Source organism: Dreissena polymorpha, chromosome 13, assembly GCF_020536995.1.
Source record: "Dreissena polymorpha isolate Duluth1 chromosome 13, UMN_Dpol_1.0, whole genome shotgun sequence".
NCBI classification, from domain to species: domain Eukaryota; kingdom Metazoa; phylum Mollusca; class Bivalvia; order Myida; family Dreissenidae; genus Dreissena; species Dreissena polymorpha.
Window position 1 is genome coordinate 50,120,610 of NC_068367.1, and position 144,179 is coordinate 50,264,788.

Genomic DNA, 144,179 nt, shown 5'->3' on the forward strand with positions numbered 1-144,179 from the left:
TTCAGTCAAAATGTACGCCAGAGTTATCTAACTTTGCCTGCCCAGTTCCCTCATGATAGTAAGTAAGTGTACCAAGTTTGAATGCAATAGCATTGATACTTTCTGAGAAAAGTGGACATAAACGTAAAACTTAACCGGACGCCGACGCAGACGCCAAGGTGATGACAATAGCCCATATTTTTTTTTCAAAAAATAGATGAGCTAAAAACTGTACGGTCAGCATTGTGGTTGGCACTGGCGATTCTTAACTTTGCGGCCCAGACTTAATCCTCACTCTCAATGCTTGAGATTTTGATTGAAAGTCACCATATCTGAAAAGTGTGGGGTACCCCTACAGCGCAATAACAACACAAATTGAAAGCCTTTCAGTAAAATATTGAATAGCTCCAAATTCTTACTATAATTCAAAATTCATTCCAACTTGTGTGATTCTAGAAAGTAATTTGGTTAGAGTGCTGGGACACTCTGTGTCCTTGCAATGCAGGCTCGAGCGCAGAAGGACCTTCAAACAATATGGAAACACTTCTTAACCACAGGGTGCCCATACACACAGACTGTACCCCAATTAGGTTTGAGTGGTAAAATAAAGGAGTCATCTTCTCATTAAATGACGATTATCAGTAAGTGCTTCTTTTAATTCTTACTTCTGTCTACTCTCAGTGTTTTATTTTTGTGTTTCTGTCCTATTTATTTTCTGTATTTATTCGAAATGAAGAAAAAAACAATCCAAAAGTTCTACACTACACTGCGCAAGTTGAAAGTACAGGGTTTTGTTTAGTCAAGGCAGGCTAAGACAATGATGGGATAAATTGCTTTACAGATGGTTTGTGCTGATGCTGTCTTGGTACTAAATGTGTCCTAATCTTCTATTCAAAGGTTAAACATGGCAACCAGGTTTTAAACACTAATTTATGTACTTTTGTTCAAATAATTTTACAATCAATAAGCTACCAAAACATAATTGCTTTTCATCCATCATAACTAGTGTTAAGAGTGAAAACAGTTGTTTTATTTGTACTAATAGTGTCATTGACTTGGATCCAAGTGGCTGAAAATGAAATCCTTAGCCAGCGATGCATGTAAAATACCCCGACCTGTATGTTAAATGACAGTACAACATTTCCAAACAATGTTCCGGCAGAACAAGATGTCCCAAGACAGTATGCTTGACTAATAGGCCATGTTGATAGTACATGTAGTATGTACATTTTCTGTCAGTAACCTGATATCTTGACCATATAGACATCTTCAGTTGAAAAACTAGTTGTAATAGAGCAATCAGTTTAGGAAAACCTGGGTACGAAAATAAAAGAAATAAGGCGTTTCTGGAACAGATACGTTCACTATTTCTAGTGCGATCATTGAATTATGCCATAGCTGAAGTTATGAGATTCGCCAGTGAAAAACAATTTTGTCCTCAAACATTGGCACCATTTGAAAATAATCATTTATTGCCTTCATACTTTCATTTAAGAAGTTGCGACTATTAACCCTTTCCCACTCAGAAGCAAAGTGAAAATGGCTATGTGCAAACAGCATAAAACCAGAACAGCCTTCGAGTAGCTCGCAGTCTGTTCAAGTTTTATGCTGTTTGCTGCTCAACAGTATCTAAGGGTTGGAAATGAAGCTTTTAAACTTGAATCTAGTTAGAAAGATCTTTGATAAGTAAATTGATTTTTTTAAAGGACTTTCACATGCATCAAAATACATAGTTATAGTGGTAAAGGGTTAACACTGTCTATGGTTTTGATTTCATTGCATCATTTCTTACAAACTGAAACAATAATTCCCAAATTGAGGCTCAAATACAAGAACAACACTCAGGTTATGTCAGATCCTAGTTTATTATGAATCAAGAATGTAAACACATAACTTCCACAAATGAAGACGGAGGTTGCAAATCACATTGAGCAAACTAAACATGAACTGGATTTTCTATACGCAAACTTGCATTTTCAATGCGGACAAAACATGTAGTAACTTTTCAATAAGAACTTGACATAATTGCTTGGAACAATTTTTGAAGCAAATTCAAAGTAAAATCATCATTTTCATACCACAGATCTGATGTTTTTAAAATTATACAGGACAATAAGCATGATTAGTTTTAAGCAAAGACTTATTTAAATAGTGTATACATCTTTAATCAGAATTGCTTTTAGATATAAAAAAAGTAAAATGCATGAAACACATATTTTGTAAACAGTCATTCAAAAAGCATTACAATTTTATCATTGATGACTTGTCAGATAACAATTAAAGATTCCCAGCAGTGAATCAATAAACAAAGCCGTAATTTCATAAACAATCACTAATTGTATGCATCCCCATTTTCCCTCATGTCTTTTTGAACACAAGAAACATTCTATGTAAATAAAATAACACTCTTTCTTCTATTGTTCACTTTGTTTAATTGACCCTTTACCACTTAGATACGTATTTTGACGCATTTGTAGTCCCTTAGAACATTAAATTTAATTAAAGACTTTTCTTACTAGATTCAAGTTTTTAAGGCTTCATTTCCAACCCTTACATACGGATGAGCAGCAAACAGCATAAAACCTGAACAGACTGCGAGTTACTCGCAGTCTGTTCTGGTTTTATGCTGTTTGCACATAGCCATTTTTACTTTGCTTCTGAGTGGGAAAGGGTAAAAAAGCTTTAGCAAACACCACAAATTAAAAATTTAAAATATAAAAACATGCACCACAATTTACTGTTCTTGTTCAACGTTACAAAAAGTATATTAATATAACCCATTATATGGCTAACAATTAACCAGTTTTTTTTCAAAATTGACACTTTCTATGTTTAACTAAATACATTAAACATCTACAATTAAACACTATCTCACTGTTATTCACACACACACTTTAAAGAGAAAATAACTATATACAAATTTATATAAATTTCAATTTTCAAGAATACAAACATATATCATGTACATTTAAACATCTATACAAGTTATAGAACATACAATTTTCAAAAAATGTAAATAATTGGAATTATACAAAATACTATAAAAGTACATGTATACTAAACTATGAAAATGACATGATTGGATATGGTCACACTTGAGTACAGACACCAGAATTGCAACATCAGTCATTTCATAAACTGTCCATAATACGCCTAATATGTGTAATTGTGTCACTAGAGCTTTTTTGGCAGAACATTGTCTACACTTTCTTATTTTATTTTCGTCCCTAATAATCTATTTTAATATGAGAAACACTTAAAAGTAAGACATTGTTTATCATAATATAATGTTACCTTATAATATACAAATGCTATGAAGATGTTTTTAAACTTGAGCCAAATACATGTAAATGTACACAATTAGAAAATTATTCGATAACTTCTTATAATGGAGAGTGTTAAATTTGTCAATTAATGAATACGTAATTATTGCTAGGAGAACTCGTATATACCAGAGTTCTTAAAACGATTGTATTTACATGCACTCATCATATAAATGACCCAAATTTGCTGCCAAAATACAAATTTAATCTCGATATATACATTTATATTAATCAGTTTGTGCCATGACTTTAACACTTAAAAAAATACCTACATATGTAAGTACAATTGGTTTAAAACATGCAAATAATTACAATGTTTCAAGTCTGATTTACATTCCCTGTTGAGAAATAGCAAACCAAATGAGTTATACATGGGTATAAGTGGGTGCAAGAGAACACTTAAAACATTTGAGAAGCTTCTTATTTCGATATAAAAAGGAAACTTGCAAAAATAATCCAGTATTATGCAGCACTACACTGTCCTGGAATGATTAGAAAGATACAATATTCTAAATAACAAATTGAAGATAAATGTACAAAGATAAATTAATATTGAAACTAACAAAACATAAGTTGTATGATGTAAATAATTCCCCACTTATGACTTGCTTCCATTTCATCATGAATTATATTGGCATTTACTGGTATTTATATAAATACAGCAACATTTAAAGGCAGATTCTAGTAGCATCAGAAGTAATTTATATATTTATTTCATTTACAATTACTTAATGGCATTGAAGTTCAAAATGATTCCTTTACATGTAAAACCAATTTCTTTTGAGTTTAAACAAACACCAACACATGATTTTTTTTGTCTTGTCTTCTAGAATCTTTTCTAGAACTACCAATCAACTCTTGCTATTCCTTTCTTCGTACATTTGTCAGTCATTTCTCACTGCTGGATTTTGACAGATTAATTTGTTTATGGAATGCGTCTAGATGATATTGATGTTACAACAGCTTGGATACTGCTGCCATGATGATGGTTGCTAGGAAGGTAAGGGGTGCTAGCAAGGTGGCACTAGAAGTTTCTGGAAGGGTAGAACAAATTGATTTCTATCAAAAATACACAGACCATGTTGTCATTTAAAATTATACTTTAGTAAAAAAATAGGGTGTCAATTGTCCCAAATTTGAAATCCGAAAAATTATGCCGGAAGTCTAAGGCCATAGGTACCCAACAGGGATAAAGGGCAAAGACCCTATGCCCTAGCTTATTGTTCTTTTTTTATAGTCTTTTAAGGTGCAATTTCTGGTAATTACAATGCAAAGTACTATAAACAATACCATCCTTAATCTCATGTGTATTCTTTTTATATAAATGTATCCGAAAATGACTGTCGAAAACAATCTAGGTACGTGTTTTGCACATGAAATAAAATATGCATATTCAGGCCTGCTATTTTTCCGGCCTGGGCCAGATTTCCGGTTTTTAAATCCGCTCAGGATTGATTTAGAGATTTAGGCAAATCAGTTGAGAAAATTGGAGGGTGGATGGGGCGCCGAACTATGAATTAACTATTAGTGTTCTCGGAGGAACCTCAGAGAATCTGTACCTGTAACTCTTAATAATAGCACACCATCTTTTTAACCTTTTCTCATTGGACACAATTTTTCTTTTGTCCAATGGAACGCACACTAACAATGGCTGATCAATGGTGGATAAACGCTTATGACGTTATGTTAGTTTTTCAAACATTCAAGAGACTCATATTTGAAGAAATTTTGAAAACAAAATGGCAAGTTAAAACAAATTTTCTTAAGTAAAATTCATTTTAATTATTAAATACTTACCTGTTATCTCTAGCTTACCCCTTTCCAAGGGAGTTATTTCATCCGGAAAATATTCAAGCGCTGGGAATCGTCCACCTCTATAAGAATCCAAATCAGGTTAAACATAGTACAATGCAACCTAACAGGAAATCAAGAACCACAACTCATCTTTCCTTTACGCAAACATAAAAAGGCGATGAGCGGGGTGGGAGGTGGGACTTACCGATAACAGGTAAGTATTTAATAATTAAAATGAATTTTACTTAAGAACATTTGTTTTAATATCATAAATACGTTACCTGTTATCTCTAGCTGATTTTGCAGCTGCGGCGGGAAGGTTCGCATATTTTTTCCCATCACAGCAAAACCCATATACAGGGTTTACAGCCAGAGATAGTAGAATCAAGTCCTCTTATAATCTTTGTTAGTACAGTATAGTACTTAATTCTCGGATGGCACCAGTGTACTTACGCCATAGAAGAAACTACAGTTTGAGCCACTACAAGAGGACCCAACTTATACAAATTGTCTTGTTGGCACTCAAGAGAACGAAGATAAAAAGAGGAGAAGGTGGTCGGATTCCTCCAGAAAGCAGCTTGAAGCACTTCAGATAGTGGGGTCTGATTAATATACGCCCACGAAGCCGAAAGAGCTCTTAATTCATGCGGTCTTATCTTAAACAGGGATAAATCCCTCGATGAAAGAGAAGAATAAGCTTTCCTTATAGTCGAGGCTATCCAACGAGAAATAGAAGCCGCAGACACATCGCCCCCCCCCCCCTTTTAATGGAATGAAAAGTCTCTTGCGAGAACCTCGAATAGACTTTACCTTTTTAAGGTAGAACTTCAAAGCCCTGACCGGGCAAAGGAGTCTATCATCATCTTCATGTCCACAAGTTCTAGATAGACTTGGAACTTTGAAGGGTTTGGAAGCCATAGAGGGGAGTTGATTTTTAGCAAGGAATCCTGACTGACACAACAATGTAACAGAACCATCAGAGGAGTCAAAACGAATATGACTATCCTCGATAGAAAGAGCATGAATTTCACTTCTCCGTTTGGCTGAAGCCATAGTAAGAAGGAAAACGGTCTTCCATGTTAGGAATTGTAATGAAGCCTGATCAAGAGGTTCATAGGGAGCCTTAATAAGGGAACCAAGCACACAAGCTAAATCCCATTTAGGAGCAAGTGTACGAGATACAGGACGACTAAGTTCCATAGCTCGAACAAGTTCTGAAATAGCTGGATCAGCACAGACTTGTGAAGACTTAGTGAAAGCCAATGTATGCGAAATCATAGATCTGTATCCTTTGATGGAACTAAGAGAAAGTTTCTTATCATCAAAAAGATAAATGAGAAAATCCGCTATTCGTCTAGCAGAGGGATTGAGGGGATTAATTTTCCCTCGAAAACACCAATTGGAGAAGAGTTTCCAACGAGCATCATAGACTGCTCTGGTGGATTTTCTCCTTGCCGAAGCAACGAGGGTTGAAGCCCTGACAGAAAAACATTTCTTCTGCAAAGATTGCCTGATAACGGCCAGACGTGTAAGTGGAACATTTTTGGGTCCGCATGTAGTCTGCCGCTTTGAGACAGAAGATCTGACCTGTGAGGAAGATTCCTGGGATAATCGTACAGGAGACTGAGAAGATCGTTGAACCAAGATCTTCTGGGCCACCAAGGGGCAATCAGGAGTATCCTGCAAGAGCTCACCCTGATTTTCCCCAATATTTGGGGAATTAGAATGGGTGGGGGATAGGCGTAAGCGTCCAGTTGGTCCCATGCGAACGAAAGCGCGTCGATTGCCCACGCTGCTGGATCGTAAACTGGACTCACATACAGAGGAAGTCTGTGATTGTGTCTGGTTGCAAATAGATCGACCAGGGGATAACCGAACTTGAAAAAGATCTGGTTGGTCACTTCTTGATGAAGTGTCCACTCCGATGGAAGTAACTGGTGTTTGCGAGACAAACCATCCGCCAGGGCGTTGAGGCGACCTGGTATATATTTTGCCAGCAGATGAATGTTGAGTGTTTTGCAAAGAACAAGTAATTTTCTGGTTTCCAGATACAGGGATTGAGAATGTGTTCCCCCCTGTGCCTGGATGTAAGCCACCACAGATGTGTTGTCTCTTGACACCATCACACAAGAGTCTCGAAGATGTGATTGGAAATGAGATACAGCTAGAAATACTGCTCGCATTTCTAGATTGTTGATATGAAGGTGAGATTCCTGATGAGACCACAACCCTGAAATTATCAGACTGAGAGGTTCCAGGTGAGCACCCCACCCTTCCTTGCTCGCATCCGTTATTAGATATAATGACGGTTGCGGGGGAAGAAGGGGTACTCCTGCCAACAGAGTCTCCTCGTCTAGCCACCACTGAAGATGAGACCTTAAGGAGGGAAGGATTGGAATCTGTGTTAATAGATTGCCTGGAGACCATTTCCAACAAGCTGAGAGATAGTGCTGAAGAGGACGTAGGAAGAGACGTCCCAACTGCACAAAGTCTGCTACTGAGCTCAGGATACTGTTGAGAGAGAGGAATTCTTGAGCTGTTATATGAGATTGGGACAAAACCCAGTTGACCTTCATCAGAAGGTCTGATATACGTTGAATAGACACTCTGACCCGATTGATGTGGGTCAAGAAATTCATTCCCACAAACGTAAAGTCCTGTGAAGGAATGAGGTCTGATTTGTCTGCATTGAGAAGGAGCCCTAACGAGAGGAGCTCCTTCCAAGAGAATTCTAGGTTGTACAGAAGCAATTGACGATCGAGCTGGTGTAAGAGCCAGTCGTCGAAATACTGAAGAAGAATAATCCCGTGAACTCTGAGGTGTGATCCGACTGCCGACATTAGTTTGGTAAAAACTCGTGGGGCTGTCGCCAACCCGAAAGGCATAGACCTGAACTGGTAGACTTGGCCTTGAAAGGCGAATCGCAAGTACTTTCGGTAGTTGGGATGTATAGGAACATGGAAGTAAGCATCTTCCAGATCCAAAGACACCCCCCAGTGCAGGGGTTTGATGGATTCCCGTATGAAAGAAGGAGTCTCCATTTTGAAAGTTGGTTTGAGGAGATACATGTTGAACACTTTTAAATCTATTACTGGTCTCCAGGAACCATTTTTCTTTTGAACAAGAAAAAGACGACTGTAAAATCCTGGAGAATAAGGATCTTGAACCCTTTCTACCGCCTGTTTTTCCAAGAGCCCGAGAATGGACTCTGGAATATGTGGATGCCGAGATACCAGCTCTATAGGGACGCGAGAAAGTGGAGGCCTTTTTTCGAATTGAAAAGTCAGGCCTTTTGTCACAAGAGAATGAACCCATGCGTCTGAAGTAATTTGAAGCCATCGATTTGAGAAGTGGAAAAGTCTGGCCCCGACTGGTATTTCCGGCATCGGAGGTTGTGGCGGTAGAAAGGGAAGGGACCTAGGGCTGATAAGCAGGAGGTGCGCCCCTGCCGGTAGAAGGTTTGAAATTCCTCTGTCCCGGCTTGGGTTTGCCCTTTTTCCCAGAATCTTTATTAGAAGACTTGTGTGACAAAGAAGGTCTGTTATAGGAAGACTGCCTATTAGGACCTGACCGTGGATTAAAAGAAGGCTTTTTAGAGAAAAGGTTATTTCTCTTAGCCGTCTTGAATGCTGGAACTGCTGGTGGCCTAGAAGCAGGATGCTTAAAGACCCCTTGGCGTTGTCCAGAGTTGTTTCTAGCTAAAGAAGCATGAAGTTGGTCATCCTTGTCAGCTGTGATTGCTTCTTGTATCCTTCCACCAAAAAGAAACCCTGATGTGAGAGGAGCTGTTCTGAGCGAGTTCATACCAGGTTCCAACAGAAAATCTTTAGGTAAAGAAGTAAGGATAAGATCTCTACGAATCCTTAGCATCTCGGACATTGAAGAAGCAGAAGTGTGAGATAAGGCCAGTGTGGTCCGTGAGAGATGAATTAACAAATCACGGAGTTCCTCCGGAACAGATTCCGACCAATCACACACCATTTGTAAAATTGTCGCTAGCATGAAGTCAATTTGGTTAGTCAAACCTAATGATCTACGTTCCCTCATTTCCCAAGTTTCCAACATTGAAAACGGAACAGAAACTGAATTGGAACCACTTGGCATTACAAGAGATAGCTTGCTTATGTCCGGATCTGGAACCGGAAGTTTTGAAAAATCCAACCCAGATGTTGCATGTGGTACAGGAGGTTTGTAACTTTTACTACCTTCCTGGTGTTTTGGATCAGCTAGTTCCTTAGGAATTTTCCATGTTTCTCCTCGTTTTGGAATAGTCTTATTAGCTGATTCCAATGATTGAAGAACAGATAGAACAGTAGAACCAATGGGAAGTCGTGGGTCAGGACGAGCCGTCGACTTAATAACCCTGTTGGGATCAAATGTACGAAAAAGTTGTTCTGTCACAGAAATCGTCGCATTTGAAGACAGTTCAGCAGGTCTTGGACAGTAATCTTCACCAAGAGTACGAAACATCAGTTCATAGATCTGACCAATCGGAGCTAAATATTGATCCGTCTCAACATTAGATTCTGCATCTGAATCAGCCTCACTCTCTACAACACCAGCGGTTTGTATAGAATCAGCAGGAACAGAAGTGAGAATATCTTGTACCGGATTGTAATTGTCTGGTAACAGCGAATGATCATCCCCGACGTCAGTAAACTGATAATGTAAACCGGAAAAAGGTAAATTATCAGCATTGACCGGTACAAAATGTCCCGCCGAATTCTGTATCCATAGTGTATCAGGATTCGACAGGGTAGCTGTAGGGGGTAAACGACTAGATACTGTAGATGATACCCGTGGTGTTGACACTGACGCCGTTGTAGTGAGATGAGCTCCTGAAGATGCAATACGTGTGGCAGTCAACGTTGGAACCGACACATTTGGCATGGAAACATGCGATTCCATAACGGAACACGATGGTGAACGACTATACGTATGGTAAGTCCGATGCTGTCTACGTGAACGTTGCCAACGTCCTCGTTTCCTGCAATGTCGAGATCTGGATCGGCTGCGCTGTCGAGATGTGGATCGGCTGCGATGAGATCGAGATTTTTTGGAATACCGTCTCCGTGAGTGACGACGTGATCGCTTATGAGCGCCGCGACGATGATAACTGCTCGACGAAGAAGAGCGTGTCCGATGTCCACTCCTTGATGAAGACGATGTATTCGACGACGAATCGGATGTAGAAGAATACGCCGATGATGAAGACCGAGTTCTTCTTGACCGGCGATTGGTGTTATCGGTGGCAGGCCCAACTGATGACTGTTGACCGGTGACCGGACCGGACCGGTGACCGGTGATCAATGACTGGACCGGACCGGTGACATGACCGGTGACATGACCGGTGACCGGCCGGTCATATTATGACCGGTTACGTCACCGGACAAAGACCGTAGAATGGCGGCTGCCATGTGGTCTGACATTGATCCAGTCGTTCCATGATCAATGTCGCCGGTATGCATGGTGTGAGTCATAAGATCTGATGACGATCGACTGACAACAACACCATCTAGCCCGGTACCCAGTGACTGACAAAACAGCTGGTCATCCTTGACCAGTGGAGTCACCGGGTAATCAACGTCGGATGGAGGTTCGTTGCGTTTGCGGCTGATCGACGTCCTCCGGCGACCTGCTTTTGTCCATACGTCGTAAGCCCACAAATCGCAAACCGCACATTTGTTATTAAATGTGCAACCGGTACATGCCAAGCAAGTATCGTGGGAATCCCACCTTGCTTTGATATGACCACAAGAACCTCTATCCTGTAAGTTCATTCTGAAATAAAAGAAACAGAAAGAACCTACAAAAGACAAATTAATGATTATAAATTCAAATAAAAAGTTAAACCACAAAATGTAAACACAAAGAACGCTGTCCAATTGACCTCAATTACTTATTGGGGAATAGGCACGAATTCCTCGTGGTTCACGTGCTCATGACGTCATGTACATGAGCGACGATGCAAACAAAGAAACCCAGCAAAAGCAGAAATATGACAATTACTGCAACAAAAAGTATAGAAATATAAACCGAATGATACAAATAAAAGATAAATAAACTTTATCCTTTTAAACTCCGCCAAAAACACAGTGAAAAGAACACATAAGTCCTGAGCCTAAAATAGGCGTGCACATGGTTTTATCCGGAAAGGAAAGATGAGTTGTGGTTCTTGATTTCCTGTTAGGTTGCATTGTACTATGTTTAACCTGATTTGGATTCTTATAGAGGTGGACGATTCCCAGCGCTTGAATATTTTCCGGATGAAATAACTCCCTTGGAAAGGGGTAAGCTAGAGATAACAGGTAACGTATTTATGATATTAAAATGAGCAGATGTTTTTAAATGGTTATGTGTATGTGTCAAAGAGCATTCAATTTCATTATAAAATACATGTACGTATGAATCATTCAGAGACTAAAGGCTTTCTGAGAGCCTGACTAATGGGTTTTAGAATGCTCAAAATCATTTTCGTCCGGATGGGGGGGGGGGGGGGAGCGGGGGGCATTGACCCTGGACCCCAATGGAGGCCTAGGCGGCCGCAAAACCCCCCCGCTGATGAGTTTCAGGCATGGCCTTTAGCGCTTAATATCAGGCCTGATCTTGTTTGACTGCAGAAAATGTAAAACAGTTACCTAGAAAATACGCAATCAACATATAATTTGGTTAACGTATTGTTTTGAAATGCTTAACTTTGATAATAAATAATGAAAATTTTCAAAATGGTGGACATAGCAACATTTTGTAGATTTGTAAGATTTTTGGAAAGTAAAAAAATCAAATTTTTTTCTATGTCCCCTCACCCCCTTAAAAAATTCATAGAATTTACACTAATCTCACATCCAGATTTCCAGAATAATCCAGACAATAGACATACCTGGAAACACAGTGACACTTGTACATACATGTAGCATGTATCTATGCTCATCAGGTAATACAGAAATACATTTATTCTTTTGGTCTTTAAATTATTCTTTTCAAGATTTTATGCTGCAGGGCTACACTTATTATACCAGTAACTGTTTGTCACACCGGATCTCTCAACCATAATTTTATTCTTCCATCCAAGAGTAGCTTTACTCAAAGAAACAATCTCACAACTTTGAGACAAATTGAAAAGTGCTCAGCCAAGGTAAGAGATCTACTCACCCTGCTTGTTGATGATAACGGCGTGTTTGAAATCCTTCGGGCCACCATCGTAAATCACGTAAAACACAGTTGCAAAGTGAGGGTCGGCTGCCTGGTGTACGATCAATGATGTGGACAGCGAAGTGGAATTAATCTGAAATAGTACCATTTGGGCCACATTTTAGGAAAACTCGGCATAATGCATTTGCTTGAATCATTCCAGATGAGCCTGTGTAATCTGCACAAGCTTATCAGGAACAAGAAACCGTCGGAGACGGGTTATGATCCCCAAAGGTTTTATTTGTCACAATATTGCACTATATATTCAGATAAAAGGAAACTTCTTGAGGGCACAGTAGTTGGTGGGACAAGAATATTTTTATATAAAATTTCAAAGGGCCATAACTCTGAAAAATCATCCGACCAGAACCCGCTGATAATATGCACATCTCCTCTTGGTAGTGAAGCTTCCTATAAAGTTTCATTGAATTCCGGTCATTAGTTGCTGAAAAATAGCCCGCTGTAGAGTTAATGGAAAATTTCAAAGGGCCATAACTCTGTGAAAAATCATCCGACCAGAACCCGCTGATAATATGCACATCTCCTCTTGGTAGTGAAGCTTTCCATAAAGTTTCATTGAATTCCAGTCATTAGTTGCTGACAAATAGCCCGGACAAGAATTGCACTATATGTACAGTTAATAGAAATTTCAAAGGGCCATAACTCTGTGAAAAATCATCCGACCAGAACCTGCTGATAATATGCACATCTCCTCTTGGTAGTGAAGCTTTCCATAAAGTTTCATTGAAATCCGGTCATTAGTTGCTGAGAAATAGCCCGGACAAAAATTGTACACGGACGGACACTGAAGACGAAGCGGCGACTATATGCTCCCAGGGGTTCCACTGGCCCCCAAAAAGTTGTCGCCACTTTTTCGCGGCGCGAAACTGTCAGTTATTCCGACCTTATTAATTATGACAATCGTCTAAGAAACCTTACAACATCAATGTCATTGACTATATTATTACTTTTAAAAGTATGTAAATACATAAATAATAAGTAACTTCATAAGTCTTAATAAGCTTTATTTATACATAAAAACATTGGTTTGCACTTGATGAATAATCACATATAACCAAACTTATCTAATAATGTTAACATCAATGGAACAGTATGCTGCATACATTTTTTATAAAAATTTATTCAAACATACAATCACACAAATGTACATCATCTGGAAGGGAAAAAAATTCAAACATCAGTAAATAAAGCCTCTCAATTTAATTGTTAAACAGTTACATTTCAGAAAATAAAACATCTAAATTTAATTGTTTAACAGTTACATTTGGTCATTTGGCTAATATGATGCACATTAACTGAAAGGGAAACAAGAGCACCGCCTTGCGGGTGCAGACCGCTCATCTATTTTCTTTTTAAAGGTGAAGGGACTCTCATTTTCAATCACAAAGGAGGGAGGGGTGGAGTGAAGAGCGGTGCATTGTGTGGGGGTGTGGACATTTATTACATTTTCTTCCAAAAATGCGAAAAAAAGGAAAAAAAAAATCGGGGGGGGGGGGGGGGGGGGGGGGGGGGGGGGGGGGGGGGGGGGGGGGTGAGGTGGGGGGGGATTCTTGGGTGCGATGGTTGGACGGTATTTCAAACATAAAATAATCAAAATAAATAGTTATGTTTTTTAACCGTTTTAAAAAAAAATTGGGGAGGGGGTGGGGGTGGGGGTGGGGTATAGTGTGAGGGTGTGGTGGTCATTTGTGAGATGATCTTTAAAAAAAAAAAAAAAAAAAAAAAAAAAAAAAAATAGGTGGGTGGGGGGGGGGGGGGTTGTGGGGGGGGGGGGGGCACGGGCGATGGTTTGGGTAAGAGTAGTTTTGTCAAAGTATCAATCAAATCTAATCATAAATAAAGAAGTTATGGCAATTTTAGAGAAATTTAATAATTTGACCTTGAGAGTCAAGGTCATTCAAAGGTCAAGGTAAAATTCAACTTGCCAGGTACAGTAACCTCATGATAGCATGAAAGTATTTGAAGTTTGAAAGCAATAGCCTTGATACTTAAGAAGTAAATTGGATCGAAACACAAAATTTAACCATATATTCAAAGTTACTAAGTCAAAAAAGGGCCATAATTCCGTAAAAATGACATCCAGAGTTATGCAACTTGTCCTTTTACTGTACCCTTATGATAGTTTGCAAGTGTTCCAAGTATGATAGCAATATCTATGATACTTTAGGGGTAAAGTGGACCAAAACACAAAACTTAACCAAACTTTCAATTTTCTAAGTATAAAGGGCCCATAATTCCGCCCAAATGCCAGTCAGAGTTACATAACTTTGCCTGCACAGTCCCCTTACGGTAGTTAGTAAGTGTTGCAAGTATGAAAGCAATAGCTTTGATACTTAAGGAATAAAATGGACCTTAACACAAAACTTAACCAAAATTTTCAATTTTCTAAGTATAAAAAGGGCACATAATTCTGTCAAAATGCACGCCAGAGTTATCTAACTTTGCGTGCCCAGTCCCCTCATGATAGTAAGTAAGTGTACCAAGTTTGAATGCAATAGCATTGATACTTTCTGAAAAAAGTGGACCTAAACGCAAAACTTAACCAAAATTTTCAATTTTCTAAGTATAAAAAGGGCACATAATTCAGTCAAAATGCACGCCAGAGTTATCTTACTTTGCCTGCCCAGTCCCCTCATGATAGTAAGTAAGTGTACCAAGTTTGAATGCAATAGCATTGATACTTTCTGAGAAAAGTGGACCTAAACGTAAAACTTAACCGGACGCCGACGCCGACGCAGACGCCGACGCCGACGCCAAGGTGATGACAATAGCTCATAATTTTTTTTCAAAAAATAGATGAGCTAAAAAATGATACACATCTGAACGACAAACATCTCAATTTAAATTAACACCGCCTTATATATCGTTTTTATCATTGATCTTTGTGCCAGTTTGTCCTAAGTGTTACATGATTGAGTGTTCTTTATCATAAAAGAACCGTTAATCCGATAATAACCCCCATAAAACTTGACAATAGCAGTAAAAACACCGACTGTAACACTTTCACGCTTACGTGATTTCAGTGCACTCTACACTGTAGGTCGCTTACATCGTCGTCAATCAATATTTACAACTGACAAACGCTGGCCGCTTATGCTCGGTCGCGTGCTTTTCGACTCGCAGTACATTTTCGGATAGGATTTTACCGATTTTTTTTAATTCGCCACTTTAAAAAAATTGGAGCCACTTAAAAAAAATTAGCGCCTTTTGGCGCCAATGGCGATCGACAGCGGAACCCCTGGCTCCCCCAATTTTTTTTCGGGGAACATAAAAACACTTTCCTCTGTAATGGAATCTTTTGGTAAGTCTCTCATAAACAAAAATCTAGTGCAGGTCGAAAGTGTTGTCCCTAATTTGTGTGCAGTCTGCACATGCTAATCTGGGAAGACACTTTACACACAAATGTAATGGATTAAGCTCAATTTTCCCAGTGGGAAGCTCATTTAGAATGCTTGAAGGAAGTGGGAGAGGGACAAATAAAGGTAACAGCAGACAGGAGTTGGCTGAAGATGAATAATTAATTGAGAATTAATTTTAATCTTGTTTGAGCAGAACTATTCAAGTTCAATTTTCAACACTTCTACTTCAATTTTTATTGCAAGCAACATTTTTTAATATCAGATTAAGTATTGTTAACATGTTGACTGGAATCATGTCACTGATGCTGATGCTCCCACAAAACTTTTTTGGATAAAGACAAAGTAACTATATATTCCTTTAGAAGAAACAAGAGATGTGTTTGTCAGAAACACAATGCCCCCCTATTGTGCATCTTTGATTTTTGTTTACCTTTGACCTTGACCTTTCAACGCTCAAAATGTGCAGCTCTATGAGATACACATGCATGCCAAATATCAAGTTGCTATGTTTAAGATTTCAAAAGTTATCGCAAAACTTTAACCAAGGTTAAAGTTTAAGGTTAAAGTTTTGGGACAGAATGACAGACAGGCCAAAAACAATATACCCCCGATCATTCAATCCGGGGGCATAAAAAGAAGACAAAGGTCCATAATTCAGCCAGACTGGTCACAGAACTATTCCTTTCTGCATAAGCATCTACAAATCAGAGTTATTTGACTGTTAACATATGATAGAGATCCACAATTAGTTAAAAAGGAGCTGAAAACACAAACTTCAGGTGACTGAATATTATACGGTGGAAACACACACAAAAGGCAATAAGTATTGCAAAACTGCAGCTCAATTCCTTTCCTTAGGATCTTATACAGATAAAGGTCATTCAACTGTGAAAGTTTAACCCATCTATGCCTAGTTTAAAGTAAAAAGGCCTTGGCAAATAGTGTAGACCATGATGTGGCGTCTATCAGGGTCTGCGATGTTTGCTTAAAGGAATTTCTGTAAGAAATATTCTAAATATAGAAATAAGTATACCGTATACGTGCCTTTATAAGACGCCCTCGCTTATAAGACGCACCCTAAATTCGGACTTTATAATCGGTGGATTTAAAACTGACCCGCGTGTAAGACGCGGTCAAATTTTGCCGTTTTCATCGGCCGAAAAACGGTAGAATGTTGAAGAAAATCAATAAGAAACACATTGAGAATTTTTCAAACTCGCGCTGCATACAATTAGTAATTCACGCAAGTCCGAAAAATAAAACAATCAAACAACAAAGTAAATATTTGTTTATTTCATGATATATAAGTCAGTTTTAATTTATTTTCAAGTATTATTCATACAGTAAAAATAATTATCAAATTAACACAATTTCTAACAATTGCGTATTTAATCAATTTGCCATAACAATTTCAAACATATTACGTTCGTAATTGATCGTATCAGTCATCTTAAAATCCCTCGAAATCCTCATCATCGCTTTCACCGAACAGTTCGTAGAATTCCTCACTAGTGAGATTGTCATCATAAACCCAGTCGCCGATATCATCATCATCATCGTCGCAATCACTCGCCTTTGCACAGGCAGATACATCCTCAGATTGATTGCGATTTTCCACAAGATCATCAAACAACTCGTCGTCCTGTGTACCATCCATTGAGTTTGAGATCATAAGAGTTACGTTTGCGTCTCATTTTGACGTTTCCAGTAGTTGTAATTTGTAAATATAATTGTATTATGTACTATGTCCAATTTATATGACATTTAACGACGTCGCCCGCAGACAATCGGGTGATACAAACTTTTCAAGTATAACCATGGACAATATAACGCCTTACAACCCCCAAATAACAAAATTCAAATAAAAAATAATAGACAACAAAATCAATAACGATACATTTTATTTCAAGTAAATTGGTAACTGAACATAGCGTTCCGATACACGGTACAGGCAAATACAGACTTTAGAGAAAATGCAAATGGCTGCCGCGATTATTCAAAACAATTGACAAGTGTCCAACTTGGCCAGCGTAATTCCAGTAAACTCGATATTTTGAAAAATTTTGCTTATTTTCACAAGTATCTTGCTTATAAGATGCGACCCCCACTTTAACTTATTAATTTGAGTCTTAAAAATGCGTCTTATAAGCGCACGTATACAGTACTTGACATCCCTAATTTTGGAAATAAATTTATCCAGTTTAATAAGATGGGAGAGTCCACTAGGCATAAATGGGTTAAGAGTGATCCACACAGTAGTTCAAAACACAAGCTATGGGACGTATGTATGGACAAGTAAAATGCTTAAAGTGACTTGCATGTTCACAGATAGTAAAAATGAACAAGCGATGTGTTTGTGAAACACTATATATATGTCCCCATATATATGACCTTTGACCTTGAAGGATGACCTTGACCTTTCACCACTCAAAATGTGCAGCTCCATGAGATACACATGCATGTCAAATATCAAGTTGCTAGCTTCAATATTGCAAGTGACATTAAATGAGCGATTTTGACCCATATATTTGACCTTGAAGGATGACCTTGACCTTTCACCACTAAAAATGTGCAGCTCCATGAGATACACATGCATGCCAAAATATCAAGTTGCTATCTTCAATATTGCAAAAGTTTTGGCAAATGTTAAAGTTAGGGCAAACAAACAAACCAACAAACAAACCAACAGACAGGGCAAAAACAATATGTCCCCCACTATAGTGGTGATGTGACATGTTCAAACAATAAAAGAACAGTATCAATCAGAAAGAGTAATACCACTAATGACTTAAACCCATACTGAAAATAGATTTGAAATTGATAAAATAATTAAGCATTACAAACATTAAAAGACTAAAATGATTTGTGTTGTTTTTGCAAAATTTTGTTCAACACCAGCATCAATTACAGGTATATGACTTGCAGATAATGCAAATGTTGGAACAAAAATAACCATTTGTTTCTTCCTTTCTGGAATTTTTCACAGGGCGATTGGGAATTTTGCATTTTTTTCTCATTTGGGATAGTACCTTAAATGGGAACTTTATATAGAAGGAAAGGAAAACAAGAATATCAGTGAAACTGATGGATGCTCCCCGATAATGCGCTTTGTCAATGTATGTGTTAATAACCTTTCAAAAATATATCATTAGCCTCGGTGAACTTGACCTTCACCCCAGTGACCTCAAATCTCATCAAAAGGTAGAGGTCCATGCAAGGTACGTACATGCCAAATATGAAAGAGATCGGTAAAGTATTGAAGGTGCTATGAGAAACTGTAACAAAAGTGTGATGGAAGGAAGTAAGGAACTACAAACTGGCAACTATATGCTCCACCGAAAATATTTCGGGGAGCATAAAAATCACTGGGAGGGTATACTCACAGGTGTGCATGTGAGCTCCAGGATGCCATATTTCCTCTCTGGGTCTTGGTGCCTGTCGTCAACGTGCATCACAAAGTTCTCTTCTGCAATCTCCCACGTGACCTTGTCGCAGGCCAGCTCACTCTCGCTAAGCAGGATACACTTGACCTCAACGTGGTTGTCCCCAACAGACCGTGTCAGGTTGTCGCACAGGAAGTCAGGCGTGTCTGATTGACAGAGATGACAGCTTCATACCAATTGTGTTATGTATCAGTGTTTCTAATTCAGGCAATAATTTTTTTAATTGACCATAATTTACTCAAAGTTTTATATAAAAGATCTTGGTGAAAATGTGCAGTCCGAAATCAAATCACAACAAATCTGGCTTTTTCAAAGAAAAGCCTTACATCAATAATTCACCAATACTATGTTTTGTGTTATGAATCAGTGATCCAAATTCACATTTTTTTTAATTTGATCATAGTTAACTCTTTAATATAGAAGTTCTTGCTGAAATTTGGCAATCCGAATCATAACACAAGAATTCTGTCTTTTTGCCAAAAAAGCTCTAATCCATAAATGACAAGTAATATATTGTTGTTAACATGCTGATAGCCAATAGTTCACTTACCGATAATGGCCCTAACTTTAATGGAAGCCACCTTTGTAACATAATGATTTCCTGCAATGTTTGCATCACATGAGAACAACTGATCCATGTCCTTTGCAGCTACATCTTGTGTCACACTAAGTGTCTTAGAATATGACGGGCGACCACTGACAACTGACTTATCTCCAGTATCAGACATAGCAATACTGGCGCCATCAAACCTGATGTCAACTTTAGGTGCAGGGTTGCTGCCTTTTGCTTGGCACTCCACCTGCGAAAATAAAGGTAAATTATTTCTGGGTTTTATTTCGTGAAATTCTGATATGAAATGCTGTAGGCAGTTGTGAAAAAGCACTGCCAACACCAGAGTAGGAACTGGTTCATAAGTATATAGCCAAGAAGCGGTATAAACCAGCTGTTCAATAAGCACCATTTTGGGAGAACTAAGCTTTATGCATGTGCATATCCTGTTGACTCAGATAAACCTGAGCAGTCTGCACATGCTAATCAGGGACGACACTTTCAGTCTAAACTAAATATTTGATAACAAGAGACTTTCATTAAAGATAATATGCCATAAAAGCAGAAAGTGTTGTCCCTGATTAGCCTGTCTGGACTGCACAGGCTAATATGGGAAGACACTTTACGCATATTCATTGAGCCCAGTTTTCCCAGAACAAGACTCAATTGTCAAACAAGGATTAAGTTTACCTGAAGTTAAGTAGATTGTCAAACAAGGATTAAGTTTACCTGAAGTTAAGTTGATTGTCAAACAAGGATTAAGTTTACCTGAAGTTAAGTTTATTGTCAAACAAGGATTAAGTTTACCTGAAGTTAAGTTTATTGTCAAACAAGGATTAAGTTTATCTGAAGTTAAGTTAATTGTCAAACAAGGATTAAGTTTACCATAAGTTAAGTTTATTGTCAAACAAGGATTAAGTTTACTTGAATTTAAGTTTATTGTTCAACAAGAATTAAGTTTATCTGAAGTTAAATTTATTGTCAAACAAGGATTAAGTTTACCATAAGTTAAGTTTATAGTCAAACAAGGATTAAGTTTACTTGAATTTAAGTTTATTGTCAAACAAGGATTAAGTTTACATTAAGTTAAGTGTATTGTCAAACATGGATTAAGTTTAAACTTTGAAGGCATGGTAACATCCTATGTTTTCCCCAAAAATTTATGAACAGGTTCTTTTATTTCAAACTGGGAAATATTTTAAAATAAAAAAAATGTGCAAATGTTTTTTTTGGTAAAAAGAAACTTGAATGTAGACTCTAATTATAACTGGAGATATTTATGTTTTTATGTCATGCTATGTGAAAAGGGGGTTTAATGCATGTGCGTAAAGTATTGTCCCAGATTAGCCTGAGCAGTCCCCACATGCATTAAACCCCCTTTTCACAGAGCGCAGCTCATGTAAAAGCATTTACCATACACAAACTCTCATTACAACATAATGCCTCCCACAAGCATTACCCATTCATAAATACATTTAATAGTATTTTAAAGACTTTTTGGCCTGTTGGATGTATTCATAAACTACACAAAATATAATGAAAAAACACTGCCAAGGTAGTATGGTAAACAAGAGCATCGCCTAGCGGGTGCAGACCTCTTATCTATTTTCTTTTTAAAGGTGAAGGGATCTATCTCCATACTTCAATCAACAAAAACCGTTGGAGACTGGTGATGCTCCCCAAAGTTTTTTTTTGTCACAATATTGCACTATATATTCAGATAAAAGGAAATGTCTTGAGGACACAGTAGTTGGAGGGACAATACTTTTTTTAAAGATTATTTATAAGAGCCATAACTCTGTGAAAAATCATCCGACCAGAACCTGCTGATAATATGCACATCTCTTGGTAGTGAAGCTTCCCATAAAGTTTCATTGAATTCCGGTCATTAGTCGCTGAGAAATAGCCCGGACAATAATTGCACTATATGTACAGTTAATGGAAAATTTCAAAGGGCCATAACTCTGTGAAAAATCATCCGACCAGAACCGGCTGATAATATGCACATCTCCTCTTAGTGTGAAGCTTCCCATAAAGTTTCATTGAATTCCGGTCATTAATTTCTGAGAAATAGCCCGGACAAAAATTGTGCACGGAAGACAGACGAAGCGGCGACTATATGCTCTCCCCAAATTTTTTGGGGGGAGCATAAAAAGGGGGGTGGGGTGGTGGTGGAGAGGGGTGTATAGTGAGCGGTCGTGGTCATTTATTACATTGTATTTAAAAAGTATGAAAAAAGAAAAAAAAAAGATTCTTGGGTGGGATGGTTGGAAGGTCTTTCAAAAAAATAAATAAAAAATATATGTTTTTTTTGTGTTTTCTTTTTAAGGAGGGGGGGGGGGTCAGGGGGATTGAGAGGGGGTATAGTGTGGGATTCTGGGGTGGGGCATGGGGGATGGTTTGGGTAGAGTCCATTGTGGTATGTCAGGTAAGTGTTGTTTTGTCAATGTATAAATCAAATATGTTCATAAATAAATATGTTATGGCAATTTTAGCAAAATTGAATAATTTGACCTGGAGAGTCAAGGTCATTCAAAGGTCAAGGTAAAATTCAACTTGCCAGGTACAGTAACCTCATGATAGCATGAAAGTATTTGAAGTTTAAAAGCAATAGCCTTGATACTTTAGAAGTAAAGTTGATCGAAACACAAAATTTAACCATATATTCAAAGTTACTAAGTCAAAAAAGGGCCATAATTCCGTAAAAATGACAACCAGAGTTATGCAACTTGTCCTTTTACTGTACCCTTATGATAGTTTGCGAGTGTTCCAAGTATGAAAGCAATATCTATGACACTTTAGGGGTAAAGTGGACCAAAACACAAGACTTAACCAAATTTTCAATTTTCTAAGTATAAAGGGCCCATAATTCCGTCTAAATGCCAGTCAGAGTTACATAACTTTGCCTGCACAGTCCCCTTAAGATAGTTAATAAGTGTTGCAAGAATGAAAGCAATAGCTTTGATACTGTAGGAATAAAGTGGACCTAAACACACAAATTAACAAAATTTTCAATTTTCTAAGTATAAAAAGGCACATAATTCTGTCAAAATGCCAGTCAGAGTTACATAACTTTGCCTGCACAGTCCCCTTATGATAGTTAGTAAGTGTTGCAAGTATGAAAGCAATAGCTTTAATACTTAAGGAATAAAATGGACCTAAACACAAAACTTAACCAAAATTTTCAATTTTCTAAGTATAAAAAGGGCACATAATTTTGTCAGAACGCACGCCAGAGTTATCTAACTTTGCATGCCCAGTCCCCTCATAATAGTAAGTAAATGTACAAAGTTTGAATGCAATAGCATTGATACTTTCTGAGAAAAGTGGACCTAAACGCAAATCTTAACCGGACGCCGACGCCAATAGCTCATAATTTTTTTTCAAAAAATAGATGAGCTAAAAATTGGGGGGGGGGGGGGGGGGGGGGGGGGGGTTCTCTGGGGTGGGGCATGGGGGATGGTTTGAGTAGAGTGCATTGTGGTATATGTCAGGTAAGTGTTGCTTTGTCAAAGTATGAATCAAATATGATCATAAATAAACAAGTTATGGCAATTTAAGGAAAAAATTCAATTATCTACGTATAAAAGGGGCCATAATTCTGTCAAAATGCTTGATACAGTTGTCGGCTCTTATTTATAGATTGGGTTCATGTTGGTAAAGAAGTATGCAAAATATGAAAGCAATATGTCAAAGGACATAAAAAATATTTGAGGTGGTACGCAAACTTAAACATAGATTCATACATGCCATAATTTTTCAGACCAATTCCGGGACATTGAGTTAAATTGTCTGGGACTTTTGCCGATTTTCCGGGACATGTATAAAATGTAGCGATATTTATAGACATATGCATTTTTGGTACGTTTTTTTTTGTTTCGCATCGTTAATTGCAAAAGTTCGAAAGCCTATCCGAAATACACTTGATCTATTAACGTCAAATTAAACATTACTACTTCCGTTACTAGATACAAGCCACGTGTTTTCAGTGTAAGCGTTCTAAACATAGATGGTGAGGTCACTGCGTTATTGTTGTTAAGACCGGTGTGTAACACGTAGTTGTTGATACGCCTTTATTCATTTATAAAATTTATATAATAAAAAATACAACAATACAGTACCGTTAGATCGTCAACTCAAATCAATTCACAATACATACAACCAAGCAAAATAAAACAAATACAACAAAACAGTACCGGTAGATCGTCAACTTAAAATCCGGACAGTCACACATTTTTTACTCAGCGATGTTGGACTTCAGATGTGTTAACAACTATCCTTTGCTCACGCAGCGGGAAATAATGTCGTAGTAAATTAAAGTCAATTAACAACCACATTAAACAATGCCGCCTTTTCGGTTTGACCGCGAACGTGAGACAATCGATATAATAACAGGGCCCCTGTTAATTGATCGATTTTGACACAAAGCATAGTCTGCCTATTCGGGTAGGCATTGTCATGGAGACGCTGCAGATATAAACAGATTCTAGGTGCAGTTAAGCCCAAGATAAGGTACATGTATATATGGATTTTGTAAATTCCGGGACATTTGACAGATTTCCGGGACAGCGGGACAAGTTCTTTATTTCCAGGACTGTCCCGGACAATCCGGGACGTATGGCATGTATGCATAGATTTATCAATAATATGCATACTGTAATGTTTTTGGACACTTAAATTTTTTTATTTTTTTTTGTGTCCGAAAACTTAGATACGAAAAATATTCACAATAAACAGGTATCCGAAAACTTATAGTCGAAAATTGAAGTGTCTGAAAATTGCATCAATTGCATCAACGACTACTGGTAATAGGACGCGCTTGTAAAATACCATGCCGCTTAGTATGCATTACAGTTATATATGTTTGCACTGCATTTTAAATAATTTTAAATGATTAATTTATTTGAATGAAAATTTCTACAAGGTTGTACTTTGACCAACGAGTTAAAAGACGAGCATGTTATGTACCGATACTCGCTAGAATGAACCTGTAATTAACGCAATAAAAAAAGCAAACTATGGATTCTTTGTTTGTTTATATCCGATAGTTGTTGTCTAATTGTTTGTAAAACTTGCAATAGGGTACATCACACTTTGAAGCGTTTAGTGTTTGTCACAGTTATCTTACTGAGAAGGGGTTGTACAATTGCGGTAGATAGTTGAACTGTTAATTTGCACTACCCCTGGTAATTGTCATAACACTTAGGCTATCGGGCAAAACCATTGTTTAATACTGGTTTACAAGGTCATTTACCCAGAAACACAAAATTAATGTAATGGTCCATTACCCTCAGACATAAAAATGCCATGTTTTATGATGATCATCCGGTTGTAAAACCCCATGATCGAAGTGTCATTAGATATCAAATACAAGACCGAAATTCGGTAAAATAGCGCTGTAAAATATACTGTCCGAAAACTTAGAGACATTAATTATGGACGAAAACTCGAGTGTCCGAACATTAAGAGTCACGAAAAATAATTATTTTTGCTAAAAAAAAAGGGGTGTCCGAAAACTTAGTGTCCGAAAACATAGAGTAATTACGGTATTCTAAGTATAAAAGGGGCAATAATTCTGTCAAAATTCTTAATACAGTTGTCTGCTCTTCTTTATATTGGGGTCATGTTTGTAAAAAGTATGCTAAATATAAATGCAATATTTCAAAGGACATAGGAAATATTTGGGGTAGTACACAAACTTTAACATTTCCACCCTAACGCCGTGGGTGAGTATGATAGCTCAACTATATATAATCCATATATAATAGTTGAGCTAAAAATAGATTAGCTCTAAAAACCAGCGAACTTCAAATCCTTATGACAATTAACCATAGACTCATTTGTTCACAAGCTTTGTCTAAAATTTCACCTAGTGACCTAGTTTTTGATCGCACATGATCATGTTTGGAATTCGGCAGAGATTTATTTAAGACAAATATTTTGACATTTAAGACAAATATTTTGATCTAAGTTTCATGAAGATTTGACAATAAATGTTGCAGCTAAAGTGTTCACAACATAAATGTTGACAATGAAGGGCAAACTTCAAACTAAAGACCACAAAAGCTCACCATCAGCAGGCTTATGTGTGCTAAAAACAACAGAAATAGAGATCAAACTATGATTAGGAAGATCATTAATATGAGCTGCGCTCTGTGAGAAGGGTGTTTAATGAATGTGCGTTAAGTGTCATCCCATATAAGACTGTGCAGTCTGCACAGGCTGATCAGGGACGACACTTTCCATGTTAATATTCTTTGTTTCAAGAAAGTCTCTTCTTAGTAAAAATCAAGTTGAGGCAAAAGTGTGGTCCCTGATTAGCCTGTGGGAAGAAACTTTATGCACATGCATTAAACTCCTTTTTCATAGAGCACGGCCAATATTATTTTAACTGTCTGAAAAACACACAATGATACTGTGTAGGTATGTCATATGAAGAAGTCTCACCCTGAAGCTGCCTGGTTTGATAGGAATTGCCTCTGTAGAGTCAGTCACTGGAGCGTTGGAGGTATACAATTTATTATTATTCATGGAGTCATACAAGGTAAGCATCACCGAGTCCACAGGATCTGCAAACAGACGTGGCACCATGATCTCAGCAAATGTGATAGACCTTTAAATGAAACATTCCATAATAGTGAAAAAGTGTTGTTCCTGATTAGCATGTGCAACTTGCAGCCTGGGAAAATCTTTTTCTTCGGATTTCTTGATTTTTGAAAGCATTGTCTGTCCTCAATCATGATGAAATTTAAATTGAATAGGGGCAGACAGTTTTTATTTCAACAAACACAGATCTTGTTCGGAATGAGGATTACCAACTTTGCAAGTAAAGTGTAGTTTTGATATTGCAACCCAATGAAACTGTCAACAATCCTGACATTAGTTTATGAGTTGAAATGAAGTGTTATCAAATATATATCTCATATTAATAACAATAATAATGTAACATTTTAAACACGAGAATGGAGCTTATGTATCTTAATTATGACAATGATGTTAATTGACCAAATTGTGTCAATATAAATTATTGTTATGATTGCTATTATTATGGACAAAGGTTGACTCCAACTTGTTTCAATCAACAACAACTTTGGACCCATTGAGACCCCTGGTTCCTGTTATTATGGACAAAGGTTGACTCCAACTTGTTTCAATCAACAACAACTTTGGACCCATTGAGACCCCTGGTTCCTGTTATTATGGACAAAGGTTGACTCCAACTTGTTTCAATCAACAACAACTTTGGGCCCAGTGAGACCCCTGGTTCCTGTTATTATGGACAAAGGTTGACTCCAACTTGTTTCAATCAACAACAACTTTGGACCCAGTGAGACCCCTGGTTCCTGTTATTATGGACAAAGGTTGACTCCAACTTGTTTCAATCAACAACAACTTTGGGCCCAGTGAGACCCCTGGTTCCTGTTATTATGGACAAAGGTTGACTCCAACTTGTTTCAATCAACAACAACTTTGGGCCCAGTGAGACCCCTGGTTCCTGTTATTATGGACAAAGGTTGACTCCAACTTGTTTCAATCAACAACAACTTTGGACCCAGTGAGACCCCTGGTTCCTGTTATTATGGACAAAGGTTGACTCCAACTTGTTTCAATCAACAACAACTTTGGACCCAGTGAGACCCCTGGTTCCTGTTATTATGGACAAAGGTTGACTCCAACTTGTTTCAATCAACAACAACTTTGGACCCAGTGAGACCCCTGGTTCCTGTTATTATGGACAAAGGTTGACTCCAACTTGTTTCAATCAACAACAACTTTGGGCCCAGTGAGACCCCTGGTTCCTGTTATTATGGACAAAGGTTGACTCCAACTTGTTTCAATCAACAACAACTTTGGGCTCAGTGAGACCCCTGGTTCCTGTTATTATGGACAAAGGTTGACTCCAACTTGTTTCAATCAACAACAACTTTGGGCCCAGTGAGACCCCGGGTTCCTGTAGTAAAACAAGAGATGTGTTTGTCAGAAACACAATGCCCCCTATTGCGCCGCTTTGAAGCCATACATTTGACCTTTGACCTTGAACGATGATCTTGACCTTAAGCCACTCAAAATGTGCAGCTCCATGAGATACACATGCATGACAAATATCAAGTTGCTATCTTCAATATTCAAAAAGTTATGACCAAACATTAACGAAAGTTAAAGTTTTAGGAACGAAAAACACAATGATATTTGACCTTTGACCTTGAAGGATGACCTTGACTTTTCACAACTCAAAATGTGCAGCTCCATGAGATACACACACATACAATGACTGACTGACTGACACAACGACAGACAGGCCAAAAACAGTATACTCCCGATCTTTCGAATAAAATAAAAATCCAGAATATAATATCAGACAGTGATTGCTTTCCTTCTTATTAAAGTACTTGTAAAAGGCACTTTCCCAAACGAGCAAAAATGGTAAAATTCTCAATGGCTGTCCGAAAAATTCCCAAAAGGAAGAAAAGTTGTGTCAATTTGGTTCCAAAAGCATCTATAATGCAAGTGAACAAACGAAATGAGCACTGAAGCATTTCAGGTCACATACATGAATATTTAGATGAGTTAGTGTAATTAAGTACCAAGCTATTAAAAAGATCTGAAGATTTCACCACATTATATTTCCAATTTCAGGGTTTTCGCTCTAAATTTTCCTAATTTGTGTGGTACTGGTAATTTTTCTCAATTGGGTGAAAATCGATGTCAGACCATCTTCATATCATAATTATTACCATATCAGGAAATGTAAAAAATTTATTTGCAAAACTTATGTAATATAGTAACACATATCTGTTTATAACTTAAACCTTAAGATTTGAAAAGATCAAGTCTTACAACACTTTTAGAATAAAAGTGATTCAAGTTATGGACAACAGTGACTATGACTGTCCTTTTGTCAAGGACTGCAAAATCCTACAAGTGATATGTATTTTTGTATCAGAATTGATGAAACACTCTAAGATTCTTCTCTTTTTAAAGATTTAACACCAGGACATTATAAACTTTGACGGTCCTTTTGTACACAACTTCACAATTATACATGCGATAAGTATTTTAATTATCAGATCCTTTAACCTTTTGCATGCTGGGAAATTTGTCATCTGCTAAAATGTTGTCAGCTGAATTTCTAAAATTAGCATTTTCTTCGATTGTTTTCAAAGAATACTATAAGAATAGCAAACAGTTTGGATCCTAAACGTGGCGTCTCATCTGGATCTAAACTGTTTGCAAAGGCCTCCAAAATTCGGTTCCAGCACTGAAAGAGTTAGAACTACACTTTGAGATTCAACTCACGGACAACAGTGACTTTGAGGGTCTTCTTGTCAGCCACAGTCTTGTTCTCAGCTATCAGGGTACAAGTGTACTCTCCATCGTCGCTGTACTTCACACCTACAAGATGGCAACAGCCAGTAAAACACACAAATCTTCAAAAATGGGATAAATATTTTACATGTGAAACATAGTGTGTTTAATAAACTAAGCACACACATATTTTGAATCATGTGTTTTATTTAAGCCATTGTTATAACATGTATTTATGGTTATAATTGAGAAAATTGCATAGTTATTTAGTTTTAATAATGTACTTGTAGGTATTTTAATATATAATACTTTGTTTACAAAATTACATGGAAACAAATTGTTACACATCTTATCTTGAAATATATGTAGTTTTTTTATCATGTTACTGATCAGTTGATTTAATTTTTTTATATATATATGTTATAATGAAAAAAATTCGTATAAAATTATGTTTGATTCCTATTATAAAGTCGTAAACGTTAAGCTATAGAGGTTAGGTAAGCATGGAGGTATATTAATATAAGAAATATCAAGGATTAGTAGAAAGCATGCACAGACCATAGCAAAAATATAGATGACTGTTAACTGCTTTTTAAATATGCTGGCAAATCAGCGTGTATAGGATTGTTAAAATTAGTCTTTCACATGTAAAAAACAACTTCGTTCTATCTGTTTCCAGATGCTTAAACAACTTTAAAATTAGAACAAGAAGCTTTTACTAATATATTTTGCTGAATTATTTGAACAAATTAATAATTCAATTAATGAAGAACTCTTTATTGTATGAGACACATTGATTTGCATAAGTCACCAGCAACAGTTGTCAGTAGACTAGGATGCTGAGTCAACACAAGATACAAACTAAGATGCCATGCCATGCATTTAAATATGGTCTAGCCCTCATTTTATTATAGCAGTCAGGGGTTTTTTTTACTAAGAAAGTGACGCCGATATTCGGCGTCTTCCCCTACCAGAATTTTTCCCCTAAAAATACCATTTCCCCTCCAAAAATATAATTTTTCACCAAAATATAATATTTTACCCTCAAAGAAATGTTTTTTTTCTTTTGGGAAGTCGACACTTATCCAATTTGTACTATGTACGACGATCTCGCTCTCTCTCTCTCCCGGCGAACACTCAAATCTGGGAATCCCAGTGATTCTATATATAGCTCTTATATTACGTCATGAAAACCGGGCAACTAATCGTATTAATCATGTGACTATTTTACTGGATTCCTGTCTTGCGCGAGAAGGGTGTTTCGTCAATTAATTACCGGAAACCAGTCGAATTTTCATCCGGGTTATGTGAAAGCCAAGATATAAACGTTAAAACAGAAAAAAGTCTCACAATTGGCGTTCATACACGAACAAAATAAAACGTTCGGACTCGGAAAATATTAATTGAGTTGACGCATTTTTTAAGAATGAATCATCAAAAACCGTTAAATCCCAGCAGGATTCGGAGGTACATGTAATCAACATCGATTAATACTGTCTGATTATTGTTAAAGTGAAAGTAGACAATCGGCAGCTGCCGCACCTTTCCCTTCCAATGCTGTAGCTGATCTAGATCGTCAACCCATTCATCATGAAATTGAAATCATAATATTGACATCGTTCCCCGGCCCCAGTTGAAAACATTTCCCATTATAAGATCTACGCCTGCAACTTTATTTAGGACTGTGACTTTAATATCATACTTATTTATGTGCTTAAGAACAAAAAGGCCAGAGACATGCCTCTTTTTCTTAAAAAACCCCCCTGAAGTCTGTAGGTGAGTTATAGACATTGAAATGAACAGTTTTTATTTTTTCCCCAAATATGTCTCTTTCGCGCTCGATTTTCCCCATTTACCCAGCGTCCAGCGTCTTCCCCTCTTTCTAAAAAAAACCCCTGGCAGTACAAAAATTAATAATTATTAATATTAATGTCCTTTTTTGATTTATTAATTCACAAGTTATTGCTGTTTTAGGAATTTTTTAAGGTAAGGAAATCAGTTATTTAAGGATTTTTTTCTTGTGCGTGTGTGTGTGTGTTTCACTAAAAAGTTAACGCTGCGCTGTTGTAGTTAAGTTTTGTAGATCAGATATTCAACCGTAAACTTGGTCATTTTTCATCAACATCAATTGGTTTGAGCCCCAATCATAGACTATTACTGCAGCATACTTAAAATTATGAAAAAGAAAATTATGAGATCAGGAGATAATGGTAATGATGAACATGATATCATGATGTCTGTTGGTAAGACCGGAAAACACATGAAATTTGTGATAACAAATGAATGATGAACTTCAAGTGGTGATGATATGATAATGATGGGGATGAAAACAATTATCAATGTGATGGTCATAAATTGATAATGAACATAATGGTACAACTTATACATGTATGACTAATTCATGTATACAACAGTTGGTCAACAATATCAACATCATGCAGTTCGCCAACAATATCAACATCATGCAGTGCACACCAACACTATACACAACAGCTGGGAGATTGTGGGTTGCATCGTCATAGCAATTGTCCCTCATGCGAACACCTACATAATAATCAACCTTAACATAGCACCAGGGCCCTTGCTTCACTTTGGGGGATTGGGGCCGGGGCCCTTAGAGGGGGGAATTTCACGTTGTTTTGGGCGAAAAGGGGAGTTTTAGAAAATCTTTTCACCAACCATTCAACACCTAAATTTGTTTATTTTATTTATTTTTTTTGAGGGGGGAAATTTTAGCTGAAATAGGGGAAAAAAGTATACTTTATTCATGGGGGAAGCCGTCCATATTCGGCAGTAAAAAGTGCAAAACGAGGGCCCTGAGCACGGAACACACTCATGTCTGGTGATAGTAATTGTAATGAATACAAGATAATTGCTTTCCAGTTATTAACACCAAGTGCACCCCAAAAATTCAAACAAAATGCTGAACTAATTAACTAATTAACTAATTAACACAAACTTGTTTTCATTTTGATATATTGTAAATATTTACAAGCCTATTTTCATATAATAACAATTACATCTAGCACGATAGAATATGTTCCATGCTTTATTAGTAACAACAATTTGACACGTAGGACATGTAGTTGCATACAAACAATAAAACTTGTTTTACTTTTCCTGCTCAGAAGCAATGTGAAAATGGCGATATGCAACCAGCATAAGACCAGACCAGTAATCACAGGCTGGGCGATATGCAACCAGCAGAAGACCAGACCAGTAATCACAGGCTGGGCGATATGCAACCAGCATAAGACCAGACCAGTAATCACAGGCTGGGCGATATGCAACCAGCATAAGACCAGACCAGTAATTACAGGCTGGGCGATATGCAACCAGCATAAGACCAGACCAGTAATCACAGGCTGGGCGATATGCAACCAGCATAAGACCAGACCAGTAATCACAGGCTGGGCGATATGCAACCAGCATAAGACCAGACCAGTAATCACAGGCTGGGTGATATGCAACCAGCATAAGACCAGACCAGTAATCACAGGCTGGGCGATATGCAACCAGCATAAGACCAGACCAGTAATCACAGGCTGGGCGATATGCAACCAGCATAAGACCAGACCAGTAATCACAGGCTGGGCGATATGCAACCAGCATAAGACCAGACCAGTAATCACAGGCTGGGCGATATGCAACCAGCATAAGACCAGACCAGTAATCACAGGCTGGGCGATATGCAACCAGCATAAGACCAGACCAGTAATCACAGGCTGGGCGATATGCAACCAGCATAAGACCAGACCAGTAATCACAGGCTGGGCGATATGCAACCAGCATAAGACCAGACCAGTAATCACAGGCTGGGTGATATGCAACCAGCATAAGACCAGACCAGTAATCACAGGCTGGGCGATATGCAACCAGCATAAGACCAGACCAGTAATTACAGGCTGGGCGATATGCAACCAGCATAAGACCAGACCAGTAATCACAGGCTGGGCGATATGCAACCAGCATAAGACCAGACCAGTAATCACAGGCTGGGTGATATGCAACCAGCATAAGACCAGACCAGTAATCACAGGCTGGGCGATATGCAACCAGCATAAGACCAGACCAGTAATCACAGGCTGGACGATATGCAACCAGCATAAGACCAGACCAGTAATCACAGGCTGGGTGATATGCAACCAGCATAAGACCAGACCAGTAATCACAGGCTGGGCGATATGCAACCAGCATAAGACCAGACCAGTAATCACAGGCTGGGCGATATGCAACCAGCATAAGACCAGACCAGTAATCACAGGCTGGGTGATATGCAACCAGCATAAGACCAGACCAGTAATCACAGGCTGGGCGATATGCAACCAGCATAAGACCAGACCAGTAATCACAGGCTGGGCGATATGCAACCAGCATAAGACCAGACCAGTAATCACAGGCTGGGCGATATGCAACCAGCATAAAACCAGACCAGTAATCACAGGCTGTTCAAGTTTTATGCTGTTTGCTTCTTGACAGTATGATAGATTTGGAAATGAAGTCTTTAAAATTTAATTTTATTAAGAATGGTATTTTATTTAATTTGCTTTCCAAATGGACTTTAAACAAGTCAAAATGAGTATCAGATGGGAACGGGTTTAAACGATACGTGTATGGCTCATAGTTAACACTTTCTCACTCAGAAGCACAGTGAAAATACGCACACAGCATAAAACTTGAACAGCCTGCGAGTAAATCGCAGTCTGTTCATGTTTTATGCTGTTTGCTGCTCATTAGTATCTAAGGGATGTGAATTGAGCCTATAAAACTTGAATATAGTTAGAAAGGTCTTTAATTAAATGTAACTTTCCAAGGGACTAGAAATGCGTGAAAATACGTATCTAAGTGGGAAAGAGTTAAGCTTAAACTATTCACTTAAGTGTGACCTTAACGCACTCCAGCAACTACATTTCCTAGTGATTGTCATACAATATCGTGAAAGAGGCATTCATGACATGACCAAATTGAGTAAAAATGTACAACACCATTAATACAGATAGACGAGTGGAATTCGAGTGGTGCACCACATTTCTGTTCAAGAATCCATGATAAGGATAATAAATATTGGCAGCTGGATATATTAGATTCTTTTCACTTCTGGATGTAATAGAAATTTGTTTTCACTATAGTCAAGTGCTTCTGGTCAGGTCACAATAGCTCATTCACTGTGCAAATCGTTATTGTCTAACTGGGGGGAAAACTTTATAAAGAGACGGCTCAGTACACCTTTAATGGTGAGTCTGAACAAGTAGCCAGGCCCAGTGTTGGCCTTGTATTCGAGGGAGTAGTTTGCAAAGCTGCCATTAAAATACTGTGCACTTTCCCTTGCAGAGTAAAAACCATCCGTCAACTTTACGGTCTGACCGGTATTGGTAACCTTGGACCAGGAGATCCTGTGCAGGCAAAGTAATATGGAACGCATGAAAACACAAATAGACCATGCTATATGTACTACAAGGCAAAGCCTTACACAAAAAGCTACTTGGATTATAACTAATGTCCCAAGCTGCAAGGACCAATAGCCATAAACTTTGTCAAAATCTCAATGGCCTATCAATACTATTAGGATCACTGGACAGGAAACATGGACAAAATATAAGGCAAATGAGAAAAGCTGTAAATGCAAAAGGTCAAGGGCACTGAGGGGAGCTGTCAAGACAAAATGTCAACGCCACTGAGGGGAGCTGTCAAGACAAAATGTCAACGCCACTGAGGGGAGCTGTCAAGACAAAAGGTCAAGGGCACTGAAAAGACAAAAGATTACAGCAACTGAGAAAAGCTGTGAAGAACAAAGATCAAAGCCACTGAGAAAAGCTGTAAAGACAACATATCCAGGAAATTTTGGAAAGCTAAATGGACAGCAGGTGCATGAATTGAGATAAAAATATTAAATCTACAACAATATATTGATGGAAATTCATAAAAGAATCTTTCAGCTCCTCTGGATATGCTGTAAAATTAAAACAGAAAATAGTAAACACAACAACAACAACACATGACTAATAAATAGAAAATAAGTACATGCAGCAGCAAGAAAACTTATTATGCTAATTAGAATAAAGTTTCCTGATTTGAATACATTACCAGATGTTAACTAGAAATGGCGCGGCAGAGGCCGACGCGTATCCCCACGCCGCATGTTTGACCCAAGGGCGCCCCAGGGTTGATCATGGGGCCATGCATAGTTGAGATTGACTGTATTGTCATAAGAGAAGTTCAGTATCAATTAGAAGTGAATGGGTGTAAAAATAAAGAAGTTATAGTAAAAGGCAATTTTGGGAGGGTGTGGCCTATGTGGGCGGGGTGCCCCAGGGTTGGTAATAGGGCCATGCATAGTTGAGATTGACCGTATTGTCATAAGAGAGGTTCAGTATCAATTTGAAGTGAATCAGTGTATTAATGAAGAAATTATAGTAAAAGGCAATTTTGGGCGGGTGTGGTCTATGTGGGCGTGGCGCCCCAGGGTTGGCAACGGGGCCATGCATAGTTGAGTTTGACCGTTTTGTCATAAGAGAGGTTCAGTATCAATTTGAAGTGAATCAGTGTAGAAATGAAGAAGTTAATGTAAAATAACCTAAAATTTTTTTATAGTAAATGGAATTTTTTGGTGGGTGTGGCCTATGTGGGCGGGCGCCCCAGGGTTGGGATTGGGGCCATGCATAGTTGAGATTGACCCTAATGTCATAACAAAAGTTCAGTATCAATTTGAAGTGAATCCGTGTAGAAATGAAAAAATTATAGTAAATGGAAATTTTTGGTGGGTGTGGCCTATGTGGGCGGGGCGCCCCAGGGTTGGGAATGGGGCCATGCATGGTTGAGATTAACCGTATTGTCATAAGAGAGGTCCAGTATCAATTTGAAGTAAATCGGTGTAGAAATAAAGAAGTAAATGTAAAATAACCTAAAAAAATGAGTGATAATTTCTGACGCGGCCCCACCCCAACCGCTATAACTTTTGACCCAGGGGTCAGATCAAAATTCCAAATAGTGCAGGGTCGCACATATGCTCATAGCTACCATGTGTGTAAGTTTCAAGGTTCTAGTGCTTTTAGTGTAGGAGGAGATAGTGGCCAGGACGGACGGACAGACAGACGGACGGACGGACGGACGGACGGCGGAGATAACCACAATATCCCCACCTTTTTTTCAAAAAGCGTGGGGATAATTACAGACAAAATTTGCCTAGTTAAAGTCATGCTTATGACTCATATGTGCACCCGTCTACAGCCATGTGAGTGCAAAAAATAGAATAAACTTTGCAAAATTTATTTCTATCATGTAATCATATTCACTTCATGTCTCCTTTCTAAAGGCATTGAATAAATAGTTGTTCAAACTAGCCACTAAACAACAACAATGCCCCAATACTATTATACAATACTTATATAGTACACAGCAGTTTTATGGCCAAGATCATGAAATATCAAAACCGCTTCTCTTTATTGATGTTTATCGGCCAATCTATTATACTTTGGTCTGATGCAAGACTCTAGAACACTATTTAATTTCATCATAATAGGATGAAAACAACCATACAATGAGGATGAAAACAACCATACAATGGATCATTATTCATTTAATAAACCCAGGCCAAGATAAGGGAATACATGCAACTGAATAAAAAATATATTGCGAGGACGAAATACAAAACACAAACTAATCATCCATACATAACGCAAATAACTAAACAAGGATAGACACAACAAATAATTTGTCCTAAACTGAATCATGAATCATTAATCATTAACAACTGGTAGTTTGGTCTTTTTTTTTCTTCAAATAAAATGGTCTTCACAAAAGTATGCATTTTTTAATTCAAAACACTTAGGTATTTTTTTTTAACCAAGTACTCTCACCTCAAACACTTTTTCATAATCTCCATCACAATTACTCGTCACTTATCAAGTTGATTGAAAGCAGATCACTCCGGAAGTGAATACAATACAAATGTTCGGATCTTATATTTCATGTATCGGTCATATAGCTCCAAGTTTCGGACAATTGCAAGCAACACAATAAATATGAAGCAAATGTCAGAACATACACGCGTGCACATAATTATAGCAGCAACTAAAAGAACTTATATTAATATATCAGCAACTAAAAGAACTTATATTAAGTGAAAATGGAAACACAGCACCATAAAAAAGCGACTATTTTCGGGGAAGAACAAGTGAAACCTGTTATGCTTAGTTCAAATTGATATCCAGATGGGACTAGCTTATGTGTCAGCCTGTACTTGGTCTCATTCAAGACGTGGAAAGAGCGCTCTGTGATAGCCTGTTCTTCAGTATCAGAGGATGACACAAACTTCCAGACCACTCTAAGAAGATGGAAAGAAACCACAGTGATATTTCACTTTCTGAATCAACCAAAGCACTGCTCATTGTTACCTCCCTTGATTGACTGACACAAGTTACCTCCCTGGTCACTGACAACTGCCACACCTCTGTGAAATCCTTCCAGCATTTAAAAAGAAACATTTTACTTTTATTCCGAAATTCTTCAATAAAAAAAACTTCTTAAGAATTAGTTCAATTCATGATGTGAAACTTAACTATTTTAAGAGTTTTAATTTGAAAACATCTTTGGAAAGAAAACAAGCTGAAAAAACAACCGATGCAATTGCTATTATTTTAATAAACATTGCAAGCAAGATGCAGGTATGAGATTTCAGTAATATTGCAACCAGTGCAATATGGGTGCAAGCTTTTAACAAACAAGATTTACTGGAGGAAAAACAGATCACCATTTCCAAAAGATTCAAGTGCATTTAGGAATGTAACTTCACAAATTGTTTGATGTTTGTTGATTTTGATATACATTTGATAATACTATGCAACTATGCAGTGTTTTTTTCCACCATTTTGGGACTGAGGACAGGATCCATGGTATTTTGAAAAAAAAAGGAAAAGTTTTTACTTAAATTGGTATATTTAGTTGTTTGGGTTTTGAAAAATATACACTTAGCGTGGTTAAGGAACGCGGCCAAATTTGACAAAAAACAACAACACACTCCTGTGTTATAAACCTAAAATGAAAAACTATGAAATAAAATAAAAAATACTTTTTTCTTTCTTGATCATCTAAAAGATAAAATATATATTATAACATTTTGTCTGGTCCTAAGATAATAATTTATCACCTGTAAAAAGCTGAAAGCCAAGTAAAAGCCAAGCAGAAATCATTTGGATTGTCATCTTTCTTTAGTATATCCCTTTAGTTTTGCTCAAGAAATATATTGTAAACTTCAACTGCGGCTTTAAACAAAATTATATTATATACATTTAAGCATGAAGAGTGTTTTTGTCTTGGGTTGACTAAATTGGTAATGAATCAAATGTTCTGATATATGAGGGGAATGGATAATATGAGCTTAAATAACTTCTCTTCATCTACAGAGGATGGATATGAATTATCTAGAGGGAAAGCAGATATTTAGAGGCATAATAAAATGATAAATACAGTCAAAATCTAGAAAGGCACTAAGAAACAAGACAACTGTTTGCATGACTTAACATTCTTTACTTAACTTAACATTCTGTTTGCGCTACAAATTGATAACTTCAACTTATGATTAACTGAAAATGGTTCACCTTGACCCTTTGACCTGCCTCGTACTAAAATGGGCTTTAAGACATTTCCTAACAGAATAACTCCAGATATGACCATGAAACATTACTAGACTTCATGAGGACAAGGTACCCTGTTCACAATTTGTAGTTACTACAAATACTGGTAATCCAATGCGACTTTAAAACATTGTTGACCATATTGATAAATTTCAATTCTGTTATGTAAGGAACTAAAAGTGTTCTGTTTTAACCTTGAACCAATGTTGAGTATCAGTTGCTGTAAAAATTATGTGCTTACCTCAAAGCATAGCCGACAATCGGCCACTGGAAGTGCTAATTGTTAACCTTAAGGCATTGATAATGGGTAATTACAAATGTTATTTCATCAACCATTAAACATGTTTTCAATAAGGGTCAATGTTTCCTTTTTAACCTTTCACAGAGCTTTAGAGTGTTTCTTAAGTCATAAAACAATATTCACTCAGGGTTGCAGAAAGTCTTGCCTTTTCACTATTGTAAACCCTTGATAATAGGTTGAATTATGAAATGTATGAATAGAAGATAACAATTAGGAGTAATATTTTTTGTTTCAAACAAGTAATCCACAGATTTGTTTTTACATAAACACTTTGCAGGATGGACATACAAACACAAGGAAATGTGCAGAATCCTACAGTGACACATGATCACCCAACCCACCTAATAAAACCACCAGAACTTTGTCAGGATTTAGTGCAGTTAGTCACACTCAGGATCATTCCGAAAGCCAGTATGAAACATTCCGAAAGCCAGTATGAAACACCATGATGGTTCTATGAAACTGATCAAAAACTAGAAATGTGTCAAAAGAAACAAGGATGCCCCCTGCTAAATTCCAATGGACACAAAGACTTATAGTGCTCTTTGCAGCACATAAAGTGAAAGTAAAGTTAATAAAGCCAGCATGTACCAGTCTCTTGTAACTGTTGCACACATAAAGCCTATTTCACATATTGGACATTGACCTTCATGGCAGCAACATTGTTGGTGCAAACAACATGCCTTGAAACGAAGAAAATTTTGCCAATGCACTATAAAGAAATAGACCGATCATCACTAAGTTTCCACTGAGACATTGATTTTGAAGCCAGCTACATGTTTTTTTGATATGATGATCATTTGAGCCAATTTATTTCAAATTCCAATTGTGGAAAGCAAAGTTGTTGGCCTGTACCAGTCCTGTACTTTATACGTAAAGGGAGAATGCAAGTATTTGTTGTGACCTTGACTCAAGCAAAATTCGTTCTGCATGCAACACACCTTCTTGATATAGCTATCATTTGTGAGACTTAATTTCAAAGTCTTATTAAGCACAATAACACTATGGAACAAAAAGTTCCACGCACAGACAAGGGTTACACTAAATGCCTTTCTGCCATTATTATGGCAGAGGCATTAAAATGAACAATGCTTGAGCTTATTTTCATATCGGATGCAGTCATAATCACTAAAGAAGAGATGTGTTTGTCAGAAACACAATGCCCCCTATTGCACCGATTTGAAGCCAAAAATTTGACCTTTGACCTTGAACGATGACCTTGACCTTTAGCCACTCAAAATGTGCAGCTCCACGAGATAACATGCATGCCAAATATCAAGTTGCTATCTTCAATATTCAAAAAGTTATGACCAAACTTTAACAGAGGTTAAAGTTTTAGGAACGAAAAATACAATGATATTTGACCTTTGACCTTGAATGATGACCTTGACCTTGACTTTTCACCACTCAAAATGTGCAGCTCCATGAGATACACATGCATGCCAAATATGAAGTTGCTATCTTCAATATTGCAGGTTATAAAAGTTTAACCAAGGTTAAAGTTTTGTGGAACACACATACAATGACTGACTGACACAATGACAGACAGACAGGCCGAAAAACAATATAACCCCGATCTTTCGATCCAGGGGCATAAAAACCCTAAACGAGCACAGATGAAATGTAAAAGCACAAAGGATAATAACTATCTTTAGCAAAGTCTGCATGCACATGTAGTTCAACATACTAAATATCTGAATACTGAATCGGTAACCAATGTCGTAGTTAGCATATGACACGTCGTAGTGCCTAATGGAGGATCCCACTTCAAAATACTGCTTCATACTCGAGTGTGGGTAAAACCCTTCAGTAAGCTGGACTGTCTGGCCAGTATTGGATTTGAAACTCCAGTTCACCCTATTAATATAAAAAAGCAGAGCATTGTGCAATATTGTGTGCCAGACAGACTCCTTTGTTTGCCTCAGTTGCTTAACCCTTTGCAGGCTGGGAAATTTGTCGTCTGCTAAAATGTTGTCTGCTGAATTTCTAAAATTAGCATTTTCTTTGATTTTTTTCAAAGAATACTATCAGAATAGCAAACACTTTGGATCCTGATGAGACGCCATGTTTTGTGGCGTCTCATCTGGATCCAAACTGTTTGCAAAGGCCTTCAAAATTCAGTTCCAGCACTGAAAGAGTTATATAATTTGTAGATGTTCCAATACCCAAGATCAACACAAACAATTATCGCACTTGCAGATTCCTATGACAGAATATGAACACATGAACAAGAGCTGAGGAGAATTATGAATAATGATGTGAGAAATGATTATTTTAAACCATTTTTTTCCTATCAAGATGATACAATTTTTCATTTCAATTTTTTCCTCAAATTTATTTTAGAACCGTACAATCAACTAACCCTATGACCTTATTTAAGAGAAACAAACAGATATAACCATCTCATAAAAATTAATTGTCCTCTTTGATGGAGACAAAACTTTTTGTCTTTTAATTAAATGGTGCAACTACGAACAGTTTGCTGTTAGAAGTCAGTCTAATGACAGGCATCAACATTACACAATAAACACACAAAATGGTAGGCACACTACCTGATAAAGTGAAACCAACCCAAAATAGTAAGAGCAAACTTCCATTGTCTGTTCCTAGTAGGTCCATATTCAAGAGTGAATTTTGGCATCCCAGGGAAATATTCAAGATGGGATTGCAAGGAAAGTGAATTATCAGAGATGGTTTCCAAATTGTTGCCAGTAGAAGAATTTCTGCTCCAGATGACCCTGAAATCTCACTTAGTTGTCAATATGGACTAATAAACAAATTTTGCTTTTAATTCGCTTTATATCTCGACTTTACTCCCCGCATATTTTCTTAGTGGAGCCCTAATTAGGTCATCCCGCTAAGAAATTTTGCACTGAGTAAAGTCGAGATATAGAGTGAATATTACTATGAAATAAATGCCAGTAACTTTCTTCCTAATATGGCTGGAAAGTGAGCGGAATAAAAAATGATAATAAAAGTAATAAAGGGTATAACCAACAAAAAAAACTTGCATCGGTATGGACGTCGCCATCTTGTCTGTCACGTGATTACCCCCTCTGTGTTGGCATTCGCCAGTTCCAAGTCAATCCATAGTGACTGCTGCACATTTTACTGATCAAGCAATAAAATGTTAAAACACTGGTAATACATTTATGATAAAAAGCGTATGAAAGAAATATTATGCTTATAACGGGGCTCCAGTGCATGAAACTGAAACTCTAAACCTTTTCAGACCTTGTCTAAGCCCCAGTTTCAGCAGGAGTTCAGACCTGTCATTGGCTTACTCAGTATTTTCAGGACCCATTGTTACCTGTTTTTCTAGTAAAGTTATGTAATAATGCTGTTTAAAATGTGTTTAAAAACAAGCAAACTGTAAATTAATGTCATTATGAATAAGTGCAATAACAGCTACAAAACAACACATATAAGTATTATAATATAACATTTCCTTTCAGTATACAATTATATTTATCTAGCTGGATAATAACAAAAAACAACATAGTACAGTGAAACTCCTTTAAACACTAACCACCTTAGAGGCCCTAAAGTGTAACTCAACAATTATTTATTTTCCCCCCTAAAATTTACCAATTTAAACTGTGCAAGTCCCTCTGCTATGACATGACAAGCCATATTCATAACAGAGGACTGAGAGTGAAACATTTGTATTTGCCATTAAAGGGGCCTTTTCACAGATTTTGGCATTTTTTAACTTATTCATTAAATGCTTTATATCGATAAATGTAAACATTGGATCGTAAAAGCTCCAGTAAAAAATCAAGAATAAAATTAAAAAAAGAACATTGCCCAGACCAGGTTTCGAACCAGTGACCCCTGGAGTCCTGCCAGAGTCCTGAAGTAAAAACGCACTAGCCTACTGAGCTATTCCGCCAAGTACATATACATAAAGTATTTTATACCTTATATAAGCAATCTTCGTAGTTTCACAAAATTTAACGACAAAAACAGAACTCTCCAAATTATTCAATCGTTTTGCGTTGCAACGCTTTATAATTTTTAGGTTTTAAAATCGTCAAAAGATGCATATAATGGCTATATTAGACCATGGTAAATGTTCAGTATTACTGTTTCCTCACAAATATCATAACTAAAACGAAAATTTGCGAATCTGAAACAACTTTTTTCAATTTTGTCAATTTACCAAAGCGTGAAAAGATCCCTTTAAGTAGGACTTCAAATTTGTGAGCCTAAAAAAACAAAAAACTATTGTCATCTTATTATTAGTCTAATTGTCTACCCTACAAGTTCAAAGAAGTTCCACTGCAGGTATAGACAATAACCAGCAAGGGCAACATAAGAACAAAAAGCAGTGAGATATGGAGACAAAAGAAAAAAACCATAGCTGCTGTCATCAAAGAGGTGCTGTCACCCGGCACGGAGGATTACTGAAAAAAAAACATGAATGAAGGGGAAGGAGGGGGGAGGCTCATGGGGCATCATGCCATATGGGTCCAATGTATATGATTTTGAAACTGGGAATCCCTCTTGTTCAGGGCTTAGTGTAAACAGCCTTTGTCTTTCTGTATCGATGCTACTACTGCAGGGCTCAAGATTAACGGTTGTCCGATTGCCCCTGGCAAGTAAAGGTTGGGTCTGGGCAAGTTATTTTATAATCTAGTTGTCTGCCCGGGCAAGTGCAAAAAAGAACAAAGAAAAACATGTGTTTCTGTGGTTAAATAGTACAAATAATCACAAACAATTTGCCTAATGCATGAATTTGTTTGCGGAAGTCCGAACTAACTTAGCATGGTGCGCTTGCATTTCCAAACTTATTTTTAGAAACACTGTAAATGGCTTTGGATTCCAAACATCGGCTTTCAAATGCTATTGTGTTTATCTTTTTCATTACTATTCAGTTACAAATAACATTGTTGGTTTTTTCAGTCACGAAGAAAACGACTAAAATTATAACTATATAAAAACAACAACAAATAGCTTCGGTGCATGTATATACATATTTCATATTTTGCGACAAACATTTTCAACAATCTTTTACTTTATGTCAATTGACATTTTTGTTACGGTTCACATGTTTAATGTTGTTTACAGTACTGTTAGCAGACGAGAAATGTCTAGTTTATTTAGCTTCGGCTTTACAAGTAACTTTAAGTCTGCAAAATCCAATGAAAAATGTACAGAAAAATCATCCGAAAGTGCCAAAAGGTGCGAATTGAAACGAAAACGCAACTTTTTACCACAATGGAAAAGTGAGTTTGAATGGTTGAGATATGATGAATCGTTAGGAGCAATGTTTAATAATCAAATATTGGCACAAATCTACATTTAGACTTTAATTACTGTAATAATTTTGTTAAAAGTGCAAAAATAAAAAAAGGTTTTGTGGTGTATCATTTTGATCTTTATTAAAAAATATGAGGTTTAGAGTTAATGGTTTACAGTTAATGTGATATTTCATGTTTGGGCAAGTGGCTTTACTTTCAGGGCAATTAGATTTTCTAAGTACTTGCCCGGCAGGGCAAGTTGGTTTTTAGGTTAATGTTGAGCCCTGTACTGTGAAATAAATAAATACATTGGATATTGATAAAGTACACATTTTGCCCATCTGTGAAAACAGGGCTAAAGTGTTTTAACATTCACACAGACATTGTACAATAATACTGTTAAAAACACTTCATTCTCTATTATACTGACATCCTCTATGATACAATATATAAACTTATATACATTGTTGCTAAACAACATTGTAGCCTTTGTGTAATACTTAATGTATTACAGACCACAAATCAATGTTCATTTCCTTAGTTTCCTATTTGAATATCACATTGAATGGCATTGAATTATATCTCTGCACTGGAATGATGGGTATGCGAGTGTGAAAAATGTAGGAGACATGACAACTTATTGTATGAACACAAGTTTTTAAGTTTCTAAGTCACGGTATCGGATTATTTAACCGCTCGAATTGATGTATTAATATTTGTTATTCAACAAACACATTGCCTCAAACTCGATGTGTGTATTTCAAGCTTTTTAAATGATATTGCTGTGATTGTGTGTCCAACTTCCCATATGTGATGGTAACCAATATGAATCAGGCTATTGAATGTGTCTACTTAAAAAAACAACCTTATGACTATATTATTTACACTTATGTCACAATGTCTTTTAATTTTGCAAGTAAAAGGAAATGTGCTTTTCATTGTCATCATAATATTACAAGTGTTTTTCATGATTTTGACAACAATAAAATATAACAACTCAAAATTTTCTGTGCAAAGCAACAAACATAAAAGCAGCATTCACACACAGAGATATTGATAGATCCAAAGAAAATCTGACAAAGATTGACAATACATAAGCTCGCATTCATTTCATGTTGACATCCATTACATGTTGACAATTGTTTTTGTGCATTCAGAGTTGTGGTTGTATAATTTGTGTTTTTCTGTGCATACATTTAAGTTGGATACATATATAAGGGTAAGAAAGGGTCAAAATGTATAAATGGGTAAGGAAGAGTCAATATGTATAAATATGGGACACAGCAAATCAATTTGTGCAAAGCATTTCCAAATACATGAAACTGATTTGATAGAAAACTAGTTTATCTTTGAAAAATAATTATAAAATGTCATTTGTCATTGAATTCCTTTTTTTTTATCAATTTGTTTCCAGTTTCATGAGAGATGAAAATACTCTAACATCAAAGTGTTTTTATCTAAATGAAAAAGGAGTGTATTGAAAGACATTCTAATTTGTATACTGAAAGAACCCTCTAAAACTGCTTCTTCTCTTCTTATTACCTATTTTTCAATCAATTCTAATTTTGTGAAGCACAAAACTCCTAACAATTTATTAGCAATTTCGCCAACAATTTTGGACAGCCTTTTGCAGCTGATAGTGTTAAGTGTAGGTACACATACACATATGATCCACGATTAACGATTAACGTGATTGACTGCATAGACTAATTAGATGACCTATACAAATTTGCAAGAAAGATTTTGATTGCAATTGTCAATAACAACTTGATAATGGTAATATACATTCTCTTTCTTTACTGTTTTATTAATAGTAAAACCATTTGGTAAATAGCTTCGTCATTAGAACACATAATATCCACACTTTTTTTTCTATAAATAATTTGTTCTTTGCTTTGAAATAGCATCAACTACCAAACAATTAATGTAAAATTTCCGACCAGTAAATTATTCCAAACGGAAAAATACCCAACAATAAAAGGGTGGTTTGAAAAATAAATTTCTGTTTAAGCCCCAATAACTAAATAAGCACCGCCAAGCAGACCCATAATCACAATCCCGAACATTAACCAATTTATGCCTTGTGGACTCTCCCATCCTTCTAAATTGGATCAATTTATTTCCAAAATTAGGGATGTCTAGTATATTTATTTCTATATTTAGAATATTTCTTACAGAAATTCCTTTAAGCAAACAGCGCAGACTCTGATGAGACGCCGCATCATGCGGCGTCTCATCAGGGTCTACGCTGTTTGCCAAGGCCTTTTTTTCTAGACCCTAGGCATAAATGGGTAAATAACTAAACAAAAGCCATCAAACATACCCCAAAACATAATCCCAAAATTAAATGTACAGATCTGTTCTTGCTATATAAAAACACATCATCGTTTGAGTGTTACACAAACCAAATTGTGGACGAAGGAACTGGTACAATGCATCTCTACTTATATAGTGACAGATCTAAATTGTTACAAATTCTTTATTCATACATTATTGTACTTCAAGACAGCCTTTGAAGTCTTTCCTACCCATAAAGCCACTACAAATTGATTTGTAGGATTTACCCCTGCACATGTCAATTTTGCCCTGCATCAGATTGTTTCAAATTAAGTGGGTTTTTTACCATTCATTTTTGTTAAGTCTTTTTTTATAACTTTGAAGCTTAAAAGTCTGTCAAACAACTAGCTCTCAATTAGAGATACAATGCAAACCAGTTCCTTTGGAAATTAGAAAGAATACCAATGCTTTCCCCTAGACCAGCCTTTACTCAGATTAATAAACACTATTGTATTTGCATTAAAATGCATGAGAAAGAAAATTTTTTTTTGTTATTGTTGAAAGTGTAGATCATCTATAAATGTCGTCTGATCACAATTTTATACATATACTTGTGAAAGCTAAAGGCCTTACACAAATCAATGAAGGCATTCTGCACTTGATGTAATGCTTAATTAATGCATGTGTTGTCAACAGCCAGTTCAATAACATAGTTAATGCTTAAATAATTTAAAGACATAAGAAACCGTTAACAATCTGAGGGAAGAAATGGTGAAAGAAAAGCATTTGTTTCATTACAACTAGTTCACTAAAAAAACTCTTTAGGCTATAGTGTTTAGCAGAATACATTTTAGCAAATATACAAGATACTATTGCCATGGTTACACAGCTGTGTATCCATAGCAAAGAGTGTTGCTATGGAATTTGTCCATACCCTTAATAAGAAGGATAAACTGATAGAACCCAGTCATTTTATTGGTCTCATATTTGAACTCGAATCGACCAGCCTTGAAATTTGAATCAGCGTACGAGGCAGTAGCGCCAGTAGCTGCGTAAAATGATTGTGTGATGGGATGAACAACGCCATTGCTGTCTTTGAAATCCCAGTTCACCCTAAGGATAAAAAAAAGAACAAGAATAACATGATAATACATAGGTATACAAGTACTCAAAGACTTGTGATGCGGATTAAAATATAGCTATGGGGAGACATAATAATGTATCAAGCTTTTTTAAAAGTTATACATTTTTTGTCTGAAGTTTGTGTATAAAGGTCAGAGCTCTCAGAATATCAGAATGTTGGAAAATGCAGTAAAACATAGATTCAAATTATACATAAACAATCATGATTAAGTTATAATTGACAGATGAAAAAGACCTTTATGGGAAAATCCCTGTCAATTTATTTGAAGATTATTTTAGGCTAGTAATGACATTGTTCCTACAAGTTATACAGTGGTGGTGACTGTAATAGCCAGATATATAACAGTGAGCTGCACTCAGTAAAAAAGCACATAAAATATTTAAGTACCTGAAATAGCAATACATCTGTACATAAAAATTATATACGTTATAAAAGAAAAAGTTAAACTCAAGTCCTACATAATTAAACTAAGTAACAGTTTAAGTTTGTTATATATTAATGTCAAATCTTTTTTGTTCATGATTCCTGTACTTTTTTCTTAAGAATGTTTTTTAATAAAAACAATTTACTCAAGCATCATTTATAATTGCCTTATTGCGTATTTTTCAAATGTACACAAGAAGTGTTGGAATTCACTCAAAGGTAGAGTTTGTCATTATTATTTATAATAAGCCCTGAAAAAGAGCAAACATATGTACAAGTCACCAAAAACGCTAATGGCATACTTGAGCTTATAATATAGAAAGCTCGTATCAATAAATAAAGGAAGCAAATTCCAACACAAGCACAAACAAGGGACAAAATTGTCACAAAACCAGGTTTTCATTGTGAAAAAAAATCTGATAAAGGGAGAAAACTCAAACTGAACTTTTGAAATGACCAAAAAAAATTAACCCCCTTTGTAAGTTTTTTTTTTTTTTTTAAATCTATTTTTAGTCGTGGCGACCTTGACATTGGAGATATTGACGTGATTCTTTCGTGGGACACACCGTCCCATGATGGTGAACAAATGTGCCAAATGATTTTAAAATCTCACAATGAATGACATAGTTATGGCCAGGACAAGGTCATTTATGGCCATTTTTGACCTTTGAACTCAAAGTGTGACCTTGACCTTGGAGATATCGACGTAATTATTTCGCGCGACACACCGTCCAATGATGGTGAACAAATGTGCCAAATGATTTTAAAATCTGACGATGAACGACATAGTTATGGCTCGGACAAGCTCATTTATGGCCATTTTTGACCTTTGAACTCAAAGTGTGACCTTGACCTTGGAGATATCGACGTAATTATTTCGCGCAACACACCGTCCAATGATGGTGAACAAATGTGCCAAATGATTTTAAAATCTGACAATGAACGACATAGTTATGGCCCGGACAAGCTTCTTCCGCCAGCCCGCCAGCCAGCCAGCCAGCCAGCCCGCCCGCATTCGCCAATCTAATAACCAGTTTTTTCCTTCGGAAAACCTGGTTAAAAACATATAAAAGAAATTATGGCATTATTTAAAACAAGAGCACCGCCATGCGGGTGCAGACCGCTCATCTATTTTTCTTTTTAAAGGTGAAGGGACCTATCTCAATTTCAATCACAAAGGAGGGAGGTGTGGAGTGGAGGGGGTGTATATTGTGGGGTTGGACAGTATTTCAAAAATAAAATAATACAAAAAATATTTTTTAACCATGTTTCAAAAAAATAATTTTTTGTGTTTTTTAACCATGTTTCAAAAAAAAATCTGTTTTTTTTTTTGGGTGGGGGGGGGGGGTATAGTGTTAGGGTGTGGTGGTCATTAATTAGATGATCTTTAAGAAAGAAAAAAAACTTTTTTTGGGGGGGGGGATGGTTTGGGTGGAGTCTATTGTGGTTTGCCAGGGAAGAGTTGTTTTGTCAAAGTATCAATCAAATCTAATCATAAATAAAGAAGTTATGGCAATTATAGCAAATTTTAATAATGTGACCTTGAGAGTCAAGGTCATTCAAAGGTCAAGGTAAAATTCAACTTGCCAATTACAGTACCCTCATGATAGCATGAAAGTATTTGAAGTTTGAAAGCAATAGCCTTAATACTTTAGAAGTAAAGTGGATCTAAACACAAAATGTAACCATATATTCAAAGTTACTAAGTCAAACAAGAGGGCCTGAAAGGCCCAAAGTCGCTCACCTGAGATTCAAAGGAACTGACCTGTTCTGTGCAGCCCAAGATGTCATTAGAACAATATGTTCTTACCAACTTTCATGACAAGTGAACACCCTGGCAGCCACGTTTTTCAACAGACCAGAACCATTTTCATACACATCCAAGATATCATTTAAACAAATATACTGACAAAGTTTGGTGAAGATTCATAAGTCCATATAAGGAAAAATGCCCCGCCCACTGGTGGCCATGTTTTTCAAGCAACTGGAACCACTTTCTAACTTGTCCAAAATATAATTGGGACAAATGTTCTGACAAAGTTTCATGATGATCGTACAATGAATATGGCTTCTAGAGTGTAAACAAGGTTTAACTATAGCTATATAAGGAAAAATGCCACGCCCCCTTGGCGGCCATTTTTTTCCACCAACCGGAACCATTTTCGAACTCATCCAAGATATCATTGGGACAAATCATCTGACCAAGTTTCATGATGATCGGACAATAATTGTGGCCTTTAGAGTGTTAACAAGGTTTTACTATAGCCATATAAGGAAAAATGCCCCGCCCCCTGGCAGACATGTTTTTCAACCAACCAGCATCATTTTTGAACTCGTCCAAGACATTATTGGGGTGAATCTTCTGAGCAAGTTTCATGAAGATCGGAAAATAAATGTGGCCTCTAGAGTGTTAACAAGATTTTTCTATAGCAATATAAGGAAAAATGCCCCGCCCCTTGGTGGCCATGTTTTTCAAGCAAACGTAACCATTTTCAAACTCATCCAAGATATCATTGAGACCAATCTTCTGACCAAATTTCATGAAAATTTGACAATAAATGTGGCCTCTAGAGTGTTCACAAGGTTTTACTATAGCCATATATAGCCATATAAGGAAAAATGCCCCGCCCCTTAGCAGCCATGTTTTTCAAGCAAACGTAACCATTTTTCGAACTCATCCAAGATATCATTGAGACCAATCTTCCGACCAAATTTCATGAAGATTGGACAATAAATGTGGCCTCTAGAGTGTTTACAAGGTTTTACTATAGCCATATTAGGAAAACTGCCCCGCCCCCTGGCGGCCATGTTATTTCACCGATCTGGACTCGAACTCGTCCCAGATATTAATGAAACCAATGTTTTGACCAAGTTTCATGATGATTGGGCAAAAATTGTGACTTCTATAGAGTGTTCACAAGGTTTCTCTATAGCCATATAAGAAATACTGCCTCGCCCCCTGACGGCCATGTTTTTCAACGGATCGGAACCATTTTTGAACTCAACCAACATATCATTTAGACAAACATTTTGACAAATTTACATGAAGATTGGGCATCAAATGTGACTTCTACAGTGTTCACAAGGTTTTTCTTTTTTTTGACCTAGTGACCTAGTTTTTGACCCAGCATGACCCAGTTTCGAACTCAGTCGAGGTATCAATGGGACAAATGTTCTGACCAAATTTCATGAAGATCAGACAATAAATGTGGCCTCTAGAGTGTTCACAAGGCAAAATGTTGACGACGAACAACGGACAAAAAGCGATCACAAAAGCTCACCATGTGCACAACGTGCACAGGTGAGCTAAAAAGGGCCATAATTCTGTCAAAATGCCAGTCAGAGTTACATAACTTTGCCTGCACAGTCCCCTTATGATTGTTAGTAAGTGTTGCAAGTATGAAAGCAATAGCTTTGATACTTAAGGAATAAAATGGACCTAAACACAAAACTTAACCAAAATGTTCAATTTCAAATTTTCTAAGTATAAAAAGGGCACATAATTCTGTCAAAATGCACGCCAGAGTTATCTATCTTTGCCTGCCCAGTCCCCTCATGATAGTAAGTAAGTGTACCAAGTTTGAATGCAATAGCATTGATACTTTATGAGAAAAGTGGACCTAAACGCAAAACTTAACCGGACGCCGACGCCAAGGTGATGACAATAGCTCTTTTTTTTTTTCAAAAAATAGATGAGTTAATGATTATATCTTTTTAGTCTTTTAAATATTTACCTTTCCCCATATTTTTTTATCATTTTAAATTCTGGCTTACATTTTTTTTCCCCCACACTATGTTATGGTGTTAAAATATAAGGATGTGACACAACTCTTGCAAAACAAATTGATGAAAGAGGGGCTAGTTAGTTCCCTTAGATTAAAGCAAATTTGAGCCAAAAATTCGGACTTCATAAATATAATGTCTCTAACAATGACAATTTTTTTCAATCTAATAAATGTTTTCCACCTTTTGTGAGTATAATGAACACTCTTAATACCCACTGGCTACTGAAGTTACTGAAAATATTTAAAATACGGTTATTTTCAAATGTATGCTATTAAAAAAAACAACTTTTTAACAGGTATTTTTGCTAAACAGGAATATTTTAAGACCTTCTACATACTACTCAATAATTTGGTGGCAAATCAGCCTTTCATAACGTTTAATGCAATAAAACAGATTGTATGCTAGCACAATGACATACTGGTTTTTGATGTAGTAGCTGAGATCAGATGAGCTCCCGATGCATTCAAGGGTGATGTCAACACGAGGTCCAGAAGAAGGGGGCTCAGGTGTCGGCTTGGTGGTAATGTTGCGACTCACTGAGACACTCGCCCCATGTACTAGGGAAACTGAAACATATGAGGGAACACACGATGAAAATATTTTGTCTTTCCCTTTACTCATAATTTTAATCCATGATCCCATATCACAAGGTAAGAGCAAATTTCCACTAGCCCCTAATAACATTTATTTTACAGGAGCGTTAAAAATTAACAGAAACTTGAAAGAACTGCACTGGTAAATTTGGGGTTAAAACATTTACAATATTTTTCCCAAATAACTTCCTACTTCTCAATGGAAGGTTTCCAAATTTTTTTTTAGTTCATATGTGAGCTCTTTAATTTGAACCTTAGTTAATATCATAACTTTTATTGAAAACATGTTAATGCTCAATTAAAAGTATTTGAGAGCAGAAAAACACAACACTAATTTACCCTTTTTTGTCAAAATGTGATTTTTTTAGGGGTCAGGCCCTTCCTGATTCCCAATAGTGAAAAAAACAACACCGTCACAGATTGGCTAAATACATATTTTTTGGCATACATTTTGTTTAAGCAAAGGACTGGCATACATTTTGTTTAAGCAAAGGACAATTTCTACCTGAACTATACTTGAATGGAAATTTTGTTTTTAATTTGAGTGAGCCCATTTCAAAACAAGTTGTAATTAAATCTTAACTTTAGGAAGTTCAGACACTGACTATTTATTCAGGTTTAGTGATGGCCATATCACCTTACAACCAAGGCAAATGGGTTATCAAATTGCAGCACATTAAAAAGAGCTATCAGATTCTTGACATTGTAGACGATACAGCTTTCTTACAGCAAATCTACAAGAGAACATCCTGTCCCATATTGTATGACTATTTAGAAGGGGCTAGCTGTGTTGATTTGTAAGAAATACCTGGCATCATTTTCGGACTATATTCAAGATGGATTGAACAATATAAACTTGTGTTTTTGTTTCGTAAAATAAGAGATATAATGGCTCATTCAAAGTTGAGATCTCTTGACTATTTATATCAGAAGTTTGAATTAAGCGTCTTTTTTGAGCTTACAGTTTATCTTTGGGCAAAACTGAAAGGTATACAATACTAAGCATACATCAAATCATTGCAACAATGGATTTAGTACATCCAATAGTGTAAGCAAATCTCAGTTGACACTGCTGCTTATATGTCAGCCATGTCTGCACTCTATTATACAAGTATTAAAACTATTGCCCAATCTGTATACCTGGCAAATACCTGCTAAACTTATCTGTAAATTGTAGCCAATTTTATGCTTCTGTAACAATGGAACTATATGAAAAGCAAGCATTTATGACAATTGAAACCCAGAGCTGGTCTATTGGCATATTAGTAGAGAGATTTAGCCTAGGCTTATGATGCAATCCATTGGGTCAGTTAGCAACTGAAGTATGTACGATATCTGCCACTGATTGATCAACATAATTAAGTTGAAAAGAAAGCTGATAGTTACATTCACATACATAAACAGGAATAAGAATGTGTTTAGAAAAGGATGCTGTGCATCTGACTGTAGGAGATAACAATAAAACAACAAGTTTTGAGATTTATTGAGAGTATTATGTTCTGCACAGATATCGGGAGGTTGCACACCACTATACCTTCAGTATTGTATAAATCCCCAACAATACATGACACAGGATATATAAACATAAACAGAAACAAAAGCTGTCACCATAAGATGACATTATGCCCCCTATAAAAGCTTGATAGAAGTTATGAGCTTTTTTCGAAACCTAAACGCAGATTTCGAAACCTAAACGCAGACCCTTAGTTCAAGGTCAAGGTGACAGGGGTTAAAATTTGTGTGCGTATGGAAAGGCCTCGTCCATTTACACATCCGTGTCAAATATGAAATTGCTATATGAAGCGACATAGATTTGTTATGTGCATTTGTCAAAACCTAAACGAAAAGTGTGAGGTACAAACGGACGGACAGACAGTCTGATCACTATATGCCCTCCTTCGGGGGCATAAAAAATGGCCATATATCATTTGGTATATTAGAACACTCAAAACATAATTCTTCAATATAGATACATTTGTAAAATTTTCTCATTGATTACAATAAAATCAGTTCATTCAAATCAAATGTATAGTTAATATTTCACACAAAGAATAAATTAAAAGTTGGCCGCCCCCACAGCTAGCCCAACCATAAAATCTAACCTGTAGTAAAGGTGGGATTTGGAGACCAAATTTATACCCCAATTTAATGCTCACAACATTTTATGACTACTATTATGTATGTTTTATTACACTCAAATGAACAAGACACTACTTGGAGCACTTATACAAACTACATCAAATCATACAATTTGCAAGGTTACAGACCAGGGTCAATGTAAACATTTTGTGCTCACAGACGTTATATAAGAATACAAATAAACCATTCTAACTGTTGTTTTTTCGTCTTTAAGGGGCAATGTTGCAGGTCTGTTCATATGGTGAATTTTATAACCAAAGGAGAATAATTGTTTTGAGAAACAATAAACAGGACTGTATTAAATGACTTTATCTAGCTAGGCCATTTTCTCATAATTGATTGGCGATTGTTGTTTTAAAAATAAAGCTGCATCTCCGGTAAAACCTCTGATTAGCCTTTGAACAATTTATGAGATGGGAATGCAAATACTGACATATGGAAAGTGAAAGATTTATTGATCATAAACAGGCTGATTATAAATGGGTGACTTCACACTAGGTCAATTTACAAACAAAATTCAATAAAGTTTGTATAGGAGCTTTTAATTCCAGACATCCTCCAGAGCTAGTGACCAGAAATAACAACAAAAACTGACCAAACAAGATTGCTGGTGAATTTCATCTTTCCTTTGTTTTTGCTGACAAAGAAATGACAATGAATTGGTGTTTATTTTTCAACAGGAGCCGACTTACTTATTATTGATGTCAACATTTTTACTTGCGCATAACCAGCGATTTTTTTCTTCTTTCTAAAGTACCAATTAAATGTACTTTCCCAAGTGAGGTGAAACTACAAAATTCCTGATTTCTGTCTGAAAAAATTTGAAAAGGAAAGAAATTTCGTAAAGTTTCTAAAATCGCATTATCTGCAAATGAACGAATATAATTAGCTCTGAACCTGAACGTGTCAAGCCAAAATGCATGTAAACGAGTATTTTGAATTGGTTTTGTGCAATTTATACCAAACAATTTAAAAGACTTGTAGTTCCCAAATTGCAAGGTTCACAACGCAGATTCTCCCAATTTAAGAGTTGTTCATGCTAATTTGTTCCCAATGAGTTAAGGTACATGTACTTTTCCCTACTGGGCATTTTTTTTTTTACTGGGCATAACATCCAAGATTTGATATTTGAAAAGGTATATATTTGGTCCTTACATCATTGTAATTCTTACTGTAAAATACCTTGGTGGGACACTGAAAGCCAACAAAACGCCAATTAAAAAACTCCATTAGCTGATTATACAACAGAGCTCATACATTTTTCAGTTTAAATAACACAGGACACCTTAGAGCCAGAAGTGTCCATTGGCAACAACAGCAAACAGCTTGATTTCCAGGAGGATTTAGTTAGCCCTCAATTTGCAACACATTACAGTTAATATCTATACAAATACAGAATCCCAAGGCCAAACACAAGGAACTATTTTTTTCATATTATGTGTTTGTTATACAAACATATGTGTTTGTTATAAAAAACATTTTAAGCACACAATTTCAGACACAAACTCTTCTTCTAGATATTCATTTTCAAACTGAACTTTTATTTATTAATATCAGCTAGGATATTTGTATACCATAAGGTCAATGATAACTATCTTTCAATGAGGATTTTCAGGCCAAATTTTTTTGGACAACATTGACAAATGCACTGAGTACAAGGCTAATATAATAAGGTTATATTTGTCTGAGGTTATATTTGTCTACGTATAATTCCCTCACACAGGGCCCTCAATCTATCAAATCTGCGGCCGCTGAGTCCCCCACCTGAAAAGTATACTTTTTTCCCCTTTTGGGAAAATTCCCCCTGATTTAAAAAAGATGTGTCTCATGTTTATTATATCTCAATACTATTTCAATTTAATCTTGCCAAACATACTTAATTATGAAAAAAGAAATGAATATAGTGTAAACATGTACAAATGTAATAATGAGAGAGTAAGTAAAAAAAATCCCCCAAAGGGAAACGCCGCGAAAATTCCCCCTTGTGACGGTAGCGACCCGCTTCGCCTAAATTGGATTGAGGGCCCTGTCACATGTAAAATATTTGAGTCATAATATATTATAGTCATAATAACTTGCGAACATGAGCTAATGAACTGTCTGTAACATTTTATTATGACCACCCAATATGGCACTAACAGACAGCAGAGCTCCAGATAAGGGTCGTATTTTCGTAATTACGAATTATTTTCAAGTCCGTTTCGTATTTATTTTAAAATCTTGTCGTACCATTAAGAATTACAAAATCAAGTTACGAATATTATTTTTACATCGGTTCGTATCGATTTTTATTGAGTTCTTTCGCGTATTAAAGATCTTTGCGGTGCTTATATAGAATAGTTATCAGGTTTGTTTAACAAAGCGCATTTTTTCAAATAAAAGCGGCGTTTACAGTCTATCTGTCAAAAAACAATGGCGGCGCCCAGAGAACGTCCTAAAAAACTGCAAAGCGTCCCAAAACAGGCTTTTAACATATTGTACGCAAAGTGAGCGGAAGTTAAATGTTTAGAAAGACATTATAGAAAAGATCTTATACGATGTTTTATGTTCAGTTGCCGACACAGTCGGAAAAGCTAAACAAAAACGCGACACGACGGGTCCAAACTTAAACACAAAAAAACATTGAACGAGTGGAAGGGACAAGTCCCGTGGCTAATCGTTAAAAAGATTGAAGGGGAGACCCGTTTTAATTGTGAAATATGTAAAAATTCATCTCAGGCATGCAATCAAAGCACAGTTTGGGCATATGAAGGTATTTGAAAAATAAAATTGTATAATACTGAAAAGACGCTGTTGAACTCGTATAAATAAAGTTGCTAGTATGTTTATTTTGATTTTTTTTGCATGAAAATAACCATTATGGATGATTTTTAAATCATTTAGAAAAAATAAGAATTATTTTCCAAAACTTAGTAGTTACGTTAAGAATAAAATTCAGAGTTAAGAATTCTTTTTGAAAATCTAGTAGTAATTTAAGAATTTCACAAAACCTTATCTGGAGCTCTGGACAGATTCCATATTGTTAAATGATAACATCAAATCATCAATTAACTGAAAATCAATAGTGCACAACATGCATTCCTTATTTATCATCCAATTTCCCCCACATTTGATCTTCAATTAATAAAGCATTCATCAAACAATATTAATCTTCTTAGCATGATTGGCGTGAAATCAGCCTCTGAATCCCCTTTCCCCACCACTGTTATATTGCCTGGAATTTATATTTTGTCAATAGGGATTAAATGTGTGTGCAAGCACAACAGCTTTTTTGCTGAGACAAACTCTGTGAAAACAGGGCTTAATGCATGGGTATTAAGTGTCATCCAACATTATCATGTGCAGTATGCACAGGCTGATCAGGTACCACACTTTCCTCCTTTACAGGATTTTTTTAGAAGAGACTTCCTTTCAACAAATCATTGCACAAAAGGGGAACGGTTTGTCTCTCTGAATACCCAGCACAGACTGCCCATTGTCTCTGAATACCCAGCACAGACTGCCCATTGTCTCTGAATAGCCTGCGCAGACTGCCCATTGTCACTGAATACCCAGCACAGACTGCCCATTGTCACTGAATACCCAGCACAGACTGCCCATTGTCACTGAATACCCAGCACAGACTGCCCATTGTCACTGAATACCCTGCGCAGACTGCCCATTGTCTCTGAATAGCCTGCGCAGACTGCCCATTGTCTCTGATTACCCTGCACAGACTGCCCATTGTCTCTGAATACCCTGCGCAGATTGCCAATAGTCTCTGAATATCCTGTGCAGACTGCCCATTGTCACTGATTACCCTGTGCAGATTGCCCATTGTCACTGAATAGCCTGCGCAGACTGCCCATTGTCTCTGAATATACCCTGCGCAGACTGCCCATTGTCTCTGATTACCCTGCGCAGATTGCCAATTGTCTCTGAATACCCTGCGCAGATTGCCAATTGTCTCTGAATATACCCTGCGCAGACTGCCCATTGTCTCTGAATACCCAGCACAGACTGCCCATTGTCTCTGATTACCCAGCACAGACTGCCCATTGTCTCTGAATACCCAGCACAGACTGCCCATTGTCTCTGATTATCCAGCACAGACTGCCCATTGTCTCTGATTACCCTGCGCAGACTGCCTATTGTCTCTGAATATACCCTGCGCAGACTGCCTATTGTCTCTGAATACCCTGCGCAGATTGCCAATTGTCTCTGAATACCCTGTGCAGACTGCCCATTGTCACTGAATACCCAGCACAGACTGCCCACTGTCTCTGAATACCCTGTGCAGACTGCCCATTGTCACTGAATACCCAGCACAGACTGCCCATTGTCTCTGATTACCCAGCACAGACTGCCCATTGTCTCTGATTACCCTGCGCAGACTGCCTATTGTCTCTGAATATACCCTGCGCAGACTGCCCATTGTCTCTGAATACCCTGCGCAGATTGCCAATTGTCTCTGAATACCCTGTGCAGACTGCCCATTGTCACTGAATACCCAGCACAGACTGCCCACTGTCTCTGAATACCCTGTGCAGACTGCCCATTGTCACTGAATACCCAGCACAGACTGCCCATTGTCTCTGAATATACCCTGGGCAGACTGCCCATTGTCTCTGAATACCCTGCACAGATTGCCAAGTGTCTCTGAATACCCTGTGCAGACTGCCCATTGTCACTGAATACTCAGCACAGACTGCCCATTGTCTCTGAATACCCTGCACAGACTGCCCATTGTCTCTGAATACCCTGTGCAGACTGCCCATTGTCACTGAATACCCAGCACAGACTGCCCATTGTCTCTGAATACCCAGCACAGACTGCCCATTGTCTCTGAATACCCTGCACAGACTGCCCATTGTCTCTGAATACCCTGTGCAGACTGCCCATTGTCACTGAATACCCAGCACAGACTGCCCATTGTCTCTGAATACCCAGCACAGACTGCCCATTGTCTCTGAATACCCTGCGCAAATTGCCAATTATCTCTGAATACCCTGTGCAGACTGCCCATTGTCACTGAATACCCAGCACAGACTGCCCATTGTCACTGAATACCCTGCACAGACTGCCCATTGTCTCTGAATATCCTGCGCAGACTGCCCATTGTCACTGAATACCCTGGGCAGACTGCCCATTGTCACTGAATACCCTGCACAGACTGCCCATTGTCACTCACTGAGAATTGCTAGATGTGTACATGTATTCATGCTTCATAATCTTATTTTCAATACTATGTCAAGTCAACCAGCAATATTTTCAATGGATATTTACTCAGGGTTTTTTTTTAGAGAAAGGGGAAGACGCTGGACGCTGGGTGAAAGGGGAAAAAAGAGTGCGAAAGAGACATATTAGGGGAAAAAATAAAAACTGTTCATTTCAATGTCTATAACTCATCAAAAGAGGCTTGTCTCCGTCCTTTTTGTTCTTAAACACATTTAACGAGTATTAAAGTCAAAGTCCTTAATTAAGTTGCAGGTGTAGATCTAATTATGGGAAATGTTTTTAACTATATTTCTGTACTGGGGCCGGGGGACGATGTCAATTTTGTGATTTCAATTTCATGATGAATGGGTTGACGATCTTGATCTGCTACAGTATTGGAAGGGAAAGGAGCAGCAGCTGCCGATTGTCTACTTTCACTTTCACAATGTTCGATGTTGATTACCTCAGAATCCTGATGGGTTATAACGGTTTTCGATGATTCTTTCTTAAAAAATGCCTCGATGCGTTCAGTATCTTCCAATTCCGAATGTTTTATTTTGTTTGTGTAAGAACGCCAATTGTGAGACATTTTTTTCTGTTTTCACGTTTATATCTTGGCTTGCATATAGCACGGATGAAAATTCGACTGGTTTCTGGTAATTTATTGACGAAACACCCTTCTCGCGCAAGACCGGTATCCAGTTAAATAGTCACATGATTATTACGATTAGTTGCCCAGTTTACATAACGTTATTTAAGAGCGATATTTAGAATAACTGGGATTCCCAGATTTTTTGTGTTCATCTGGAGAGAGAGAGAAAGATCGTTGTACATGGTGCAAATTGGATAATTGTCGAATGCCCAAAGGAAAAATAAACATTTCTTCGAGAGAAAATATTATATTTTGGTGAAAAATGATATTTTTGGTGGGGAAATTGTATTTTGAGGGGAAAAATTCTGGTAGGGGAAGACGCCGAATATCGGCGTCACTTTCTTAGTAAAAAAAAACCCCTGTTACTCAATGACAATGTATACTATATTTTAAATGGATATTTACTCAATGACAATGTATACTATTTATAGTAATACCAATGTTTACCCAAGCTCATGCAATGACCTGGTATGATTGCCTGGATTTAAACTATCACCAGCTCAATTTGGGCGCAAAATAGTTCAACTACATATCCACACCCTCAGGCAAGAACCTTCAGCTTTTATCAAGTTAATCAAGTTGATAATGTATTTTGGATTACAGTTTTCATTTAGTTTTAGTGGGTATCAGTATATACAATTTCAGTTCTAGAGTACTGAACAAGAATGATTATACATTTTTTAGCATGTAACATATAATGGTATGTATAATCGGTCAGATAAGATTGTGTTACATGGCAATTTTTTTTATAACAATTTGTTATATTTGTGGATAAACATTTAGATAAAACAACAAAAACAATTCATTGAACATTAAAAAAACAATCATATCAAACAATTTCAAAAGACATGAATATAATGCTTAATAATATTTTTTTCAGCACATCTTTCAAATGCAAATACATCATATAAGAAATGTGACATATTTGGACATGGATGCCCCCGCAGTCAGTTTTTGTCTTCATCCACATCTGAGTAGAACTGAACCAATATATGATGGCGCTAGTATGTTCGTGAATTTACAGTGCCAACTAGCAGCAATACTTTTAGAGCTAAAATAAAAGTCAAGCTTACATGGATTACATGTCAATTGACGCTTGCAAAAATAATAATATATTATTTAAGTTTATCTTTTACATTATTTGATAATCCATGAATGGATATCACATGTTTAACTGATTTATGCTTACAATTGAAATCATAAAAATTGGAGAAAAAAAACAACAAGTAAAATTGATGTTGTCACATGCCTTTCCCAGTTATCTGCAGAACAGAGCAGTGTAAATGGTGCAGCTAAACAAATAATGCAAGTAATAGTATCATGACTAACAAAATAAAAATCGATATTAATCATAAAATAATAATGCCCCTTTTCAGGATTGCCCCCATTTAAATCTTTTAATAGATCTAGACAAATTTAAACTAGAAATGGTGCGGCAGAGAAGAGAAGTTCAGTATCAATTAGAAGTGAATCGGTGTAGAAATGAAGGAATTATAGTAAAGGCAATTTTGGGTGGGTGTGGCCTATGTGGGTGGGGCGCCTCAGGGTTGGTAATGGGGCCATGCATAGTTGAGATTGACCGTATTGTCATGCATAGTTGTGATTGACCGTATTGTCATAAGAGAATTTCAGTATCAATTTGAAGTATATCGGTGTAGAAAAGAAGAAATTATAGTAAAAGGCAATTTTGGGTGGGTGTGGTCTATGTTGGCGGGGCGCCCCAGGGTTGGTAATGGGGCCAAGCATAGTTGAGATTGACCATATTGTCATAAGAGAGGTTCAGTATCAATTTGAAGTAAATCGGTGCAGAATTGAAGAAGTGAATGTAAAATAACACAAGAGCATCGCCTTCCAGGTGCAGACAGCTCATCTATTTTTTTTTTAAAAGGTGAAGGGACCTATCTCAATATTTAATCACAAAGGAAGGACGGTTGGAGTGGAGGGGGGTGTATAGTATTTTCTTCCAAAAAATGCACACAAAAAAAAATGCATTTTTTTTTTTTTGGGGGGGGGGGGGGGGGATTCTTGGGTGGGATGGTTGGACAGTATTTCAAAAAAAATATACAAAAAAATATTTGGGTGTCTTTTAACCATCTTTAAAAAAAGATGGGGGGGATAGTGTGAGGGTGTGATGGTCATTTATTAGACGATCTGTAAGGAAAAAAAACTTTTTTTTGCGGGGGGGGGGGGGGGGGGGGGGGGGGGTGAATTCGGGGGGGGGGGGGGGATGGTTTGGGTGGAGTCTATTGTGGTATGTCAGGTCAGAGTTGTTTTGTCAAAGTATCATTCAAATCTAATCATAAATAAAGAAGTTATGGCAATTTTAGTAATTTGACCTTGAGAGTCAAGGTCATTCAAAGGTCAAGGTAAAATTCAACTTGCCAGGTACAGTACCCTCATTATAGCATGAAAGTATGAAAGCAATAGCCTTGATACTTTAGAAGTAAAACGGATCTAAACACAAAATTTAACCATATATTCAAAGTTACTAGGTCAAAAAAGAGCCATAATTCCAACAAAATGACAACCAGAGTTATGCAACTTGTCCTTTACTGTTCCCTTATGATAGTTTGTTCCAAGTTAGTTTGTCTGATAGTGTTCCAAGAATGAAAGCAATATCTATGATACTTTAGGGGTAAAGTGGACCAAACACAAAACTTAACCAAATTTTTAATTTTCTAAGTATAAAGGGCCCATAATTCCGTCAAAATGCCAGTCAGAGTTACTTAACTTTGCCTGCACAGTCCCTTCATGATAGTTGGTAAGTGTTGCAAGTATGAAAGCAATAGCTTTGATACTTTAGGAATAAGGTGGACCTAAACACAAAACTTAACCAAATTTTCAATTTTCTAAGTATAAAAAGGGCACATAATTCTGTCAAAATGCCAGTCAGAGTTACATAACTTTGCCCGTCCAGTCCCCTTATGATAGTAAGTAAGTGTTGCAAGTATGAAAGCAATAGCTTGATACTTAAGGAATAAAATGGACCTTAACACAAAACTTAACCATAACCAAAATTTTCAATTTTCTAAGTATAAAAAAGGCACATAATTCTGTCAAAATCCACGCCCGAGTTATCTAACTTTGCCTGCCCAGTCCCCTAATGATAGTAAGTAAGTGTACCAAGTTTGAATGCAATAGCTTTGATACTTTATGAGAAAAGTGGACCTAAACGCAAAACCTAACCGGCGCCGACACAGACGCTGACGACAACGTGATGACAATAGCTCATAATTTTTTTTCAATAAATAGATGAGCTAATAAAAAATGAGTGAAAATCTCTGACCCAGCCCCGCCCCAACCCCCATAACTTTTGACCCAGGGGTCAGATCAAAATTCCAAATAGTGCAGGGTCGCACATATGCTCATAGCTACCATGCGTGTAAGTTTCAAGGTTCTAGTGCTTATAGTGTAAGAGGAGATAGTGGCCAGGAGAGACAGACGGACGTCAGAGATAACCACAATATCCCCACGCTTTTCAAAAAGTGTGGGGATAAAAAAGAAATTATCACACAATTTACATTTGTTATATGTATTTTCATATTTAAATAAGCCATATATCCTGCTGATATTCTGTTTGTTATTTTAAAAATAAAATTTAACATAAATACTTGGGACCCATTGATTTCTTTTAAAACATATTCATCCTTAGGTCCATCTACTAAATCCTAAAAATTGATGTCATATTGATATATTTATCAATTTTAAGCAGTATTGCTGTCCAAAATGATTATTTGAAATGTTAGCCATAAAGATTATTGTTTTCTCCTGCATAGTCTGAACAATGTGTTACAGCACCTATTAACCAGATATTATGCACAAATAAACATGTTTGAGTTTGTTTTCCATTAAGAATAACATTTATGACAAATTGCTAGCGGGTTCTACCATCATTCAAAATGTCACACATAACCACCTCTAGAAGTAGCTACATTAAGGTACCATGTGAGCCGAAACCGTATCTTATAATTGTTGGCTATAAAAGTTGCTGATTATAAATGTTTTGACAATCTATGGGTGAATCAAAGTCTACTTTTCTGCATTAACCAGGTTTGATAACATGCCTATTTTTTATTGAATTAATGCACTCATCTATACAATATGTCTACTTGCCCGTTTTACCCACGCATTTGGCTGATAACATAAAAAAAGTGTGCAATATGATTTATTATTTACGTAGGACGAGTTATTTCTAAAAAATTACTCCAATAGTTTGAAGTTATTATCATAAGGTGAAAATTTTATTGGGAAATATTCACTCAACCTTTTACCAGCGTTTATTCTTAGTGTTTCAAATAAGTTTTAATTAAGAAAGCCAATTTTCAAATTAATAAGTTTAGTTATTTAAAAGTGCACAGTAGACAATGCACTATGTTTTATCATAATGTACATAACACAGTGGTGCTATGCAGTCATTTAAAAGTAGACACGCACTATGTTTTATCATAATGTACATAGCAAAGTCTTACTGTACAAATACAATTATGCAAACTAAAGAATTTTAATGACCACATTTTGCAATTCAGAAGTCACTCATTTCAATAATGAGCCAAGTGATGCTACCCTGATACATGATAGTTGACACAAACCCATGGTAGATCGCACTATTTTAACCCAATATTGCCCATGAAATACAACTTTCTTGCACACACTAATTTTTAGAATGTACATTAAATATTTTATGATTGAAGTTAAGGATAAAATTACAGTATTTGAGAAGGCAGTTTAATTTGGTTACAATCTATAGAATTTAATGTTACCGACGACGTTACTGTTGAATGTTTCATAAACAGGTGTCAAAATGCAAGATGTGCAAGGAGATTAAATATAGCCAACAACCAAACTCTAAAAAAAGAAAGTCTTGTTCTGATCCCCCACTATAGTAATGTAACACCAAATATAAACATAAATGATTAAAACTGCAATCATTGATATGGTAACTCAAAAGGATTACGGGTCCATACCAAATATGACCTGAAAAAATAACAGAATGCAGGCAGTGTATGAAAAGTAGTAGACTTGTGGTTCACTGTATGATAGTTATAAGGTGTTAACATTCACATGATATGACTAATAATTATGTTAAATGTAACATGATTTAAATACTTTGATTTCATTACAACGTAAACAGATATCAAATATACCCCACCCTTCCAATAAGCCACATGTTTACTCAAAGCAGAATATTCACTGTTGAGTGAATCTATTGGAATGGTATATTTACTTGATTTGACAATCTCAAATGCTTAAATAAATGTTGTTGATTGACTGAAAAAATAATGTGTCTGTACAAATATGTAGCCATGGCAGATTTCAGTGGACAATACTGGTTTGCATATACGCATACTCAATGGCTGACAGGTACTCTGCAGTACTAGTCATCCACAATGTCCTACTCACTTTACTGGTCAGGCTGCGGGTCACAAAACAACTCAGAGTGCTTTTCCATATGCCTTCTTTTGACAATAAATTAACAGCAATAGTTTTTGTATAAGCAATAACTGTTCAGCCATCAATTATCAAAAAGGTCACAAATGCACCTGCATCACTTCCACAGAAACATAAAGCTAGTAATCATCATACTGGGAACATGAATGTGACTTTAACATGCTTATGTAGACATTACAAAGACTTCTTAACAATTATCCAGCTATGCATACACTGAGGGCGAAGTGCCCAGCCGCCCCAAGGTCACACCCTGCGCATGCTTGCTCATGTATTGCATGTTTTTATCTGATCCCATCATAATGCAACAAATTGTATTTGAAGTTTCAATACATTAACTCAGTTTTTCACAAATATAAAACTAGTTTTATCAATTAAAGGTTCAATTTTGTCAATGAAAATACATAACACATGCTTTATTGAAATATGCCACATGATTGAAATGTCCACATAGGCTTTAGTGCCTTTTTGACAAAAGAGCACCTTGACCTTTTAAAATCCTAAGCAGGAGTACTGTATTTAGGCTTAACCACACTTGCTCTAAATGCTGTCAACATTTTGACAGTTCAATGGTTACTGAATGGTCACAGATTGTGTGGAGAAGATTTGGTGAAGTTGCCATGAAGGCTGCACAAATGGTCCTTGTGACAACATGACATTTATCAATAATGTCTTGAAAGAAAGTGAACAATGGCTTAAAATTTAAAAATTAAACGAGACTTACCTTGGTTAAGTCGATGTTTGAATGTAATTCTATGAGTCATAGACTCACTGGAGGGATTAAATGAGAGATTGTGCGGCGCATGCGCAGATCAGGCTTTAAAGAAATTTTGTCATTATAATCCATAAGCAAGTCGTGGTTCTATAAATCTAACGACTAAGTGTACAACTTGCTGTTCTAAAAAACCTTTACCAAATATGTGTGGGGAGGGGGGGGGCGGCATTTAATCCCTCCAGTGAGTCTATGACTCATAGAATTACATTCAAACATCGACTTAACCAAGGTAAGTCTCGTTTAATTTTTAAATTCTATTTCGTCATATCACTGTCAGTCTTAAATGAGATTTCAAAGCTGATAATGACAAAATTAACCATGTAATACAGTACTTACATGTACTCTAATGATGTTACTGTAAAACTGCATTTTCAAACATTGAATCGTTTTCAATGTTTAACGAATAGTACTTCTTAAATGTAGAATCTGCTGTCCAACCAGCACGCTTCATTATAACACTAATTGGCACATTGTTGTCTCGAGCTTTTGATGTTGATGCACTCCTGACACTGTGAGCACCATAAACTGTTACATCAATCCCCGACTTAATCATGACTGTCCGTATCCAACGTGATACTGTGTCTTTAGAAACAGGCCCATGCGGCCTAATATAGCTGATTAACAGTTTCTTATTTGCGGATGGTCGGACTTTCTTAGTTCGACTGAGATACTCTTTCATAACAGTATATACACAAAGCCTCCTATCTGGAGGGTAACATTTTAACAATAGAACTGAATAATCAAAGCCCGGCCGGCTTTGTTTTAACAATGAATCGAATTGTACAACAAACTGTGATTTTTCTTTAATTAACTTATTAACACTCAACAAATGAACTGTCTGGGATCGAGCGGCATTTGTTAATGCAATCAACATGACTAATTTCAGAGTCAATTCCTTCAATGACAAGTGTTTCACTGGCGAAAGGGATTTCAGATATGTCAGTACGTTTTGAACATCCCAAGTCTTGGTGTACTTAGATTTGCAGGGCCGCAAATTAAATACTCCTTTCATGAATCTAATAACCACTGGGTGAGAACCTGCTGGAACGTTTTCAAGTCTTAAAAACGATGACAAAGCTCCTCTGGCTGTATTAAGGGCACTATATCCTACTCCGCGTTCAAATTCTTCAGTCAAAAACTCCACTACGTCCTTTACAGAAACCGAAACTGAATCAATTTTGCACTTGTCACAATACTGAAACCATCTTGATATATACGTCTGATATTGTTTTTGGGTTCCGGATCGCCATGAAGACATGAGTATTTTGGTTGCCCTTCTAGAAAAACCTTGACATCTGAACGATTCCCGGACACTAGACATGCAATCAGAACTAAGTCTTTTGCCAGCGGATGGGTTTGATCGGAGTGTGGTAGATATAGAACTTTTTTGGTTGCCGGAAGAATGAAGGGCTCCTTTATAATCATTCCCATTAGTTTTGAAAACCAAGTTTGTGTTGGCCACAGGGGTGCTATTATCAAACACCTGGCTCTGTCTAAGGAAATTTTCTGAACGCATCGTCCCAGCATGCTGAAAGGAGGAAACACATAAGAGCATGAAAATACACTCCAATCAGTTGTAAATGCATCTACCAAATAAGAATTTGGTTCAGGCTTCCAAGAGCAGAAAACTGGCAACTTAGCATTTAGCCTTGTTGCAAACAAATCAATTTCCGGTTTTTTCAATAGTTTGAGAGATTTTTCCAAACACATCAGGATACAAGGACCATTCAATTCGATCATTGAATCTCCTAGAGGGCTCGTCGGCCAAATTTTCTTTCCCAGCAATGTGAGAGCATGATAACCAGACATTGTTTTCTATGCACCAAAACCAAATTTGCTTTGTAAGCATATCACATTTATCAGAGCGAATGCCACCCATATTTGTTAGGTAGCACACTGCTGTCGAGGAATCTGTTAAAACCTTAACATGTTTCCCTATGAGTTCCTCTTTCAATGATTTAACAGCGAATAATATTGCTTTAAGTTCTAGGACATTAATATGCTCAGAACTTTCGTCTTTAGTCCACCTACCGCCTACTGTTCTACTATCAATGACAAAACCCCAACCTGACAGAGAAGCATCAGTCTGTATAACTATGTCTGGATTGCCGTGACTTATAACCCTATATTGTTCATGGACATGCTGTATCCACCAATTGAGTTCCCTTTTCATCTTCCAATTACCCTTCTCGAAAAAGTGCACTAAATGCGCATTTAATGCGCATTAAATGCACATTAAATGCGCATGTTATTGGCACCGTATTTTTTGCTTAACAAGTGCATTTTAATCTGTTAAAAAAAAACACTTTTTACTAGTGTGTTTATACATTTAAGTGTATTTTTTTCCACGAAATAATACACTTAAGTGCGTTTATTATGATAATAAGTGCGCTTAAGTTTATTTTTAAGTGCATTTATACACTTGAGTGTATTTAAAGACATACAAATAATACACTTCATGGTCAAAGTAAATTTTTTAAAGCGCATTAATACACTTGAGTGCATTTCCAGTCATTCAAATAATACACATTACAGAATTAAAAGCAAATTATTTAAGCGCATTAATACACTTGAGTGCATTTCCAGTCATACAAATAATACACTTCATTGAGTATTCAAAGTGAATTTTTGTAAGCGCATTAATACACTTGAGTGCATTTCCACTGATACAAATAATACACCTTACAAAATTGAAAGTGAATTTTTTTAAGCGCATTAATACACTTGAGTGCATTCCCAGTCATACAAATAATACACCTTACAATATTAAAAGTGAATTTTTAAGCGCATTAATACACTTGAGTGCATTTTCAGTCATACAAATGATACACTTTTTGAAGTGTTGGAAGTGAATTATTTAGGCGCATTATACGCTCAAGTGTACTTTTCATCACTTCAAATTAATATGCTTAAAAATTAACCAAATTTAAAAAAATCCCAGCATTTTGAAGTCAGCATTCATTCTTTAAATGAAAGGTTAGTGTAAACACATACATAAAAAACAAAAAGTACAATTCAATAGATAAATACACACTTTTATTAGAATGTTAAACCTTAAAAAACAAAAACAAATGTTACATATATACATAAAAGAGAGGATTCAAACGGGCTATTGCCTATCTGGAATTAACAATTAAAAATATCAAGCTCATACCAGTGATTTTTCTCCCCTCTGATTATCGGTAACTGATTAACAGCCAAATACAGGTGGTTTCCACTTCAAAAATATTAAAGATTTCCCCTCCTTAAGCTGAAATGTTTTCCCTATCATTTACTAGATTTTTATATATTACATTAATTCCAAATCCCTTTTTAATATGGACAAAAGCAGCACATTTAATTCAATCATATTCTGGATTCTTATATATGATAAATGAACAGTATTCATGAAATTTATATAAATCTATACCTTATTTTTAAGATCTTCCTTTTTTTGTTCATTATTGCGCTAAAACATGCCTTTCTGAAAGCCAGTACGTACAGGTTGTTTTGAATTTCCAAAGAAAATCACTGCATACATGCTGACAATATTTAGCAGCTTAGCCCCTGTCACTATATTTGTTGTTATACACTGTTCCTTACAAAGAATGCATTCATAAACAACCCTTTATAGAGCACTTCACCAGCTGATCAGGTCTGAATACTACTGTCATGGTCTGCGAGGCGCTTCTCGTGCATGATCTCATTTGAGATCAGGTCCTGAAAGATATTTTATAATGTAAGTGTTAAATATTGCTGTTATGGTAAGCTTGTTCATACACTTGCTATAAATATCATAGCCTTTGCTATAAATATCATAAATTTAAATCAAAACAAGTTTGTTGGCTTGTTGTTTTTGTTTGTTTATTTTTGCAATTTTAATCTCGTGATCACATGTGACTTAACGCTTTTCATAAATAATTTAAAGAAATTACGTTTGGTAGAAAATACTGTTAATAAATGTACTAATATATGTGGTCTCCTTTGGCTGTGTGGACTGGTCGGAAGTGTGACTTCTTTGAATTGCAATAACCTTTATTATATAGTTTTACCTCTCAACAAATCCATCTTTTCTTGGTCAAGGACAAGCTACAGGGCACGGTTTCCCACTCCTGTTCCCCTCAAGTTGGCCTGGTATACATGTCCATACATCAGGTAGTCCCCTTTTTGCTCCCTTTTTTGGCAGGCGATGATGCACATTCTGTCCAATGGATCTTCCGATCAATGTAAATTTCACCTTGGGGTTTAACCTTCAAATATAAAATATTAAAGTTCTGATTAAATATGGGGGAAAGAAATCTGTTCATTAATGACAAGAAATAGGTATAAATAAATTTTAAGATGACAATAACCATAAAATACAGCCATAATAATTCAAATGGTGTTTTTTTCCTTAAAATTGCATTACATTTACTCATCCAGTTACATTTCCCAGTGACAATACATAAATATGATAATTATCATAATTAATTTAATTAAAAAGAGATGCAGAAATGAAAATACAAACCTGTTACAGCTGTTCTTTAGCATTCCAAACAAACAAAAACGGCAGTTGTTGATCACTTTAACCACCCACTTTGAATCTTCTTTGCAACAAACTTATTGTTGATTTACACATTGTAGTAAACACACATTGTTTTCATCACACAATAGTTCATGTGCTGAAAGAATTTCAAGACATTTGACACTAGAATTAATGTTGCTGAATTATACCTAAAAATTTAGCTCAATTTAAGTTGCTGAAACCAAATTGTTTACAAAAATAACTTCCTGTGCTCCAAATAACTTGCTGTGCTCCAACCAATCAAAAGTGGTTTGTTTTCAAATAGATGGTCCCAGAACCAATCAAAATTCTATAAACACCCCTTTGTTTTGGCTAGATGGAGCACTGATAGGGATTAGTGTTTATGATGCTAATTGATCTCTTATCTGATCCTGATCTTATCTGATATTTATTGAATAATACACAGCACACTTAGCATATTATATTTAATTGTGAATATTTCAATATAACATACTGAATGGTGTTAGGAAATAAATATAATATTATAAATATTATTTAAATTGTCTTTTAAAATGTATGTTAATAGTCAATGTGGTAGACATTAATTGAATTGGGGTTAAATATCAGTGTAAGAAAGTTCAAATACTTGTTTTTTATGTTGTGAAGATATAATTGATTCTGGCAAGACCACATGATTTTTTTGACACTTTCAATATTTTTAATTATTTACCCACAGCCTGATTTAGTTGTACTTTTCCCTTTAAAAGCTGCTCTACTGATTCACATATTTTATGAGCAGACAAATTGTAATAATAAGACCATAAACATTATGTGAATATAAAAAAGAATTCAGTACAATCCTCCTATTAATCACTATATCTCTGTCCTTTAACTTCAGTTATTTGCTATAGTGTTGCTCTTTTTTATGAAGATGCACTAAAACTACACTTGTACAGAAAGAATATTTTTTTTGCAAATCAGAAGATACACTAATATGCACAAAAAATGCACTTCATTGAAAAAATGCACTTATTGCATAAAAAGATGCACTTTGTCTACAGAAGATACACTTAAAATACAGTAAAATACACTTAAAGATAATGAAAATACAGAAAAAATGCACTTTAGTGCACTTAATTATGAAAAAAATGCAGAAAAAATACACTTTTCGGTAAAAATGCAGAAAAAATACACTTTTTAAAGCGTATTTTGTTAAAAAGTGTATTTTATTTTGAGAAGGGTAATACCCATCTTTGCGTCAAAATTACCACAGACAAGCTTCAGCGCAACAGTTTTGCCCTTTTCTAGCTCTCTATAGTGTAGCTTGCCAAATTGCACTGCTGAAAATGCCGACACTAACAAGCCAATTACATGTGCTAGCTCCCTAATTTTTGCCTGCTTTGCATAATACAACTGCGTACATTCCAAAACTATTTGATCAATTTTATTTTGGGGCAAAAACACTTTCATTTGCTCAGAGTCTATGATATTGCCCAAGAACACCAGCCTCTTGGTGGGAATTCTAACAGATTTTTTGAGATTTACGATAAACCCAACTCTGGACATGAGGTCTTCTGTATGAAAAATGTTTTCACAGCACAGCTGGTATGTATCCCCACAAAGAATACTATCATCAATAAATCCACTATTGACATATCCTTGACTGCGAAGTTTAGCATATACTGGCTTGAGTAGCTTTGTAAATAATCTTGGCATGCATGCTAGCCCGTTGGGACAGGCTGTGAATTGAAAAAGTTGACCTTTCCAAACAAATCTTAAGTATTTCTGCTGTTCTGGGGCAATACCAATAGAGTAGTATGCATGGCGCAAGTCAATAGATCCCATGTATGTGTCTTTTGTGATTAAATTCAAGGCTTTCTCGAAAGTATCCATTTTAAAATGGTGATAAGGAATAAACTCATTTAATTTTTTCAAATTTAAAATCATTCTGTGCTCACCATTCTTCTTTGGTCTGATAAAAATTGGTGAAACAAATTGTCCTGGCTCAAACACAGCCTTTACTATTACCCCAAGATCCATAAGTTTCTGAATTTCAGTGTCAATGATCTCTGAATCACGAGTGTTAAATGGTATTTGATTGCAATATTCATTTTTTGTGTTATAAAATTGCTCATGAAAAACAACATGAAAATTTTCAACCATATCAAGAATAATGGGATCACTAGTGAGCTTACGCCATTCATCAACAAAATATTTAAGCCTTCCGGCTTCAAATTTCGATTCACTGACCTGATTTGTTACTGACGTGGAGGGCGACTCTGCCCCCGTCTCAGCACGTTTTTTGGCGGGTTGGAGAACGATGGATTAGGTCCATGTGATGCGTAGGAACCACGTCCCCTCATATAACCCCTTGGGCTTGCCCGTGACCGCATTCGGAAACCGGGTCTTCTGAAACTACCTCCGTAACCGCCTCTCTGAACACGATTACAGATTCTGTTAGAATCTTCAATCTCTTTTGCTTGTTTGCCTACATCGTCACCGAACAGCTCGGAAGTGAATGGCAAAGAGTGATTGCAAAGATGAGCATAGTCACTACGCAGTTCTGGCCTGAGGAGATCTCTCCTTGTGAGATTTATCTGTCTGTTGGTGTGCCCCAAAAGGGCTAAGGCATTGTTGCATTGGTCAACAAGGGGGTTCATCATTGCAGACCCCTGTTCTAGACACGCCATTTCATTCACTGTTTTAGCTAATATAGTAGCTGCCTTAATCACCGATATCTCGATGTTTTGAAGTTTTTTGTCTGTCAACCTAGCGTTGTGTGAGATGGCATCCCAAATAAGCCTATTTATCTTAACCACTGAAAGGCCTTCACAATTTCCTGGCCTTGCAAGTTTCTCATCTTTTATCAATTCATCGTACCGATCGTCATCGATTCCGTTATGGAAAAGATCATTGATATTGTCAGCTAATGTCTGATCGATGTCCTTATCAACTGTTTCCGTCGACCGAAACTTTTTTGCCATGGACTCAAATCTGCTGTGGCTTGCTTCGTCAGCAGGTCGCTTTCGCGAATTTTGAGTTTCTGAGCCATGCCCGACAGGCTGGATTTCTTCTATATCATCCGACTCGAAGCACTCACCCTCTTCATAATAACCGTAGCCATCATCATACATCTCAACGTTATGCGATTCGACTTTTTCAAGTCGTGCTCCCAAATCAGTCATTTTTTCGCTTTGCTTGATTATAGAGTCTTGCATACTTTTTAGAATCGCTAACATTTCAACGTTCGGCGAGTCCTGTATTGCCGAGTCCTGACATTTGGAAGTATCAAGTGTCTCCGACACTGGTTTCGATGGCACTTTTTTCTTTTCAGAAAGTTTAGCTTTGTCTTTAACTGAAAGTTGCTTCACGGCCTCTTTGCCGTCCGCCATCTTGTTTTTGTATTTCGCACGTGGCGAGTAAACCACTGTCGAAAACTGCGGTTTCTGACCGAATCCGATAGATTGGTCGATGTAAATTCTCTCTAAAGGAGAAAAAACTCCCGACAGGAGTATTTTATTATTAAAAGTTATTAAAATAACACGTTAATCCTCGAAATCTAAGAAATTTCTTCTTAGCAAATTTACGCCTGTTAATACTGCAAACGACGTCAGCACACTGATCTGCGCATGCGCCGCACAATCTCTCATTTAAGACTGACAGTGATATGACGAAATAGAATCTCTTAATAAAGTTGTGGAGTCAGTTACAATAAGGCGGTGTTTGGTCATCCAACAATTTGTCCAATCATCACAAAACTGCAAGCCAAGTGACAGGAGGCCATGACCTACAAAAGTCTCATTTACACAGGTACACACTTTCTAAATATGTAGCATTCATATGACTCTGAGAGAATCCATCTAGATTGCACTGCTTCATTTTGAAGTTATTAATAACCTTTATCCTCAGCAGTATCTAAAGGAGTAAAGTATTTGTCATTAATAGATGGAGTCTGTCTTTTCATATTTTTTATCAGTGATGGCTGATAAAAAAGAAATTCATTTTCCTGTCTGTTTTTGACTTGTTAGGATGTTAACAATGAACTTACTATTACAGTCAAATTTTATTTTACAATTATTTTAAAGCTTCTATTAATACTTAATTCGCAGAATATATAGTTTCTATGGTATTTAAGAAACAAGCATCTATATGGCTGATCAAGGACACGTAAGTCAGAGGTGACTGTAAACAATAATTGTATTCTTTATAAAATTTGATGTTTTTGGAGATAAGTTTGAAAATGATAATGAATATAAATCCCACAATCATCAGTATAATCTGAAATGGTAACACCAAGCAAACCCTTCCTTTGGTTGTGAACATGGTTACCATTCACCAGAACCTACCTGTAATATCCTAAACACCGTCAGTGGCCTTCACCTTTATTCAAGGTCAGACCCTGTGTTATAGCCATACTATTAATGGTTTTTTAAACCTGTTGAAGAAAATATCTGAAGAATAAGCCAATAATAACAAGGCTATTGTCAAGCAATACGGTGCCCTACCGGCTCCACCATTGTCAGAAATTCCACCATTTTCAGAATAATTTTTTTGGTTGCCATAGCAACCACAATTTTTGACGCAGGAACAAAATGAAATGACGTGCATAATGTCCATATTTCCATCTATCCATGTTTCAAGTTTCATGAAAAATATGAAGAACTTTTAAAGTTATCGCAGGATCCAGTAAAGTGTGACAGACAGACAGACGCACAGAGCGCAAATCATAAGTCCCCTCCGGTGAAACCGGTAGGGGACAATAAAACATGCCAATTGGGTCTTTGGCATTATGCATCCAGCTTAGCTCTATTAACATGCACAATTACACAGTATAGTTTGCAGCCACCTTGTCTGCCATAACTTCAGGCAAGGTTTTGTGTCTAAATAGCTGATGATAAGGCAGCACAAATGTACATAACATAAAACTCATATTCAAGAGGAATGATAAATTCTTGCCATAAATTTCAGGTTAACTGTTGAGCTATTCTTTATCCTTCATTCTGTAATTTATTTTTGCTTATTTTTAAAATCAGAACATTCATAGTGGTTTAAGACAATGTTATCATCTAGGGAAATATTCCCAAATACAGTAAAAGCAATATTTTTAACAACCCAAACACCACCCAGGCTCTCTAAACTGAATGTAGAAAATATTCTATCAATAACTAGCCCCTTTGTAAAATTCAAGGATAATGGTTACCAAGTAGGACAAGAACAGGAATATAATTTATATTACATCCTTGACCCCATGTTGAGTGAATTGATCCAACCACAGGTTTGGGACTCTTGTTACATAGCATTATGCTCAAAGAAAGCTAGAAGGTGCTATGAATGTAAACATTTATAAGGTTTTCAATACGTTTTGGCTCTTAACCTTTAAAAAGCCATTTCATACTCCTCAACTCTGAAATCGGATTCCCACTCCAAAACTGGCGTGAAGTCAAGTGAAATTGATAGGATAGTGAAACTATATTTGGGATGGCAATGTTAGCACAATAAAATATTGTGATCTAAAAACTGGAGAATATTGGTCTTTCCATAAATGGCATCCGGTGTTGCCTTGTGATAACATACCCTTATTTGGGACAGAGATGTTGTGAAGTGTGATGCATTAACTCCTTCAACTTTTCCTATCATTATCAGCCACGTTTTGAGCCTGATGATACCCACCCAGACATTCATGATTTCATATGCAACCCCACAGATAATTGTGAGACAAATAATTTCACTAATTGGAGACAATACTTTTCTAAGTGGGTGTGCTCAAACATAAATACAACCATTATCAGTCCCCTTTATCCAACATTGAGCAATGTCATAACTTATCTCTTTCAGTGCTGGAAACAAATTTTGAAGGCCTTTGCAAACAGTTTGGATCCAGATGAGATGCCACAGAATGTGGTGTCTCATCAGGATCCAAACTGTTTGCTATTCTGACAACATTTAAGCAGACGACAAATTTCCCAGCATGCAAAGGGTTATCATTGAAGCTTTGGTTGTTACAAAGCCCATCTTCTCTACACTTCATCTACAAATCAAAGTGGAAACCCAAGGTGATGCAAAACAGAAGAAAGCTAAATTAACCCATTTATGCCTAGTGGACTCTCCCATCCCTCTAAATTGGACCAATTTATTTCCAAAATTAGGGATGTATAGTTTATTCATTTCTACATTAAGAATATTTCTTACAGAAATTTCTTTAAGCTAACAGCGCAGACCCTGATGAGACGCCACATCATGCGGCATCTCATCTGGGTCTACGCTGTTTGCCAAGGCCTTTTTTCTAGACGCTAGGCATAAATGGGTTAATATGTGTAATCTGTAGCAAAAGTAAAAAAAGGACAATGCTGGTAACAAATTCAAACACACTTTTACATCCCATACATGGACACTAAATATGCGAAGATTCAGTCTTAAAATGAAACACAATCCCTGGACAGTCGGAAATACTTTAGCACATACTAAAGGAACAATTGCAATTCATTTCATGAAATTAATAGTCACTGCAACGAGAAGCAAAGTGACAAAGAAATAAACTTCATAGTTTGTATGTGACCCACATTTATTTGTAAAATAAATTAAAGGACACAATAAACACAAGCAAGTGCATATTTCTTCAAAATCTTTTGCTAAACCCATTCATGAACATACCATTCCCACAAATATATATTTTTTTATCCAGAAACCCAATAACTTTTGAATGACCTTCTATGCATATTTTATTATCACTTGGAAACTATTTTAAATATTTGTCAAAAAATTTTCTATTAATATTTGTATTTTACAAATATGTTACATATATTTCTCTTTTGAAAAAAGACAGTTAAATGCAAGTACCTTGATCTATAAAGATATCACAGCATACACGTGTTCACTAATGAGGTAAATATTCTCATCAAAACCAGCAGCAAAGAATACAAAATATGCATCAATCTCATTACTTACATATGCAATTTTTGACAGAAGTTTGGTTTATCTGCTGCAAAAATTGATTATCAACCTACAGTGGGTTTTTTGGGGGGTTTTCGGTTGAAAAGTTTTAAAGTTTATGCCCTTCAAAACAGGCTATGGTTACCATCATATGTAAACAGCCCAATGTATTTTCAAACAAACTTAATATCATTAAGTGACCTTTGTAAACATTGTGCAACCCTTCACACAACTTTGATACCTACAGTAGTATTTTCAAAGGCATCCCTGAACACTTAATACAAAATCATGTGTATGACCTTGGTTTCTTTTTGAGGACACAGCCATTGAGAACCTCCACCCAATTGGACTTTACACAATAATGACTATGCATGCAATAGACTTACTTCACAGTGCAGACCTAACTTGGAGCTTATACAACAATGCTTCCATAAAACAAGAGCACGGCATAGCAGGTGCCAACGCTTGGCTGCTGGTGCATTTTTGAATAAATGAAAGCTTGTCAGAAGAATTTAAAATGTTTATTTTTAGAAGTCACAGTGACCTTGACCTTTCACCTAGTGACCCAAAAATGGATGTGGCGTGTAGAACTCATCGAGGTGCAGCTACATATGAAGTTTCAAAGTTGTAGGTGGAAGCACTTTGATTTTTGAGCCAATGAAAAGGTTTTAGCACGACGCCCGTTGGAGGACAACAAGCTAGTTAAGACAATACCTCTGGTTATCTCCGAAAAAAGCAGAGCTAAAAATATAATTTTTTTCAATTCAAATTTACATAATATTGCTTAATAGAGAAACAAGATCCAGTGAGCTTTCTAAGCACTTTTAGTAACAGCTGCCGGCTATTACTTGAAATATCTTGTGTCATTAATTGATAATCTGTGCAAGCTGTCACAACTCCATGGGGTAATGATATTCCTCATGCCATCAATTATCATTCCAGGCAGAACCTCATTCATTACACTGCTAAACAATACAACTGACTTAAAAATGCACAGTCTAATCTATTATGAAGCAGCATGAAACTGCAGCAATTGTTGATTATGATTAAAAAATGTTAAGTGATTATTACAGACCATTTTTTTGAGTTTCCAATACATAAACGCTATAGCAATTAAATGGTTCTTTCCAGACAATTTCAAAACTTCGAAACCAGGGCCCTCAATCCATTTTAGGGGAAGCGGGTCGCTACCCAATTAGCAGGGGGAATTTTCGCGGCGTTTCCCTTTTGGGGGGGATTTTTTACTTACTCTCTTATTATAACATTTGTACATGTTTGCACTATATTCACAATGCTTTTTTCATAATTTAGTATGTTTGACAAGATTAAATTAAAATAGAATTGAGATATAATAATCATGAGACACATCTATCTATAAAAAATTTAAAATAAAAATAAAAATATATTTTAGGGGGATTTTTTCCCCCAAAAAGGGGAAAAAAGTATACTTTTTAGGGGGGAAATGCCGCCGAATTTCGTCCGTGGATTTGACAGATTGAGGGCTCTGGAAACAAATATGCCAAACCTTGCATTCTTATTATGTTTCCAGGCTTTGATTTACAAGTTGGACCGCGCAAATGATAACTTGCAAGATGGAACGTAATGCATTTATAGACAGGTCATATTTGGTCACAATTGCAGTGCTGGATCGAAGGCTGATGTAAAACTCAGTATTGTAACATGGTTGAAGCAAATTGGAAAAAAAAACTTATTTTCAATTGAATAATGGAATGGAACAACAATATTTATATCGTTGGGTGGAGTCTATTGTGGTATGTAAGAGTAGTTTTGTCAATTTTAGTATCAATCAAATCTTATTATAAATAAAGAAGTTATGGCAATTTTAGCAAAATTTAATAATTTTACCTTGAGAGTCAAGGTCATTCAAAGGTCAAGGTAAAATTTAATTTGCCAGGTACAGTTACCTCATGATAGCATTAAAGTATTTGAAGTTTGAAAGCAATAGCCTTGATACTTTAGAAGTAAAGTGGATCGATACAAAATTTAACCATATATTCAAAGTTACTAAGTCAAAAAAGGGCCATAATGGCGTAAAAATGACAACCAGAGTTATGCAACTTGTCCTTTTACTGTACCCTTATGATAGTTTGCGAGTGTTCCAAGTATGAAAGCAATATCTATGATAATTTAGGGGTAAAGTGGACCAAAACACAAAACTTAACCAAATTTTCAATTTTCTAAGTATAAAGGGCCCATAATTCCGTCCAATTGCCAGTCAGAGTTACATAACTTTGCCTGCACAGTCCTCTTATGATAGTTAATAAGTGTTGCAAGTATGAAAGCAATAGCTTTGATACTGTAGGAATAAAGTGGACCTAAACACAAAACTTAACCAAATTTTCAATTTTCTAAGTATAAAAAGGGCACATAATTCTGTCAAAATGCCAGTCAGAGTTACATAACTTTGCCTGCACAGTCCCCTTATGATAGTTAGTAAGTGTTGCATGTATGAAAGCAATAGCTTTGATACTTAAGGAATAAAATGGACCTAAACACAAAACTTAACCAAAATTTTCAATTTTCTAAGTATAAAAAGGGCACATAATTCTGTCAAAATGCACTCCAGAGTTATCTAACTTTGCCTGCCCAGTCCCCTCATGATAGTAAGTAAGTGTACCAAGTTTGAATGCAATAGCATTGATACTTTATGAGAAAAGTGGACCTAAACGCAAAACTTAACCGGACGCCGACGCCAACGCCGACGCCAAGGTGATGACAATAGCTCATAATTTTTAAAAAAAAATAGATGAGCTAAAAATATTACTTCCCTTGTGCCCTTGTGAAAATAATCTGTAATTGCCAAATGATATAAAATAGAAAATATCTCCATTGAAAGCTTGTTACTTTCCTTGGATTTAGTTTTTTGACCTTTGACCTTGAAGGATGACCTTGACCTTTCACCACTCAAAATGTGCAGCTCCATGAGATACACATGCATGCCAAATATCAAGTTGCTATCTTCAATATTGCAATAGTTCAGGCCAATGTTTTAAAGTTTTCGGACGGACGCACAGACTGACAGACGGACGGACAGTGCGATCACTATATGCCCTCTTTTGGGGGCATAAAAATATTTATGTGAATCTAACACTGAATTTTATATACAGTGGAGAATGCGCACTTTATACTACAAGGATATGAATAATCATTCCCATTCACAGTCTCTGCTGCAGACAGTTCATGTCACTGATGTCAGATTAGACACAGCTCAAATGCAAGCTCTCAGACTCATTTTCCTAACATCAGTTTTAATGTCAGAGACACTAATCTAGGCAACTTCAAAAGGAAAGCATGATTAATACTAAATTAAACCCTCGGAACATAAAAAGAATGCAATGTTTGGCATTTTTGTATCCAGTCACTTTCTAAAGGAAATCTGAGGTTTAAGGAAGAAAAACCATCTAGTATGTTTTAATATGTCTTTGTTAAATATTAAGAGGATGAGTTCCAACTTACACTTGTCTGGTAATGAACCAAATAAGTAAACGAAGCAAATAGGAATAAACATATTATTGAGACTTTCATCCAGAATCTTAGATAAAAAACATAATTGAACAAAAAGCAACAACACAAATATCACACAGGAAAGCCGAATCAAAATTTCATAAACAGAATGAGATGAATGAGAATTTATTTAGAAGGAAAGATTATATTAAATAAAAAATAACCATATGTTCAACTTAATAATAATCAGGGGTGTGATTTAAAAACCACCTCAGGGGAGGAGAATGCCCTACCCACCTTACAAGGTTCAACTAAACTCTTCATTTATACATAGATCCAGAAAGGTTAAGAACTATTTGTAAACTTAGTTTGACATGGAAAGAGAGGAAAAGCTGAAAGGAGGAAAAAGGTTCCGGCGACTGTATAAATAATAATCCCAAATAAGTTGTGATTTATCCGCAATCAAGTCACATTAAGGTTTTTAAATGCAAAATGTTATGAGTTGCAAGAAACTTAAACCAATATGTTGTTACTCACTAACTTGAGGGTACTGAAACAGTCACCTATATTTAGCAAACCAACTGCCTCATACTCTTATTTAAGAACATTTACCTCTAACCTATCAGCGGAATAATTTAGGGTTACAGACAAAACTGCCATTATGTAGGCACACATCAGTATCTGGGTTCCTCTTATCACTGGCTTTGTATGGCCAAGTAATCCATGAGGACTTACAGACAATATTGTAATAGCATCATAACACAGACAAGCCCTGTTCCTGCTGGTACTTTTCCCATTTTCAACAGTTCTTATCAAGTGATTTTTATTCCAAACATTATTCCCATGGGATCAGTCTTGCTAATAAATTACCCTCAAAATTTTGCTCCACAACCAGAGAATTTCCTAGAAACAACGGAGGCATCCATTAACAGGACTGAACCATATATGTCATTACCATAATTGAAAGCATATGGAATTACAAGCATATTTGGGACCCAATGAACTGTATATAGCCATACAGACATAAGGTTTTGACATTCATTCATCATTTGCACAACATAGAGGATGATAGAACAGATCTTGTTTTATATATTCTTTAGAATGATGAATAATCAGATTCAATGCGTAAAATACTTGTCTTATTAGGCTTTGCCGAACTATAAATTTAAAGCAATATGCACTGTATAAATAAAGTATTGTTTTATAAATCAATGAATAAATTTAAATATTATTGTTAAAGTATTTACAGATGCAAAAGCTTTAATTGATGACATGGTGTATCCTTAAATCCAGAATACTTCTGCCATTCATCCCCACCCCATTGGACAGACATCACATCCCCACCCCATTGGACAGACATCACGTTAAAACTCGCATCATTTCATCTGCATTTCATTTTGTAGGAAAATCTCACCAAAAAGAGCAAAAAATTATAAAATAAATCAAAATTTGAATTCGACTTGAAACGCTCACGGTTTTCATAATGAAAAGCTTGCACATTAGACATTTCAGGTCTATTTAATATACACCACCTACACACAAATTATAAAATGAATGTGATTTTAAATGTAAATTTAAAATGGTGGGCAAAATGGGAAAAGTATAACACTTTTTTTCTTAATTACTTAATTCATCTTTCCATATTTTTGTCATTTTTCGATGACAAAGTGTCTCGTTCTTTGAATCAAACCAAAGGTGCCATTCATCAGTGTGAAATCCCACCAGACCGAGAAAAAACAAGGTAAATTAAGGAGACTGAGTACACATCATACACATATACATGCAAGACAATGTTAATCAATCTGGCATGCCATAAGGTTCATGGAGAGGCTTTACCATTTGTTGTTTTAGTCTAGTACTCATTTACTTGCCAGGCAACATTTTAATGTTGATCTCAAGGGTTAAGACCAAGGGTTGACAAGTAAAAAGCAGAATGTTTACATAAAACTTGAATAACATTGTACCACATGCAAATAGTATCTTAATTTTGTTGTCTATTTTTGTTATGTTTACAAAACGACCTTCACTGAAATCCAGTAAGTTAAGTCCCAATTGGAAAAAGTACCGGCACCAGCGCAAATGGGAAATATTAGCACAAAAAAGTGAAATTGGGAAGATTCCTGTTGTGTCACAAATACTTTAAAAATGATTCTTAAAAGTGTTGTAAAGTTGTCAATATCATATTAACATAGATTCATGCAATAGAGCTGCATAGGAGTGCAATTAGGAAATGTGTTGCTTTTCCAAATTTGGAAAATGCTGGTTTTCAGGTTCTTTATAAAAAAATCGCTAAAATCATGCACATGTATATGTTCTAAATTCTACATAATTAAACTAAAATAAATTCCATTAGTCATTAAATGCATAAATCCCAAGCCAATTGAAAGGAATCTGCTCTGTTTCCCATGTAAAAATGTACATGCATAAAAAACAACTTAAAATATTTACTTAACAGTTCACAAAACTGCAAAAACATCTCCTGCATACAGATTAATTCTGGTTGCATAAGCTCAAATATCTGCAAACTATTCAACTGTGTGTGGACACTAACAGTTTAAAGTTTGTAAAGGCAGTTTATTTAACATCACCATACTCAGTGTGCTTGCTAGGTATGAAATTTCTCTGGATCATCAATTTAAAGCTCAAGTCAGAGTTTTATGGGGGTGTTTTATATGGCTGTATGGTTGCACATTAAATCCATATCTCCAATTTTGATTGTATCTGGATGTTTTTAAGCTGAAATAAAAACCATACAAACCTACCAAGTGTGTCTTTACATTATGTTAGGCTGCTACAGAAAAGATTCATTTAATATTCAGTGCAATCTCTTTTACAAGCAGCAAATTTTATTTTTTACTTTAAACAAGATGCGTTTGTGAAACACAATGTCCCCCTATATGATGTTTGACCTTGAAGGATGACCATGACCTTGAACTTTCACCACTCAAAATGTGCAGCTCCATGAGATACACATGCATTTCAAATATAAAATTGCTAGCTTCAATATTGCAGAAGTGACATTACATGAGCAATTTTGACCCATATATTTGACCTTGAAGGATGACCTTGACCTTTCACCACTCAAAATGTGCAGCTCCATGAGATACACATGCATGCCAAATATCAAGTTGCTATATTCAATGTTGCAAAAGTATTCATAAAATAAGCGATTTTGGCCACATATATTTGACTTCTGACCTTGACCTTTCACCACTCAAAATGTGTCCCTCCATGAGATACACATGCATGCCAAATATCAAGTTGCTATCTTCAATATTGCAAAAGTACTCATAAAATAAGCGATTTTGGCCACATATATTTAACCTCTGACCTTGAAGGATTACCTTGACCTTTCATCACTCAAAATGTGCAGCTCCATGAGATACACATACATGCCAAATATCAAGTTGCTATCTTGAATATTGAAATACTGCATTAGTGTACATTAAATAAGCGATTTTGACCACATATATTTGACCTTTGACCTTGAAGGATGACCTTGACCTTTCACCACTCAAAATGTGCAGCTCCATGAGATACATATGCATGCCAAATATCAAGTTGCTATCTTCAATATTGCAAAAGTTATTGCAAATGTTAAAGTTGGCGCAAACCAACCAACAGACCACCTAAAGACAGGGCAAAAACAATATGTCTCCCACTACTATAGTGGGGGACATAAAAATGGTGAAAGCAGATAATATTCATAGCATTAAAATAACTGAAGAAAAGACTCCTTTCACAATATTGGCTCAGAGTAATTTACAGACTCAATAGTGCATTAAGTTCGTGCAATATAAACAGCTAGATTTCTAGCATGAGGCTTTTCATTTAAAACTTGCCAAAGTGGCGAAGACAGGACTCGATTGATTAATCTTGCTATTCAAGAGGCAAATATGAGAAACTAAACTATGCAAATGGTTATGACAAAACAAATGAAATGTGTCTTGTCAACTGTCATCCCTAATTAATAATGTTTACAACATAAGAAATAGAGCACCATTAACCCAAGAATAAACCACAATGTGACACTCAGGCATTTTGATGTAATCCCATGCTCGAGACCTGCTTTTTAACCAAGAATCTAGGTATTGCAACGGTGTTCCTACTGCCTACTTCTTTGCATCCATAACAAACTATGATACATATATTACTTTATTTCAAAATAATTTCAAGTATTAACATTTATTGTATTAAACATTTGTTTCATTCTTTGGTGTAAATTGTAAATAAATGTTGAAAATAAAATCATTTTAGTCATTCAATTTTTTTTCAATGTTATATATATATAATGTTATATGTTTTTTTTCAATAAAATGTCCCAATTGGAACCTTGTGCAAAAAACCCCGTCAAAATCGTAAACATTGACCCTAAAAATCGAGTGCAATTACGTATCCGAAAGTCGTATTTATCCGAATTATGATACACTTAAATATTTGTGAAAAATCGCATTTTATATGAGTTTATATTTTACAAAAGTAATAAAGAGCTTTTATCATTTATCTGTTGTTAGTTAAAAAAGCTAAAATTCATAGAATGCACAAAAAAGCTCACATGTTAGTGCCTTGTTGACCATTAAAATAGCCACAAAATGGCACAAAATGAAGGAAATCAAGTGTTAAATTTTATTTAATTTTAAATTGAAGGCCAGACGTCTCACCTACATTCAGAAAAAACGCATTGCTGATAGTTTATCAATGTATTACATTTATTATAAAAAAAATCACATTTATAATTGTAAGGAATCAATGAAGTACCTTAAACAACAGAACACATGTTGGATATTGATAACAAAATTAAACAGACTAAGATTAAAAAGCGCAAAGCAATTCTCGGTATTACGAAAGTTTCATTGACAATTTATCAGTGGCAAAATTATGTGACAACTCATAATTTTACTACAAGTCAATAAAATAGCCACAAGGAAAAAACATTATTATGCGTAAATTTTATGGGGTGACAAACTGTTTATACCCCAATTACAACGATCAGAGTTGCCGAACGTGTATTCGTTTGAGGGCATAAACTATCGAAATATTTACTCTGAAGTTTTAGCTGCGCATGCGCAGGAACATTTTATGAATGTCAACAAAAATACAACGTAATGTTTACTGCTGATATTTCTTTTAAGCTCTTTTATTTTCAGATTTTTATTCTTTGAAATAAATAAATTGTTGCTCTATAATTATTTAACGGACATTCGGATTGGCAACATAGGATTTTCAATTGTCCCTGTTGTAAACGTTGGTCATGTCCGACACTTTCGAGAATGTCTGCTCATGGAATCGGAGATGCCTTTGTTACTTATTGAACGAAGTCGTTATATCAAAAACACAAAACATTCAAATATCTCTTTGTGAATGTTCGCAGTTTGGGTTGAAAAACACGTAAAATTACTGACATTTTCGACAACGTTACCAATTGCAATATGCGTTTATACGTGATTACCTCCCCTGAAAATAGAGCGCTAACAACTTAAAATTTCACGGAAAATTCGGCTTTAAAAACTTTAGGGTCGGCGGGGTTCTGCTAGGTAGGGTCGGGTTGCCCGAAACAGAGAATCTTTTTCTTTGACCTAAACGCAAAATGGCGAAGGACAGACAGACCGACAGACAGACGGACGGACAGTGTGACTGCTATATGCCACCCTACCGGGTGCATAAAAAAGTTCAGTTTTGATATAGGACAATAACAATCCAACATGCACAACTTCATAACATAAGGGAAAAAACTCAATTTTTCTATGATTCAAGGGCCATAACTCAGGAGTGTCCTAGTCAATTTGGCTGATTTTTTAACTTGACCTAGATCTTATGACCTTACACATTTTCATGAAGTGTGGCAGAGATCCAATGAAATTTGCTAGAGTTATTGAGCGGAAACGAGAAAACACGCAATTTTTCGATGATTCAAGGGCAGTAACTCAGGAGTGTCTGGGTCGATTTGGCCGATTATCGAACATGACCTAGATGTTATGGCCTTACACATTTTCATGAAGTGCAGCAAAGATCCTATGACATTTGCTAGAGTTATTGAGCGGAAACCAGATAAAACCCAATTTTACGATGATTCAAGGGCTGTAACTCAGCAGTGTCTGGGTCAATTCAGCCTATTATCGAACTTGATCTAGATGGTATTGCCTTACACATTTTCATGAAGTTTGGTGCAGATCTGATGACAATTGCTCGAGTTATTGAGCGGAAACAAGAAACAAACCAATTTTACGATGATTCAAGGGCCGAAACTCACTGAGTGTCTGGGTCAATTTGGCCGATTATCGAACTTGACCTAGATTATATTGCCTTACACATTTTCATGAAGTTTGGTGAAGATCTGATGACAAATGCTTGACTTATTGAGCGGAAACTAATCCGGACGGACTAACGGACTGACTAACTAACTAACTAACGGACAGTGCGATTTTAATATGCCCCCAGAACCTATGTTCTAGGGGCATAAAAAATACCTTACAAACATATTTATCAAAGTTTAATAATAAAGATTTGTAACAATATTCAAACTAGAGCTTTGTCACAGACGTGACGAATACCCCCACATGCCGCATTGACACATAATATTTTGCATGTCGTCTTCACAAAAAACAGCGGACTCCATGCTCAATTTTTAATACGCACTAAGTGAACCCTTTACCTAGTTTTTGACCCAGAAAGGCCCATGTTCTAACTTGGCCTTCAGATCATCTCCATAAAATTTCTGACCAAGTTTGGTGAAGATCAGATGTGAACTACTTGAATTAGAGAGCGGACACCATGCTGAATGTTAAACAAGAGCACCGCCTTGCGGGTGCAGACCGCTCATCTATTTTCATTTTAAAGGTGAAGGGACTCTCATTTTCAATCACAAAGGAGGGAGGGGTGGAGTGAAGAGCGGTTCATTGTGTGGGGGTGTGGACATTTATTACATTAAAAATTACATTATGACATTCCAAAAATGCGAAAAAAAGGGAAAAAAAATAAATCGGGGGGGAGGGGGGGGGGGGGGGGGGGGGGGGATTCTTGGGTGCGATGGTTGGACGTTATTTCAAACATAAAATAATAAAAATAAATATTTGTGTTTTTTAACAGTTTCAAAAAAAAAATTGGGTGGGGGGATGAGGTAAGGGGGGGGGCTGTATAGTGTGAGGGTGTCGTGGTAATTTGTGAGATGATCTTAAAAAAAAAAAAAAAAAAAAAAAATTTAGGGGGGGGGGGGATTCGGGTGGGGGGAGGGGGGGGTGGGGGGGATTCTTGGGTGCGATGGTTGGACGGTATTTCAAACATAAAATAATCAAAATAAATAGTTTTGTTTTTAACCGATAAAAAAAAATTGGGGAGGGGGTGGGGTGGGGGGGGGGGTATAGTGTGAGGGTGTGGTGGTCATTTGTGAGATGATCTTAAAAAAAAACACGGGCGAAGGTTTGGGTGGAGTCTATTGTGGTATGTCAGGTAAGAGTAGTTTTGTCAAAGTATCAATCAAATCTAATCATAAATAAAGAAGATATGGCAATTTTAGCAAAATTTAATAATTTCACCTTGAGAGTCAAGGTCATTCAAAGGTCAAGGTAAAATTCAACTTGCCAGGTACAGTAACCTCATGATAGCATGAAAGTATTTGAATTTGAAAGCAATAGCCTTGATACTTAAGAAGTAAAGTGGATCGAAACACAAAATTTAACCATATATTCAAAGTTACTAACTCAAAAAAGGGCCATAATTCCGTAAAAATGACTTCCAGAGTTATGCAACTTGTCCTTTTACTATACCCTTATGATAGTTTGCGAGTGTTCCAAGTATGAAAGCAATATCTATGATACTTTAGGGGTAAAGTGGACCAAAACACAAAACTTAACTAAACTTTCAATTTTCTAAGTATAAAGGGCCCATAATTCCATCCAAATGCCAGTCAGACTTACATAACTTTGCCTGCACAGTCCCCTTACGATAGTTAATAAGTGTTGCAAGTATGAAAGCAATAGCTTTGATACTGTAGGAATAAAGTGGACCTAAACACAAAACATAACCAAATTTTCAATTTTCTAAGTATAAAAAGGGCACATAATTCTGTCAAAATGCCAGTCAGAGTTACATTACTTTGCCTGCACAGTCCCCTTATGATAGTTAGTAAGTGTTGCAAGTATGAAAGCAATAGCTTTGATACTTAAGGAATAAAATGGACCTAAACACAAAACTTAACCAAAATTTTCAATTTTCTAAGTATAAAAAGGGCACATAATTCTGTCAAAATGCAAGCAAGAGTTATCTAACTTTGCCTGCCCAGTCCCCTCATGATAGTAAGTAAGTGTACCAAGTTTGAATGCAATAGCATTGATACTTTCTGAAAAAAGTGGACCTAAACGCAAAACTTAACCAAAATTTTCAATTTTCTAAGTATAAAAAGGGCACATAATTCAGTCAAAATGCACGCCAGAGTTATCTAACTTTGCCTGCCCAGTCCCCTCATGATAGTAAGTAAGTGTACCAAGTTTGAATGCAATAGCATTGATACTTTCTGAGAAAAGTGGACCTAAACGCAAAACTTAACCGGACGCCGACGCCGACGTGATGACAATAGCTCATTTTTTTTTTTCAAAAAATAGATGAGCTAAAAACGCACTAAGTGACCCTGTGACCTAGTTTTAGGCCCAGAAGGCCCATGTTCAAACTTGTCCTATAGATCATTTAGATAAAACTTGTGACCAAGTTTGGTGAGGATTGGATGAAAACTACTTGAATTAGAGAGCGGAAAACATGGCGAGGTTTAAAACGCACTAAGAAACCCCGTGACCTAGTTTTTGACCCAGCATGACCCATATTCAAACTTGACCTAGACATCATCTAGATACAACTTCTGACCAAGTTTGGTGAAGATTGGATGAAAACTACTTGAATTAGAGAGCGGACAACATTGTTATGTTTAAAAACGCACTTAGTGACCCCGTGACCTTGTTTTTGACCCGGCATGACCCATATTCAAACTTGCCCTAGACATTATCAAGATACGACTTCTGACCAATTTTGGTGAAGATTGGATAAAAACTACTTGAATTAGAGAGCGGACAACATGGCGAGGTTTAAAACACACTAAGTGACCCGTGACCTAGTTTTTGACCCGGCATGGCCCATGTTCGACCCTGACCTACACATCATCTAGTTACAACTTCTGACCAAGTGTGGTGAAGATCGGATTTAAACTACTTGAAATAGAGAGCGGACACCATGCTCAATGTGTAAAACGTACTAAGTGACCCTGTGACCTAGTTTTTGATCTGGCATGGCCCATATTCAAACTTGGCCTTCAGATCATCTACATGTAGATAAAACTTCTGACCAAGTTTGGTGAAGATCGAATGAAAACTACTTGAATAAGTGAGAGGACACCATGCTGAATGTTAAAAAATGCACTAAGTGACCCTGTGACCTAGTTTTTGACCCAGCAAGGCCCATGTTCGAATTTGGCCTTAAGATCATCTAGATACAACTTCTGACCAAGTTTGGTGAAGATCAGATGAAAACTACTTGAATTAGAGAGCCGACAACATGCTGAATGTTTAAAACGCACTAAGTGACCCCTTGACCTAGTTTTTGACCCGGCAAGGCCCATGTTCGAACTTGGCCTAGACATCATGTAGATACATTTTCTGACCAAGTCTGGTGCAGATCGGATAAAAACTACTTGAATACGAGAGCGGACACTTAATACAGACCGACAGACAAGTTCACTCCTATATACCCCTCTAAACTTCGTTTGTGGGGGTATAACAAGCTAATTTGTTGAATTGATAACCCCTGCCAATTTCAAAATTTGTGACAGACGGACGGACGATGCAAATTCTTAATCACCCTTCCACTTTTGTGGGGGATAATAACAACCAAATTTTTCCCTAGGGTTTTTAAGTTCTGTATTGAAACATTTATACCTTATGAACAGTCAACAGCAACAATGGACTTTTCTACAGCGTGATTAAGATCAATTTTTACCAATGAACCAATTTAAATTTTACAGTAATTTTATAAAGCCATCATGTCAATATTGACCAAGCTCAAATGCATAAAGTGCCGTGGAATGGACAACAATTTTAGAAGTTTTTGCATACAAGGGCTGCTTTAACCGGTCATTTGAAGTGGACATATGAGGCCATATTGTCTAGCCAGAATGATGTAAATTATGGTAAGGGATAAAAGCACAATACATTTGGTCTGTGCTCTGTGAGAAGGGGGCTTACTGCATATGCCTGCGGCTGATCTGGGACGACACATGTTACGCACATACATTAAACCCCCTTTTACAGAGCACGGCCCATTTTAAACCTACCAGTAAAGCAGTAGGGGTACACAAAGAACACTACACTTGACTCCCATTTTCTAGACTGAACAGCATGGTGATGTCCACTCTTGGTTCACATCATTCAGACTGGATATCAAGGGCATTCTTAATCATTATTCCCTGACCAGAATGTAAATGAGTCCTGTTCTTAGAAAAATGGGCATAATGCATGTGCGTAAAGTGTCATCCCAGATTAGCCTGTGCAGTCCGCACAGGCTAATCAGGGACGACACTTTCCGCTTTTATGGTATTTTTAGTTTCAAGGAAGTCCCTACTTACCGAAAATCACGTATAAGCGAAAAGTGTTGTCCCTGATTAGCCTGAGCGGCCTGCACAGGCTAATCTGGGATGACACTTTACGCACATGCATTATGCCCAGTTTTGTCAGAACAAGTCATAAATAGTCAGCCCGATCAGCATGCTAACTCTGCCTCATATCCCTTTTTTCAGACCAAACCATGTGGTCATTCCCACTATTTGTTCTCTTTATTCCCACTCGACAATTTGTTCACGTGGACTTTCCCATACCTGCCTGTCCAATTCAAACTGGACATTAATTAAGTGCAGCACTTAAGCTAGCCACACCACCACAAAAGTATCTGATAACTCTCTTGATTACAGTCTCTCATATTGTTAACCCAATAAAAACTCAACAATAATTCCCTAAAGCAAGTGGACCATATTTACCAACATGTGTAGTCAAGATAATAATTTTCACTAGGATATAAATCATACAAAATCATTAGCAAGGTACCCTGAGGGTATTTTTACACTAAACCAGTATCATTCCTGTCAAATTTATATCCTAATGAAAGTATATTTTTAATTGTCTAAAAATGTAGGGTCATCTAAGGTTGTTACACTAGGTTACACACCAGACTGTCAAGTAAACTAGTTCATCTCAGCTTTAAAGACATTTTATGACATGCATGGATTGAAATTAAGCGTAATATATGTGAACCATTACAAGAATTACGATTATCTGTTAAATCTAATTAAGGGTCAAATATTGGTAGAATGTAAAATAATAATGTTGTCAAAGAGTGCTTTAAATAATCGCTGAATGAGCAATCAAAATTCCTGGTAGATTCAGTTTAAAACTGCCAATTAATTTAACACTTTTAATGACTTTTAATTCGGACAACATTGAAAATACATTTACACCATAGCAAATTGTATTTTTCATATAAGGCGACATATTCTTATACATCTTCATGTAACATTTTTACACTGATTAATACATCAAAATAAAGTTTAACATATTTGTGACAGGTTTAGTTTTAAGGACTGAGAGAAATCATTCCCATCATTTCAATATCCACCAATAAAATTTGGCATGCCTGAGCAATCAAAATATTTGATGGTACACAAGTAGCTTTCTTCAGTTTATTAACAATTTTATGCCCATAAATTTGTCAACTATAGTCCCTAACTGTGATCTTTATATGGATATTGCCCAGTAAACACATATAAATAATTGCATGAAATCTTTCAATACTATTACTAAAAATGTTGGAAAAAAAGTGCTAAATGGGATTCATTTATTTTAAAATACTTCTCTCTATAAAAGTAGTCACAAATATAACACACATGTTTCACAGGTTGCTAAAATTATATATTTTTTTAATTTATTTAGTTAGTGCACAACAGAGAATTATAGAACTATACGAATATGATTATTATTGTGTATAATTGCACTACAGTCACCACATTTCACAACTTAAATTAGGGATAAGCAGTCTTCGAAATTAGCACACGCCCAATCGCCCGTGGCCAGTAAAATTACTGCTGGGCACATCCAAAAATTCACGTTTGTGGCCCGCCGGGCGTGTAAATTATTGAAGCCAATTGACAGTTTATAAAAAAAATCGTAAGCGGTTCTTGATATTTGCAGATCTATTTTTCAATTTTGCGAACAAACACCTTGCCGTAAGTTGTAAAACAATGAAATTCGATTGGTTTAACAACACACAACTGCTTGCACACGTCATCGTTATTGTTTTTGACCGATGCAGTTCGGTCACATTCGGTTCTTATCGACGGTTTCTCTAGACATTAATCGAGAAGATGCTTTTTGAATCGATCATTTCAATCAAGTAATATGCTTCCGTTTTTGTCAATGTAAACAAATGTCATTGTCGACATAGAGGCTATGCAGTATCTTAGGTATGTTGATGGGGCTAAGCCCGATAAAGCACTTCCAAAATAGAAAATTGACAATGATTTAGAGAAAAAGGAAGCCAAGAAATGGTACGAGGACACCAGAGAACGCTCTTTTCAAGAGCACTGGTGTAACGATCGACCGTCTTTATTCTAGTGACTGATTAGATGTAGTTGTATTCACTACTATTGAAACAAATGTTCTGCTTTACTATGTGTAGCATGTAAGTGTTAAAATGTTGTGATTTGTTATAATTTTGGTTAAAAAAGTTTGGGCATGTAAAAAATATGTTGGGCATGTAAAAATTCTTAAGTAACTGGCCCGACTGGCATGTAACTTTTCAAAGCTAATTTCGAAGACTGGATTAGCCAGATCTTAAAAATGATGAGGACCCTGAAAAAGGGGCACAAAAGGGGTAGCCCGACCTCTTAAAAAAAAATATAAAAAAATTCAGATGGTAAACTTTGCACTTAATAGGGTAAATCCGTGAAAAGTCGGACAAAACTCTATATCCCAAAGTTATTGTATCATTATATAGAATATACGACGAGTCGTGTTGGGGATTACCTCCCCATATAAAGTGAAATGAGCGTAGTTTCGAATTTTGGTTACATCGATGATGTTATGTGAAAACACCGCAATATACATAATGAAAATGTTGCTTGATGCGAATCGCCATGCCTCGGACAGAGTAGTAGAAACTCGGACACACTGTAGCCGAATCTCGGACAGTTATTTTTGTGTAGTAAAATCTCGGACTGTAGATCCGTAATTGAACCAAACTTCATACATTTATTTTATTTTTTACAATAATATTGCAACATGCTTAACAAACTTAAAAGCAGTGTCCATTCTAGACCGCAATTCGCTCATTTTTTTCAAAGATCGTGCACACTTTCATGATGTGTGCGCGAATTTCGCATACTTCATAGTTTTGTTAAGCGTTAAATCTGATAACAAATTACGCATCCCAAATTGTTGACAGAAACACCGATACATGTTAGACAAATTTAAATTAGTCCAGCAGTTAACATGAAAAGCCGCATTAAATAGTAAAGCACTCGTAAAATACTGCTACATTCAAATTAATTCATTTTCCCCGCTAAAGCGCACAAGCACGCCCTGCGTGCGTACGTCCGGGCGTGCGGGCGGGACGGTGTGTATTTCGAAGTTTATTAGGTCCTTCCGCACAACTACCTAATCAGATTTTAGACTCACAAAAGTTTGGACAAAATTTGAATTATATATGCAATTTTTAACTATTTACTGAAATATATTTAATTTTGAGGTGGTCTTGTGCTGTAGGGAAAACAGGTGACCACCAACCTAACTCATATGCACCGGGATTGGGTATCGAAACCGGATCGCCTGAGTGATAAGCGAGTGTGCTAACCAATGCGATAGCAGGGCAGTCGGTGTTGATTTCATTATAAAGTTTACGAAACGTACAGGCTTATTGCTGTATTTAGATTTATAGTCAATTACTAGCCCTGATTAATAACTTAATGCAAAGGGGCTTCGTTTTTTTGTGTGTTTGTTATTTCCTTGTTATTAGATACTACTTCTACTACTACTACTACTAACAATAATAATAAATTCATTAAAGTTTCTTTATGTTCTGAATATGAACATAAAACTTGTGCATAAGTGAATATAAATCTAACATTATAGAGATATGTTGAGACTCGCTTATTTCTTTTTTTTCGCATGTCTGTGTTTTAACTGCCATACAAAATATGTAGTTAAATGTCGGACACTTTTAATTTCGTCAAATGGACAATATTTTTTCCCGATATTCTCCATAAAACTATTAATATTATCTCCTTAAACAATACAACAATCAATATCTTAATGAATATACAATCATATAGCCGTTGCGCAATGAATATCACTGAACAAACCTTAGTATTCAAATTGCCCGCCTCGTAGAAACAATGTGTTCATCGTCATAAGCCTGTGTGTGCCTTGTCATTGGTTTTGTGTTATGTAAATGGTGTTGATGTAACATACTGAACAAATGTATTTTTCATAGTAAATGGCAATGTGTCACTATATATAATTGCGTGTTACTGGGGATTTCAAGTCTGTAATTGGATGGTTTATTATGTGTTTTACTGTCAACTGTCTGACTTTTAAAGACATTCGACTTTTACCCTAATTATATTCAATTATCCATTCAGCATATATTCTACAATGTACATTTTTTAAATTTTATATTATTTGATGTAATATAAAGTATTTAAATCCACATTAATCTATAAAAACAAAAACAAGATTTTTGATAGTGTGTGTGTTTACGAGAGGATAGCATTGACACATAAAAAGGGTTAAAAAGGGCAAGTACATTAACAAAGAGTTGGGTATTAAAAAACAACAGTTTGGCCAAATATCTTAAAAGTGTAGAGAATACCAATGGAAGGGCCTCTTCCTTGACTTTCCAATGTAGCTAATACTTCTTTAATTTTTGAGCATGAATGGTAAATCAGTGTAACCTGTATCATCTTAAATAAATGAAACAATTTGATGCATGACTATTAATTCAAGACCATGTGTCAACTAAAAAAGCATGTGCTTAAGCCTGCATTATGTAGAGAAGCGTGTCCTCCTTCAAAGGAATGTCTGAACCTGCATTAATGCAGGCCAGTTATTGAAGAAGGATAGAGACCTTTGTAAAGTAAGGACCAAGCAGGTCAGTTGAATCCCATGTCCATGACAAGGTTTGAGTCATCAATAGTTGATCAGGTGTACATGTGTATTAAGACTCACCCACTTGCCATTGTTTTCAACCTGGGTCGACTGGCCAGTCCTAATTGCAATGCTGGTGGCCAATTGCACCAGCTATTTAATTAAGAGTACTCCTGTACTAATCAGCAAACACTGGTTAGCATGTGCACCAGCTGTTTGGAGTATAAGTTTTGTCACAGTTTGGAGTCAATGTTTAAATAAGCATATTGGAGGGGTAGATAACTATAATTGTACCATATATGACCGCTTGGCCAATTATGTAAAATGCTTCCAAATAGGGAGAAATTCAAGAGTTAATTTTTATGGACGGGACTTGCAAAAATGTTCACATTCTTGCTGCCCAACATGTTTCTCTCACTTCAGACTTAAGAGAAAGTGGAATGCTTTTAAAATCAAAAATTGCCAATTATTGCAATCTGTACCCAAAATACTATATTTGCTTATTTAAATAATTTTAACACAAGCCACTTCATCCCTACTTAAAAGTTCTATTTCCTCAGGCAGTGATTTTTGTGGCCCAAAATGACAGCCTCTTATAGGCTGTTTCCCAATGTCAAAAAGTAAAAAAAAGCTGTTACCCAATGGACAAAAAATTACATTTTTTCCCACAAATCTTACCAAAATTTCCCCCCAAAATATGCCAAACTTTTCAAATAAACTCAATAATTGTTCAATTGAGTTTATAAGACAGCAATTAAAATCCCTATCACCGTGTTCATTCTAGACCGCGCGATTGCGCGATTCGCGCTATTTTTTCAAAGATCGCGCACATCTGCAGCATGTGTGCGAGAAAATTCGCGCACTCGATATCCGTTACGGGTTTTTTAAACTGTTAAATTCTGCTTCGCGTATTTATTGAGAAAAACACCGGAAATCAAAGGGAATTAACTCTTCGATTCACGGGTTAATAAACTTTAAAGAATTTTCGTTTAAAATGATACTTGGGTTAATTAAAAAATAAGAAATTTCGTTTAAAAAATAAAGGGATGCGACTCGTGAATGATTAAGGAAGAAAATTGTCCTTTGATACTGGAATGTAAAAACTTAATTCTATACATTAATTAAGACACTTACATGACTTAGGTTTTAATATCATATCATCATTCATATCATATCATGATAGACAATCAGTATTTTTTTTTATTGTTTTAAATGATACAGAAATATCATGTGAACAATTATTTTCATAATCCTTTGTTTTTATTTAAGTCAGCAATATACTATGGAAAGTGCAGTTATATTTAACAGCAGTTACAATGGTATTTCACTGACTTGACTGTTTTAAGTAATGTAGAAGTTAAAACAAATAAACATTAAAACGAAAATGAAAACATATAAATGGTACTTGATCAATTCCCCCCCCATTTGTGAAAAATCCCCCCTATTTTTCAAAGTGAGGGGGGAAATTCCCCCCTACTTTTCGATTTCTAGAATGAACACTGCTATCACTTAGTGACTTATTAATACTTCTTTAAGAAAGCAGTTCAACATGCACTTATAAACAATTGGTACACTGTAATTTATAAGTATATCAAAGATGTTTAATTTTTCCCAATTTCATGGTCTATTCAAATTTTTCCTTATATAAAGGCACAGGCAGTTTAATATAAAGCGAAAAAAAATCACTGTCAGTTGTACATGATGGTGGTGTGTGTCAATACAATGTGCGATCAGATAAATGTGGATTGGGTGACCGAAAGATGAAGACTTGGACATCAAGCCGTTTAAAAGGTATTTTTTATAAATGATCACATGCCTTCACAATATGGCCAGTGTTGTAAGATTTCATTTAAGTAAGTTTACATTCCCATCCTTGGAGTAATGGAGTATTGAGTTGCCATACCTCGGCATTTTGTTTACGCTTAGCAATCATGTATAAAAGCAATACTGTGTGGGGACCTATCTGTCGTGCCTTCATAAGGCCAAAAAAAAAATAGTCTTGGTTCAGGGAACATGGCCAGAAAAATGTAGGAGGGTAGGTAGGTTTTTTCTTTTTTTTTTTTTTTTTTTTTTTTTTACCAGTCGACTGATTTCAGGGTGAAAAAGGGTCAGTTAATGCACCCATGATTGTTTAAACACTGACCAAATGATTAATATTGCACATGTGGTATTTAGTCGTTGTATATTATTCAATATTCCTAGCTCTTTATGCACTTCTTCAGGGCTAGCGCTGGCCCAAAATTTCTTTTAGCCAACCATTTTTTCTTTGTCTGTCTGTGATAGTGTGACCTTCATATTCAAAAGTGAACAAGCCATCTTTATCAGTCTCTGGTGTTTGGGGTGTGACCTTCAGAATTTTTTTCATCATGAGACCTGACCTAGTCTCCGACAGGTGCTCAAGAGTCTGAATAGTGGCTGTCAAAAGGAGGGTAACCTCAGAATAGCACAAGTCTTTCTTCTGGTACATTTTTTGATAAAATGGCAATGGGTTTGAGCGCATCGCACAGGAAGTGAGCAGTGTACATAAATTTGAATGTTGCTATTGGTTTGTACAGGCTAAGGGCGTCACAGTACATTGATTTTGATTCATTATCAAAGCGAAGCCAATTGTTGTCAAGTTTCCATGACTCTTTGCATGTTCTAGTGTTTTGTGTTTTAATTATTTTTTTTTGTTATGACTCTTTTTCGTCCAACAACGCTTTAAGGTTAAAGACGCCATGTTAGAGACAAAGTGGTTACTTCCATTTTTATAGTAGTGTAGATGAATGACTCTTCCTATGTGTTAAAAATTTGAAATGTTAATTAAAATTAAACCGCGCGTGTTTTTCACATTTTTATTTGATTAAAATACGCTGCTGTCAGTTAGCATAGTGTGCGAGTAAAACAAACAAATTAATTAATTATCATCTTTTCATTTCAATCGGAAATTGGCAGAAAATTGTAACATCATCGACATAGAACTAATTATTTAATTATCACTTTTAAATTCAGATCAATAGACAGCTTGGAAATAATTAAAATATTGTCACGCTTCTTTTCATTTTTAATCTTTAATAATACGACATTTGCGACCGGCCGCTATTTTGTTTGCAGACGACAATATTAACTGTGTATTCAAAGTGCACAGTGTCTGCGCATGAATGACCGAATATTACTCCATAGCTCCACCCATTTTTACATTTCATTTAACAACGTCATTTCATGTGTAAGCGAGCTCAATGTTGATTGGCCAGCTAGCATGCGCACTTCAATAACAATAAGGTCAAGCGATGTCTCGTATACACATGCAGACCGGTTATTGTTCACTGTTCAAATTGCGAACACTTTCATTGAAACAAAGAGAAAAATATAGAAAACCAATCCAGGTTTAATTGGTGGCTGTTTTCAATGAAATTTTACGAGATTTGAGCATTTTCGCCATCAGATTTTTTTCCATGGACCAAAAAAATCGTTAGGGTCGGGGGCAAAAAATAGGGTCGGTCGGGTTCCCTGAACCAAGACTATTTTTTTTTTTGGCCTAACCCAGGTTATAAGTAGTTCAGGTTTGAAGTTTTTAACTTACATAAAATTATTAGGACATATTTCATACACACATGGAACAGAAAAGTTCAATCAAAACAATGTTTTTTCAACTGCAGATTTCTTTAGAAATTTTCAATGGGATCAAAAAAATGTAATACATACAAAAACTAGAGCTTTGTCACCAGGGGTTTTTCTACCTATTTTGGGAAAAGGAGTCTGACCAAATAGGGAATTTTTTTATTGACAAAATTGGCCATTTTGGGAATTTTTGCTTTGATGAAACGGCTCATTTGGGAAAAAATTGTGAATTTATCATGCTTAAATAATTCAGTGGTTTAACAAATAAATTTGTTTTATTTGTTATTCTTTTTTCTTTATATAAACCAGGGGTTTTTTTTACTAAGAAAGTGATGCCGATATTCGGCGTCTTCCCCTACCAGAATTTTTCCCCTCAAAATACAATTTCCCCACCAAAAATATCATTTTTCACCAAAATATATTTTCTCTCAAAGAAATGTTTATTTATCCTTTGGGCATTCGACAATTATCCAATTTACACCATGTACAACGATCTTTCTCTCTCTCCAGACGAACACAAAAAATCTGGGAATCCCAGTTATTCTAAATATAGCTCTTAAATAACGTCATGTAAACTGGGCAACTAATCGTAATAATCATGTGACTATTTTACTGGATACCGGTCTTGCGCAAGAAGGGTGTCTCGTCAATAAATTACCGGAAACCAGTCGAATTTTCATCCGGGCTATGTGCAAGCCAAGATATAAACGTGAAAACAGAAAAAAATGTCTCACAATTGGCGTTCTTACACAAACAAAATAAAACATTCGGACTCGGAAGATACTGAACGCATCGTGGCATTTTTTAAGAAAGAATCATCGAAAACCGTTATAACCCAGCAGGATTCTGAGGTAATCAACATCGAACATTGTGAAAGTGAAAGTAGACAATCGGCAGCTGCCGCTCCTTTCCCTTCCAATACGGTAGCAGATCAAGATCGTCAACCCATTCATCATGAAATTGAAATCACAAAATTGACATCGTCCCCCGGCCCCAGTACAGAAATGTAGTTGAAAACATTTCCCATAATTAGATCTACACCTGCAACTTAATTAAGGACTTTGACTTGAATACGTGTTAAATGTGTTTAAGAACAAAAAGGACGGAGACAAGCCTCTGTTGATGAGTTATAGACATTGAAATGAACAGTTTTTATTTTTTCCCCTAATATGTCTCTTTCGCACTCTTTTTTCCCCTTTCACCCAGCGTCCAGCGTCTTCCCCTTTCTCTAAAAAAAACCCCTGTATAAACAGATGCATTATTGGGCATGTTCAACGTTTATTCAAGTTCTGCAGTTTTGTTTTTCAATTACAGTTACACTCTGAGATAAGAACTGTGAAGTAAAAACCTTATAGCACATATTTTTGACCAAAACAAACACTGGTTAGTCACAAAGTTTATAAGACACTTCATTCTTAAAAAAACAACAAAAAAACAAAAAACAATAATCTTTCTTTTTTTTGGAATATGGGATTTTTTTTTATAATTTCTGTTTGGGATCGGGTCCCTTTGCTTTGGGAGTGCCTCCGTTTTCCGGAGGCGCAGACAGTCCTGAAAAAACCCTGGTCACAGACGTGAGGTATACCCCCACGTGCCGCATTGACACAGACTATTTTGCATGCTGTCTTCACAAAACAAGAGAAGCTAATTTATGGCGATTTTTAAGTATTATTATGCCATTATCATTTATGGCCATTTTTTACCTTTGAACTCAAAGTGTGACCTTGACCTTGGGGATATCAACATAATTCTTTCGTGCGACACACCGTCCAATGATGGTAAACGAATGATTTTAAAATCTCACAATGAACAACATAGTTTTGGCCCAGACAAGCTCATTTATGGCCTTTTTTTATCTTAAAACTCAAATTGTGACCTTGACCTTGATACCAATGATGGTGAACAAATGTGCCAAATGATTTTAAAATCTCACAATGCACGACATAGTTATGTCCCGGACAAGCTCATTTATTGTCATTTTCGAACTTTGAACTCAAAGTGTTATCATGACCTTGGAGATATCGAGGTAATTCTTTCGCGCGACACACCGTCCAATGATGGTGAACAAATGTGCCAAATGATTTTTAAATCTCACAATGAATAACATAGTTATGGCCGGACAAGCTTTTGGGACAGACCGACAGATAGACCAACAGACAAATGTTTTTAAAATCTCACAATGAAAGACATAATTATGGCCCAGACAAGCTCATTTATGGCCATTTTGACCTTTGAACTCAAAGTGTGATCTTGACCTTGGAGATATGGACGTAATTCTTTTGCACAACACATCATCCAATGATGGTGAACAAATGTGCCAAATGATTTTAAATTCTCACAATGAACCACATAGTTATTGCTCAAACAAGCTCATGTATGGCCATTTTTTTACCTTTGAACTCAAAGTGTGACCTTGACCTTGGAAATATCGACGGAATTATTTCGTGCAACACACCGTCCAATTCTGGTGAACACATGTGCCAAATGATTTTAAAAACTCACCATAAATGACAAAGTAATGGCCCGGACAAGCTATTTTATGACCATTTTTGACCTTTGAACTCAAAGTGTGACCTTGACCTTTGAGATATCGACATACTTCTTTCGCGTGACACATCATTGAATGATGGTGAACAAATGTGCCAAATGATTTTAAAATCTCACAATGAATAACATAGTTATTGCCCGGACAAGCTTTCGGGACAGACCGACCAACAAAGTGACTCCTATATAGCCCCCATCACCATAGGTAATGGAGGTATAATAATTGGTTCAAACATTGAAGTTCTGGAAACAACAATACACATGCAATTATTCATATAAATGCAAATCCAAATGAGGTGAATATCATTTACAAAATCAACAACTGTGAGCCATGCTATCATATTTCTGCAGCCGGTTTCAGGACGGGGACAATAGTCAAGCTGGTAGAGGACAGTCGGATGGGGCTGACAAGAGGCCTTACAATGTCATTGATTTCCATTGCTTGATTGGTAATTATCTAGGAAATAAACAATGCTCAACAAGTAAATTGCCAGGTATATGTAGTAAGTCATGTAACTATTGATTAATGTTAGAAATGAGCAATGTCAAAGAAGTAAATTGAAACAAGAGCTGTCAGAGGACAGCGCGCTCGACTATTCGAGTGCTTGACAGTATCATTACATATAAAGAATGACTTCTTAATTTTCCCCTTTTCCTAAAAAATGACGTGGTTTTCCCCTTTGGACAGGCCCCGCCACCATTCCCCTATAGGTGAAAAAAACACTGCAATATGTCAATGAAAATAAATGGAGTAGTACGAAAACTTTAACATTTGCTGCATATTCTAAGTGGAAAAGGGGCCATAATTATGACAAAATGCTTGATAGTGTTGTCTGCTCTTGTTTATAGGTTGAGGTCATGTTGATAAACAAGTATGCAAAATATGAAAGCAGTATGTCAAGGGACAATGAAAATAATTGGTGTAGTACGTACGAAAACTTTTAACATTTGCACACCAACGGCACGGAAACGCCGACGCCGGGGTGACTAGAATAGCTCCACAATATAAAGAGCTCAAAATGTAAGTGATGCAATTATTGACAGCAGAGTTCATAAACAGATCACTAGTATTAGGAACCCTGTGATTGTTTTGCTTTGCATTACCAATTAAACTGGGCCCTTTTCAAATGTTCAATAAAAATTAATTGTTTCCCCAAATCTTTCCCCAATTTTCCAAAAATAGCCAAAAACAAAAAACAATACTATTCTTCAAAAATAGAAAGGTAGTCTTTCATATTATAAAATTGCAGTTTGATCTAGTATTTAATTTATCAACAATTGGAAAAGTTCCAACCAAATAGATCTTTATTCAGACATGCAGCATCTCATTTGAGTGGCTATCTTTGATTGCATACATTGATAAACATGATATTATTGATCTTATTTCCTGACATTTAGCAAATAGACCCTTGGCGGTTGTATGGGAGGACAATGTGCTATTACTTCTTCCCTATTTGTGTTTGCATTTACACTGCTAGCCTGCAAGGAAAACGCCCACTCCATGCAGGCCGATCATGATTGGATTACCAAACAATGCCTTTAGCAAAGCTATAATTTTCTTAAATAAATTATGAGATTTTATAATCACGCATCATTTAATGCTAATACCTAGGGGATCTGGAATTATATTTGTCATCTATACATAAACATTTCAAGATTTTCACACGCGCACACCTAATGTATTTAGGGATTACCCGGAAGAATGGAATGTCTGATGTAAAATCAGCACCCGATATCTCATAAAGAAGAAAGTATTTTCCACATGCCAATGTTTACATGTTATACATGTTGCAAAGCTGATGTTAGCATAAGCAGATAAGGTCATTGTTTGAACAATACATAGAATTTCATTATTATTAAAGGTCATTGTTTGAACAGTACATAGAATTTCATATTAAGGTAATTACTTGAAAAGGATTTCTCCACTATATCATAACAATGCAGTAAGTTCATTATAATTGACATATGCAAAAATATCTTCCATATACGATTTTAAAATGGCCCTACTTAAATTTTCTTTCATGAAAGATCCCACAGCACACTTTCTCTCAATACCAAAGAGCAGATGTGTTTTAATGTCCCCAAAAAACAACGGGATTAGCGCTTTATTTACTCGCCAGTGGAATAAGCCCCTAGGTTTTCTTATGTTTTCTTATCGCCTTGCACACACATCCCTGATCCTGAATTCTTCATCTATCATGGTTGGTGTAACATGCCTTTTTATTGGCCAAGGAGAAGAAGCAAATGGTAAAAACTGATACAGGAGGTTGTAGGTCTGAAAATTGTGTACGTTTAAAATTTGTGAAAAACAAATAATGCTGAAAGCAATTAGAGAGGTGATATGGATAACCATCATTAATGTAAACCAGTAAGTTAATTTAAAATGCCCATAACTTAAACAAAAATCAATGGACCAGAACGAAAATCATACTCCATCTATATGAAAGTCCAGAAATGAAATGCTGGACAGATGGACAGACAGTCCGACCACTATATGTCATTTTTACTCTGGCATAAAAATCAGCTCAATCTCTGAAAGGGGTGCATAAAAAACCTCTGGAAAACAGCTATTATAGAAAAAAATCAAAGGCCCATAACTTCGCCGTGAATCCATGTACCGGAATGCATTTCACACTACATCTGTAGGTCATGAAGGTAGACTCACATACAAAAAAAGGCTCAATATCTGAAAGCGCAGCATAAAAAAAACCCAGTATAACGATTATTAAAGAGAAAATGTTTAGTTCAATCTAATGTCCGAATTATAGACGATTGTGATGGTGTATATGTCTTGATGATGGTGAAAGCAACTTTGTAGGAGACGATAAAAGATTTTATAATAATTTCCTTTGAAACTTTAGAGGAGGTTTGAATTCAAAGAGAAAATACTATTATGGTTATATGTCAGTCATACTTCTAAGTTCATGATATATTTCTTTATAAAGCTTTTAATTTTCAAAGTGTGCTTTCCTTTTTCATCAAACATACACATTTCTGAAATCTCAAGCTTTTAACATTGGTGTTAGTTTCACACCAATGTTTCAAGCTTAAGATTTTAGAAAGTTCACATTGAAAAGTACAAAATTTAACCATTTTTAAATTTGGGAAGACCGGAGACCCCTCCTGAACCCTCCCAGTCGCGCCCCTAGTCAAAAATTCCTGCATTATGCGTACAGCATTCAACAATTTGTCGGCAATAGGGGCATAGTACAGTGAGTAGCATAACTTGTTCAATCATACATAATCAATATGAAAAAGAATTTTGTTCAAATAGCATTTTCAAGATCAACTTCATCGACCTCAACAAACAAGGGAGGTTACATGGAGTGGGGTTGTGTGTTTGCAGGGGGGGGGGGAGGTTAGGGGATAACAAAAATCTATTTTATTTGAACCAAGCTCCGACAAAAGGGGGTTTAATGCATGTGCATAAAGTGTCGTTGCAGATAAGCCTGTGCAACTTATCAGGGATAACACTTTCCGCTTCTGTGATGTTTTGCTTTAAAAGAAAGTCTTTTCATTGCATAAATCCAGTTAAGGTGGAAACTGTCTGGAAGCCGAGCAGGAGATCGATTAGTTGTGTAATCACGTTGCTTTAACAGTCTTTTAACGAATCCAGTTGCATTTTGTCGGCAACTGCATGGGAACATGTGTGTTTTTCGATGAAAAAGGTCACATCCAGTGTTCCACAATCTTTCAGCAATAGGCATGTTGTGCGTTTCATACCTTGTGTATATATAATACCTATATGAGGGTTATTTTTTCAAACTGTGTATTTTTGTCAATATTTGTTGTTGAAAAAATGAAAAGTCAAACCATACACAATAGGTGTACATTTAACAATCTGGAACCCCTGGGGTAAGCTCGGGGGGGGGGGCAAATTTATGATACTACTGCTGCCTGTAAATAATATTACCACTATTTAAACAAACTGTGGCCGTTCTATTTAAAAACACAAGTCAAAATATAGGGATTTTTTTACACAAAAACCAGTTTCGATTTAAGTACAGTTTATTATTCTGTATAAAACTGATATGATGTATTTTAATCATCATATTTCCTTTCCGGTATATTAATACTACACGTCTTAACAAGTGTTATATCTAAGCACTTTGTAGTTAGCAATAAATTTGCGCCAAATACAAAATATTATTTCAAAATGGCCTCCCTTTGAAATTTTACCGGCGTACCTGCATGCTAATTACAGGTGTCAAAAAGTTTTAAAAGTTCACAAAGTACGCATTAACAGCTCAAGATGAGCAAGAAAATCTGCATCTTACCTGCAACTATACAGGTTACTAGTCCCAAAACTGCCTTAAAGCTCTCCATTTCGGCGAAAATTACAGTATTCTACGATAGCAAACTGCGATACAGCCACAGCGAAACTGGTGCGGACACTAAATGGCATAGGGACATGTACCTACAATAGATCACGTGACAATCGGAGCGTCATCTGGCTAGCGATTTTACAATTTGGCGGGCTTTACATATTATGATATAATATCGACTGAGCATTAATTTGATTTTGATAACATAATAAATGTTCTATTTGCACACATTTGTTTATTAAAACATTTCAATTATATTTTTTATATTGTTTATAAACTTTATATATGTTACGTCGTCAAAGATGTGGAAATACCCTTACAATATCGACATGATAAGCATATAGATTTCAGTGAAAGTAGAATTGAACATGATTAGATCTCTTCTAAAGTTAATTAAAAACTTCCGATAAGATTTAGAGCTGAATCAAGAGGCCATGAATAGCCTACTTTCAGAAGAGGACTTGTGAGTATTTTGTGAGAAGTGTAATCTACTTTTTTTAAACACTCATCATTTGCAACAGTTGAATTGAATGATTTATAAACATCTGAATAGTCCAGAGAAATGACAGATATATTATAAGAAATATGGCAATTTTATAAAAAATATTCTGGTTATTTGTCAGCAACCACGTATAAATTATGGAATATTAAACGTTTTAGACCACAGCGACTGAATATAACCTACGTATAAACACATTAAATCAACACATATCCCCTTCATACATGTACATATCGAATCTAAAAGCCCCAGAAAAAAAAACAATAATACAATGAAAGGAGGAAAAAAAGTAACCCTCAACTGGACTCGAACCATTGACCCCTGGAGTAAAAGTTTAACGCTTAGACCACTCGGCAATCCGTGCTCATTCAATGAGTTATGTATTTTATGCTATATATATATATATAATAAAATAAATATATATATATAATAAAAGTAAAAACACGTGTCTGGGATTTTAAATATATATTGATTTAGCCAACGCGTTTCGCATAGCTCATCAGGGCATAATACAATATATTACAACGTCAAAATGTCATGGAGATAACGTCATATCAATTATGACGTCATAACGTCAATAAATATTAAATGAAATTTAATTTGGGTTTAAATACATGTATAAAATGTTGTTCTTTTGCTAACCTAGCTGAAATATTGTTCGAAAATAGCTTATAAAATGGAAATATTTTAAATTTTGGTTCATTATGTGAACATTCATCTAAATGTTTACTTAAAGGCATCTGTCTTGTTGAGGGGTCTCGCATTTGTTGTTCATGGACAGATCGCCTATTTCTAAGTTTATCGCCAGTTTGACCTATATAATATTGTTTGCATCCATTGCATAATAATACATAAATCACATTTTGTATATCACATGACATATTAGTTTTTATTTTGAACATTTTGCCATTAAAACCAAAAGAATTCCCTTCAATAATATAACCACACAGGGCGCATCTAGAGTCATTACATTTGGATACTCTTGGTTCTTGAGATGAACAGTAAGATTTGGTTAACAGACGTTTTAAATTAGGTGGCTGTCGCTTACATTTTATTATCTTCTGATTTGAAATTATTTTATTCATAACCGGGTCTGTTTGTAAAATGTCAATGTTGTTTTTTAATACGCCAAACAGTTCTTTATTTTTTGGATTTTGTGTTGAAATAAATGGAATTATATTACTCTTGTCTTTTTGTGTTGATTTTGAAAGTAATTCATGTTTAGGGATGGAAAGTGCTTTTTTAATACCTGTATTTATAATAGATTGTGGATATTTTCTTTGAATAAGTGAATGCTTAAGTTCATTTAAACGTTTTAGTTTAAGTTTATCATTCGAAACTATGGTGCAGATCCGTTTCGCTAAAGTGAAAGGAATATTTATCTTTGTGTGTTTATTATGACACGAGGTAAAATTAAGATATTGTTTAGAATCAGTTTCTTTCAGTATTAATTTCAGTATTGTTTTTTATAATCAATATATCAAAAAATGGTAACTCGAGTGTGCTTGTTTGCATTGTAAACTTGATATCCGAATGTAAGTTGTTTAAAATAGTATAAAAGATTGAAGTTCATGGGGAAATTTTGTCCAGAAAATAAAGCAATCGTCTAGAAATCTTTTCCAAAATGTTTTTATAAAAGAAAGAAATTCATCATTATATATTGATCCAATTCGTGCATATAGTTTTTGTTCTAAAAATCCCACTACCAATGTAGCGTATGTTGGCGCGAATTTAGTACCCATTGCAGTCATATATATATATATATATATATATATATATATATATATATATATATATATATATATATATATATATATATATATATATATATATATATATATATATATATATATATATATATCGACTTTTTTGTTTTCGCCTGCGGAGTGCCCCAAGTCAATTTTTTATTGTAATGATCATACATATTTTACTGAGCGTTCACAAAGGCTTTTTTTAAGAATCAAAGATGTGCAAACTTATAAGAATGTGTCCTGATGCATAGCACAATATGTATACCGATAGTTTGCGTAAATGGTAAATGCAGACATAATTCTATAATTTATGTATTGAGGGCTTGTAAAGCAAACTTTGCACATTGAGAATTTCAGGGGAAGTCCTCAGTACAAGAACCGCAACTCTTTAGTATCGATTGCTGAATAAAAATTTCGTAACGCAGAGAACTTTTAGATCCTCACTTTTGGTTTAAAAAAATCACTCTGAATTTTTACAGAATGCGAAAACGTTTTTCTCTAAACTGAAAAAAAAAATCGTTAACGCTGTATCTACATCGCTACGGTCGTTGTCATAGATACGTATTGATCTGTGATTTGTAGAGTTATTGTTTACACCTTTATGTTGACGGCGTACATTCGGATTGAGTACTGATTGGCTGATAGGATTACCAAAATTTGATTGACAGCTGGCTTTCGACTTTCTCCGGAATCCTCCGCAAGATTGAGCGATATATTGAATATTGATTTCTGCAATTATTCGTCATATGATACTGAATGTTGGCATCAGTTCAATAACAAGCACATTCAAAATACAACGTTGTCAATGATGTCAAAGATGTCACGCTCAATGGCGTAAACTGTTAATCGTTGATTTCGGCAAGTGGGATTGTTGTTTGTCTCACTACACAATAAATCACCGATTAAATTCGACATATTTACGCAGAGACTTCTCTGATTTACGTCAGGATTTTTTTTTATTGAAAAGTAGCCGGGGTTTCTTGTTCAAGTAATCAGAAAAAAAATCCTGGTCAACGGCTCTTAATGAAACCTTTGCATCAAATTTATATTATAATTAAATTTCAAAATACAAACAAATATGTCATGCAGTTCTTTCATTTAGATATAATAGATTGCAATTGGTATCGTATCACAAGCAACACGAATGAAAATACAGATGATGTAGAAAAAACTTTTCATTAATATGATGCCCGTCTTTTTCGTTTAATTTCCTATATTAAACCTTGCAAGGAAAATAATAAATAAAATGGAGGCGCAAGTCGTGGAAAATATTCCTGTGTCGCTCCATTATGTTAGATCTACTTAGGAATTTCGTCACATCTGCACAAAAAGGAATATTTAACGGAGAAATTGTCTTAATCAGTTACAATGATGTTAATGCAATTAATGTATATTACATATTAGCATAAACCAAATACTAATATTTTAAGATACTGTAAGGTATTTTAAATATTGTGTGGGGCAATAATAGGCGTTCTTGTCCTTCTCACCCGCTAAATATTCCTCTTCAAAGGAGACATATCTCGCATAAACGATCAATCTTGCAAGGGAGCCTACTCTTACTTATTTTTGTGTGAGCTTACATAGGTTAGTTCCCGTTTATTGAATTAATTATTGCTGGCAATCAGTTCTTTCATTATCTTAGTTTTCTAGTTGCTAAATTCAGTTTCTGAAGATGTACATTCTGGTCTGTTGGCTTAATGGGAATATCTAAGTACAAGTATATTGTGCTGTGGCGAGGTTTCAGCCATTTCTTTTAAATGGGGAGTGTTATTAGGTGAGGTTGATTAATGTAGATCTAATATCACAATTCTACAATGTATTTTACAGTGTAAAAAAATAATTCCCCCAAAACGCTACATATTTTTTATTGAACAAATATAAAAAAAACAACTTATATAAAATGTATGAAAAACAAACACCCAGATTAAAAGCGTTTCAATACATTTGTAACGAACTCAGAGTAGTCACCCATCCACGTATCCATAACGTAACGAATATCTTCTAGTCAAAAATTGCGGCGTTCGTCGACACTTTGAAAGTGAGTTTAAAATTTTTGTATTTTCCCTATTTTACATAGAATTATGCAAAATGACTGCTCTTACAGAATGGCAATATGCGTCCCTACATAGGTTAATGTTCAAATTAGGTTAATACAAACGTAAACCCGAAAAAGAATTCTTGTGTAAGACACATATCGAAACCAGAGAACCACTAAACGCACTAAAATATCGCGACAAAACACACCGTTTGGTTCTAGTATGTTTTGACATGATATGATCTTGATATTATAATGAATTAAACGTACCAAACGATTTTAGATCGAAACGTTTTGAAATACCACGACAACCGCACCCGTAGCGTTGATGATACACGCATAGCATTCATTTGAATTTTCAGAATGACGAGTTGAACGCCATTCTTACCTTATAAAGCAATTTTAACTCGACACAGACGGTTCTTCAGTTATAAAGCATGTATAACTCTTTAAATTATTGTTTAATGTTATGTCAGTAGTCGAGAAAGCAAAGTAGCGAACGCGTACTCGTTTTGGTTTAATGTCATTGTTTTTACCTAAAATACTTACCCCATGTATACAACCATTATTTAGATTGGTTCTTACCTTAACAAATACTGCATTGCTATGTTATAAAGAAACAAGTTTCAACGAATTGTATTGGTCAGTACGTTAAATAAAATAAAGTTGTGACGCATGAAGCGGTTGCATGCAAGTGCGAATGTATATCGACAGATATTGGCGAAGTAGCGCAATAGATTCGGCCTTGCAATTTTATTGCGTACTCTACTTCTACTTCGTACTTCCTACAGTCAATAGCTGGCTATTACAGGAAGGCCTATTATAGGCAGATATGGACACTGTCGAGTCCGTTTCCTGGGAAGAACCAGTACTTAGTGTCAATGGAGGAGAAAATGAGAACGCTCCCCGAGTAGGGAGCGAACCCACGAACCCACGAACTCCCGATCGTTAAGCGGACACCTCATCCACTACACCACGCGACTCTTTGTGTCAAAAGAACATATACGCACTACAGCTATAAGATATGTTAACTTTTTTTAAACTGCGGTCATCAACTTAAAACTGAAATTGTATTTGAAAGTGTAAAGACATTTTTTATAGGAATCACTTTTAATCACAATGTGCTGAATATATTTTTCCACGCCATAATATAAGGGTTTTTGTAGATTGAGATTGCATTGGAACTCCAAAGTTTGTGCTGCAATCTTTTTCGAGATGAGGAGAAACCATTTGTGGGTCTGACCTATCTCTTAACATGTTTTTTTCTTTATGACCTATGTATGTTACGAACGAGCTTTACCTTACTTGATATATTTTTTACCTTTGCCAACATTTGAGATTAAGTCCGTTTACATCAGAGTGTAGCCGTTCGTAAAGCTTTGTAACTTTATGATGCCAGATGTTACTAGTTCGATAATTAGTATACAGACACTTGAATATATGGAAGCCGATTTTACCATATAGTTTTGGCATGTTTGCGGTTCTGAAGAACAACGCTAAACATTCGAAAACGAGATCACCACAAACAAACGTGTCAAATAGACAAACAAGCTCCAGTCTGACAAGTCTGACCTTTGTTGCCCTTTATGTCATTCTGGCAGGAATAATTACCGTTATTGCGTGTTGTCGTTGAAACACATTCCCTCGAAATAACGACGGATATGACCACAAATGACAAAACCGGGAACCAGTGCGGCAATTATAACGCTTGGGACATTCTAACAAGCCAAAATGTCAGAATGATATCGCTGAAATTAGCCACCATACGAAAAGGATTATCTGACACAAGATGTTGTAGCATTGCGTTTAAGATCTGCCTAGTCGCAGTGTTTATTATACAGACATAATACTTGTACCAATGGTTTAGACATTACTAAATGATATAACGAGTTGGTCACTTAAAAGTTGCAATCATAAGTATACATATAGGAAAGAGATGTACACACAGTGACTAAGATGCTAATATTGTTGGAATCGTGAAATAAAACCGTTGGAATTTCATGAACAGGATATGTGAATTGGTAAAAAACGTCTGGTATATATAACGAATGAGCTGAAAGAGACGATATTAGTAAACGCTTTCAATGGCATGTCGGTTTTCAAAACGAATATTTTATATTCTGACAGCTATTTGCATGTTGACATGGGTATTTATTTCCTATCTTGCAATTCAGTCGGGACATTCCGATCCAGATCGGGATTCAGTCCTACGTTACGATGGCGAAGTGGATCAAGGACACGGGGTGACCTTGGAGGATTTTTATGACCCAAAGGTTGTAGAAATGGAAGTGCAACAAGGCGATTCTAAAGACATAAAAGAGGAGGACAATAGTGATGATGGCGAGGCTGAAGATTTTAATCACCGATATAAGGAATCAAACAAGAACAATAAGGTCGAACAATTGGGAAAATGGGCCAACCATAGAGGTAATGCAGAAGAAATGAACAAAAACATGCATACAGATATAGAAGCAGATGATAGAAACACTGACGAAGACGAAGCTGTGGACGAAGAAGAAGAACAAGATCATGATGACGACAACAATGAAGAAGAAGACAATGACGACGACAATGAGGTAAAACAGGATGACGATGAAGAAGATGACAAAGCTGCGAAATACATTCCAGAAGATTTGAGAGTAAAGCAGCAACTTTCTCCTGTTGAAGATGACGGGGAAGAAGAAGAACATAATGAAGAAGATCTCGATGGAAATGAAGTACACGATGATCACGAACATGCACACGACGAACCTGAACATATGCCTGAACGTAATGCCATGAGAGACGTTTATGGAGCAAACGGAAAAGCAAATATTCTCTTTAAAAATCTTGATGACGGCCACGATGGTTCTGATGCGGATTATGATATTGATGCCAATCAAAGGAATGAAAGCAATGCGAATATGACAAAAGCCTCCGATAAAAAGGATGAGGAATATAATCACACACGTTACAAAATAATAATGCCGCATGAAGATAACGACAAGAAAAATGAAACGAATTAATACCATTCTGAATTTCTTGAATCATAGTATAAAGAACTATTTTTGCTGTAGACGCATCAGAAAAATACGTGGAAAAGAGCAAATGACTGACACACACAAACCGAAACTTATTCGACAGCAAAATTAGTATACTGTAAGTCTAAATACTTAAAAGTAGTAAGAATCGCAAACGCATTGTTTTGTAGAAAAAGATTATCGATTAAAATTCTGATAAGACAGAGATGAACATTGTGTCATATCTTTAATTAATCACCAGTATGTGCTGTTTGACTAAAGTCACACATACGTCCATTTAATTCTTACAACTTTGCAAACGTGTGTTCATTTTTGGAACTGACATTCCCAGACTTATTTTAATAAGTGCGTAATATTCTCACAATATAACTATTTTCATGCGTTAAGATGTATAATTTTCCTGTTTTTGTTATAGCTTGCTCACGTGAGAGTCAGTGCACATTAGTATCAAACATGTATGTTATGTATAGATTCATACATTGCCTTGATACATGACGATGATGTACTTGTGCATTTCCGATCTTTATGCGATTATTCCGTTATTCGGAACACAGTGAGGAGCTAATAAAAATGACCGTAATCTATCGGATGATGTATTGTTATTTCAAATGAAGTTACATAAAATCGTTTGTCAATATGTGAATACTCGTGTGATACAAATGCGTAAGAATTTAAAGTTGTGCTTGAGGCAAGTTGAGATCTGAATGAGGTCTAGTGTTATATTTGTTTGCTATAAATATTGTATTATGTTAATGCAACACACTTTTGAAATTGGAATTCGTAAAATATGCCACAATTTGTATGTTGAAAGGAGTAAACATCGTTCAAAATTGCTTTCCAACGCTATTTTTTATCACCACAAAAACATTGGGCAGGACAGTTTTCCTTACATGGTAATAGTGAAAACTTGTAAACGCTCTATTGGCTTCATTTATTGTCCGATCTTCATGAAACTTGGCCCGACTATTGATGAAACAACCTTTAATGTTGCCTGTAGAGTGATAACAATGTTTTCTGTAAGATTTTACCTGGTGACCAGGTTTTTGGATATTCATTACCCATAATCAAACTCGGTCTATATATTGTCAAGATAAACATTCTGACCAAATATCTACAAGATTGAGTCAGTGTTGTGGCAAATAGTGTGGTTACACTGTTTTTCAAGTATTTGACCTTTTTTTCAGAGGCGCGTGACCCCGATTCGAACAACTCGTCCTAAATTACCCACAACATAACAACACTTGTCGAAGGAATCTATACGTTCACAGTTGGTTTAGGTCTCACTTATTAACAACGGGTATGCACTCAATTAGACGAAGGTAGTTGTTAATTTATATGATTTTTCGAGCGTTTCCTTTATTAAATCTATGGTTTGAATTATCTTTTTCTTGAAAAATGTATTGTTATTTTCACCTCCTTCTTTTCCCAAAACTGAAAAGAAATATGACACATACAATCATTCAGAGGCATGTCTGGAATGCCTTCATTTTCAAAAAGAAAGCATGAAATCTTCTGAGGGTACGATTTAAGTCCCCAATGTTAAGATATACACGTAATATGCATACTTCCAGTCGATCATATAATACAATAATAGAACTGAACCTTCCGATGAAAGTTCTGAACCCGAACAAATTACAATTATTTGCTTTAGGCGCAAAGCTGACAATATTTACAAATAGGGCGAACATGAAAAGGAATACAATTTAAATTTGAATATCAACGGAATATTGCATACAATAAGTAACAATGCACATCCAATAATGACTTTGCCTTCCAACAATAGCACGACTTATCCGTTTTATCTTTAATTTGAGTTTAGCTTAGAATTTTGACATAATCAACATTACTTTTCATAAAATCAACAGACTTACATATAGTGCTTGAATATGTTATGTTGTCATGGAAACAGTTTTAAAACGTCGTTACGGTTGACACCAGCAGCTGTATCTCTAGCGACTGGATCAATGATTAGTAAATAAAAACTGTTGATTATCGGCTTATCTTTGAGAAAGCGAAATTAAGCAGAACATTGCGTATGTAGTCTATATTTTACAAGCGCAGTATTCAACCGATTGCACACAACATCGGTTAGAAATTAGAGATTTCACGTGACCACACGTGCGCACTATTGCACGTATATTTTGTCGGCATTTGCAATTGTATATATTTATTTTTAAAATAAATATATATTATTATTATTGTCCCCTACCGGTTTTACCGGAGGGGATTTATGGTCTGCGCTCTGTGCGTCTGTGGGTCTGTCTGTCACACTTTTCTGGATCGTGCGATAACTTTAAAAGTTGTTCATATTTTTTCATGAAACTTGAAACATGGGTAGATGGCAAAATGGACATTATGCACGTAATTTCATGTTTGTTCCTACGTCAAAAATGCTGGTTGCCATGGCAACAAATAAGAAAAAATATGACAATGGTGGAGCCGGTAGGGGACATACTAGTATTTTGCTTTGCAATAGTCTTGTGATTATTGACTAAGCTCTACTTTTAGATAACTATAATGAAATTTCATATGCGAAAACAACTTGACAAAGTGAAAATTGAGCGACTACTTTCAGGTACACTTTTTATAAATGGTGTATTGCTCAACAAGAATATAAGAGAAATATCGCATACTCATGTTTATATTACCGCTGATATTCTTCATAAACTCCATTTAAAGATGCTTGATATTTTGGTATACATCTGTATTGCTTTTCATATTTTAAGTCTATGCAAGCAATTCGATGCAATTCGTGTATGTTGGGAAAAATGATATAAGATATTATGTGCATGGGGCACAAACCATTCAAACATACGCAAGGTTTACACTAAACCGTTGCATATATTCTGAAACGCTTATTGTTGACGTTTTTATCAGTGGAAACGCATCTACCTGTATAACCACAATAGCCATTAAGACATTATATTCTAGACAGTTAAAGTAATTATATATAAGCCGTATTGTTGTCTAAATTGAATTTTGAACTTTCTGTTAGCGAATTCTGAAGCAGAAGACTTGCATGATTAATTTACCACCTATATCGCGAGTATCAAACTGGCCTTATTAATTTGCCACCTAAGAAAAGAAAGTGACAATCTGTCTTCAACAAATTTTGAATAGATCCTTTTAATTCTCATGTGGAAAAGTCTATTTTCAGGAGCTTTAACTGTAACCTTGATTTTTAAGAATTGATGGATTTTGTTAAGTGAATAAAACTGAATCATGCATATTGATATTAAAAAAACAACAACATATGTGAATATGTCAATTTTATTAGCACGTGTTATTTGAAATAAACACTTTTTCAAAAGTCGATGTTAGTGTTAAAATACATTTTACGTCACTATCTGTTGTAAAATTGTTTGATTTCTTACAGGTACTTTCTCTCCGCTGTTCGAATGTCATAAAAAATTATGAATTCTAACTGATTAACTTTATATACTTTATATATATTATTTTAACTTAATATATTGAAAACAAATCATGGTAGGGTTATGGGGAAGAGATAGGGTTCGAAGGGAGTCAAGATTTATACTACAACTGCAAGCGATTTTTATTTTGGTTTATCGATATTCGTTGTAAGGGAAAAAATAACCCGATTATGAATACACAAAGAAAATACAACACAAGGTATATGTTAAAATTTTAACTACTCGTTAACAGAGGGTATTCAACTGTCTAGTTACGTTATACGAAAATATGTTCGCGTTGTCTAACGTGAAAAACAAACAAATAGCACTGGGATCAGAGCCAATCAAAACATTCGCCCCTTGTATGTTAAACATTTACAATTTGTTCAAATCAAACTTAGTGCTAAGAATGGCCGTTCTAATTCGGTGGAATCGGCTTTATTGTTTTAAAGGTATATTGTAAATTTCAATTTAACCGTATTACGTTTAAAACCTATATAAATAATTATTAAAGTGATTCACAGTGATTTTATGACTTCCCCCTACACCAAAATGTACCACACTTGAACCTGACACATGATGTATTTTGTAAACATGTATACTAGTATTATATGTTCCCCATGTTGTATGTATGTTTACCTGGAGGAAATAAAGTACTGTTCTGTTCTGTTGTGTGTATTGTATAGGTACGGTGTTAATTATTTGGTCAATACATGACTATCGTTTTGGGCAAGATTTTCCCTCCGTACAATGTGTGAGGAGGTGCGTTATTTTTTATAGACTGTGTTTCATTAGAACAAGGTCTTTCCACAAGACACACATACTACTAACATTAAACTTATGGACAAATTTACCAGAAAAATATAATGACAAGCTTTTAGCAGTATTTATCATTGGCAAGAAATGGCTTACACAATATGCATTATGATAGTTAGAAAATGTTTGAAATCACTTACTGACTTAATAGAACTTGTGAAAAGGTATTGTTAATTTTGAAATTTGTTTTTTACATTCATGAATTGTGTAGATGAAGTGGAATAAGAGTGATTTGAGTATAACATCAATATAAATATTTTAACCATAACTAACAGTTTAAATAATGTGGGTGCCACTGTGATTAGAACCGGGATTATCCGAATTTAAATGGTTAATAGCCTTTATGATTACTCATTTACTAACATTAATATTCAGCAGTTAGTCTATTTCAGTAGTGCTTTGATGCTAACTTGTGTAAACAGTTTTAGTTTTTGATTTTGCCACAAAATGTTGGTAAATTGTCGATTCGTCAATCTGTAATTAAATTTCGTTACAAATGACCAAACAAACTAAACAAACCATGTCTTTCTTTGTCAAGTAAACAAGTAACCTATATAATACATTTCATTTGCATGTGCATAAATCAAGACTTACAACAACGAAACAAGTACAATTCTAATAAGACTGCTACATTCAACTACACTATTTTTTTTAATAAGTTGAGTAAAATGTTCATGAGTTTGCTGTAAACATTGTACACTGTTCAATGCAATAAAGTTTTGACATTGGAATGTAATGTACGCGTTATGCTACAATTCTAATGTTACAAGGTTAACATTGCAAAACTTGCCTCTGCTCAATATTTATAATACGTGTTGATTCATATACGTTTCAAGCGTTTCCTTAATTAAATCTTCGATTTTCCGTAATCTATGTCTTGAACCAATGCATTGTGATTTCCACATACTAGTGTATAATATGGTAAATACGCTATATAAGACGAATGGTTCGATAGTCCTTATTTGCAAATAGAAAGCCGGAAATCCTCAGAGTCTACGATTTTATTCCCAAAAGGAAACTGCAGTACGGTTATCATTTAGTATGCACACTTCCCATTGGCATATAGGAAATGTAAAGAGCTGAAGCTACCTATGAACTTTTTTGCTGCCGAACAAATGACAAAGAATACCGATTTCCTGTAAGCTTGAAGCTGTCATTATTTGCGAATGAGATGGCTATGGAGGAGACTTAATTTAATTTGCAGATCAATATTGCGTAAGTAAAGTTACAATTTACATCGTTATTGCAACCCAGCAATGACGTGACCATTCATTTTTATCTTTAACTGGGGGCTTTACTTAAATTTTGATCTAAACAGCAGTACAATTTATCAAATAAATTGGCCATGTAGAATAATATAAGAATATAAGAATCTAGTAAATAATACCTTAATGGAGATTGTGGTAATGGAACAAACTAACTTATAACTTTATTCCAAACAAAACACACACAATCTCCATTAAGGTATTATTTACTAGATAGTATATCTGGAATAACATATTGTTAGCAGATTTCTACTTGTGTGTGTGTGTGTGTGTGTGTGTGTGTGTGAGTTTGTAAAACCTACCAACCGGGGAAAATCGTATGAATACACACCAACAAACCGGGGAACACCTACCAACCGGGGAATTCCCCGGTTGGTTTTAGGCGAAAATCTCTAATCTACGTGTATGAAATACCAAACTGTCAATTTAAATTAGAAATCCAACGCCTTCCCCGATTAGCGGGTTTGTGGCATGCACAAAATATACACAAATCTTGACCAAATTACAATCGAGTGTGTATCCAGGCTAATAACAGTTCCCCGGTTGCGCTGTTTAAAAATCATACACTCGGTGTTTATATCATTTAGTGAAAGTATGTTGGAAAATGGAGTTTCGAGCGAACAAACGCATTAAACTAAGGTAAGTTTTTTAATTATATTTACAACTTTCAATTACTATTAAAAAGCGTTTTTATGTAAACGTTAAAGTAATACTGGAAGACGAATTCTAAAGATCGATTTATATAATATCATTTGATTACAAAGCTTGTTTTATGGTACATATTTCACGAATATATTTTATAAATATACGTTAAACAAAGTAAAGCTCTAGGTAGTTTTTCGTTATATATATATTTATATATATATATATATATATATATATATATATATATATATATATATATATATATATATATATATATATATATATATATAGTGGAGCTATCCTACTTACCCCGGCGTCGGCGTTAGCGTGAGCGTTAGCGTGAGCGTTGGAATGTTAAAGTTTGCGTACCACCTCAAATATTGTCTATGTCCCTTGACATATTGCTTTTATATTTAGCATACTTCTTGACCAACATGACCCCAATCTATAAACAAGAGCAGACAACTGTAACAAGCATTTTGTAAGAATTATGGCCCCTTTTTTCACTTAAAATATGCATATTATTGATAAATCTTTGTTAAAGTTTACGTACCACCTAAAATATTTTCTATGTCCCTTGACATATTGATTTTATATGTTGCATACTTCTTTACCAACATAACCCCAATCTATAAACAAGAGCAGACAACTGTAACAAGCATTTTGTAAGAATTATGGCCCCTTTTCCACTTAGAATATGCATATTATTGATAAATCTTTATTAAAGTTTGCGTACCACCTCAAATATTTTCTTTTACCCTTGACATAAGGTTTCACATTTTGCATACTTCTTTACCAACATGACCCCAATTTATAAACAAGAGCAGACAACTGTAAAAAGCATTTTGTAAGAATTGTGGCCCCTTTTTCACTTAGAATATGCATATTATTGGTTATTCTATGTTAAAGTTTGCGTACCACCTTAAATATTTTCTTTGTCCCTTGACATATTGCTTTTATATTTTGCATACTTCTTTACCAACATGACCCCAATCTATAAACAAGAGCAGACTACTGTAAACAGCATTTTGTAAGAATTATGGCCCCTTTTTCCACTTAGAATATGCATATTATTAATAATTCTTTGTTAAAGTTTGCGTACCACCTCGAATATTTTAATTGTCCCTTGACATACTGCTTTCATATTTTGCAAACTTCTTGACCAACATGACCCCAATCTATAAACAAGAGCAGACAGCTGTAACAAGCATTTTGTAAGAATTATAGCCCCTTTTCCACCTAGTAACTTTGAATATTTTGTTAAATTTTGTGTTTACATCGACTTTACTTCTAAAGTATCAAGGCTATTGCTTTCAAACTTCAAATACTTGCTTACCATCATGAGGGTACTGCACCTGGCAAGTTGAATTTTACCTTGACCTTTGACCTTGAATCTGAAGGTCAAATTAATAAATTTTGATTAAATTGCCATAACTTCTTTATTTAGGATCAGATTTGATTCATACTTTGACAAAACAACGCTTACCTGATATACCACAATGGACTTAACCCAAACCATCCCACACGCCCCATCCTAGAAATCCTCCCCCCCCCCAAAAAAAAAAGAGTTTTTGTTTTCCTTATTTTTTTTAACACGTTAAAAAAACTTTTTTTTTCTAAAAACCGTCCAACCATCCCACCCAAGCTATTGCTATCAAACTTGAAATACAATCTTATTAGTATGTTTTATGTCTTTACAAATGTTTAATAGATTGTGGAAAACATACCTGAACTCAGAATCGTCTATAATGTACCACTTCTTTAAAACATAAGCGATCAATATGTTTCAATTATGGTCCTCTTCCAGTTAGAATATGACTATAGTACCTTGACCTTATTGAATATGAACAATTTCCGCATGGTGGCTTACTTTATACTATCAAGAACTTGAATAGTCGAGCGCGCTGTCTTCTGACAACTCTTGTAATTTTTCTCATCGTCATTTCCATTTTAACATTTAGTAGCCAAAAGGGGCCAAGTCCCCTTGATCTCGCAAGAACGTACTGCCAGAATTACGTTGATCCACCAGGTTTTGAAGTAAAAATCGTAGATGATGTCATAGGTACAAATATTTTTGTATATGGTTATGTTTAAGGTCGTTTAGAAATTATAAAAGAATATCGTAGCCCCTTTCCATTAAAAAGAAGAAAACAAACATGGACTATTGGGTTACTTAATACTGGGCAGATATATGGAAGTAGCATAAAGATTTATTGATTTTTTATGAATAAAACACTATTGGCGCCTATATCTAGCCTTCAATTATATGACCAAAATGATTATTAATATAAAATGTCTACAAATATAAATATTTCAGGCGAAGGAGTCTTTGCCACTAAGCCTTTTTAAAAAGGAGACTTTCTTCTCGAATACAAAGGAGATATGATAACACGAGTAAAGCATGCACGGCAATTAGAAAAGGAGTATAAAAAAGAGGGTCAAGGCAGCTTCATGTACTTTTTAAATACAGAGACAAATCTTGCTGGTAACTACAAGTTATCTTTACTTTGCACATCAAACGTTTAAATTACGCCATTAGAAGAAGACTTATCTTAAGTTTTTTCACCATAATAATTAAATATGGCATGCGCGTTATTTTAGTTTAAAGCATCAGAAGTGTTTATTTAAATGTCTTATTCAGCATTGACGCTACCAACGCTATATTTCATGAGGGTCGAATGATAAATGATGCCGAAAATGGAGACGGAAAACAAAATTGTGTAATGAAAATAGTTGAAGTCAACCAAACTCCCCATCTATGCACTATCGCCGACAGAGACATTGCAATTGGCGAGGAACTCCGATATGATTATGGAGTACCAACACTTCCATGGAGAAAGGTACATTCTATTGTTAAGATGTCATCTATGATGGATTTATCACTGATATTTATCACATTTTAAATTAGCTTTAAATGTCTTTTGAATTATTAATTTTATAAATATAGCAAATCAGTTTTATGATTACATTCATGTTCATTCATGAGTTGTTCATTTTAAAAACAGATAGTCAAATATCTTTTTGCCGTGAATTGAAATGTTTAATCATTGAACGTCGTCAAGCTCTACTTTAATGCGGTCTGTCTGATAATGTGTAATTGTGTAATTGTTATTTGAATTTTCATAAATGCACGGAGCAAAAAATGGGTATGTTTTACAGTGATTTGTTATTACTACACATGCATTAATACAAATGCGTTGTACTTAATGGTTTCATAACTAACGAACTTTCTAACACTGACTAGATTATGTGTAATACCAATTTTTATTGTTGTTTTGAATAGGCAACACACTGACTACTAGATCTACGGACAGCCAGGAACCAGGACAAACAACATCCATACACACGGAAGAAGTCAATGAGACGGTTTGTAATATTTCGCAAGGTCGAAGCTACTAAGGCGAATTTTCTGGTTGGTTTTGTCTTCAGTGAAATGGGCGTAATTTTGCCTTACTAAGGCGTATTTTCTGGTTAAATACCTTTTAGCCGTGAATTAAAATGGTTTATCATTGAACGTCGTCAAGCTCTACTTGAAATGCGTTCTGTCTGATAATGTGTATTTGTTTTTTGCATTTTCAGAAATGCACGGAACAAAAAAGGGTATGTTTCACAGTGATATTATGAACATCATGAAATTATTGTCATTGTTGTACAAGGAATAATGTCAATGTGTTGTACTAAATGGTTTCATGAATAACGAACTTTTTAACTCTGACTAGATTATGTGTTATACAATTTTTTATTGTTGTTTTGAATAGGCAACACAATGACTACTAGATCTACGGACAGCCAGGAACCAGGAAAAACAACATCCGTACACACGGAAGAAGGCGATGAGACGGTTTGTAATATTTCACTATGTCGAAGCTACAAAGGCGTATTTTCTGGTTTGGTTTAGTCTTCAGTGAAATGGGCGTAATTTTGTCTTAAATTATATTGTGCCGATATTTATTCCGGGTGATGCTAATTGGTATTTGGGCTTAATATAACACGTACGTCGATGATCATTATATTAACATGTTATAGCACACGTTATGCGAATTTTAAAAGAATGAAATATTGTTTACCAGTTGTAGTTACTTTGAACTACGTGTCTTGCAAAATCTTCATATACACAAAGAATTTAGAATTTACACCTGTCAATGAAACTGGTGAGCATGTGTATTAACCACTGTAGTCTATAAACATCGACTTCATCATAATCACAAAAACGTTAATTATCGCTTATCCAAGAAGTGTAATATCATTAATTTTAATTTTCAGTATAAGACTTATACGCTGCCACAAATTGACAAATGACGATGGAGAATAAGATGGATGTTTAACAAAACTGGAAAAAGACCTGTGCCGTTATTTTTACCGTACAGAGATTATTGCAAAACGAGGTCGAATATCTGCAGTACTGTTTCCAAGACAGGTGAAAGAAAATATCGACCTCCTGATACGCAGCAGAAATTCTCTAACAAACTGTTTCAAAAGTAAATATCTTTTCGCAACAAAATCTGCATCATCGCATATTCGTGGGACAGATGTATTACGTTCGATTGCAATTGACTGTGGAGCTGAACATCCGGAAAGGCTTCGTTCTACAAAGTTAAGGAAACATATTGCCACAATGACTCAGCTTTTTAACTTGTCTGAAAATGAATTAGACATTCTAGCTAAATTTCTTGGTCACGACATTCGGGTACATAGAGAATTCTACAGATTACCAGATGGAACCATGCAGGTTGCCAAAATCAGCAAGCTGCTCATGATGATGGAAAGTGGACAAATTACCATAAATTCTGTCAATTCGCTAGACGATATTGATGTTGACGACGAATGTATTGAAGGTATGTCGCATTTTCAGTGTTAAATTCATACAGTAAACTTGTATAATGTAAATAATGGGCTCATTACCGAACTTGATAACCTGAAGTGATAAAAAGAATTACAAACATTTTTCTGAAATATACTTGTGTTATGCAAGGTAATTCTTTTTAATCGGAGACGACCAGGTAAGGTGGAATGTAAAGTCTACACTCATTTTGTGCTCAGTAAGGTTTACATTTGCTACTTCTAATTTTTCAATTTCAATGCACTAACTGCATATTTATTTGGTGTGCTTCGGTTGTTTCCATTATTGTTATATTATTAACTATATATAATTTTTGATCTTGTGATTTACACGACAGATGAACAATACTCTTCTGAATCATCAGAAAATGAAAATACTGAAGACCTCGAAACTCTTCTTCCCAGCCCCAGTCAACCAAAAATAACAGACAAAGGTATGCAAACACATGTGAATGCATTCAAGTTATGTATCTCCAAGTTTCTTATGTTTCTTAGAACATGATTTGCTTTCATGTAATTGTTTGATTCATTAGGCAAAATAATGTTTCCAAATTTATCGTGTGACATCGATGTCATTATCAGGTGCCGTAAGTACCTGGACGCTTTTGTCGTAATTTTGCTGAAATTTAATTGAAACAAAAAAGCGACGGGGACTTTTAACTCAAAAAAATATTACACATATAATGCACGTTTAGGAGAATACGTTAAAGGATGAAGTTGCCACATGTGTTTTGTGTGTTTTCTTGTTCTATATACTCTTTTCGAAAACGATATATGTGTGCTTATTGTATTTGAATGTTTTATTAATACGGTTCAGTCAAAAACGATATTTGTTCATAATCATATCGCCGAACAAATTAGGATTGGTATATAGTTCGGCCAAAGAGTGTTTCTTTGTACTTTCTATTACGAGTTTCTACGAGTTACTCACTAAACAAGTTATTTTTTACCCTAAACTTGGTGAATATGAATGAATATAGCAAACATGATAACAAATCAATCTAGAAGGCTAAACGTTCAGAGAAGGCACAAAAAAATTCAGTTGGATAAATGGAAACAAACATTTTGTTCAAGCATAACAAACAAAAACTTTAAGATTTAATAAGATAAATGTAAATAACATAAAAAACTACTGCTAAACTACTGCTACAATGTGATAAATACAAATGAATATTTTGTCAATTTTACAAAATTTGTTTTGAATGACAGGTGTCTGACTTGCAGTTGAGTACTTAATAGTTATTTTAAAGTAAAAATTTACCAAAATGTAAATTATTGCGTAAGTATTGCACTAGAATTGATTAAATGGTTGTTAAATATTACAATAATTTCCTACACAGATTTTTGTGCATTTGTTTTGCGTGTAGATATTCACATTAACTATCAATTCACATATTTGCTTTGTGTATATAATGGTATGTTTATATGTTTTTCATATCAAAATTGCTTGATCTACAAAAATTCGCGAGGAGTTATGCATTTTTTCCCATGTTTTTAATTGAAGTTTATTATTCAACGGCGATGAAAATTACTAAGATGCCAGATTTAGTTATGTTTTGTCTCATTTATGGTTAAAGATCAATTAACATACCCATTTCCCAGACTAAGATATTGTTAAAACAATGTATCGCGTTTGCGACTGACCTCTTTTATGCATTCTAACACAAGCTATTTACTTGTTTTTTCGAATACTCTTCATATACACACACTTGAACAAGCTGTAGATTACCAAGAACAAAACATATTTGAAACATATATTTATATGTGATATGTAAATATATGCACAAAGCTAATAATTCATCATGTTTATACACTTTGCGATATGATGCTATAATGTCGGTTGTTTTAGTGATTAATCATTATGTTAACCATGTTATCCGCCATCTGGAATGTAATTGTTTTGACATGTATGCGAAATTGATCTTGTTCGATTTGGTTCTGTATATTCAGAATTGAGTCACACTGTTATAATTTTCCTGTTGGTACATATTATTTTTAAGATGGCACCAACAAGGGTCTAACAATTGATCCACATGTGCACTCCCAGTGAGTATATATACTATAATGTAAGTGATTTAAAATAATATTAAACTACGTGTTTGATAAGTGTTTGCTTTGGTTCATATTTAATTATTAGTGTTTTTATATAATGATAATGCTGTCAAAGTCAGCGGTGATTATACGTGTATAATAACATTAATTATAACTTTTATATTGTTTTCAACAAATAATATATGGATGACACATCGGCATAACTTTTCAGTGCTTAAAATACACTCTTTCTATTATATTTTATGCAAAAATTAGGTACATACGTTGGTTTACATAAAGGTAGTTTGAACAAAATACGTTAATCCAACTCTTGAAAAAAAGGTGTTTGGTTTGCAAGGGAAAACAAAGCGATTGCCAGTGACTATTTTCCTAAAAATATAATCTGTTATTTCGACAGGTAGAATTATATGTAAGTTCATTATTAACGTTAACCCGTTTTTGGCATTCTCTACTCAAACAAGTGCATACATACTGTATTTTTTTAATATAGCACATGTGTAATGGTATCACAGATGTAGAATTGGAATACATATATTATAACGATAAAAACTGATCATCATTCAGATTGACCTACTGCCGTAGACTAAGTCACTGGCGCATCAAAATGCATTGTTATCAAGTCGTTTTGCTCGTTTACTAAACTATTTAGTTTCTCAGGCCTCGCCACATTCGTTGTGAAACGTTCATGATTGTTTAAAGTTACATATTTTATTATTTTTGAAAATGCAATAAATGTATTTAAGACAATTTAAGTGAAGTGGAAGTTGCCATGCGTGTGAATGAATTTTCTTATGTTTACCTGTTTCAGGGGATTAAATGCATGAGTTATTTTATAATGTCAGAGTAAGGACAAAGTAAATTTACACTACTCAATCTACATGCATATGGGCAGCTCTACTTTTAGGATAAAAACTTCATAGTACGTGGAAATCGTGAATGTTTTTTTCTGATGGAAAAAAGGAATTAAACAAATAAGCCGCCTCCCCCTCTCCTTCATTCTGTTTGACAAATAGCGTGGCCGGAAAAAAATAACATTATTTTTTAGTTTTAAGAACGAATTGTATTCATTTGTTGATTAATTGCACCATGTTTGTTATGGTATAATGCAGCACTTGCATGCTTGTAGTCGGCTCATAGCTAATGAAGTCATAAATATATTGTTTGATTTGCGTTATGTCTCTTATGCTTATTTTGATGTGAATAATATTTGAGTCAATCAAATAAGGCATTTTTGTATAACTTATATAAGGTCATATGATAAACATATTTAATTTAAATATTGTTTCATACATATTCTTTTCAATTTTTTGTACTAACTTTAATATATCCATGAACGTATATACACCGTTCCCCAGTTGGAACACATTGAAGTGCCACAGTTGGAACGCACTAAGTTCCCCTGTTAGTATACACCATTTCCCTGTTGGTACACATTGAAGTTCCACAGTTGGTACGCACTTAGTACCCCTGTTGGTATACACCGTTCCCCAGTTGGCACACATCGCAGTTCCTCATTTGGTACGCACATAATTCCCCGGTTTGCATGTAAAATTTTCTTTGATTTACTACCCTATTTATCATAATCTTTATGTCAAAATCGTATTTTAGGTTCGAAACTTGTCTGTTCTTTATCACTTTCAGCTTTCTAGAGTATGTGGAAATGGTGGTCCCCGGTTGGTGTGTGTGTGTGTGTGTGTGTGTGTGTGTGTGTGTGTGTGTGTGTGTGTGTGTGTGTGTGTGTGTGTGTGTGTGTGTGTGTGTGTGTGTGTGTGTGTGTGTGTGTGTGTGTGTGTGTGTGTGTGTGTGTGTGTGTGTGTGTGTGTGTGTGTGTGTGTGTGTGTGTGTGTGTGTGTGTGTGTGTGTGTGTGTGTGTGTGTGTGTGTGTGTGTGTGTGTGTGTGTGTGTGTGTGATTTTAGCTGTGTTGCTCATCATAAAGTAATTTGATTGTAGCAAAATGTAATCTTGAACGTTTTGTTAGAGAATGTTGAATGCTGTTTAACGCTTCATATTGATGACAATATTGTTAAGGAAACCATACGGTCATAACATAATAGTGTCGAAAATTCTAAAATGAAAATATATCTACATGCTATGAAATGAAGTTTAATCACAAGCCTCAGAAATAACTAAGATACATCGTTTTGATCATGGATAACAATCGATTGAATGAATACATCGTGTAATCCTTTCATCGGTAATTTAAAATACACAATGTATATGTTTATCAATAATATTGCGTAAAGAGCCGTATATAGCATGAATGATAGAGTATACGCGCGTTAGTTTTTGCAATGAATACATAAATTGACATAAAACAGTACAAACATCTTTAATAACCACGTGCTGATTGAAATAAATACTTAAGAAAAGTTCTTAGTATTGTTCGATTACAATTAATTCTTTAATGATCAGTTAGTAGGGTCAGGGGGATCATATTTTTCTATGACCACGAGTGAAATAACAATCGATCTTACACTGACATGAACACATTTTCTGTTTCTTTTATGCCCCTTTTTGAAGAAAATAATGAACAGCTGTTTCCCTTTTGCTGAATAGTTACCCTTTCTCGGAGTTTCTCCCGTGGCGTGCCTCAATACATTTCAAAACACAAAATGACGTCATTAGTGTGACGAAATGACGTCATTATACCAGAGAAATTCTCCAGTTTAACTGTTTTACAATGTTTATAAACGGTGAAAAAGCATTAACTCAAAAGAATATGTGTTGCATTTGATGGCATGTCGATTTTAATTAACTCGTGATCATTGAAAATATATATACATTTTTTATGATAATTTAAAAATAGAAAAAGGAGTTCCGAAAATGTGTTCTTTTCAAGTGAAAATAACAATTTGTTCTTTTCACTGCTGTTATTTCACTGCAGAAATGTCATATTTTATCATTGGCGTCGCCCTAGAGGGCGGCGACTAGTATGTAATGCATTTTGTTTTCGCTTATCGGAGGAGAAGTTATTTTACGGATCAATGTATATTTTTGTTTTAAGAATATCTTGCATAGTGGTGATTTTTTTGTAAATTAGTGTAAATAAGTACTGCATTTGTGCCTATTACATTTATTACAACATTTATTGTCAATAATGCAAAGCTAATTGTTTTAAATAATAACTGATCCACAACTGATCACAGGGGAAAGGTCACAGGGACTGGGCAAATACGCGAAACGTTTTGGTCTTGTATAAAAACAAATGATGTTTTGTATAAAAACAAAACATAATCAAAACATAATTATTTTGTGGTTTTCTAATTTGCTTATTTAGTGGAGAATCAATGTAGTACGATATTTGACGACCTATCGAGCAAGCGAGTTTATTGGAAGGCGTATTGGTACGAAAACGTACAATGTATTAGTTTATTAATAGACATATAATAACGATCACTATACACAACTTCACCAAATAGCAGTACATACGTGAATGTCAGCCGGAATAGCTCAGTTGGGAGAGCGTTAGACTGAATTTGTTTACGCAAAGGCACCCGGTTCAATCCCGGGTTCCGGCACGAACGGAACAGTTCGGCGGCTGACAATTTTTTCAGTCATGTTAATAAATATATTAAAGCTTTATTTTATGTAGACATTTTAAAATCCATTTTACTACAATTGGACATTTCTATTAAAATTAATGGATGCAACGTGGTGACAACGTTAATTTAAATTTCTTACATCACTTAAATATCTTACAAAAAAATACACGTGTTTTTATATTAACAAATAAATGCAAACAGAACATCTATTATCCATGTATTTTTATGGTTGTCTATCATAGGCCTATCCACACGTATTATTGATTGTAACAATGAGTTGCGATAAAGGAAGCAGCCGCTTATCAAGGAGGAGCTGTGTCCCAGCAACCCGTTTCCCTAGAGTAAAGCACTCCTCGGAGTTGTTTTTTTAAGAACCACATATAGAGCGCGAAGCGCGACACGTATTACTATCCAGGTGGTATAGGCCCTTTAGCATTATCCGACCATTACGTCCATAGTTATCTTCCTTAGAATTTGAGAAATTTTGAAATCCTTGTTCGAAGTCCAAAATTTTCATCCGATTGTTCCCAAACTTTCACAGGTTTTTTTTTATCAATGAGGACCCAACCCAAACTCTATAGCAATATCGGACCATAAGTCCAGAATTATGTCTCTTTGAATTTAAAAATAAAAGTGAAAAACTGCTTAGTTAGGTGATAATGTCAACATTTTTCATCAGATTCTTTCCAAACTGACAGTGTCTTCATACCAATGAGCATTTTAACCACATTTCAAATGAGAAACATCGGGACAATAAGTCCAGAATTTTTTACTATTAAATTTGACAAAATAAACAATTTCCACTTGTTTAAAAGATTCCACAACTTTCGTCTGAATCTTTCCAAACTTGTTAAGTGTTTTATAACAGTATTACTCGAACCCTATTGAAAATGATGAATATCGGAGCAATAAATACTATGATCTTTTACTGAATTTCAAAGTATGGTGAAATGCAGCTTCTTTATACAATTTACAGTTTTCATTCAATTTGTTTTTCAAACTTTTACACTGTTTTTATATCAATGAGTACTCAACCCCTATCGTAAATGAGCAACGTAAGAATAAGTTCAGAATCATCTCCCCTTGAAGGTGAGAAAAATATGAAATTACTCTTACAAGATGAAGCAGATTGTTTAAAACCTACACAGTTCTGTTCCATTAATGAAATCTGCACATACCAGTAAAAAAGGGAAACCAATGTAAATAAAATGAACTATGAAATATTTGGGAGTTACAACACAAAATCGTAGATAATGGTTATTTGGGGGTTATAACACAACATCCTAAATAATGGTTATTTGGGTGTTATAACACAAAATCATAGATAATGGTTATACCAGTATCTTTTTCTATTTTGTTTAAAATGATCGACCAATATATTAATATTTACAGTAGAAAAAAAACGTTCCATGTAACTTCATTGAGTGCCTTTTACACTGAAATTCCCGACGCCCTTTGATGCTTTGCATAAATACTTATCTTGTTAGGTATATATTATACATTTGATTCTTAGCACCATATGTCGACAAGGGATGATTTCAAAGTTTCTATATCGTTTCATTGTATATATTATCGCCAGTGTATAGTCAATGCATATTTGTTATATAGTGGTTTTGTTACATAGCAAATGTGTAATGAAATGTATAAAGAAATATACCCGAGGGAATACGAGCGTCTTGTGACGTCATGGGAAAATGCGTTCACGCTGTGTCCCAAGAAAATATACACATCTTATTGGGGGTAAATTCCGATCAATACATTTGCCTCCAGTATGTTTGACATTTACAATTTGTTCAACCTTTCCGACCCCAATTTCATTTTGTTTTTGTTTATTGCTGTGTACATTGTCCTGTATTGTACAACAAGTGGTCAATAATGTGATCAATAAAATATAAATAATCAGATTGTAACAATAATCCCCATCCTGATTATTTGTGTGGAGGGGCATTGTAATTGTATTTATAGAAATAGGAAATTACTATGACATCATAATAGCACGGATTGAAATAGAAACGCAATGACATACCATATTTACCATGTGATAGTTTTAAAATGTTTGGCATCACTGTCAGTGACTTAATTGAACCTGTTTACAGATTTTGGCAGTTTTGGAGTTTGCTAATGGAATTTCATTTTACATATATATTACTATTACAGTACATAAGATGCACAAATTAAGATTGTAAGAGTCGCGAAGAAAGCTACCTGTATAATTAATTTAGCACCAATAAATAGCGAGTGCCACTTTTTTAAGCAAAATAGAGGCATATTTAATTTACCACCCATTGAAAAGCAATTGACAATCTTGATTTGACACATTTCTGATGTGTGTGGCAATGTGTATTTTCACGGTTTACCTATGCTGTTACGAAACCCATAGGATTTATAGGATTCTGGGGTGGGATATATAACATGTGATAAGATTTGATTTGCAGCTATTTGATTTGATATTAACAGAATTCGGTTATACTAATAATTAAAATAAATCAACCAGTGTTGCTAGCATATCAGTAGAAGTAGGTATTACCACTTTATAAAACAACTGCGTGTGCATCAAAAGTCAATCAGTCGCATATACTTAAACTGCTGCAATTAGATTAGCCTTTATGTGAGCTTGATACATAGTGTGTTTCTCGTGTCGCAATATTAGCTTATAAATGACACTCATTTGAGGCTTCGCAGTATGACCTTCTTGTTTACAATAGGAAAGCTTTCGAGGATTGTTGCTGTCTGAAGAATGCGAGGGGTCAAACTAACTACACCTACCACCATGGTATCAAACGGACAACTCAGCGTTTTTTAGACAGGTTTGTTCGGCATTTGTATAATATACCTGTTTTAAATAGAAAATAGTGCCATATTAATCAGTGAAAGATATGTCGACATAACAAACAAATTAATTATCCTCCTTCACTGCTTTATCGATTCCGTATGACCACTATATAAACATTGACTATACCAATTAACCATAGTAATTAGACGGCGACAAAATGTAAACAGCACATAAACATCAATCAACAAGAGTGGCGAACATGGACATATATAGCAATAATCAAATAACAGAAGCAATATGAGATGATTAAATCTTCTCAACATACGCAAGTCTTGTATTAAAGATAAGTGACAAATGGCTTATACAATAAAGGGCATCACCAGATTCAGCACAACAATGAACATAAGAAAGATAAAAGCTTCGTTGACCACCGAAACGTTCGGCGCAAAACATTGTATGGCTTAACCGATTGAAAGTCGCAGTGAACCTAACACTTGCGTAAAATTAATTACAAAAACATGTGTTTTTTTAGGTTTGCTCTTGAAACGTGACAGACTGATATTTCGCGTTTAAGATGAGTTAGTTATTTTCTTAAGGAACATCATGTATGCAAAAGGGAGATACGTTTATTCGACAAACACGTGTCACATGTTTCCTGTTTCCAACTATAACATAATAATAAAACTATTCAGATGCTTTTAAAAGTTTTGCGTTTTATAGAGGGATGAAGTAAGACACGTGGTCAATCAAAGAAGTACACTTATAGTACAATTACTAGATTAATTGGCAAAAGGTGCACATCCGCTTATCACGGGCGCCACATCTTTTCAGGAGCCGATGCTTCTTCCGGGGTGGCGCTAAGGACCGGATTCTTTAAAAAGTTGAGTAGGTTTTATACGTTTTTTTCAACATATTTCGAATTAAAAAAAATCAGCCAATGTAATGCGATTTAGCGAAGTTTATGTCATCGTAGCCCATTTGGAAACGTGAGAACCTTTATCGGCCGCTTTATATATAACGACCACAAAACTGACTCATGAACAACTATTGCTAATCGGCTTATTACAAAACAAATATTGTGAGGAAGAACAAATAACATATTAAACAACATAAGTATGCAACCGAAAGAACACAAAGTCTGTTAGTATTTTTATATGTGTTTATTAACCACACTTTAACAAAATAACATATACCAGGTATATTTCATAGGTATATGGACATACTTATATGTATCTGTAAATGACACTATGCTTGTTTTGACTTAAATCTTGAATTTTATGGGGAATAACTATAAAGTCTCATGTCAACAACCTCGGCCAAAGTAGTCATGGTGCGAACACTTCATCTTTGTTCTGTCAAATTATAACGTGTGTTTGCTTAATTCCGCGCTATTAAATTCCACAATAGCGAATAATCGTATGAAATGCTATGAAGATGTCCTATTACATAAATGTTGATTTTAATGGAAAACATATCCGTTTTAATGGCATACATATCAGTTTTAATGGCATACATTTCAGTTTTAATGGCATACATATCAGTTTATATGACATATACATATCAGTTTTAATGGTATACACATCACTGTAATGGCATACATATCAGTTTTAATGGCATACATTTCAGTTTTAATGGCAAACATATCAGTTTTAATGGCATATACATATCAGTTTTAATGGCATACATATCACTTTAATGGCATGCATATCCGTTTTAATGGTTTACATATCAGAAAGCGCTTTTTGTGATCAATTACAGTCCATTTCCCTATCCAGTGTTAAACCATTTGCTATGCTTAACATTTATATTATTATCTGATACAGTTGTACATAAACACCAATGGCCTAGTTTAATTTACCATTTAGATTTGAAAATTAATGTACTAACACGACAAAATAAAAGTGTGTTATTCAAATTATGTTTATACCATAAATATTATGACAAAATATCGATTGTTTGCTGTGTGATCGTGTGAGGCAATCTTAATAACAAGAAATATAAACGCCGATTTCATGTACACATTCTTATTAGCAATTTAAAAAAAAAGTCATGAAAGTGATGACAAAGTTTGAATTTGAAAGGAAATAAAAAGTGAACATTATTATCAGAAGGAGTCAAAATGGGGGATTTCGAAAGTTTTATGTAAAAAGCTCATTATGCACTATAGACAGCTACAGTATAGTGATAATACTTATTTTCATATTTTATTACGGTATCTTGATATGAGTCGCGTTCTGAGAAAACTGGGCATAATGCATGTGCGTAAAGTGTCGTCCCAGATTAGCCTGTGCAGTCCGCACAGGCTAATCAGGAACAACACTTTCCGCCTAAATTGGAGTTTTGCTAAGACGAGACTTAATTTAAACGATAAACGTCATACAAGCGGAAAGTGTCGTCCCTGAATAGCCTGTGCGGACTGCACAGGCTAATGTGGGACGACACTTTACGCACATGCATTATGCCCAATTTTCTCAGAAGTTTCACCCTTGAACGACAACTCGAGTTAATCATACCAAGGTATGTGCCGGTCAAAACATATGCACAATTGTTCGAGTACATGTACATTTTAAACTCAAACATCGAACACCTTTGAGCTGAATTCGGAGCAAGATGCCTTTCAGGCCTGTCCCTATCTGTAATGTGACCTTTTAGGCTGACAAGTCCATTATTTGACTTACAATATGCATCCTGAGTATTTATTTATAACAGTGCTAGTCATTGTTCCCTAATAAATTGTTAAAACGAGACCATTTTCATAACTACATAAGGAATATGTTATCAGATATATATTGGCAACATAAGAGCTTTACTGTAACCAATTCATACGAAAGTTGGTCTTGCGCCATTGGCGACATCCGCACAGTCTGATCAGGGGCTATGTATGAAATTTATCGTGTTTTCGGTAGCGGACAGGTTGCTCCTGACTAGAACGCGTAAATGCACAGGCAGCTCTTGAGCTACACTGATCGCACATTGCACAGGCTGGTCTGGAGCTACACTGACCGCACATTGCACAGGCTGGTATGGAGCTACACTGACCGCACATTGCACAGGCTGGTCTGGGGCCTCACTGACCGCATATTACACAGGCAGCTCTTGAGCTACACTGACCGCATTTTGCACAGGCTGCTCTGGGGCTACACTGACCGCACATTACACAGGCAGCTCTTGAGCTACACTGACCGCATATTACACAGGCTGCTCTGGAGCTACACTGACCGCATATTGCACAGGCTGCTCTGGGGCTACACTGACCGCATATTGCACAGGCTGGTCTGGAGCTACACTGACCGCATATTGCACAGGCTGCTCTGGGGCTACACTGACTGCATATTGCACAGGCTGGTCTGGAGCTACACTGACCGAACATTACACAGGCTGGTCTGGAGCTACGCTGACCGCACATTACACAGGCTGCTCTGGAGCTACACTGACCGCATATTGCACAGGCTGCTCTAGGGCTACATTGACCGCATATTACACAAGCTGCTCTGGAGCTACACTAACCGCATATTACACAGGCTACTCTGGGGCTACACTGACCGCAAATTGCACAGGCTGCTCTGGGGCTACACTGACCGCATATTGCACAGGCTGGTCTGGAGCTACACTGACCGCACATTATACAGTCTGCTCTGGGGCTACACTGACCGCATATTGCACAGGCTGGTCTGGAGCTACACTGACCGCATATTGCACAGGCTGGTCTGGAGCTACACTGACCGCATATTGCACAGGCTGCTCTGGAACTACACTGACCGTATATTGCACAGGCTGCTCTGGGGCTAAACTGACCGCATATTACACAGGCTGCTCTGGGGCTTCACTGACCGCACATTACACAGGCTGGTCTGGAGCTTCATTGACCGCATATTGCACAGGCTGGTCTGGAGCTACACTGAACGCATATTACACAGGCTGCTCTGGAGATACACTGACCGCATGTTGCACAGGCTAGAGTGGAGTTACACTGACTGCAAATTACACAGGCTGCTCTGTAGCTACACAGACCGTATATTGCACAGGCTGCTCTGGAGCTACACTGACCGCATATTACACAGGCTGCTCTAGGGCTACACTGACCGCAAATTGCACAGGCCGCTCTGGGGCTACACTGACCGCATATTGCACAGGCTGGTCTGGAGCTACACTGACCGCCCATTACACAGGCTGCTCTGGGGCTACAATGACCGCATATTGCACAGGCTGGTCTGGAGCTACACTGACCGCATATTGCACAGGCTGGTCTGGAGCTACACTGAACGCATATTGCTCAGGCTGCTCTGGAACTACACTGACCGTATATTGCACAGGCTGCTCTGGGGCTAAACTGACCGCATATTACACAGGCTGCTCTTGAGCTACACTGACCGCACATTGCACACGCTGGTTTGGAGCTACACTGACCGCATATTGCACAGGCTGCTCTGGAGCTACACTGACCGCATATTGCACAGGCAGCTCTGGGGCTACACTGACCGCATATTGCACAGGCTGGTCTGGGGCTACACTGACCGCATATTACACAGGCTGCTCTGGGGCTACACTGACCGCACATTGCACAAGCTGCTCTTGAGCTACACTGACCGCATATTGCACAAGCTGGTCTGGAGCTACACTGACCGTATATTACACAGGCTGCTCTGGGGCTACACTGACCGCACATTGCACAGACTGGTCTGGAGCTAAACTGACCGTATATTGCACAGGCAGCTCTGTGGCTACACTGACCGCATAATGCACAGGCTGGTCTGGGGCTACACTTACCGCATATTGCACAGGCTGGTCTGGGGCTACACTGACCGCATATTGCACAGGCTGGTCTGGGGCTACACTGATCGCATATTGCACAGGCTGGTCTGGGGCTACACTGACCGCATATTGCTGAGGCTGGTCTGGGGCTACACTGACCGCATATTGCACAGGCTGGTCTGGGGCTACACTGACCGCATATTGCACAGGCTGGTCTGGGGCTACACTGACCGCATATTGCACAGGCTGGTCTGGGGCTACACTAACCGCATATTACACAGGCTGCTCTTGAGCTAAACTGACCGCATATTGCACAGGCTGGTCTGGGGCTACTCTGACCGCACATTGCACAGGCTGGTCTGAAGCTACACTGACCGCATATTACACAGGCTGCTCTTGAGCAACACTGAACGCACATTGCACAGGCTGGTCTGGAGCTACACTGACCGCATATTACACAGGCTGCTCTGGAGCTACACTGACCGCATATCGCACAGGCTGGTCTGGAGCTACACTGATCGCATATTGCACAGGCTGCTTTTGAGCTACACTGACCGCATATTACACGGGCTGGTCTGGGGCTACACTGACCGCACATTGCTCAGGCTGCTCTGAGGCTACACTGACCGCATATTGCACAGGATGCTCTGGGGCTACACTGACCGCATATTGCACAGGCTGGTCTGGAGCTACACTGACCGCATATTGCACAGGCTGCTCTGGGGCTACACTGACCGAACATTGCACAGGCTGGTCTGGAGCTACACTGACCGCATATTGCACAGGCTGCTCTGGAGCTACACTGACCGCATATTGCACAGGCTGGTCTGGGGCTACACTGACCGCACATTGCACAGGCTGGTCTGGGGCTACACTGACCGTATATTGCACAGGCTGGTCTTGAGCTACACTGACCGCATATTGCACAGGCTGCTCTGGAGCTATAATGACCGCATATTGCACAGGCTGCTCTGGAGCTACATTGACCGCATATTGCACAGGCTGCTCTGGAGCTACAATGACCGCACATTGCACAGACTGCTCTGGGGCTACACTGACCGCATATTGCACAGGCTGCTCTGGAGCTACATTGACCGCATATTGCACAGGCTGCCCTCGAGCTACATTGACCGCATATTGCACAGGCTTCTCTGGAGCTACACTGACCGCACATTGCATCAGGCTGCTCTGGAGCTACATTGACCGCATATTGCACAGGCAACTCTGGGGCTACACTGACCGCATATTGCAAAGTCTGATCTGGAGCTACACTGACCGCATATTGCACAGACTGCTCTGGAGCTACACTGACCGCATTATGCACAGTCTGCTCTGGAGCTACATTGACCGCATATTGCTCAGGCTGCTCTGGGGCTACACTGACCGCATATCGCACAGGCTGGTCTGGGGCTACACTGACCGCATATTGCACATTACGCATTTTCGCAAAACGAGGCCCAATAATAGTTGCCAGCTAATGTCTGTTATATTAAGATGGGCATAACCTATATACAGGCATAGTGATGGTTGTAATAGTTTTACAAGCACTGTTAGTGACTTATGAATAACCAAATTATACAAATCAAAACAATGATATATATGAAAACAGCTTACATGTCTAGTTTCCCAGGCCAGAAAAGCACCAAAGGTCAAAAGAGCTCCTTCAATTATGTACAGAGTCCAGTTGAAGTAGCTGGAATTCGGGGAGTAACAAACGCGCACGTAAGCGATGAATCACTTTGTTGCTGTCCGTGTCATGCAGCTAATGAAGAATGGACATACAAACAGCAATATAAAATATGGACCCGCACTTTGAAAGTATCGACAATGGCGAAACATAACATATAGAACTAAGTGGAACTCAAGTTGCACCAGCAGAAGATCATTCATACCATCATAAGGGTCTAAATTGAAGGCAAGTGGTTAATTGCCTTACATTTAGGCACAAAACAAAACTCACGCCAAAAACACCAGTGAATACAACTGCCCTCAGTAACCGGTCATAAGGCGCCGAAACCTCACGAATCTTTACAAAGATTCATTCACAAAAGTTGTGTCACAATTAAAAAAAACTGCAATACCAGCGAAACTGTGCTAATTTATTTGTATTTTATTACTCATTGGTCATATGCTGACCGCTTCTTATCAAAATTGTACACTTTTTTCACATGTTCAACACTTAAATCGCATTGAACAAATGAAAATGTGCAAAAGGAGGGACTTTTTAATAAATGGATTAAAAGCTTTTATCAGTATCCGGAGGTCTAGCATTAGATACACTTGGTAAAGGTTATTAATATAATCAGTAAATTTAGCAAAGATCATTAATATATCATGCAAACGTAGATGTATTTATTGTATTCCGTAAATAAATATTACCTTATCTTCAACTTTTTGAATTATGATTTGATGAGGCGTATAGATTGCCCAGACAATTAAAACGAGCAATGCCACAGCCACTACTATACCAATGATCAGCAGCAGTTGGTAGTCTTTAATTGTCTGAAATGGAGCAAAGTTACTGAGTCAAATAAACCAATGCTGCTCCGGAAATGTTATTATGTTTTCTGGACACTGAAGAAGTTCTAAGCATTAAAGTTTATATAGGAATATTTTTATTGTGTCTTTATATCCACATTACGCTAAAATGAACCCACATTTGTTTTTTAATTATAATAAAGAAACGCTGTGAAAATAGCTGTGTCAAGTATGCCTATCCGATGTAGGAAGAACACAATAACACCAAACAAACAGCAACATCACATACCATTCTCAAGAGTTTCTTGTTTCTGAAGATCCTGTACACTCTCCAGGTTTTGGAGAACAATGAACCGAACACTAAGGTAAATCCGAGGCAGAAACAAAACACACGTGTCTGTAAAATTAAATGAATTACATGCATAAGATGTATTCGTTCTAGAGTAAACGTTATAAATACGATAAGACATAGGAGAGTTAAATGTATAGCAAAACGTGGTCCATTTTTGAAATGCCCTTAAACGAAAAAAGCTCCCTGTTCAACGTTTATCAACGACCAATATGAAATGAATATACGAACATCAAATGAAACTATTATTCATGATACAAAAACGATTGGATATATTCTTTGAATGTAACTTATTCTCCGTTTCCGACGCATCTAGTTTTTTTTATAATATTATATTTTAATAGTTTTACAAACGCATATTACCAATAAAGTCTAATCTATGTTACACGTTTACCCGGTAAATTCAACCTTACCAGTGCATTTTTCCAGATGAAAAGATGCATTTAAAAATACTGAATAGAAAAAAGAAAGCATCAATAGAAACAAACGTTTTTTAACACCACATGCCTCGCAGACCGCGGCGTGCTCAATTCCCGTAGTCTTGATGAATACAGTCACGTAACACATGAAGCACCCTAGAAGAAGCACGTTGTTGATGTTTGGCGATGACAGTTTTACAGTCCTGAATGAAAACAGTGGACAGTTAAGGGACCTACTCAGAGATTAGGATGTAACGATTTTGCGCTTACTTCATTTAAGGACGTTTTGTTAGGTTAGCTGTAAACATCGTGATTAACGAAACATGATTACACGGTGATTATTTTAAATATATTTAAATGCTGGTTTAAATGTGCAATCAGGTTTTATCAACGTTTTTGAAATATGCAATATGTCTTTTTTAAACAGCATGTTACGAGTAGGTATACGCGGTATAAGGAGGAGGAACTTACAAGTAATCTTCAGCTGGGATATTTATGTTTGTTTTTTTACTGAAATTGCTGATATAAGTAGAACTCAAATAATAATTTCTAACTGTTCAAGCTGTTATTTCTATTAATAGTTTACCAGCACAATAAACAATATTTTGCCTTTTTCAATGAAGACAAACAGAACGCACACGATGACTAAGACGCAACCTCAAAATATGATATTATACATGCGTCGTCGCTATTTTTTGTTTGTTGTACCGTGCTTAATTTATAAAATAAAACAAGCGCAATATATAAATTTATCAAAACTAAACCAAATAAAAACACCCAAATCAGATAGCACACTTAAAACCAAACAACAACATCAGACACATAACGCACACGTTTTGTTTCTGTAGATGATGTTGAAGGTTAAACAAGAAACAGTGTAGTCCATATATAAAACCCCCAATCATTACCACACACATATCGCTCACTTGTTGTTCCTGTAGATGATGTTGAAGATTAAGCAAGCAACAGTGAAGACCATGCCTAAGCCGGCGAGACAGCACAGTGGGATGTAGAGGGACCTGGGCAGGGTCAGCTCCTCATCAATAAAGTGGGTCGAGTCATGTTGAATGATGATGTCTGAAGAACGATAATGCCTTACTGAATTACTGCCATTAAGGTCCGTCTTCGAAGTTATAATGTAAAACGCCTTTTAAGGCGAGTGTCAAGCTCTTGAAATATCATGTTTTCAGCAAGTGCCTATGACGAATATCTTATCCCATCTTCACCGCAACATTGACGGTTTAACACCCAATGAAATAGACTAACCTTTATCCCACCTTGTTGAATATACCTGTCGCGTGCACGGACTACTTTTTATTCTAACACTGAAAGATTTTTCATAAGAAATCTCTACAGTCGAGAAAACTTTAGATTTCAAATTATACGACCTTGAACCTTTAAATCTAGTAAATGAACATAATTTTCGCCATCCGTTTATTGAATCAGCTAATTGACTGCGTCATAAAATGACACACTGATTGCGTCATTTTCCAATAATATGTGATGTCATATTTTATGTACACGAAACTAGTATGCGATGTCTGGGAATAAAACATTGAAGGCGCGCATTTTTTTCGTGTTAATGTATCCTGAATGTTATTATGAAAAAGTGCATATTCTATGGACTACTTACCTCGGATGGAACCGGTGAGAGGAAGTATTTAGATCTACATGTAGATCTAGCTTATTCGTGTTATTGATTTTCAGAATGTGCGTGCCTATTTGGATGTGAAATTTAGTGTGTAGAACATACTGATGGGTGTGTATTTTGGTTCAGTAGTCTATTCGAATTGTTTTGCTTTTGGATGTAAGTAAACGAAAGGGTATTTTCTTTGATTCATAAACTTTGTCTTTGTTATTTTATCAAAGAAAGTCTATTCAGTAAGAATAACCCATTTGCAACAAGTGTTTCAAAGCTTAATATAATTATTACGGAATATCTTCTGTTTGGGTCACTAACTACAGGATGTGAAAGCTAGATTTAGACGCCATCAAAATCTGCAGCGTCCATGAAAATATTAGGCGAGTATACTTTTTTGATAATTTATGTTTAGAACGACTATGTGTGTAAATGTACATGTATGTTGACATCGACATCATTTTATCAGGAGCAATCGCCGCCATATTGGATTTTGATAATTTTCTTTCGAAAATAAAATGACTTATATTAAAGTAAAACCCTCTTTCGCGGTCGTAATGTGTTACAATTTGCATGCTGCGTAAAATTGAATCGAGGCAAATGGTGATTTTGTTTCTCGTTTAACTGTTTTTGTGTGAATTTTTTTATTCTATTTTGCGTACCAGAACAAAAACATTCTAAATCACTACGCATGTTTACATGCGTTAGATATAGATTTTAAGCGCTTTTAAGAATGAATTTAAATTATTGCTATTAAAGGTTATAAGATCTATTTATGTTAAATGTCACGTTGAAAAAAATC

At 36.0% G+C, this 144,179-nt stretch overlaps 2 protein-coding genes and 2 long non-coding RNA genes across 7 annotated transcripts; 2 read left to right on the forward strand and 2 right to left on the reverse strand.

Moving 5' to 3' along the window:
• Positions 1–1,825: 1,825 nt before the first annotated feature.
• Positions 1,826–107,202, reverse strand: LOC127855324 (uncharacterized). Of its 4 annotated transcripts, none has more exons than XM_052390805.1 (9): positions 107,042–107,202; positions 52,191–52,338; positions 34,193–34,359; positions 28,958–29,053; positions 26,108–26,229; positions 19,661–19,910; positions 19,051–19,256; positions 12,249–12,381; positions 1,826–4,336 (listed from the first exon to the last, which is right to left on the reverse strand). In XM_052390805.1, the coding sequence occupies exons 1-9, from the start codon at positions 107,088–107,090 to the stop codon at positions 4,257–4,259; spliced, it is 1,251 nt and encodes a 416-aa protein (XP_052246765.1). In that variant the 5' UTR covers positions 107,091–107,202; the 3' UTR covers positions 1,826–4,256. The 4 variants fall into 4 exon arrangements, with proteins under 4 accessions (XP_052246765.1, XP_052246766.1, XP_052246764.1 ...); XM_052390806.1 differs by lacking the exon at positions 34,193–34,359 and adding an exon at positions 37,147–37,289; XM_052390804.1 differs by lacking the exon at positions 34,193–34,359 and adding an exon at positions 40,587–40,756.
• On the reverse strand, positions 70,079–70,750 carry LOC127855327 (uncharacterized). The gene is made up of 2 exons (XR_008037482.1): positions 70,604–70,750; positions 70,079–70,271 (listed from the first exon to the last, which is right to left on the reverse strand). It is a non-coding gene; the product is annotated as an uncharacterized LOC127855327 (long non-coding RNA).
• Positions 107,203–113,659: 6,457 nt separating the features above from the next.
• LOC127854650 (glutamic acid-rich protein-like) lies at positions 113,660–114,842 on the forward strand. Its single transcript, XM_052389713.1, has 2 exons — positions 113,660–114,094; positions 114,813–114,842. The coding sequence occupies exons 1-2, from the start codon at positions 113,660–113,662 to the stop codon at positions 114,840–114,842; spliced, it is 465 nt and encodes a 154-aa protein (XP_052245673.1).
• Positions 114,843–123,848: 9,006 nt separating this feature from the next.
• On the forward strand, positions 123,849–124,985 carry LOC127855331 (uncharacterized). The gene is made up of 3 exons (XR_008037485.1): positions 123,849–123,899; positions 124,292–124,374; positions 124,797–124,985. It is a non-coding gene; the product is annotated as an uncharacterized LOC127855331 (long non-coding RNA).
• Positions 124,986–144,179: the final 19,194 nt, after the last annotated feature.

What these genes read in the sequence shown, in the direction of transcription:
- LOC127855324 (XM_052390803.1), bottom strand. Translation starts at nt 107,090, where the DNA reads ATGGAGAGCTTTAAGGCAGTTTTGGGACTAGTAACCTGTATAGTTGCA. An exon ending in GTTTATCCTTCTTATTAAGG is followed by an intron (nt 29,054 to 47,353) that starts GTATGGACAAAT and finishes GCCATCTTGTAG; the next exon opens with GTGTGAAGTACAGCGACGAT. An exon ending in CGTTATCATCAACAAGCAGG is followed by an intron (nt 4,337 to 12,248) that starts GTGAGTAGATCT and finishes CTACCCTTCCAG; the next exon opens with AAACTTCTAGTGCCACCTTG.
- LOC127854650 (XM_052389713.1), top strand. Translation starts at nt 113,660, where the DNA reads ATGGAAGTGCAACAAGGCGATTCTAAAGACATAAAAGAGGAGGACAAT. An exon ending in AAGATCTCGATGGAAATGAA is followed by an intron (nt 114,095 to 114,812) that starts GTACACGATGAT and finishes TTTTTGTTATAG; the next exon opens with CTTGCTCACGTGAGAGTCAG.